General features: G+C 37.2%; 4 protein-coding genes across 10 annotated transcripts in view; 1 reads left to right on the plus strand and 3 right to left on the minus strand.

Moving 5' to 3' along the window:
- Positions 1–13,644, minus strand: part of COQ3 (coenzyme Q3, methyltransferase) — a 23,029-nt gene extending 9,385 nt beyond the window's left edge. The window contains exons 1-5 of one of the 3 annotated variants that reach the window (XM_059401100.1): positions 13,517–13,644; positions 9,012–9,129; positions 6,479–6,631; positions 4,726–4,825; positions 3,415–3,657 (exon numbers count right to left, since the gene is read on the minus strand). In XM_059401100.1, the coding sequence (XP_059257083.1) occupies positions 3,415–3,657; positions 4,726–4,825; positions 6,479–6,631; positions 9,012–9,129; positions 13,517–13,625 (723 nt within the window). In that variant the 5' untranslated portion in view covers positions 13,626–13,644. Of the gene's footprint in view, positions 1–3,414; positions 3,658–4,725; positions 4,826–6,478; positions 6,632–9,011; positions 9,130–13,147; positions 13,454–13,516 lie in introns of those variants that run through there. The other 2 variants (XM_059401102.1, XM_059401101.1) reach the window with 2 other exon arrangements.
- Positions 13,645–17,861: 4,217 nt separating this feature from the next.
- On the minus strand, positions 17,862–41,477 carry PNISR (PNN interacting serine and arginine rich protein). 5 transcript variants are annotated; one of them, XM_059401104.1, is made up of 13 exons: positions 41,383–41,477; positions 32,845–32,924; positions 30,912–31,030; positions 29,289–29,477; positions 27,699–27,922; positions 26,069–26,240; positions 24,768–24,958; positions 23,137–23,274; positions 22,605–22,704; positions 21,825–21,878; positions 20,582–20,752; positions 18,448–19,534; positions 17,862–18,206 (listed from the first exon to the last, which is right to left on the minus strand). In XM_059401104.1, exons 3-13 carry the CDS (start codon positions 30,997–30,999, stop codon positions 18,176–18,178), a joined length of 2,445 nt encoding a protein of 814 aa, XP_059257087.1. In that variant the 5' UTR covers positions 31,000–31,030; positions 32,845–32,924; positions 41,383–41,477; the 3' UTR covers positions 17,862–18,175. The 5 variants fall into 5 exon arrangements, with proteins under 5 accessions (XP_059257087.1, XP_059257088.1, XP_059257086.1 ...); XM_059401105.1 differs by having other exon boundaries at positions 41,379–41,477; XM_059401103.1 differs by having other exon boundaries at positions 41,216–41,477.
- A 3,820-nt stretch (positions 41,478–45,297) lies between these two features.
- Positions 45,298–118,110, minus strand: USP45 (ubiquitin specific peptidase 45). The gene is made up of 17 exons (XM_059401109.1): positions 118,083–118,110; positions 113,144–113,262; positions 108,996–109,168; positions 106,571–106,674; positions 101,017–101,117; positions 86,786–86,928; positions 86,296–86,391; positions 82,789–82,919; positions 77,650–77,737; positions 63,579–63,660; positions 61,519–61,610; positions 60,273–60,329; positions 57,214–57,883; positions 55,272–55,369; positions 53,165–53,251; positions 49,681–49,834; positions 45,298–49,053 (listed from the first exon to the last, which is right to left on the minus strand). Exons 2-17 carry the CDS (start codon positions 113,241–113,243, stop codon positions 48,923–48,925), a joined length of 2,307 nt encoding a protein of 768 aa, XP_059257092.1. The 5' UTR covers positions 113,244–113,262; positions 118,083–118,110; the 3' UTR covers positions 45,298–48,922.
- A 4,757-nt stretch (positions 118,111–122,867) lies between these two features.
- Positions 122,868–136,497, plus strand: TSTD3 (thiosulfate sulfurtransferase like domain containing 3). Its single transcript, XM_059399256.1, has 4 exons — positions 122,868–123,004; positions 135,493–135,666; positions 135,766–135,925; positions 136,212–136,497. The coding sequence occupies exons 1-4, from the start codon at positions 122,932–122,934 to the stop codon at positions 136,282–136,284; spliced, it is 480 nt and encodes a 159-aa protein (XP_059255239.1). The 5' UTR covers positions 122,868–122,931; the 3' UTR covers positions 136,285–136,497.
- Positions 136,498–144,179: the final 7,682 nt, after the last annotated feature.

Consider the following 144,179-nt stretch of genomic DNA (forward strand, 5'->3'; position numbering starts at 1 on the left):
TGGAACCCCAAAAGACCCCAAATCTTGAGAAAGAATTAATTTGGAAGTATCACATCCAAATCCAAGATTTTGTAGTTTGTACTACAAACTACAGTAATTAAAACAGTGTGGTACAGGTATAAAAATAGATCAATAAAACAGAATGGAAAGCCCAAAAATAAACCCACACTTATATGGTCAATTAATCTACAACAAAGGAGGTAAGATATACAATGGAAAATGGTGTAGGGAAAATTAGATGGCTACATGTAAAAGAATGAAACTGGACCACTTTCTTATACTATATATAAAAATAAACTCAGAATGGATTAAAGACCTAAATCTCAGACCTGAAACCATAAGCATCCTAAAAGAAAACATAGGCAGCTATCCCTTGGGCAATATTTCTCTGGATCTGTTTCCTCAGACAAGAGAAATGAAAGCAACAATAAACAACTATGACTACATCAAACCAAAAACCTTTTGCACAGCGAGGGAAACCATCAACAAAACAAAAAGGCCAACATACTAAATGGAAAACAATACTTGCAAATGATATAATTGATAAGAAGTTAATCTGTAAAATATATAAAGAACTACAACAACACACACAAAAAAATCTGATTAAAAAATGGCCAGAGGACCTGAACAGACATTTCCCAAAGAAGACATACAGATGACCACCCGACCTATGAGAAAATGCTTAACATCACTAATCATCAGAGAAATACAAATCAAAACCAAAATGAGATTTCACCTCACACCTGTCAGAATGGCTAGTATCAAAAAGACAAGAGATAACAAGTGAGGATGCGGAGGAAAAGGAATCCGTGTGCACTCTCGGCGAGAATGTTAATTGGTACAGCCACTATGAAAAACAATATGGAGGTTCCTCAAAAAAATTAAAGTAGAAATACCACAGAATCCAACAATTCCACTTTTGGGTATTTACCTGAAGAAAATAAACATTAATCTGAAAAGATATGTACCTCATGGGGGGCTGTAATATATATATACACACATACATATCTCTATGTTTACTGCAGCATTATGTACAATAGCCAAGACATGGAAGCAACCTAGGTGTCCATCAGTACATGAATAAAGATATGGTATATACAGACAATGGAATATTAGCTATAAAGAAAGAATGAGATCTTAACATTTGCAACAAGGATGAACATAGAGGGTATTATGCTAAATGAAAGAAGTCAGACAGAAAAAGACAAGTATCAAATGACTGTACTTCCATGTAAAATTAAAAAAAAAAATCAACAAACAAAAACTAGAAACACACGGGGCGCCTGGGTGGCTCAGTGGGTTAAAGCCTCTGCCTTCGGCTCAGGTCATGATCCCAGAGTCCTGGGATTGAGCCCCGCATCGGGCTCTCTGCTCAGCGGGAAGCCTGCTTCTCTTCCTCTCTCTCTCTGCCTGCCTCTCTGCCTATTTGTGATCTCTGTCTGTCAAATAAATAAATTTAAAAAAGAAAGAAAGAAAGAAAAAAAAACTAGAAACACTCATAAATACAGAAAACAAACTGGGGTTGCCAGAAGACAGGAGGGTAAGAGATAGGCAAAATAGGTAAAAAGGATTAAAAGGTATAAATTTCCAGTTTTAGAACAAGTCATGAAGATGAAAAATACAGCACAGAGCATGTAGTCAGTAATATTGTAATAACTTTATAGTGACAGATGAGGTAAATAGACTTATTGTGGTGAGCATTTCATAATTCTATAATTGTCAAATCACTGCTGTACGTCTGAAAGTCATACAATAGTGTATGTCAACTATACCTCAATTTAAAAAAAAAAAAAAAAAAACGGGTGCCTGCATGGCGCAGTCAGTTAAGAGTCTGACTCTTGGTTTCAGCTCAGGTCATGATCTCGGTGTTGTGAGATGGAGCCCCATGCGGGGCTCCCCGCTCAGTGAGGAATCTGCTTAAGACTTTCTCTCCCTCTCCCTCCACACCCAACCTCTAAAATAAATGTCTAAGTCTTATTTTTTTTTTTTAAGATTTTGTTTATTTATTTAACAGACAGAGATCACAAGTAGGCAGAGAGAGAGAGGAATGGAAGCAGGCTCCCCATTGAGCAGAGAGCTTGATGCGGGGCTTGATCCCCAGACCCTGGGATCATGACCTGAGCCAAAGGCAGAGGCTTTAACCCACTGAGCCACCCAGACGTCCCTAAATCTTATTTTTTCTTAGAAGATTTTATTTATTTATTTGACAGAGATGATCACACGTAGGCAGAGAGGCAGGGAGAGAGAGAAGGGGAAGCAGGCTCCCTGCTGAGCGGAGCCTGATGCAGGGCTTGATCCTAGGACCCGGAGATTATGACCTGAGCCGAAGGCAGAGGCTTAACCCACTGAGCCACCCAGGCATCCCATAAAATAAATATATAAGTCTTTAAAAAAAAAAAAAAAAAAAGGCCAAGTGACCTTTGACATCTCTCAAATCCTGATCTCCTTTGGGCCAAGTTGGTCACAACACTACCTGCTTACCCTCCTCCTCTGGTTGTAGGGAAAATCAGTAAGATCATATATATGAAATATTCCCCTATGAGCTGAAAACTGTTAAAAATATTATATACAGAGTTATTTAAGAAATGCTACCTAAGTCAATTTATACAAATTAATAAAAATTTTAATTGTTTTTTTAAGTATCAATCCAAATCAATTTCTTTTTTTTTTTTTTTAAGATTTTTTATTTATTTATTTGACAGACAGAGATCACAAGTAGGCAGGCAGAGAGGCAGGCAGAGAGGGAGGAGGAAGCAGGCTTTCAGCAGAGCAGGGAGCCCAATGCAGGGCTCAATCCCAGGACCCTGGGATCATGACCTGAGCCAAAGGCAGAGGTTTTAACCCACTGAGCCACCCAGGTGCCCCCCAAATCAATTTCTTTGTAATTGTCATTTGATATTTATTAGCTATTTAATCCAGAGTTCACCAATGGGAAAAAAAAACCTTTAAATCTATTGTTTATAATTATGCTCAGGACCAACACTTTTCAAACTTCTTGGATATCAAGATACTGTATCAAGAAAACCCCAGGGGGCGCCTAGGTGGCTCAGTGGGTTAAAGCCTCTGCCTTCAGCTCAGGTCATGATCTCAGGGTCCTGGGATCGAGCCCCGCATCGGGCTCTCTGCTCAGCAGGGAGCCTGCTTCCTCCTCTCTCTCTCTCTCTCTCTGCCTGCCTCTCCACCTACTTGTGATCTCTGTCTGTCAAATAAATAAATAAAATATTTTAAAAAAAAAAAGAAAAGAAAAGAAAACCCCAGGACTGAGTGCAATCTGAGAAGCAGAAATAATCCCTAGCAGAGATGTTATCCCCTAATCCTAGTTTACTGATTGCAAGTATTATGAAATACTTATTGCTGTGGATACATACACACACTCAGAAGAAAAAATCAAACAAGTAAACCAGTAAGTCTTACTTTTAACACTTGATAGCAGCATTGTATAAATGTTTCTAGATCAATCACATGTTCTATAACTTCAGAAGCTACAACAGCATCAAATGTTTCAGCAGTCTCTTCCACAATCTCTTCCAGGGAACACGCTCTGTACTCTATCCTCTTTTCTAGGACTGGATCAAATGATTTATGGTGCTGTGCTGTTTTAATGTTCTCATCCACAGGATCGATTCCAATAACTGAAGCTCCAAGCCGCCCTAGAGGCTAATAGGATAAAAAAATTGTTATCCTCGGGGCACTTGGGTGGCTCAGTGGGTTAAGCAGCTGCCTTCGGCTCAGGTCATGATCTCAGGGTCCTGGGATCGAGTCCCACGTCGGACTCTCTGCTCAGCGGGGAGCCTGCTGCCTCCTCTCTCTCTCTCTGCCTGCCTCTCTGCCTACTTGTGATCTCTCTGTCAAATAAATAAATTTAAAAAAAAAATTGTTATCCTCAAGAAGAAAACAGAATACATGTTAGCAATAAAGAGCTTATTAAAAAGGAAACAAGATTAATAATGAGAGGATAATTATTGAATACTTATTGGGTACACTGAAGTTCATTATATCATTTCCTCTAGTTTGTACACATTTTACAATTACCATAATAAAAACTTAAGAGTGAACAATAATCACAACAAAAAATTTATGAAGAACTATTTGAAAGAGTTCTATATTTTATAGGTACACTTACACACACACAATAGAGTATTAACATCTCTGAAGTACACGAAAGTTACCATGCATTTATTGAAAGAAGACTATAAAACAGAGCTGCAGGGCATAAATATACTACAAGTGGAGGCAAATATTTTTTGCGTAAGATGAATGAGTATTTTTCTAAGTACTCTAAAGTACCTATGCCAGGGAGAACACCACAAGCAGACAGTACTCGGTTAGGTTTTCGTACTGAAGCAAGTGCAAAAGAATGGCTTATCAGTGCATTTAAACCAGTGAAAACTGCCCAATCTCTTAGAAGAGACAACAAAATTTTCAGAGATATTTCAAAGACCAGGGCCCAATTTTGTGTAAAAACAAACAAAAAACAAACAAACAAAAAAAAACACCAAAAAAAATCCTCTATAATTTTCTAAAATATTTATATATTTTCTTAAGAAAGTAAAAGGCATTTATTAGTTTTATGCTGGTAAAAATATTAAGAAGAACATTAGGCATTTCTTTTTTTTTTTTTTTAAATAAACACTACTACTTGTTAAAAGGATAAATGAGTCATAGGCCTACTTTTTCAAAATTTTTTTCATGGTTAAAAATGGAGGAAAGTTGTAAACCACTTACTTCAGTTAACAATCCACCACCACAGCCAACATCAAGAATCTTCATCCCAGACAAAGGTTTTCCGGGCTGGTGATGAGCAACTGTTTTTAAAAGATTGTCTCTTTTTTAAAAATCCAAAACATACAAAAACAAATTATTAATTTTGTCAATAAAATCTTAAACGTGTATAATTTTTGAGGATATATTAAACTCTCATTTTAAAATGGATTATTGCTATTATTGATATTTGGGGGTAAACAGCTCTTTTCTTTTCAGCATTAAAGACTTTTTTAACAATCAAAAGCAGGAAGGAGGTTTTAAGTAAAGCTTCTAAAATAAACTAGTAATAATTATATGTTAACTATTACTTCAGTAATAATCTAAAGAAAAACTTTAAAAACAATCTAGTTTAGATTCATCTAATTTTATTTGCTTAAGATATCATGTTAGCTGGGCGCCTGGGTGGCTCAGTGGGTTAAGCTGCTGCCTTCAGCTCAGGTCATGATCTCAGGGTCCTGGGATCGAGTCCCATATCGGGCTCTCTGCTCAGCACGGAGCCTGCTTCCTCCTCTCTCTCTCTGCCTGCCTCTCTGCCTACTTGTGATCTCTCTCTCTGTCAAATAAATAAATAAAATCTTTAAAAAAAAAAAAAAGATATCATGTTAGCTAAGGAATCTCTTAGCTACATTGTCAGTACTTGATAGACACATTTCATGTCAGCAACAAATAAGTTATTTTACATGGCTTAGAAGAAGCATACTGGAGATCTATATTTTCAGATTTTGCCTAGATTCCCTTCTAAATTGATTCTCTTTTGATCTTCTAAGTTAGTGGTGTTTTCATGATCATGTAAATAGGCATCCAAATCAAGTTAACTTAATTCTAAGATAATCATAGTAACACTCTACCACATATACAAAGATAAGCACACACATATACACCCAGACATACATACCTAACAGCACTGTATACTACACTTTTAAGTTGAACTGTATATGAATTTTAATTATATTTATATTAAAATAAACGTTATATGGGGGCACCTGGGTGGCTCAGTCAGGTAAGCATCTGCTTCAGCTCAGGTCATGATCCCAGGGTCCGAGAATTGAGCCCCATGTTGGGGAGCCTGCTTCTTCCCCTCACACCCATGCTCGCTCTCTCTCTCAAATAAACAAAATCTTTAAAAAGCAACAAAAATAAAATAAACGTTATATATAATAAGGATACTTAAGGATATATTTTGTTTGTTTCTGTAGGCTCCATACCCAACACGGGGCTTGAATTTATGACCCTGAGATTAAGACCTGCATGCTCTAGTGACTGAACCAGCAGGTCCCTCTTTATCAAGACTGCCTAAAGGTCAAAGTGGGTAAATGAAATGACCTCGATGCCATAGGATCCTAGGTCCTTTTCATAAGAATTTAGTTCTAAGTAACCTGAAATTGTCCAAAAATGCTTCAAATCAGTTAATAAAAGCAGCCTAGATTTTGAATAACGTTATTTAAAAATTAATGGCTCAAACAATGGACACTGAAAATTTTCTAATTTTTTTTTTAAATTTTTATTTTAAGGAGGCTTCACATTCAATGTGAAGTAGAGTCCCATACTCTACTGACTGAGCCAGCCAGCTGCCCCAGAATCTCTCTAATTTCTAAAGCAAACTTAAAATGCAGCATTTTGAACTGAGGTATAAATCTAGAGAAAAATAAACTCAAAAGAAGATAAATTATTGAAGAGTTACATTTAAAAATATCTAGAGTTTCTGGAATGTTACCTAATGAATGGCACCCTCAGGTCATTCATAGAATGAAGAGGTGCGTACACTCCTTGTTCATCCCACCACCTATGAGCCAGGGCCACGAATGTTTTTATCTCACTGCTGTCTACAGTGGTTTGAGAAGTACCGTACAGTCTCGTCCAAGGGTACCTAAGGGATCAAAAGGAAGAGCCAGGCAAGAAGAGACATTTTAAAAAATGTAACATAGAATCTATTTATGTAGAAAGATATTCTAATTTATAATTTATTAGATTCTAAATGAGTGGCTCATTTTTGATCCTTTAAAACCAGGTTTTCATAATCACACTGCAAATATATATATTCACAGAGGGAACAGAGTTCCATTAACAAAGTTAATTTGCTTTCAAAGTAAATTGCAACAGAAATGGGATGTTACAAGACTTGGCCTTCTGGGTCACATCTAATAGGAATGAAGATAATAACATAATAATAGGAACAGTAGTAGTAGAAGTAGAAATAGTAATAGTAACCACTTATTGTGCACTTACTAAATGTGGTACTATTTAAGAACTCCGTATATGTCATGTGTCATCTTATTTAATTGTTATGGCAACTCTGTGAAGAAGGTTATATCACAATCCCTATTACACAAGTAAAAAAAGTGAGACTTAGATTAAGTAAATGGTAGAACCAGGATTTGAACCCAAGTGCTCCCATCTTCTCTTCATTTCTACTACTATCATGCTAGTCTAAGCTACCATCATCTTTTGGTTAAACTATTTATTGCACTAGCCTTCTAATTAGTCTGCATGCTTCCTACCTCATCTCCCTTCAATCTCTTCCCTACAATGCATCCACAGTGTCCCAAAATATAAATATGATCATGCTATTTTCCCACTTGAAATACTTCCATGGTTTCTCAGTGATATTGGGGAAAAAACTCAAAATCCTTAGCATGGCCTACAATGCTCTGAATTACTTGGTCCCCAATTTCTTCCCTCCTCAAATGTACTTTTTAACTACTCTCCTCATCCTCCCCATTCCAGCCCCACAGGCCTTCTCTCGGTTCTTTGCACTGACCCCATGCCCTTTTCTCAGGAACTTTGTACAGGTTGTTTCTTCTACCTGGACCATTCTTCTCACATTCCCTTCCCTCCTCTGCACACATAATTCAGTGCCATCAAAGAAGTCTTCCCTGACTCTCAAAACTGGGTTATAGTCCCTTATTTTAATTCCCATATAACCTTGCATTTCTTCATGGAACAATGTGACAATTTGATCATGTCTCCCCACTAAACACTATGAGGGCAGGGTATGGACTGTGTTATTTACCATTTTATTCCTAGTGACTAGCACAGTTCCTAGAACACAGTTGGTACTCGGGAAACATGTCAAATGAATCATCTAATAAAGAAGGCCCTGGGTGCCTGGGTGGCTCAGTGGGTTAAGCCTCTGCCTTCAGCTCAGGTCATGATCTCAGGGTCCTGGGATCGAGGCCCATGTCGGGCTCTCTGCTCAGTAGGGAGCCTGCTTCCCCCTCTCTCTCTGTCTGCCTCTCTGCCTACTTGTGACCTCTCTCTGTGTCAAATAAATAAATAAATAAATAAATCTTAAAAAAAAAAAACCGCACAGAAAAGTATATAATTCACCTAATTTAAAAAAAAAATCAAATGGGATCAAACAAGAACCAAACAGATCAGACATTATACCAAATTCCATGTCAAAGTATACCACAGGAAAACCCTCCAGAAGTTCTTAGGTAAAAAAAGAATAAGGTCGTTACATTAGGATAGGTAACACCATTCAAATTTTTAGTGTGTTTTTCTTAGCTACATAGAGTACATTCTACATTGATGACTTATGATCCTTTTAAGAGTTAAATATCATACTTCTTTAATATTATCTTATGAATATTACCATCTTTTTCTGTGCTTCATGCAAAGCCTCAATAATCAATGACTAATATACAATAGGTAACAATAGGTGGGTGCTCAGCTGACTACCAGTGATTTCACATACACTCAATTTTACAGGAGCTAGCTTATTTATAAGAAGTAGAGCAAGCACTTAGAAGACAAAGTTCATACATTAACTCTATGCAATATTTTTCACAAGTTAGAAATTAGTTTATAAACTACAACTACAGGAAGATATTACTTTGATTCAATCTTACCACCTAGAATTGTATAGTTAATTACCTTATCACATTTATGCTGTACCCAAATCAGTTATGATTTTAAGCACTGCATTATTTGTGTCTTGTCACAAGTGTGGAAGCAAAAAGGATTTCTCCAGGTAATACAGTCTTACATTAAAAATAAAAGCTACCTTTGAATATAGATAAAGGGTATGCAAGAGATGTATATTGTATTATAACTTTTCTGTAGGTTTGAAACTTTCCAGATATAAAAGTTGTTGGAAGAGTAAGAATATTTAGATAAATAAAAAGATACCTTAATCAAAGCACATAAGCTATTTCATACTAGCAGTGTTTATTAAACATAATGAATACTAGATTATGATTATAAATAATTATGTAAATACTTGCCACAGTAATGAATAAACTTACCTGTAAATTTTCATTCTACTCAAGCAGGCAAAAGTTATTCTATAGGATTTGAACCACATCATGCTGTATTCACTGAAAACCCACGGGTTAGTTTGTGGAGTCCAACTGAACTGATTCTCTGAATAAATTGAAAACGACATTATTAAGTAATCTCCGTGCCCAACGTGGGGTTCAAACTCACAACCCCAAGATCAAAAGTCACATGTTCTAACCAACTGAGTCAGTCAGGTTCCTCTGGAAATAAAAATTAAATGTCTAGAGAAAACTGCACAGTATAAATCCTTCATACGTATATACTTGAAGAAACTATTTTACATGGCAATCTCATATTACAATTGATAAACAAAAGGGTTTTCCCCTTACTTTTGGATTTATACTAAAATATAAAATAAATATCCTCCGTTCTGCCAATTAACTCTAATCAAATATCTGAAATTTTAATTGGCAAAAATAAGTAATGTATATGTAAAAGTTTTTCATACCATTAGTTTCTGTACCAATATTATTCTGCATAATTATAAGAAATGAGATTTAAAATAAAACTATGTGAACTTTTAACCTAGGATGATATTAATTCTGAGATTATTTGTCAAAACAAGTTCAAATTCTGTCACATAAGCTACTTGAAATGGATTTATACATAGACTTAAAACCCTTTCCAAAAGAAAAACCTGCATGTACACGTGTGTGTGTGTGTGTGTATACATAGTATCCTAAAATAATCACTCATCCAGTCTACATGTTCAAACTTACATAGAGACCTGTTTTGTGAACTAGTTACTCTGCAGCAGAACATTCAATTGTTCAATAAATACTTAGACAAAGTAGACCTTAAAGCAAAGAAAATACTACGGACATTATAAAGGTCACCCAACGGATTTTTTGACTCTGGTTGAAAAGCAGTCCAATGAAGGAAAAGTAGTCTTTTCAATAATGGTGCTGAAATAATTGGATACCAATAGACCAGAAAATAAAACTTAAACCTAAATCTCACATCTTATACAAAAATGAACTTAAAATAGATCATTGATCTAAATGCAAAACCATAATACTTTTAGAAGAAATTATCACAGATCTTCATGACTTAGGGTTTGGCACAGAGTTCTTCTTACATCTGACACCAAAAGCACAATCCAAAATAGAAGATATTGATTAATTTGGACTTAGACTTGAAACCTTTCATCCTGCAAAAGACTCTGTTAAGAAGAAGACAAGACAAATCATAGATGGGGAAGAAATATTTGCAAAACACATAACCCACAAAGGACTTCTATATCTGGATTAAATGAGGATATTCTTTAAACTCAACAGTAAAACCCAACTCCCAGAAAACAACAAACCAAACAACCCAATTATACGATGGGTCTGGTTCTTATAAAACGGGTATAGAAAGACATGAACAGACAATTCATCAAAGAGGGTATACAGATGCAAATAAGCACATGAAGAGATATAAAATATCAATAACCATTAGGAGAATACAAATGAAAGCCACTACATACCTATCAAGTTGGCAAAATGAATTTAGTATAATGAATTCCATAGGTGATTTCATATATTTCAGAGAGTACTTTTAGGTGAAATCCCAAGAACGACTGTGTTAAATGGCAGGTGAATTTATAAATTTGTAATTGCCACTCACAGATGTTGAACCAGTTCCCAACCCCATGGGTAAAACCAGTTTCTAGTGCAGGCTTCCCCACACCAATAATACACTGACAGTCACTCATGCAGTGTATTATCAATTTTTTTTTGTTTTTGATAATCCAATAGGTGAACATGGGATCTCAGTGTTGTCTGAGTTTATCGTAAGTGTGGTTAAGTGTCCTTTCTTAACTTAATGGTGATATGGTCTGAATGTCTGTGTCCTCCCCAAATTTATTCTTTGAAGTCCTAACCCCTAAAGGGATGATATTAGAAGGTGGGGCCTTTGGGAGGTGATGAGATCATGAGAGTAGAGCCCTCGTGACTGGTGTAGCGACTTTATAAAAGACCCCAAAGAGCAAGTTTGCCTCTTCTACCATGAGAGGACAAAGCAAGAAGGCTCCATCCATGGACCAGAAATGGGCTTTTACCAGCACTGAATCTTGGATTTCCCAGTCTCCAGAACTGTAAGAAATAGACTTGTTTATAAACCACCCAGTCTGTGGTATGTTGCTACAGTAGTCAAATGGACTAAGACAAATGGTCATTTATATTTCAAGGCTTGTCTTTTCATAGTCTCTGAATATTTTTCTCTTGAGCTTTTTATGTTTTTTAAATTTTGTTTTGTTTTTCAGTAGGATCTTCACAGTCTGGCCCAAGGCCATTTCAAAATTCACACACACACACACACACGTTTGTGTTCCTAGGCCTTTGCTCATGTTACTCTCTCTTCCACCATTTCCACCTATACTACATTTAAGACCTAGTTCAAATACCACCTTCCTTATGACTTCAGGTAGATAAAGGAAGTGTTATTGGAGAATTATGTAAACTGTGATATGTAGATAAAAAATCTAAGTTATTATTATGAAACTGCACATGAGATTTTAAAAGTCTCTGCTCTGTACTCAGTAATGACCCTTATCATCCCTACTCCTCCTCTACTTCTGTAAAATTAGCCCCCAGTTACCACTATTAACAGAATTCCCAAGAGCTTTAAAACCACCACACGACAAATGAGAGAAACTAATTGAGTTTGTATTATTAAATAGAATCCTACCGACTCCTTCTCTACTTTGAAGTGTGATCATTTTGGTATATGAGATTTTAAAGACATAGAGGAAAACTTCATTTAATGCATTCAAAACCTCATTTATCCAGAGCCTATAATGTACCATGCCAACAGTGAACAAAACCTCTACTCTACCAATACCTTGGTTCCAGCAATCATCATTTACTGTCGAGATGACTCTTAAGGCCTCCCTGAGCCTAGTCTTTCCTGCCACCATTCCACTTTCCACACAGCTGCCAAGTGTTCTTTCTTAAATACAGGTCGGATTATATTGTTCCTTCAGTAATTTCCCTCTGTCCTCAAGGTAAAGTCACTCTCAGGAGTATAGGTAGCCTTTCACAGACTTGTCATGGCCTAAAAAGTCTGTCTCATCCCTTGCCAGTCTCTGTCCTCACTTCCAGCCTTCCTTTTCAAGGAACACTTTGCACTTTCCCAGAAATCTCACAGATATTCAAGTTAGTCCTTTGGCCATTCCAATGACTTCCAAAACTGCCCAACTCCCTCAAGACAGCTTCCTAAATACTTTGTTCAAAAACTTTCCCTGATCTTAAATATGTATTAGACACTCCTTCTATACTCAGTCCCAAAATCTGAAAATATTTGTATTTTTCTAAATTTCTGATTATAAGACATGTTTGCTAAAAAAATAAATTCCAAAAATATATAATGATAAAGCGATGGATAACCACCTCCACCACATATCATCACTGCTAAAATTTCTATGTCTTTCTTTTCTCTCATATAGCTCCATATATAGATCTAAAATCATAATACATACTGATTTGTAACTTACTTTTTTAATGCAGTACCTGAATCATTTTTCCAAGGAGGCACACACTGATTTAAATCATTTTTATTGGCTGCACTATTCTTCATTGCATTAGAGCACCAACTTATCAACTCTATGGTGGACCTCCAAGTTTCCTGTTTCACCTATTATATCCTAATTTCAGTTTGAACATTTTTTAAAGAGACCTCTGAGGTGTCCTTCATTAGAAAATTCCCAGTGCCTAGGTGGCTCGGTTGGGTGTCCGACTCTTGGTTTAGACTCAGGTCGTGATCTCCAGGTCTCCGGATCAACAACGGGCTCAGAGGGGGGTCGGCCTGAATTCTCTCTCCCTACGCACCCCCGCCCTTATAGGCTGGCTCTCCTTCTCTAAAAATAAATAAATCTTAAAAACAAACAAACTCCCAGGGCCTGGCACACAGCATTTGTTAAGTGAGTTTCATATAAAGGGTAAACTTAACTTTCTGGTTAATCAAACTGTCTTCTGCAAGTCTCAGGTTCAGTGAGTTATTTCCTTGATCTTATTTGCAAGAGTTTGCTGAATTAAACCAAAACAAGTAGAATGGTTGCCTTAAATTCTTTCTGAAAAAAAGAAGATACGTGCAAACCAAACAAATGCAACGCTATCAAGACCTCGGGGACCGCAGCCGAGTCCTCCGCGGCGGCTGGGGAAGAAAGCACACGACCTTCCGACTCCGGCAGGCACAGAGTGGTCGCCGGCGGCAAGGACTCAACCCAGACGGTCTCTGGATACACGGCGACGGGCGGCCGGGAGACTGCGCGCTCCGCGGCCGGGGCCACTCGTCCCCAGTCCCAGTCTCCGGGAACGCGGGGCGAGACTCGACAGCGAGGGACCGGACCGAAAGCGGACTTGCGCGGACCCCGCGCGCAGCTCAGGACAGCCCGCCGCCCTCTGCCGCGCCTGCGCAAAACGGCGCCCCCCCCCACCGGTGGGTTGCGTGAGGGACCTTCACAGTGCCAACGTGGTTAGGCGACACTCACCTGCCGAACTGCTTAAGCGAGCACCCTCAGCCCGTGTACCCCAACACCTAGATCTAAGCCCTCCTACAAACCGATTCCCGCAGGAGCTCAGCTTGCGGCCTCCCCACATCGTGAAAGGATCCACCTCCTTTCCGGTCCCTCCAGCAAAAGATCCCCAACAGAAAGGTTCCGAGATCCACTCTCACACTGTCGGGAACCAGTCTACTCACGGCTGCATTAATGGGGGTTACTAGCGTGGGACTAGACTCTTCACGCTCAACACCCGTCAAACTACGCATGCAACTATGTTTGCTAAAAGAGAACTTCAAGTCTCTATTATAGCCTATTTCTGTATGACCACCTCAAACCTCACGGCCAACATAGTCATGGATCCTCTCACTTCATTCAATGTAAACGAGCTTTTATTCTCATGTAACTATTTCGTATTTAACAGAAATCTCCCACATTTATACTCCTGTATGCCACTGACCCTTAGAATCACAAATGCATGGAAGCACTTCTTTCCTAAAGGTAGAATTTTTTCCCCTTTCAAGGAACTCAAATGTCAGGGGGCTAGAAGTCTAAACTGAAAATTCAGTTTCTCCAAGTGACCTCATACTTTATGTAGTTAGACTCTAGCCAGACAAACTTCACTGAAAACTAAAGCGGTATTAACACTTTACTTCTAAATGTATAGAAGCCTTTCCTTGAATAAGAGCAATGATACATTTTGAAGATTAAAGGCAAAAAAATCGTACATTTTCAACAGGCACGGTCATATTGGTAAAGGGTTCTTTGAATTAGTGAAATTTAATGCTCAGTAATAGTCTTTCACTTAGGGCCTCTTTGTAAAATACTGACCTCCTCCTAACAGTGGCTGCAGACTTTTTTTTTTTTTTAAGATTTTATTTATTTATTTGACAGAGAGAAATCACAAGTAGATGGAGAGGCAGGCAGAGAGAGAGGGAAGCAGGCTCCCCGCCGAGCAGAGAGCCCGATATGGGACTCGATCCCAGGACCCTGAGATCATAACCCGAGCCAAAGGCAGAGGCTTAACCCACTGAGCCACCCAGGCACCCCGGCTGCAGACTTTTTTAATGTCCTTTCAGAGTTCCTCTCTCAGGACACACAGCATCTCTCCAAACAAAGGCACAAAGCTCTGAGACAGAAGGACATTTAGCATGTGTTGTACTTATTAGAATGACAAATCCAAGGAAAAAGCAGAGTGCAAGTATGATTAAATAAAGTTTTAAAAGCTTTATTTAAATGTACTTTCTTTGAATGTACCCCTTCACGGGGCTTCAGGGCCTTCCCATTACCTTTTCAATTCAACAAAGGTAATCAGTGATTTGCCTTAATACTGACACAAAAGCCTCTTTAATAGCCACTAGTTTTGCCCAGATAAGCAAAACTAGCTCATTATACTCTACAAATATCAACAAAGGCTTTCCCAATGATGCTTAAACTCCAAGTTGTGTTGGTATGACTGGCAGTTGTAATGCGGTATATAGCCATTGTTGGGAGTATTTCCTAGACCACTGGCATGGTCTCACCCATGTGTGGTAAATCTGTGTCTACAACTTATTCTACTGTAAAACTAAAAATCTATTTAGTATTGTGTAATTCAAGTATAAAAACTTTTCTCAAATTAAGGGCAAAGTGCTCCCTTGTAGCTAACAGTTTTATCACTTTGAAATGATATACACGCACTCAGAGTTTAACTGGTAAATTTTCATACTTACAGAATTCCACATAAATGGGTAATTTAGGACAATTTCATCTTAATCTATACTCACATAATCAGCTTGTGGCAGGTTTAATCTTTTGTGTACTTAGAGGAAAACTCTACGATACATGATAAACCTTTACGGAATATAATGTAATTCATCACACGAGTTATTTTAAGGGCCAATAAAAAAACCTATTTTCTTTAGTGTTAGGTATTACAGCCAAATTCTATTTAAAACTGAGAAACTTAAGGGCTAGAAATATTAAAGACCTTAGAATCGAATTCCACCCTTCCACAGTTGAAGAAATTGAGACTCATAGTGTTTATGTGATTTGCCCAAAATATATTAAGCAGCAGAATCAGGACCATCCAGTGGATCTAGTATTTCCATTAAACCATGATTAGTACATTTTAGAAACTCCGATAAATGAAAATAGACTTTAATGTATATAAGAAAAACCCCACTTAAATGTAAAGGTTTCCATAAGACAGTATTACAGGAACTTGAACCTTATACAATTCCTCTGTAAAAATTCTCACATAAAATAAAGAACCTCACCCTACTAATTAATTATACTTCATGTGTTTCCTTAAAGAAATAATAACTTAGACACTAAAAAAAATAGACGTTTGGGAAGCTCACCTATTGTGTATTATACCATTCAAAACAGATGCTAAAAAAAGGCATTTTACAATGGCAGAAAACATATACACTGAGATTCCACACCAGTCTTTATTTATATTTTGGGGCCTTCATTAAACAAATCTTATAATTACCTCTTCCAAATTACATTTTATTCTCTTAATGGTGTGGTTTACCCCCACTGCACAAAAACAAGTATGATTAATACACTAGAAATATTTTAAAAGAGAACCCAAAGACAGTTTTATTAACCAATTCAGACCAATGATTGTCTCAAAAATTGAATCTACTGATTTTCTGGTGGTGTCATTTTAGAAGATTTCATAATCAAATTATGTATCTAGTTAACTTATGTATGTTAGCATTCACATCCCAAATCATGGAAGCCCTATTTTATAAAATCTTACCACTAAGGTAAACATACTTAATTACATGTCAGTGAAATGATGAATTCTCTAAATTATCCATAAAACCTAAAAAACCCAAATATCTAATTATAACACTGATGTATCTACTAATAATCACATATATCATGACTGTGTTTTAAAAAATATCTACAGATTTAAATGATAAGAAGCTTGCATATTATGCAAGAGTAAATAAAACTGTCAAATATTATGTTTGGCTCTTGTCATTTGTCTTGCCCAAAAATGTGCATATCATAGCCAACAGAACTTTTCTGTAGAATTTTATTTTGAAAATATTATTTTAACCTGAAGATTGATCTAAAAAACATTTTAAGATATGAAAATGTTATACAACTTATCTATTACAAATTAATCTGATAATTCTGCAATTAGGTACACTGTGTTAGCTCACCTACATAAAAAATATTGCACATTTTCATTTTGTCTCCACGTGACTGATGTCTAAACTATATAGAATTCCAAACTATTTAAAAGTTACTCTGTGAATATCAACTTTATAAATATCAGAACTAAATGCACTGTAAAACAACCATTTTGGTAAACATGCATTTATTCACAGTTGATTTATTTCCTCTAGATAAATGCATAACTGTTCAAAATTATTTAGGAACCTATGTAGAGGTACAAGAGCACACTTACAAATCTATTTCTACCTTCATTTTGAAGAAACACTGATCTTGGCAAAAATCTGGCTTATTTTAAAATGAACTATTGCTGGTAAGAAGGCATACTTTAAAACTTTTCCGTGACCTGCACCTGCTTTTTTCCTTTTTAAATTAAAATTTAAAAGCATTTGTTTTCAGAGATGTATCTGATTGTGGCATAAGACAATAATCACACAAAAACAGACCCTGAAAGCAGCTGAGCTTAATTTAAATGCCTGCAGAGCCTCATTTTACTTATAAGTTATGACTGCCTTAAATAGCTAGACCACTCACTGATCATAATTGTTAAGAAAGTGACAAAACCAGACCATTTTAATGTCATGAAATTGACACAAACCTGCATAATATAGCATTCCTCCACTGAGTTGAGGTCATATTATACTTTAAAAATATAAATAAATACACTGAATTGTGAGTCTTATTTCTGTAATATCCCCAGTGTTTGAAATATGCTTCTAAAACAGAAGTGGATAACTGCAGAATAGAATTCCAGACTTGACTATTAGTGTCAAACACAACTGTTCCTTATAAATGACTCTAATGGTGCACTGGCTTGATTGATTCCAGCAATTTCACTGTACAGAAGTAAACCATACTTTATACACAGAGAATATATTACTTGAAAATCCTCAAAATAGGAAAAAAAAGTTTAGAAAGCTGTCAAATGTTTCCAAATGAAAAGTAAAGGTCTATTTTTGGCCCTCTTCCACACCCTTAAAGTTGGAATTTGACAAAAATCCATGGGTACAATTTACAAACTTTGACAAACTATTAAGTTAAAACCATTTTCTTTGGGGAAGATGAGAGGAAGTACCTTTAAAACCTGTTATACAAAATTCCAGCTGCCTTTTTATAAAAGTACGTTCCTTAGATTAAAATCATAAAATTAAGGTGCAAGAGGTTAACAAAAATGAACTGAAGAGCTTTATTGACATCACAGTACATTCAAGAATAATTTTAAGAACATTACAGCTGAAAGAGAATGGCATGTTTATAGTCTTATTAAGCACTATTTTTTGAAAAAAATGTAATACAAAGAAATCCTATTAAGTAACTTGGAGCAGCATTTGGAAAAAGTACACCTATTTACAGATTAAAAAAAAAAAAAAAGACTCTGGTTTCACCTACACAGCCACAATGTGCCTCTATAATGAGACAAGCCCTTAAAACTCATGGAATTTTTTAAACATCATGGCATTCTTGCCACATCATTCCTCAGCGTTTACGACGGGGAGGGGTTGTTGATCTGAAAAAAAAGGGAAAAGACAAATTTAAAAATAAAAATGTATTTTAAACTAAAGAATCTGCAATTTTTAAATAAATATTATTATATAGGATTTCTAAAATTACTTAAGACTATGTTCATTTATCAAGTACCAAACTGAGTTGTTATTAAAGAGAGAGAGAGAAAGGACACTTTCAACTTTGAATAAATTCAGTCAAATTTTTTTTTAAAATCAGACAAAATACTTTAAAAAGTATACTACCTTGATCGGGACTTAGACTTGTGTTTGCGGCTTGCCTTCTTACCAGACCTTTGAGATTTCTCCATGGATCGCGATCGACTATGTTTAGGCTTCTTAGCCTTCTTTTCTTTGCTACTTCCTGGAGATTCAGAACTGCTCCTTCCACTAGAATCAGAGCCTGAATGTTTTTTGCTATCTTTGGTAGTACTTTTCTTACTATCCTGTCTAGAATCATGTCTGATAATTTTAACAGATATAGAACCACTCCTAGAGAATGTTCTTTCACTTTCTCGTTTCCTTTTTAACCTATCATCCTGACTACTGAACTTAAAATCTTTTTCTTCTCTTTTTTGTTTCTCTTTTCTTTTATCCTGTTCACGTTCCCTTTCTTTGTCTTTCTTTTTCCTATCTTTATCTATACTTCGGCTCCTCTCCTTTTTTCTCTCTTGTTCTTTAGCCTCACCTTTATGCTTATGACTGCTCCCACTAAGACTTCCACGTTGATCATCAATTTTACGCCTATCTCGACTCCTACTGCGACTGGACCGATTGGTTCGCCTATCCCTTGAGCGACTTCTACTTCTACGTCTCTCTCGAGAAGGACTCCGATTTCTTCGTCTTTCTCTTTCAATGCTATTCCTATTAGACCTCCTCCTATCTCTAATCTTTACTCTAGCCCTATTGCTCTCTATTTTAATTCTGCGAGAGTAACTTCTACTTCTACTCCGTCTAGCTTTAATTGTTGGAGATCTACTCCTACTATGTCTTTTTTTCCTTTTAGGAGAAGAAGATCGGGAAGAAGTACGACTACTACCTGAGCTAGAACTGTATGAAGAGCTAGAGACAGTACTACTAGTACTACTCGTTCTGCTATTGCTACTGGAACTACCACTACTAGAACTTCCTGATCTACTTCTTCCTTGTTTCTCTTTTTCTTTATGCTCTTTTTTTGGTTCTAAAACTGACGTAGTTTCATTTGGAGTTCTTTTCTTTTCATTAACCACATCACCATCTGCTTCTCTTGCTTCTAGTAGTGATAAACTATTTTGCTCTTTATGGATAAATTCATTCATCTCTTTTGTAACCCTTTCTGTTTGCTGCTTTTCTTCTGAAAGAGAAAAAGACAAAAATACTATGAAATGTCAATGTATAATGAAAAAAACTCCTAAACTACCAAATTTCAAGCTATTAGATCGTAACAGTGAAACAGCATTCTTCAACAGAAATAGGATACAAGTCACATAAGCAATTAAAAATTGTCGAGTTACATTAAAAAAATTTAAAAAAGATAAACTTAATTTCAATAGTTTGTTAACCCAATATACCAAAAACATTATCATTTCAATATGTAATAAATTCAAAAGAGTACTAAGATATTCTGCTTTTTTGGGGCACATAAAATCTCTCAAATCTATTATGTATTACACCTACTTACAGCATTATTTCAATTTAGGGTTAGGTACATTTCTTATGTTCAATAGCTACAAGTAGTTAGGCACGCTCCTGGACAATACAGCAACAGGGTACTGAAGTATAAAGGTACATTTCAAGCAATCTAAAACGATTTCCCTTTTGTCCAATAAGGCAACTTAAAGGTAAGTAAGTAATTTTATAGGGAATTTTCAACTGCTAACTCTTAATAATTACCTTCCCAACCGTCCAAGTATGATTTTTCCAAAAACTTCAAAATACTTTCAGTATTCCTAATATCATTATATAAACTATAAAGAACATATACAGTATTTTGCATAAAAAAGCTTCTAAAAGCCTTCTATTTCCTTAAATATACTAGCTACACACTAAATATTCTAGCTACAAATTACTTTACATTAGTTTTACAAATATATTTCTATTTCAAAAGCTTTCTTCTTCATTATAACTTTAGAAATGAAAATATACTGACTTACAGCTACTGAAATTAATGTCTTACAAAACAAGACCAAATTTACCTTTTATAAACTACATACTTTGAATACCACAAGCTTTTGTAGTTTTCAAAAAAAATACAAGTAAGCCAAAACCCTTAGTTTCAGTTACGTCCCATATTATCTATACTCTAACCTTAATTCTGTCCCTGGTATTTTCTGGTTATTTAAAACACACACACACACACAAACAGAACTAGACAAAAAATTAAGGGAGTCTAAAGATGTACCTTCCATCTGTTTATCATGTAATAGCTGCTGTTCCTTTTCTTTTCTCCAAAAAGCTTCCTGTTTTTGCCGGATTCGGTGCCGTAATTCCTCATCATCAGTGTCAGATGACTCAGAGCCTCTGTCACTCCTCTCATCTTCACTGTCTCCTGATCCATAACCACCCAGTCCACCTGTGTGCATAAAGCCCAGTCTATCATATGGAAAAATTATTCTATATACTAAAAAATTTTTAAGGTCCGAGAAGAAAGCTAATTTCTTTTTTCATTGCCTTTTCTTGGAAGATTATGCTTATTCGGGGTGGGGAGAAGTATAAATTCCAATTCTTAAGGAGTTTATAGATCCCTCCTGAAAATTAACAGAATTTCATTCTTCCTGGAATAGTTCATGTATTTCTCACCACAAAGGAATCGTGATAATGGTTTGTTTTACTGTCCACGCAAACCAACGAAACCATTTAACAGGGCAATAACAAAGGCTCACTAAAGCATAGTCAATTCAACTACTGATATTCCTGAAAATATTTGTAAAATTAATTCTTTCATTGTTCAAAGCTCAGAAATCCCAGGTAGTATGAAAAGTATTTTTTCCCTAAAAAAAATTAGAATATTGTAATTCTCACTGGTCAGAAATGGTATGGTGCTAAACTACTCCCCACCCTGAAGTGACCTACATAGTAATCATCACAAAATCACATGGGCATTTGCTTCTAACCATTTCTGTTGGTCCCCACAAAGATTAATTTGATATGATGCGGAAAAGGCACGTTTAAGCTTTCATATATTTGAGAATATATCATGCAAAGAGCAAATTATGAACACATCACTACTATGATACTATGGTAAGATAAACTCTTTTCCTCTATGTTAAAACTCGACTTACTACAACACAATCTACATAAAGGTGCTTAAAAGCATTAGAGGATGGGTTCTTCCCTAAAGCACGTATGCAAATAATTCAGAAAGTGAGCTTAAATATTATCACAGCTAAATAATGAACTGTTACAACTTGCCCCAATAAACTATGAATTAGTCACATTTATAATGATTTATAATAATCCCTTTGTGAATGCTTTAGGCAAAAAAAAAAAAAAATTGGCAAACCTTTTAGAAACTGATATAACCCTAAAACCTAGGTTTTATAAACTGAGTAGGAATAGTACAGTTTCAAAACAGAACACGTAGAGAGACAAGGTAAGTGTGATTTTCTCTTTAAGGCCCTCTCACAAATAAGGAAAACACTTACCGAGTCCAGTGAGGGAAGCCAGTGCACTGGACTGTGCCAGCTGTTTTGCAGGAGCTTTGTATCACATCAACAACAGGAACAACATGTTAACACAAATAGCCACGATTTCATAGTCATGAGAGTCTATGGTATTGTTAAATCTACTACTATTGCTGCTTTTTGGGGAGAGAAGAAACATTAAAAACATAACATTCACTTTAAACCAGTAGCATGTCTGGCCTTGAAATTATAATTCTGAAGTGAGCTGAAATTGGTTTATAATGATGAAAAATGTGACTACTACATCAGTTATTTTATTTTTGAGGTATGGTCCATAATTTTTTTTTTCAATATATTTTGTGTTACTAAAAATAGAGGGGGTGGGGATGGGTGAATTTCTTGCTTTTGTAAGTACTCTAAGTGGTAAACTGTGAAAACTGACTCAATTCACTAGTGAAACTAAACTGTATTAGAAGTTATACACCAATACCATGGTATCTATAAAAAAACAAAATCAGGTGAAATAAATCAAATATCAAGAATTTTTCCACTATATGTTTTATAGAAAAACAACCTAATCGCTAATTTGCACACAGGCAAGTTGGGTAATAAAAGAAAAATATTCATATAGTTTTAATATGGTGTCTACAAACCTAAACTTTCCTGGAGAGTTAAAACATGCAAGAAGAAAATATTCAAATATCTGCTAGAATTCAGCAAGGACAACCAAAAAGAGTCCAAAATAGCCACCAAAACCAAAATACTCCCAGAAAAACAAAACCAAAAACACCCACAATATACCTTTCGTTGCTTTCCTGTGTGCATCTTTGGCTACATAATAAATTTCTTCATCCGTGACATCCAGTAGAATTTCGGTTAGAAGCATTTTTGTCAGCAACATCTATGGAAGGATATTTTACATGTTTACATACATTTATGCATATTATTTTTAACTTAATTATTACAGTTACTAATACAGTTTGACTTTTTAAAAAAAATTAATGTGCAAAGCCACTTTATAAAACATATTTAAAGAGATCATATCAACCATTCCAAGCAACTGCATATTTGAAAATTATTCTAAAACACATAAGCTGAAGTGCCTGGGTAGCTCAGTTGGTTAAGTATCCGAGTCTTCATTTCAGGGTCATGATCTCAGGATCGTGAGATCAAGCCCCATGCCGGGCTTCGTGCTGGGCATGGACCCTGCTTGAGATTCTCTCTCTCTCCCTCTTGTCCCCATTTCCCTCTCCAAAAAATAAATAAATAAATAAATAATAAAAATAACAAATTTTTTAAAATTCAGTGCATGGTAAGAAATTTAACATTCTACCATTTGATACTCTTTCTCTTCTTCAGTCATCTCTGGTTCACTGTGCTCGTCCTGAGGAACTGGAGATGGACTTCTGGTGACTTTTCCACTACTAGCAGCCTCAACATTTTCAGTGTCTTCATCTTCCTCATCACTATCCTAAAAACAAGTAATAGTATGTGTAACCCAAATTCAGGCTTATAATGTAAAATCATTATCTTACACACTACTTTAAAACCCCAAATTAAAAAGTCTACAAACAGATAAATAAAAATGACAGCCTTCACTTAGTAATATAAAGTGTTACCTGAAAAGAAATCTAAAATTATAAGACAGTTATGAGAATCAAGTATTTTAATTATTTTTCAATTTTTCCTTGGTTAATTTTGACTTTATTTTATAAATAACCAGGAATATAACATGCCAAAACTGACTGAATTAATATCCACTATATATGATGGTCCTGAAATGAGTGGCTTATAGCACTTTGGATAAGTAGACCACATTTATATTATTCAATGTAACTTTAAAAACTACAAATTTAAGGTATTATACCTAAAACCATGTGACTTAAAAATTTAAAAAGTCTAAAGTAAGTTTGCAGATCTTAACTGGCCTTGAAATTCAGTGAAACTTGCTTCTTTTTCGCTATGAAATGGGCAGGTAAGAAATGAGATGTACTTCAGATGGAGGAAATGCCAGCAGTCTGTCTGTTCCTGGCTGTAGGTTTTCAGTATCTAGATAGCACACCTTAAAAGGGGGGACTCTTCTTAGGCAAAGAAGTGTCCCGCAGTTACCCTTAAAAATCCTACCAAGCAGGGGCACCTGAGTGGTTCAGTGGTTTAAACCTCTGCCTTTGGCTTGGGTCATGATCTCAAGGTCCTAGGATCGAGCCCCGCAAGGGGCTCTCTGCTCAGCAGGGAACCTGCTTCTCCCTTCTCTCTCTGCCTACTTGTGATCTCTCTCTCTCTCTCTCTCTGTCAAATAAATAAATAAATAAAATCTTAAGAAAAAAAAATCCTACTAAGTAAAAGACAAGGTGATCACTGAAACACTAATTTCAGACTAGTTCAAAAGACTATTTGAACCAGGGGAAGACTACATGTAACACAAGCCCAGAGGCATGTGGGAGAAGAGGGAAGATAATCTTCAAACAATTTTTTGACACTTAAACCTATTAAATCTGGAAATCCATTATTTCATCTAAAGAGTTAAAAATTACCCCCCAAAAAGGTAAACTTTAATACTGGCAGTTTTTTGGTTCTTATCTTCATAATACCCACCAAAAAACCACATCTTTGGCATCGTTCTTTTGTCAAAAGATAAAAGTAACTTATGGCATTTGTGACATTTAAGCTAAACCAATGTCTGCTTAAATCTAGTAACCTTGCTATCTCAAGATTTATTTCTGAAGCCCAAAATGGCCTTGGAAGGCCTACCTATTTCCAGAGTTGCATACTGGCCAGTGCTGTGGCTATCATGTCATCTGAGAGCACATTATTGCTAAATAAAAAAATTCTTAAGCCACTCACGCCATCTAAATGATAAAGACTGAACTTTGTTACTTTCGGTGCTCATTACTAGTTATTTATTTCAGTAATTTTCACATATAAATCACATGGACTTTCATGTTAAGTAATTCTAACACTTACAAATTTACTTCTCTGAGGTAAGCGAGGGCCATCCCCTCCTTCAGCATCTTCTGTGGCCTTCTTTTCTTTTTTGGACAATTGTGAACGTTGTTGCTCCATTCTTTCTTTCTCCAATTTCTTCTGCTTTTCACGTTCCATTTTTTCAAGGCCTTCTCGTATCCAAGCTGGAAGAGTCCTGCGTTTTACTGCATCTGTTTCATGTGAAAAGAAACCTTTCTAAGTTAAGTAAAAATCACAAATGCATGAGTTCCTTATTCTTGGATTTCTACAAACTGGTGCCACTTGAGAGCTTATAACTATCCTTCTCCAGTAAGACCATAGGAAAGCAACCCACTAACCATTATGCTTCTTTTTTAAAATCATTTTTAATGACAGCAGTGAATATTGTGTTAATGCTTCTAATAAGCCAGGCACTATGAAAGCACATTAAAACCACCATCTCGCTTAATTCTTAAAAAAAAAAAAAAAAATCACTATTACTCAATCTCTTTTACAAATAAGAACACAGAGGCTTATAAAATTAAGTGCACAGAGGCTTATAAAATTAAGTGATGTGCTCAAAATTAAAGAAACAGTAGTAGTGATGGGCACTAATTCCAAGCCAAACTCTTAGACTACACTGCTTCCTAAAATATGGAAACAGAACAAACAAAAGCACATGTCTACTTTCACACTGAGAATTCATCTGAACAAGTATGATTTCCGCAAGTTAAAAAAAAAGTTAGAATCTTCTTAAAATGTCTATTTCGTAACAGAAAGTGAACACTTGAACATTCTGGTATAATATATGTTCAATTTGGATTTCTAAATATAAAATAGTTTAAGTCTGTAACTTATGGTTAGACTTAAGTTAGTTATGTTAAAAATCTAAATCTTCTGCCAAAATATTTCTGGAAAGTGAAATAATAAAAGGAAAATTAATCTGACATTAGCGTATCAGATGAATGGAGAGTGGAAAGAGACAACAGAGAGAGAACAACTGTTCATAAATTGGCATAATGTATCAAACTATCAACACTGAAAAAATATCAAGATGCTATGGCCATGATAAATTTACAATTCATCACAAAATCTGGAGTTTAAGGTAACAATTTCTTTTAAAGAAAATTACTGAGAACTTTTTATATTTTATACCAGTACCCTTTTTGTAATTTTAAGGGTTATGACTATAAAATGATATGGTTTTTAACTATCAATTCCTAACATATCAGAAGTGTCAAAACAATTTGAGAAAATAAGATAGTTTTTTCACATGATCAAGAAATCATGCCAATTGCGGTTCACTAAACTTAAATAGCTACCAATTTGTGGAGGCTCCTGCTTCACAGGAAGTGCAATAGGTGATCGCTGCCGATCCCTGAATGATGATGGCCTTTCTCTTCGATTCTGGGGAGGTGCTGGAGGTCCTGGAGGTCCTGGTTGCCAATAAGGAGGATGAAATCCACCTTGCGGTGGACCAAAAGCAGCCCCATGCTGAAAGAGTATTGCAGTTTATTTTTCTTCACATTAATACAATATACTCTCTGGGACACACGTGTGTTATGAACTGGGACAGTAGAAATCCATGTGTGCAGCAAATCCAAGAATTCCATGGTTCTAACATCCACCGATATTTCTGTAACCCCAAGAACCTAAGCTTACTATTCTTAAGAAAGATAAAGATTTTCTCCCTATGTAAATGTGAAGAGCCATCTAAAATTCAGCTAATACACTATTTTCAAGAAGTAGAGAAAAGGATATTTTATATATATATGTGTGTGTATATATATATATATATATATATACTGAATCCATTTATAAACTAGTCCTTCCACTACCAAGGTATCAAATGTCAATTTTTCTGTAACTAGAAAATACAAGAAAAAAACTTTTAAATCAATTCCAAGTTATTTCTTAGTGGAACTTGTTTCTGTAATCTTGCAAGAAGTTATCTATTTTAAACAAAATAAAAGTTATTGAATCATTAAATTTTTTTTGTAGTTTTGCTATTCAGAGGCTTTTCTTAAGCCCATCACCAAGAGAGCTCTCTGGCTTGTCAGCATAGGGATCTATCAAGATATTAGGGTGTGAGTAGAAGCTCCCTGCCTCTACATTTCTTCAAAACCAAACCAAACAAAAAACGGTCGTATTTGTATACCAAGCATGAGTATACCACAAATATCTGAGTATGTTTAGATTACTCTCAAAGTGAATACTGGTTATATTTATGTCCATAATGTGAATTTTTTCAAGAATTTAAATTATGATAGTTCAGTTTATAAGGTTAACAACTGCAATCAGTTATTTCAAAATGACGCCTAGCACTATAGTTTAAGGGTGGACCCTTGGCAGAGTAGTTAGAGAAAATAAAGCCCCACATAATGATACTATCCCCATAGAGTTCTATGTCCCTAGGAATGAATAAGATGCTACAAAGGAAATTATGTACAACTCCATTAACATGTCATGTCAGAATGGAAAAAAAATGACCTCACTAGAAAGAGTCATAATTCTACATAGCAGAAGGAACTGCATTTAGGAAGATGATCTGTTCTTCATGTATTTTATTCATGTCTTATCCATAATCTATTATTGACAAATAATGTATTCAACTACTGTGAATTTTCTAAACTTTATTCAACATTTAAATATACCACTTTAAAATTATTAGAAAACATCATATAGCTATTGCACTTACATATTTCTCATTTTATCCAAACATTTCCCTAACGATCCTTTATATCATTCTCCTAAGCAAACCAAAAACCACAAAATAAGAATCTAATGATTTTAATACCCAAAAATCGATAACTTTTCTGAGACATAATATGCCCTTATCTGTACAAGACTGAAAAGTGAAACACAGATCTTAGGTACTCTTGATGAGACACTTCCAAAGAATGGTAGATTACGTGCACATCTACAATATTAAAGCAACAAAATATCTTTCACCTGATAGTCAAACTGGTTCACTGGCCCCACTGCAAAATTATCGGGTGGTCCACCAAAGTTGTGATTGTTCTGGTTAAATATATGCCTGTTGTCAGGGGCAAATTCCCCACTGTCCTGACTGTTGCTGTCTTCGGAAGGAGGAACAATGTCCATTGGGCCTGGTGTTGGTGGCATCCATGGCTGATCTGGAGGGGGGTGTGGGGGCTGCTGATGCATTCCCCATTCTATTTAGGATTCAGGCATAAAAACATTCAACAGGGGGTTATAACAAAATCAACACAAATTTTTAAGATCTCAAGAAAGATTTTTCAGCAAAGAAATAGATTTAAAAATTTATGACTTCTTGGTCAAATTCCTCTTGTATATCTTAAAAATAAGCAATTAATTAAACTAATAAATAATTCAAATGAGCTAACTCCACTCTAATTCATATCCTAAACATATAAAAATCAAATGCCCAAAATTTTAATAAATGTAACAAAATCCAAAGCAATTTTTTGTTGAAATTTTCTATTTCTGTTCAATAACAATACCATAGAAAATAACACCTTGAGATTTTATATATAATTTCTTTCTTCCATGAACACATTTATCCTCACAACATCCCTGTGAGGTAGGGAGAAAGCAGGTATTATTTTTGCCAATTTAAGGAGGGGAAACTAAGGCACACAGAGGTAAATCACTTGCCCAGGTCACAAAGAGAGCCAGTAAAATAAAGTTGGGGAGTAGGAATGCCAGGGTAAGTTATTTAAGAACTTGAACTTGGGAACCAGAACATTTTCAAATTCGGGGAAATTTGGTGTAACTTCAAGAAAACTAGAAATAAACTACCTCAGAGTATCAAAGATTAGAATATTCATTATTCTTTAAAAAGTGATGTTAGAGGTTTACCTCCTGAATTTTCCACTCTTACATTGAGAAATAATAAGTATCAATAGGGAAAGGGAGATTAAAACTTCACCATTAGCATACTTAAAGATTCCTCTATAAATATTTTGAAGTGACTACTAAAAATAATAACACAAGACATGGAAAACTGAACTAGCATCAAGAAATCTAAATCATAGTGTGAAGTAAAAAAAAGCAAACAAACAAAAAATAAAACATTAAAAACTTATGGAAGATCTTTACTATCTGAAAAAAAAGGGAAGAAAAAGATGGGTGGACAATAGGGGCAGCGTATATTTGACAGACTAATTTGTCACATAGTGACACAGTATTTCTTTAATTAGAGGCTAGACATGTTTTGCTCTGCCAGTGCTGCTTCTGAAAAGGCCAGAGGTTGCAACAGAGAGACATAGAATGCTCTCTTCCCTAGATGCCAAGTGAGGTTTCCAGTGTTCCCAGCCCCTGTCAGCCTAGGAATGAAGAACCAAGAAAAGAATCAAACTGAGTGCCACAATGCTAGCAGACTGAGTACAGAACAACTTTAACCACAAAATTTCAAATTCAAATCTAAATGAAACTGCCTATTCTTTAAGGACCATTAATTTCAAGAAGTCATAAAACTAAGCAAATTAAACAGTTTAATTTAACCCACATTTTATTTTAAAAATAGTCCTAAAATCTGGATAACTTGAAACAACAAACCTGGTTGCCACATTCTGTTAAAGTTTGAATCCCCTTGAAAATTCCCATGATTGTTTGGACCAGATTCCATTGTAGACATATCTTGTCCATTTGGCATCATTCCTGGTGGTTGTTCTACCATACTTTGCTGCCCTGAAGCTTCTCTTTGGGCAATCCAAGCTTGAGCCAATGCAGCCCAGTCAATCTGGCCTAACATAATTTAATATAGCAGAATTTAACATTCAGAATTTAAAAGCTAAAAGAATAGTGCCTCTATGTAAAACAAACATCTCAGTTATTCCTTACTAGAGATTTTAAATATTACAGTATGTTATGGCTGAAAGGATGCTTAGAAAATAACCCATATCCAGGCTACAAAATGATTTAACTATAAGACTTGCAGAAACCTCCAGTAAAACACTCTTAACTGTTATTTCTAATATTAACTCCCAAGAAATTTATCCCCTGTACTTTAGTTTAGTTAGACTTTTAAGTCTTCTTTTTTTTAACTAATTATAACACAAATGATCAAACTCACACACCACTTCTTCAAACAGGACCTACCCAGGCCTACAGAGAATTCTAAGGCTTCAGAGAAATAGAGTTATTTATCCATGTGCCTCTGCACCATCACCCTCTTTTCCTTCTCTAGTTAAAATACACTGCTTAACAACTTCTTAGTCATTCTTTATTCAAAATGTATTGCCTTGCTATCTTAAAGGTCCTCTTCCTTCTCCAATATCTATACATAACATTTTAAGATGATCTAATATTATTAATAAAGGATACAAAGAAGCGTAAGAGGTTTTTTTCAAATCTCAGCGAAGATTAAAGAGAACTCATCCGGCACAACCCAGATGGAGCTGAATTTAGGTAATATGTATCTAAAACTTTTCAAATGTGCAACAGCAATGTAACAAACCTAGTTCTTGGATTTTTTTTCCTCACCAAATTACTGGACAAGTAACAACGCAATGACATGTACACAAAATTATGGTAATTATTTCAAAAAGTAAAAAGCTACACCCAATCGTCCAAAAGTGATTTATTAAATCACAGTATTATCCTGTAATACAAAGCTATGTAGGTATTAAAAAAAGGAACAGAAACAGATTAACCCAATAAAAGCAGTGCCGTGGAAAGGGTCACATCAATGAAACAAAACTGGCCATCTATTAAAGCTAAGTAATAAATAGGGGTCCCCTATATTCTTTTCTACATCCATATATGTTTGATAAATTCCATAATACAAAGAAACTTTTAAATGAGATATAAAGCATAACATCAGTTGACTATGAGCTACATAGAATTTTAAGATTTGGAATTAAAAAACAAAAGTGTGCTTTACTTAAGCAACACATTTAAGGAAGATTTTTTTCTTTCTTTAGAAAAGCAAGAACTAAATCAGTTTTGAAAACGTAAAATACTCATAAAGCTTTCTACTCTTTGGGGAAGTCCCCCAAAGAGAAATCCATTCCCTAATATGTATGGTATAGCCATATTATTTATGAGAAAAGATTAAATTTTGTTCATAAAATGCTCCAATAAATCAATCCCAATTCCATTTCCCTTAATCCCATCGCCCATCTCCCACTCATCTCTATCTCCCCTTCCCCAACTTCCAAATTCAATTTGTTTCCTTACTTGGATCCTGCTGGTGCTGGAAGGACTGCATCCACTGTTGCTGGTTCAAGGGCCATTGCTGCCAAGGCTGTCCTCCTTGATCCCACATCCTGACTTTTAAAATATATTTGATTTTCTACCTTTAATAAAATAACAGTTTAAAAATGAGAATGAGAGTTCTTTAATTTTAAAAGCTCACACATCAAAAACTATACGATGATACAGTTATGTGATCAGAGCTCTAAAATTCTGGTCAACAGGTTGCCAGAGGCAACTGGAATTTTTAGGTTGGCAAGCAAAAGCACAAAATTTCATGTTAATGATGGTGTCAGAGCTTGATGGCAAGCATAGCTCTAATCAATTTAGCTAAAAAGATGGGGTGAATCTACTTTTTTTCAATACAGATCTCTGGAAATGTAGTTATTTTCAAGATTATAAGAAAGGGGGTGCCTGGGTGGCTCACTGGGTTAAACCACTGCCTTCGGCTCGGGTCGTGATCCCAGGGTCCTGGGATGGAGCCCCACGTCGGGCTCTCTACTCTGCGGGGAGCCTGCTTCCTCCTCTCTCTCTGCCTGCCTCTCTGCCTACTTGTGAGCTCTGTCAGATAAATAAGTAAAATCTTAAAAAAAAAAAAAAAGATTATAAGAAAAAAAGTGATTTAATCTCTCCCCAACCAAGACTCCTTAAAAAGGGCAACCAAACAACAGCTCTGGCTGAGGAAGGAAAACTCTTCTAATTACAGCTAATGAATGCAAAAGTAAAATAGAATTAGAAAATCACATATTACCAAACCTAATGAAACAACTGACTCAGGAAATCTTAAAAGTTGATAGGAAATCAAATACAAAGGTTGTTGAAATATCACCCCTACAAGACGAATCTCCTCCTGAGATATATTGTGTCCCCAGAATCACTATGAATATGTTCACCAAAAATGTTTAACTGAATCCATTTGAGCTTTTGGATCTTACTTCCAGAATAAAGAAATTATAAGGAACAAAAGAATGACGTAGGCAGTACCAAAAGAAACAATCGGACAAATCCAGAAAGTGAGAGAGTCTACCAAGACCCAAGTTTCTTGAACACGTAAATAGCATGGGAAACAAAAGGAGAGAGAACCTAGGTGATGGGTGTGGGGGAGGGGTTTCACCACACTGGTCTACTTTTCTCTAAACTACTTTAAAAAACTTTAAAACTACTTAAAAGCTTTCATAATAAGAAGTTTAAAATTCCTACAAGTCCAGTATATTTGTACTTCATCCAACAATGATATACAACCCTATTCAAGAACCAATGACACACATAGGGTATGTTTCTTCATTTTTGAGACTTAGCATAGAGCAGGCATTAAATAAATTTTTACTAAATGAATCTTTTTAGACTGACCTTTTCCTCGACTCTAAAAACAAGACAAAAGCAAGCAGGATCACAAAAAATAAAAAAGTCGTATTAACAAGTAAGAAACACCCACTCAAATAGGATAACTGGCTGCTACGATTCAGTCTCTTAAAGGGGTTTACAGCTCTGGTCTTTGCAGCATTCACAGAATGTTATAAAGTTCTATCAATGGCAGATCCTAACCTTTCAACTGAAGAGCACTGTAAATTATGAAATATGCAGCAGCCCTTTTGTTACCTTGACTTTGACTTCTAGTTACACTAATACAGTTTATTATAATAGCATCACTGGAATATGGCAAAATAGAAATTAAATAGCACCACACCTAAAACCAACCACTAGACTGTATTTCAGTTCCAAGCTACATATGCTTCTTTTTCTAATCTTTCTTCAGATTTTCTTTCTTCTCTCCTGTTTCCCTCTCCTCTTTTTCAATTATACCTTTAAACACTTTAAAAGCTAAATGACTTACTAGAACCCTTTACAACTTTAATTAAAAGGTAACAAATAAAAGAGGGGACACCCAGAAGAAATACCAACTGCTATTTTGACTGACCTCAGAGGTTCACCTTCCGTTTAAAATTTAGGTTGATTCAGACTACAGCTTGGAAGCATAGCAGCAAGATTACTTATGCCCTGGGGGGGGGGGGGGGGGAGAAAAAGAGCATATGTTTACTCTTAAATTATGAAGAATTACTAGAATAAAAACAAATTCCAGAGATACAACATAAAAGTGTAATCTTCTTCAAATTAATCCGGAGATTTTTCTTTCACTAACTGTATAATGAGATACTACTTACCATTTATAAAGTTAAGGGAAATAGGTACATCACAAATATGAAAGCAACACTTTTTAAAAAATTTTTCCTCTCAAAATACCTTTTTACTTACTGGAACAATTTATTAATACAAAATAATGTCCAACAATTTAGGTACTGTTATATATACTGAGAAAAAAGGAACAACAAACATTTGAAAAGAAGTTTCATCCACCTGGTATTAACTTAAATGGCATAAAGAAGTAATAAATGCTTTAATTTAGGTTTTTCGATAAAACTCTAAGTTTAAAAATTAACACCAGCAAGGTGAAAACAATTTGTCCTTCAAACGTTTGCATTTTATTCCCATTAGATGAACAGCTTTTAAAAAGTTGGTAAACAGACAAATCCATTCATCTTTTTATCTTATGGCTTCTGGCACACAGCAGTCACTGAATACAAACTGAAAAAATGAACTGTCTCTGGCTCCTTCCATTTACTTTTAAAAGGTTAATGATAAGGAAATTGTTGTATTTATGAGAACCAAAAAGCTGGTGTAAGCATGGTGTAAGCATGCGTTTTCCAAAGCTCTAATGGTATATCAGAACACAACGCATGGATTTTTCTGTCCTAGGTTATAAACTCATACAATGTAGGCATTATAACTAGCTCTATTCAGTGCCTCCTAGAGTTGCAAACAGATATGCGTTTAGTAACACCACTTTAATGATGAAAAAACTGTACTGACTCCCTATCATCATTTTCAATACATATTTACTTCCCAAAAAATCACTATGAAGTTACATTCACTTACTTAGATTTTCTGGTTGTCGTGTATAACTTTTTCAGTTCTCCTTTTTAGTTTCTAACCATCACCTGTAACCTGCACTTCAGAGCACAAGCTCTGGTTCATGATGCCTACCTAAACCATTCCCCAGCTGCATGAACATGGGCAAATTAACCAATCTCTAATTTTCAGTTTTCTCATCTGTAAAACGGAGGACATATAAGTGTCTACTTCATACAGTTCTTGTGAGGATTAAATGAGAAACACATGAAAACTCAGCAAAAGAGCCTTCAAAAATTAATGCTTAATGCTGCCATAAAGACTCTCTCAGCTATCATTTTTGCTAGCACTCAAGTTTACAACTGGTCTTGGCGGGGGGGGGGGGGGGGGGGCAGTGGCATCGGCATCGGTAATCAAGCCAAGCCATTCTACTCAACTCTTTTTTCTTCTTTAAAAGCAATCTGACACTTAACCAGATTTCATTTTATCTTTGGAAAAATATCTTCCTGTCCCTACCTCTCAGTGTATCATAAATTGAAGCTTTAACTATTAAAAGAAAAAAAAACCCTTAAAAGTTTTCTTCCACACAAAATGTTTTTACTTGCATATTTTCAAGAGTTTGATTTGTTTTACTTGTAGTCAGTTTTGTTTGTTGAAACCAGTCACTTCTACTTTTACTATGTTTCCAAAGGCCTCTTACTCCCCCAAGTTTTTACGTAAACTATTCACACACAGTGTTTAATACACCTAGGCTGAGAAAAATACTAAAAAAGAAATGTGAAATTTTGAGAGGCAAAACAGAATAAAAATACAGCAAAGAAGGTGACAGTAAAAGTCAAAGAAGTAGTTAGGAGGTATTTAATAAAATGCTTCAATTAAGTCTGCAATTGAGAAACTTGACTTGGCTACAGAGGATAACTGCTTAATGAGAAAGAAGGTAAAAATACCCAATAGTCTTTTGGGAGAGACAATTTAGCATTACAGTATTTTATCAAAATTATAAATTTGATTTATTGCTAGGTCCCTCTGACCTAGCAATTCCACTTTAAGAACTTAAACCACAGGAGTATACTCACCATACTACCCAAAAACCTGCAACATGTTTGTAACAGGGAACACCTGTTTTTAGGGTCACTCAAAGTCAGAGATAAAAGTGAACCATACAGTCGATTGTTATTCAGCCATTACAATGAAAACGATGGACTTTTATATGCTGACATATACTGATAAATAAACTGCCTTACGAAATGAAAGAAACTATGATCCCACTTGAGGTTTTTCCATTAAGAATGCAATTTAGGGGCACCTGGGTGGCTCAGCTGGCTGAGCATCTGCCTTTGGCTCAGGTTATGGTCCCAGGACCCTGGGATGAAGCCCTGTATTGGGCTCCCTGCTTCTCCCTCTCTCTTTGCCCCTCTCCCTTGCTCTCTCTGTCAAATAAATAAATAAAATCTTATTAAAAAATGCAATTTAGGGGTGCCTGGGTGGCTCAGTCCATTAAGCATCTGCCTTCAGCTCAGTTATGATCTCAGAGTCCAGAGATGGAGCCCTGCATCAGGCTCCCTGCTTACTGGGGAGCCTCCTTCTCCCTCTCTCTCCTGCTCCCCTGCTTGTTCTCTTTCTCTCTCAAATAAATAAACAGAATCTTAAAAAAAAAAAAAAAAAGGTAATTTAGGGGCACCTGGGTGGCAGTTAGTTAGATGTCTGACTCTTGGTTTCCCTCAGGTCGTGATCTCAAGAGTCCTGGGATCAAGCCCCATGTGAGGCTCCACACTCAGTGCAGAGTCTGCTTAAGATCTCTCTCCATCTGCCCCCTCCCCACCAGACACACACATACTCTATCTCTCTCAAATAAATAACTCTTAAAAAAAAATGCAATTTAGTATAGAAAATTCCTAAATTACAAAAAACTCTTAAACTGGTAAGCTCTAGGAAGTGAAAACAGAGATCAGAAAATGATTATTTAAATCCTTGTGTTCTTTGAATGATTTTACCTCAAGTGTATATTTTTACTTATTTTAAAGATTTATTTGAGAGCGAGAGCTCGAAAAGCGAGCGCGGGAGGAGCAGAGGGAGCAGGATAAGCAGACTCTGCATTGAGGGCAGAGCCCGATGTAGGGCTCAATCCCACACCCAAGAAAGACCATGGCCTGAGCCAAAACCAAGAGCTGGATGCTTAAAGGACTGAAACACCCAGATGCCCCATGAGCGTGTTTTTATTTTTTAAATATATATTTTTTTCAAAGATTTTTATTTGTCAGAGAGAGCGAGCAAGGCGAGAGACAGAGAACACAGGTGGAGGGGGGCAGCAGACAAAGGGAAAAGCAGGATCCCCACTGAGCAAGGAACCTAATGTAGGACTTGATCCGAGAACCGTGGGATCATAATCTGAGCCAAAAGCAGGTGCTTAACTGACTGAGCCTCGCAGGTGTCCTAAGTGCATATTTTTAAAAATAAATCTATAGATTTTTAAAAAGAGACAAAGAATCAAAGGAAGCTGACCAGCACAGTCCTGAGTGACTCTGGCAATAAACATCACACAAGTAATATAATGATGAGACTATGGACAAATAACCTGACTTCTGTCTCATTTTCCTATGAAGGATTTGGAGTAAATTTCTATAGTCCAAAAAGGGTATCTCTGGTCATGAGAATAAAATGTAGAGTTCTGCTGAATTTTGTAAAGGGACAGATTTTAAAAAAAATACTTAGTATATTCAAATAATTTAATATAAAGTTTTATGTATGTTTAAGCATTTAGCACAATACTTGATAAAGATTTCATTAATTATTTCTTGATTAAAGAACATGATTGGTAAGTGATTTGATGGCAAGGATTTAGAAAACCCACACTTTCTTCATCTTCAACATATAAAACCTTCTTTATTCACTAATAAACATAACTGGAAAACAGAAATATGAGGCACATATAGCAATAATAAAAAATTTTATCTTGTAACTTCAGTATTTTTTTTTTAAAGATTTTATTTATTTACTTGACAGATAGAGATCACAAGTAGGCAGAGAGGCAGGGAGAGAGAGAGGGGGAAGCAGGCTCCCTGCTGAGCAGAGAGCCCAATGATGCAGGGCTCCATCCCAGGACCCTGGGATCATGACCTGAGCCGAAGATAGCGGCTTTAACCCACTGAGCCACCCAGAAGCCCCGTAACTTCAGTATTTTTCAATGAAGTAACACAACCCTCTATCTTAACAGCCTCATTGCCTTAAAAATGGCATTTACACATTTGGTTTAATAATGATTTGGAAGGGTAACTGTTAAAGATGAGTGATAAGTACATTAGGGTTCACTATACTCTACTTTTGTACTGTTTGAAAATTTCCATGATGATAAGTTAAACATGATACAGTATACAGTTACAGAGATTTACAATGAATTTCCATTCTTTTTTCTTTCCTCAAAACAAGATCTTCTTGAGGGCAGAGTCTTACAAATATTTGAATTCTCCATGCTTCTTTGCCCATATTAAGTGATGAAATACTTTACTCTTCGCTAAAATTTATTTATAAGTACACTAATATTCAATGAAGAAAATAATATTGTTACTACTACTCTGATTTTATAACATCAAAACTCAACTCCAATATATCTGTCCTTCCTTTATCCTTAATTTTAACGATCCTTAGGCTCAACTTCTCAAATTTGGAAAATCTGATTACAGATCAGGCAGGCTGCAGGCCTTTCCCTTTATGGGGTTAAATTAATCCCATTTATTATGCTATTTCCTTGGAAACAACTGGGATTTGGATCAGATCATCTAAGTTATCACATACAGCTGGAAAAATCTAACTCATGACTATGACAAGTGTTATATAATAAACTGTGACCCCTTAAAAAGAGAGGTATAAGTCCTATCCACACTCCCACCAATTATGAGTGTGACCCTTTCTGGAAACAGGGTCTCTGCAGATGTATTCGAGATGTGAGGTTATACCGGATTAACATAGGTCCTAATCCAATGATGTTTTTTATTAGAAACACAGACACACACACAGGGAACAGCATTATGACCAAAGAAGCAGGGACTGGAGTGATGTGCCTACAGCCATGAAAAACCAAGGATGGCTGAGAACAGCCAGAAGCTAGGAGGAGACAAAGAGGCAAGGAAGGATCTTCCCCTACAACAGGGGTGAGGAGCTGGGAGTAGAGTAAGCAAGCATGGACCTGCAGAAACCTTTATTTCAGACTTCTAGCCCAGAGAACTGTAAAAGAATAAATTTCTGCTGTTTTAGGCCACTGTTTCTGGAAATTTGTTACAGTAACTCTAAGAAATGAATATAACCAGAAATGATCATTTATCTTATCCATTTCTTAGATGATTCTACATTAGAATATTCACTGCTCTAAGGTTCTTAAAATTACTTGTGTAAAGGACATCATTAATATTTGCAGAAGTCCTCTCACAGACTGACAAAGATGAATGAGGATAAAAATGTAGTGTTTGTTTTAAAGCACTTAACGCATCAAATAAATAAATAAGGGGCACCTGGATGGCTCAGTCGGTCAAGCATCAACTCTTGATCTCAGCTCAGGTCATGATCTCAGGATTATGAGATGGAACTCCACATCAGGGTCCACACTGGGCATGGAGCCTACTTAAGATTCTTCCCCTTTCCCTCTGCCCCTCCTTTCTGTGTGTATGTATGTGTGTGGGGGAGTGCACTTAAGCATCAACTGCAAAATCAGAGATACAGAAACACATCCATGTTTTTGATGCATATGGTGAAATGTTTCTCACATCACATACACAGTGTAAAAAACCATAAAATGCAACAAACCTCTTCTCCCCTGCCATTTCAGCCCTACATATCAGGTGACTGGACCTCAAAGTAAAAAAAAAAAATTCATTTTTCAATTCAGGTTAGGTGGAAATGGCCCCAGTAAAGGCTAACCTTATAATTATTTGAAATAAAGTAAAAAACAAACTTTTGCTACTTGCTGGGACATACATTTTACTATATATTGAAATACTTTGCAGCTTACAGATCAAAAGAGGCACTCAAAACTTTGGAGAATTGGATAGTTTGATTACAGATATGGAAAAAAAAAAGTGATAATTAAAAAAATAAACGTACGGAGAGCAAGCAATCCTAAAGGAAACAACACCCCAGTAACAGAGAGCAGACATATCTTGGTTCTAATACACGTCTCCAATAAAAGGAATTCAAATCCTTAAGAGAAATAAGTGATTCTTCAGACTGAGATTTAAAAAATATATATACAAAATGAGCCTGGAATACCTTACAGTGCCAAGAAGAAAGTGCTAAAAAAAATTTTTTTTAAATGAAAATATTAAAAGGATGGGGGCAGGTCACAGTAGACAACTGAAAGAGCTCCCAATATCCAAAGCTGGAACAATTTGAGCAACAAAATAAAGTAACATTGTATTATAACCAATTATGACATAAATATCTCATGTGTCCATACTAATATAAATAAATGATCTAGTAAACTGGCAGGGACAGACAAATCTCCCATGCAGAAGAATTCCAAGTAAATTACACAGATACTCCACCCTAAAGGACGGGGAACGTAACTCTTTAATCCTCAAATGTATACTGTGCAAAAAGACTTCCTTCTCATGAGTACAGTGTGGAAAGGAGGAGATGGATAGGGAAGAGTAATTTTACAGTGGAGAAACTTGTCATAAACTAAGCAGATGATCAACGTCAATATCAACGTGATAAATCACATTCATATTACATACCCTTAATAGGATGTGCTGAAAAAGGCACTGCTCTTCTGTGATCTTCCTCTCCAGAACCCCTACCGCCAGTCTTACCATGAGAAAAACATCAGACAAATTCCTGTAGGAGGGCACCCTATAATATACCTGACCAGTAATCCTCAAAACTGTCACGGTCACTAAATTAGTTTGCTAGGGCTGCCATAACAAAGTACTACACACTAGGTAGCTTAAAGAACACACATTTATTTCCTCATAGTTCTGGAGGCTAGACGTCCAAGATAGAAACGTCCACAGGTTTCGTTTGAAGGCCTCTCTCTGGCTTATTATGGCTGTCTTCTATGCTTTTATATGTACGGTAGTCCCTCTGTATCCTAATCTCTTCTTATAAGGGACACCAGTCATTAGGGATCAGGGCCTACCCTAACGACTTCATTTACTTCTTTAAAGACGGTATCTGCACATAGAGTTACTTCTGAGGTACTGACATCAACATATGAATTTTGAAGGGACAAAATTCAGCCTGTAACAGTCATCAAAAACTAAGAAAGCCTGAAAACTGTCACAACCAAAGGAAAGCTAAGGACACAGGACAACTAAACATCACATGGTATCCTAAACGGAATCCTGGGACAGAAAAAAATATTAGGATATATCAATAAACTAGAGACTTTTTCTAATAATAATGTGTCAATATTAGTCCACTAATTGTAACAAACATATCATACTGATTTATAATAAAGAAACTGTGTGTAAGGCGGGGTGTTTATATGGGAACTCTGTGCCATCTGCTCACTTTTTCTGTAACTGAAAAAAGGTTTTGGGACGCCTGGGTGGCTCAGTTGGTTAATCAGCTGCCTTCGGCTCAGGTCATGATCCCAGCGTCTTGGGATCGAGTCCCACATCGGGCTCCTTGCTCAGCAGGGAGCCTGCTTCTCCCTCTGCCTCTGCCTGCCATTCTGTCTGCCTGTGCTCGCTCTCTCCCCCTCTCTCTCTGATAAATAAGTAAAATCTTAAAAAAAAAAAAAGGTTTTAAAAAAATAAACTATTAATAAGTATGTTTAAAATACAGTCTCATGAACATCTTCAAAGAACCTGTTTACTGTTACTACCCCTAGAGCCCCACGAGATAGTCCTACAGGTGAATCTTTTGTGTCCAAGTTTTGTTTTTTTGCTTTGCTGCACTCGTCACAAATTTCAAGTTTATTTTGCTCTTCTATGAATTAGCCATCATCAATCAAAATCCGTCGAGTGCCCGTGATGTTCAGATAATGATATTCACCACAAGATAATAAAATTGAAATGCTGGATACTACTCTTTCCCTCGTGGACCTTAAGACATAATGTCCATCACCGAATAAAAACACAACAAAAATACAAACTAGGGAATGAAATTGTAGTTAACTGGACGCATTTGCCCTTGGCTGCGCCTGCGTACTCGGAACTGCACAGCGCAGAAGGTCCAGGACCGGGCCCCCGCCTCCTCCGCCCCCTTGCACCCCCTCCCCATAAGGGGGTTCCCACTGCGCACGCGCAGTGCTTAACGGCCGGTCAGGAGCCCAACAATTAGTCCCTTCTCATCCAAGAGAAAACTCTCAAATAGTTAGAGCAAGGGGTCGTAAGCATTCTCTTTAGTAACAACATTTCCTTTTCCCTGAGAGCATAGCTCTGACTCACCAAGTCGGGCGGACACCGCCGCTTTAAGGAGATGAGGTTCCAGCGGTCGCGCCAAGCAGCGTACGCAGCCTACGTGTTTAAGTTATGCTAGCTTCGCCAGAGAAGCCAAGAAGGCTGTAATGGCCTGCCAAGTCCCCACGCGTAATTGTTCTCCACCACTTACTCACTCTGATTCCGGAACACCGTTGTCGCCACCGTTCCTGTAATACCTCTCCAAACCTTTCGATGCTTCTACTTCTTCACGAACAAGACAAGATGGCGCCCGATTGGTTGCACCAGGAAGTGAATAATAATAACATCCGCTTGTCATCTGAAGCCATATTGTCCAGCATCCTGGTCTTTGAGCACGTGACTATAGCCAGTTAACTTGCATCGACGCCATTTTTGTTTTGGGCAAAGCTCCTGGGACTTCGTAGTCGGCACCGTGCAAGTGTCTTAGCATTCCTGTAGGATACCTTTTAATTGAGTCATGCCGAGCCCATTTTCATCTTTACAATGGCCAGAAAGCCAGGAGCCTAAGTATTCGGTAGAGAACGCCCTCGATTTTTTTTTTTTTAACTTTAGCAACGTGATCTCCTTCAAGGGGGAAGTACGTTCCCCGCCAGGAACGTTTTCGCTTCGGAAAAGGGGGGAGGGGCTGAGTTCGCGGCGCTACTTTCAGACTACGGAGAGGCCTCAGGGTCAAACTGAACCAACTCCGGCGGGTTACTCAGGACGCCCACAGCGGCATTTTTCAGTTGGAACATCTGGAGTACTCCAGGCTTGGGCCTTACAGAGCGTCGCTGACGGCTCAACTTCAGGAAGACCCGACGTTAGTGAAATGGCCAGTCTAGATGGTAGCGACTGCAGAGACCTTAACTAAACCCGCGGCGATTGCTCTTTGTTAACCTCAAAACGTCGCGCCCCCTTCCGGCAGCATTTGCTCAACTCTACGTCACCCAGTTGGTCCCGGTATTTCGTTCTTTACCCGTGACCCTTCGGGAGAAGTGGGGAAATCAGTTTCTGTCCTGTGGCTCCCGTTCTCGCGACTACAAGATGGCCTCCCGAAAGGGCTTACGCGATGCAGTTCAGTTCCTCGAGTGGAATTCTTCGATTGCACGGCGTGTTCATGCGAACCTTAAAGTATCAAAAGTATCTATCTCCGGGCTAGCACTACAAGTTACAAGGAACACAAAATTATCCCGAAGATGCGGTATTTATTTTCAACGGAATCTTGGAAAGTATAGGAAACTTCTGCGTGACTGAAGGGTGAACCAAGTTACTGAATTGTGCAAAAAAGGTGGGGGGCATATTACAATAGAAATAAAATTAAGTGCATCTAGTTGGATAAAGAAGATAAATATAGATGTGAGAATATAGATGTCAGTTGCATGAAATTCAGTCTTCCTTAATAAAACACTTGAAACCCTGATACTCCTGGATGAGCATCAGAAGAAAGTCCTCAGTAGCTAAAGATGTGCTGATTCTCAAATCCAAGTGGCCTTCGAAATTAAAATTTTATCTTGGGAGAAACCCTTACAAATTACACCTGGCAATACCATAATGTGAGTGGAGAAAAGTTCCATTCGTTTAGCGTTTTTCCCTAATTTCCACTTAGCACAAAGAAGACTACACAACAATCTAATAGATTCTTTAAATCGCTCTTGGGGGAAAACATAGGACATATACCACATTTTACCAGTGGTTCTCTCTGATTTTGATCTGTGATTTTATTTTCCAGTTTTTTTTTTTTTTTTGTAGTTTCTGATTTTCCAATTTGTTTTTTAGGTTTTTTTTTTTCCTTCAGATTGAGAGCGAGAGCGCGGGCTCAGTCACGTGTGTGCATGCATGAGTGAGGGGAGGGGCCGAGGTGAGAGACAGTCTCAAGAAACTGAGCACAGAGCAGGACTAGTGGCTGATTTCTTGACCCCAAGATCATGACATGAGCCAAAGTCAGACATTTCACTTACTGAGCTACCCAAGCACACCTCTGAGAAACATTGGGATTAGAGAAAGTGGTATGAAACCTGATCCCCCTACTGAAACTTTCCACATGTTCCTACTGCCCTCCTATAATCCTATTGTAATTCTTTGTTGATTTCCCTAGTAGAGTTGAAGCAATTTTCTGGTAGTTATCCCGGCCCCATCTCTATTCTCCAACCAGTCAGCATACTGTGTATCATATAAGAGTTTTTCCATTTGTCAGATGAGTGAAGATTTTGAACCCAATATAAGCCAATAATTTTAGAAACCCCTTGCCAAATGGAGATAATTATTAAATAACTCGTGTTTTGTTCCTTGTGCCAACTTAAGACACTCTCAGCAATCACTGATTGCCAAATCAAGAACTGTATTTTTTAAAAGATTTTATTTTTTTGACAGAGCGTAAGCAGAGAGAACAGCAGAGAAAGAGGAAGAAATAGGCTCTCTGCATGTGGGATTTGATCCCAGGACTCTGAGATCATGACCTGAGCTGAAGGCAGTCGCTTAACCAACTGGGCCACCCAGGCACCCCAGGAAATGAATTTTATAGACCCATTTCCCTTCCCCTGACTTATCAGCTAGGATTTCCCTGTAATGTTAGGTAGGATCTGAAGGAAACGTCACACACACACATATATGTATTTCATCCCCAAACTTTCTCAGAATGTTTTCGTATTAAAGTGTCTAAAGAGTGATCATGTACATTATCTGCTACAGTCTGGTCATTCTGCATTTTGATCAGAAAGTACTGAAGCAGCCACCATCTTGGCAGTATTGGTAATCTGCTATTTATGACTAACAGATTAGCAGACTGTCAATTAAATTTTTATTAACTTTCCCTGTTTGCAGTGCTTGAAGTAGAAAATTCAAAGGGAGGGTATGTTCAAGTTAGTATTTTGCATTACTGTGGAATCAAGTTAGCCTCAAGGTTAAATGGGGAAAAAAATGAGATGTGGTAAAGATACAGAATTTGGAAGTATTCCTACCATTCAAGATAGGAATCTTTATAGTGTTAAGTTCCATATATCGTCCATCTTAACATTGAAAAATAAAATTCTTTAAAGCTGTGGTATATATATAATTTAGCCTTAAAAAGGAATGAAATTCTGATACATGCTGCCACATGGATGAACGCTGGAAAGATTTTGCTAAGGAAACAAGACAGCCCATGGGAGACTTACCCTTTCTTACCCATCCTATCTATCCCTCTTTGCCGTTAGGCAGGGCCATGTGACTACTTCTGGCCGGTGGGTTGTGAGCGACACATTCAAGATGAATTAAATTGCTGGTGCAAGACTGTTTAGTGCTCTCTTCCCCTGCTAGAGTGGGGAGACCTGGTGTTAAAATGATAGAAGCACAACATAAAAGACTGGATTACAAAGTCATCAATTGGAAAATAGTTGGCTACGAAGATTGCCTAGATTCACAGGGGGGCATTGGGTGAGGAAGAAATAAACTTTTGTTGTATTAAACCACTGGGCTATGGAGTTATTTGTTACTGCAGCAAAAATGAGGCTGTCCTAATGCATATTGGAATGCAAACGTTTTGGATTTCTGCTTGAGAGCAACTTTTAAAAATGTATGAAAATGGCTTCGGTTGAGGGGGGTCCATGAACCTCTGAACTTACATACAAAAATTTGGGTTGTATATTTTTCTGAGACTACATAACTGTCAAGATATCCCTTCCCAACTTCTACATTGTCATTAGCAAGAGTGAAGAGGGGTCCAGAATTAAAACCCTCCTCTTCCCCCAACTCACAGCTTCAATAAATACTTTTTAAATTAGTGAACAAATGAAAGATGGTCTATAACTTTCATCATAATCTCAAAGAGCTTCATGACCCAAAAGAGCTTAAATCCAAACAGGGAGACAAAATATTTCCTAAGGAATAATCCTGTCTAAATAATCCAAATATTTTGAGAAACATCTGAAAAGAGGAAGATTCGCCCTTGGTAGATAACTGAAATTTGAGTGAAAGTGACCTGTAATATCTTTTGTTCTGAAATAATGAATTTCTGAAATGCAAAGGATATTTTGAATATAGCTAGGTAAGCAAATACAGTGTTGATAAATAAATATTATCAATAATGTGCATTGCAAAAACTCCAGGACCAACTGTGAAACAAAAAATTTAATATTTATTATGCATTTTTATACAGTAACATCAAAATAGTGCTCAATAAGTTACATAGCTATTTTCTAAAAACACTGCAAAAAAGATAAAACAGTAGGAATGGTATATAACCAGCATTACTCAAAATTAAAAATACAGTCCTCTATCTTTTAAACAGATTTGAATTGGCGATTTCTACATGAACCAAAATATTTTAAATATCTAAAAATCATCTTTCTTAATTCACTAGTTAATATATAAAGGCTCAATTTTATTGCACATATTTGGTTTAGGCTTATTTGATCAGATAACATGCAAATTATGAATATGAATTTAGAAGTGGGCAGAATGGTATTTTGTACTATAAAAATTGGGTGAAAGTGATACAGTTCACAGCTTAATCTTTAGGAAATTTTATTCAGCTGTTGTATAAAATCACTAAAATCATCGCGCATGCGAGCTAAGAGCTATTATATATAGTAAAATAGCTCTGTTGGAGCATTTAAAATAAGAAAACAGGAATCAACTCCTCTTAGAACTGACACCACTACCACTGTTCTTGCCACCCAAAAAGGTGGTTTTCACATCTGGTTTAAAAACATTAAATAACAAAGTCTTAAATACAGAAACATATTTGGTTATGCCAAAAGTATTCCCATAATTGACACATAATCAAAATTTTATCATTTTAAATAGGAAAAAACAGAGGAAACAGGTTAGACATACCCTGTAAACCAGTTTCTAAATACAGCTAGTGAAACTTCTGTTTTACTTCTTAAACTCACTTGGCCAAGCACAACGGTAGTTGTTTCAAGAATCTGTAAACATTTCTCACTTATTTGTATGGTTTCCTGAGGTCATCTAAAAACTATTGTTATTCTAGCAGCTTCACAATTTAGTACCCCTGCAAATGTGCTTTCAAAATGTTCAGAATAAACAAATTAAATGTAGGCCCATGAGTACCTTAACATACTTTCCCTATTACAAATCTATCTTTAGGAAATTCTTAGGTATCAAAATCAAATTTGTTCCATTTACCAGCAGACCCTGAAAAATATTCAGAAACTCTAGGCCATAAAAAAAGTAGATTTCAGACTTTGCTCTTTTACCATGAGATGAAAATAAAGTTTCTCTTTTCATGTTACTTCTGGAATAATGTCTAAAACATATATAGGCTTCTCCATTTTAAAACATGTTAAAATGGTGTCAGCACAGTGTCTGACCCATCTCAGGTATTCAAAAAATACATACTTACTGAACAAGTGTTAAGTTAAACATAAGAACTACTGCAGTACTTGAGTACCGAGGTAATATTCTAAAGCTACAATGTATCACTCAATGAAAAATTGTCTTAACTGGTACGCAGAATAAAGCTCATACGGTCTCCTCTTTGGTAACTACAGCACTGGTGCATTTCCTGGGCATCCTATTAATGAAAAGAGGACTAGGCACTTTCCCTGATTCCTGCCCTTACCTGTCTCACCATCTCTGACTTGAGCTATGTAAGGGATAAAGCCAAGAGGCAAGAGAAAAGGATGCTCTTGTTTCTTTCCTATCCTTTTTCCTTCCTTTCCCTTTCTTTCCTTCTTTCTCTCACCTTTTCTCTTGTGTCTATCCATCTACCAATGAAACAGGAAGCAAGTGACCATCCAGTGAAAAATATGTGCCTCCTAATGGTATCTTTTCTTAGGAGAAAAATGAGGTGACTTGGTATTTACATTTGGGGGAAAAGATGGTAATTGTCATTACCAATATGGCTAACTTGAATAATGAGGTTTAGCTAATATTTTCCAAAAAAACTCACTGCTCTGGTACTGAAAACGTCAATGTTCATGGATTACAAATAAACATAAAACATTGTTTAATTTAAACAGTTCAAACTGCTTTTTATAGGACCCAATCTGAGTTTGCAGATTAATTTATAAAGATATATTTCTCCATCACATTAAAAAAATCAAGAAAACACTATTATTTCAAATTTGAATACCTTAAAGATAGAATTTGTGCAATGACATTTTTAAGCTCTGATTTTTATATATTATTACCATCTTTAACACTAATCACAATTCCTCTTAACCACATATCAAAAGGCAGCACCAGTAAACTTGACAATATTATACAACCTTAAATGTTAAGAAGGGTCAAAGGCTTGGTTAAATATTTCCACACATTATCTACAGCCTCTACTCCTATCCTTCCTTCCCAAGAGGAAAATGAACTGGAACTAGGCACTTAGCCAGTAGCTGCCTGTAGTATGAGGTGTTGGCACTAATGATTAGAATGCTTGAACCATGCAGGTATGGGTTTTGATTCAGTAATACAAGACCCAAGTAGCCGTTATTTTTTAGAATTTTATGCCTAAGTAATAATAGAAGCATGTTCATGCCAAGTATTAAGCCAAGACAGCTCAATAATTTGTATTCTGCAGGGAGGGTTTAAGTACCAAATTCTTACTGTATTTATTTAAAAACTGAAATGCCAACTTTACACTTCATTAAAATACAAGCTAAGCCCACATGAACTTATTAATGATGCTTGTTGGTGACAAAAGTGATCACAAATTCCAAAACCATGATTAATATTTACTGACCTACAGAACTAGAAAATTATATTTCCCTGTCAAGTATAATAATATAATTTGGTAATTTATATTTCAAAGTATCCAATGATCCCATGTGGATTAACAACTTCTTTTTACCAATTCTGCTTGTTATAATTATCAATAGTTATATTTTGACGTTGGCTAATTACATGCAGATTATCTTCAATTCCATCATGAACAGGCTGCAAATAATATGCTGATGATATATTTCAACATTTGTCTAGTTGTCAAAACCTCAAAGCAACAAGCTAATCAATAAATTATGTGTAGGATCCTATTACTGAAGCTACAGTGGTATCTTTTTATAAGGTGGAATCACACAAAATATCATGAGGTCACTGTACCTACTGTGTAAGTATATGTTATAACAATGTTTCCCACACAGCGGTATATGTACACCACTGGACAGCCCTGAGACATGAAGCGGAGTGCTACGTGGATGAAAAATTTTTCTCTAATCGCTATGTATTTTTAATGTTTATTAGGAATAATATAACTAGCACATAAAATGTGAAATATGCTCAAAACAAGGCTACGTTTAAAAATGTAAGCCAAAAAATTCAGGTTAAAAATAACTAAACAATGGCACACTAGATAAATACATACACATACACACACACACACATGAAATCAGAAAGGTGGTATGCAACTCACATTTGGTAAACACTGTTTTAAGGAACAATGTGATTAGCCAGCATCATTTCTGAATGCTGGTAGTAATAAGCCACATTATAAGGGGGGGCGGGGGGTTTCCTCTACTGCTGCAAACTCTTTTTTTTCCTAGGATAAATATTCCTTAAAAACATTTATTTACATGTATTTTAAGAATATAAGTTTGGAAGCGTTGAGTAAATTTAATTAACATTAAAAGGATTCACCAAAGTGGTAAAAATCTTCAGAGGCATTTGAGGGACATGCTATTCCTACAGAAAAGACTACAAAGGCACATTACTATATTATGGTTTTGGTTGCAGCATTGAAACAAAAGTGATCTAAAATCATCATCATCACCAAGTATTACCAGATAATTATAATATTCTTTCATAAAAAAGAAGATACGCTTGGGCACTCAGCGCTCTTGATTCTGGAACCACCTGCACGTAAGTGTCACTAACGTGGACCCACTGGCCTGTCGATTCACTATCAGGCTCCTTCAAATCTAACAAGACAAAAAGAAGTATAATTTTACAAAAATATGCTCTTATTCTACATTATAAATAACAACGCATTCATCACCAACTCTATCTATCTAATGCTAGATCTTACTGGTGTGTTTCTTCTTGTGTTACACATCTTCCAAAATCAACCAACTCTTTCAAAGCAGTATTGGCACCACTTCACTCTAAATACCTACTGAAATATTAGATAGACCCATGAATATTTATTTGCTCAAGGAAAAGAATCATTCTCACTGAAATAGAAAGAACAAAAGCAAAGCTTGCTCATTCATAAGGCAGAGTATGCACATTTTCAACCCCCACTCTATTCTGAGGACCTGGTAGGTCTTCAAAATCTTTTGGTGTTGTTAAGTAAAATGCCACTCCACTGAAATATACGATGACTCAACACCCTGAAAAACAGTGTGTCACTTCACACCATCTAGAAGGGGACAGCCTTATGATATTTAAGGTTCTTTACAATGATCGAAGTACTCTTCAAGGTATTTCTCACTTAACTTTAACAAAGTGAATCCACTGGAGGTATCCATGAAACAGAAGACCCCTTCCAGAATAGGAAGAACACATTCATTTGTTTTTAGGAATAACATGAACTTGGGATGCCATACCAGGTACGTATGTCTTTCCAGTAATATGCTGCAATAATTTCCTGGAGGGTGTTCTCACTTTCACATAAGCTGTGTAGTGACCTCCTCTCATGGAGCCACTGTGTTCCACCACGCCATAGAGACCATAGAGAACTTTATCTCCCACACTTACATTCTTTTGGACAAAGGAAAAACTGAAATTAGTAATTTTTTTCGTGAAATATTATAAAAAGGAAAATTAAGTCAAATGTATGTCCTGCTTAAACCAAGAGAAACGCATTGTTAAAACAACGAGTTGTGTTTCCACATGTATTAGACTGGCAAAATGCAAAAGCCTGACAACATTCTCTGTTGGCTAGGCTGTGGGGAAAAGAGTACTCACACACACTGCCTGCAGGAACACAAAGGGATACAACCCCTTTGCAGAGGTATTTCATGTTATCTAAATTACACAGGTATTACTCTTGGATTTATCAATCCTATTTGTAGGAGTCTATCTTACAGGTACATGAGCAAAATGTAAAAAAAAAAATGCTATTAGTTATTATTTTGACAATTAGCTGCAGAAATATTTGTAATATCAAAAAACTGGAGACATGGGGATATAATGTACAATACATGGAATATAGGTAATAATATAACAATTTTGTGTGGTGACAGATGATAGCTAGACTTATCAAGATCACTTTGTAAGGTATATAAAGGGTGAATCACTGTATTATATACCTGAAAATGACATAATACTGTATGTCAACTACACTTCAATTAAAAAGAAATTGGAATAAACCCAAATAAATCAGTCCCCATTAAACTGGGGACTGGTTGAATAAATTATGATGCATTGAGTATTACGTTGCTTGAAAAACAGAGTGCAGACTATCTCAAAATACTGCTGTGAAATAATCTCCAGGATATAATGTTAAGAGTAAGGTTAAAAAAAAAAAAAAGGATACGTATTGTAAGCTGTCATTATTTAAGAGTAAAGACACATATACACATATCTGTTTATATTTTTAAAAATTACAGAGGAATAAACAAATTTTAAATGGTTCATATATAAAGGGAGGGAAGAAACAGGTGGAATGAACATGGAGTAGGAAAGTTACACTTATTTGAATTCACCTTGTTTCATTCATTTAATACATTTGTTTTTGGGACTATATAAATATTTTATGTATTTAGCAAAATTTTAAACATTTAAGTTTGAATTTAAAAAGAAATCCCTAAAATGAAAATTTAAAAATTAAACAGGTGAATAATATATTCTGGTTGGCAGCATAAATCGTTCAGAGAGAAACCACTAAGGTTATATCAAGAGAACCCAGATGCCAGCTTGAGAGCCTTTCAGTAGCCAACTATGGACCCATTTATATTCTACTAAATATATTAGAACACAAAAAGAAAAGTGTAGTAAGCTGAAATATACTTAATGTGTTTCAATTCATAAATTAAAAATCAGAAATTAGGGGTGCCTGAGTGGCTCAGTGGGTTAAGCCTCTGCCTTTGGCTCAGCTCATGATCCCAGGGTCCTGGGATCAAGCCCTGCATCAGGCTCTCTGCTCAGCAGGGAGCCTGCTTCTCCCTCTCTCTCTGTCTGCCTCTCTGCCTACTTGAGATCTCTCTCTCTGTCAAATAAATAAAGAAAATCTTTTTAAAAAATCAAAAATTAACTGATCATAGTTTTCAAGGATGCCACTGAATGAATTCATTATTCTGAAAACTGGTTTAGAACGGGAGAGGTTAAGAATCAAAACATTTATCCAGCCTTTTCTATAAAAACTCTTTTATAACTAAATAGATTAAAGGAATTTCTCTCTGTATAGATGTGTTCAGCTAATAAATGAAGAAGGAATGACAGATTTAAAATACCACCATCCTGTAATTCTTAATGAACTCGTGGATCTAGCACTCGGGCATCAGTGCTTGCTAATACTACAGAAAGAAAGGTAAATGGCATTATGTGCCACCTGAGTAAAACAAAACAGAACAAAACAAAACAAAAAGCCCTATAAAATAGTCTTAGCAGGGGGAACAAAAAACATCAAACCTGTATCTGTTCAAGGCACTTAAGAGCCAACTATCTATTTGTAGGAAATAAGAGGACAGGGGAAGAATCATTAAAATCTAAACTATGGAAACTGCCAGAGAGATGACTCAATTTCTTAAAAACATAAATTACAAGGGAGAAAAGGGGAGAGAGGTGGGAGAGGGGAACTAGACATAAGAAGAGACCAGAAGACATCCAGTCATTAAATGTATAGACCTTACTTGATACTAATTCATTTTTAAAATTTCACTTGTGAGACAACTGGAAATAAATACATTAGATGATATGAAGAAGTGTTGCTGTTTTTGTTTTGTTTTGTTTTTTAGTGTGAAAATGGTATTGTGGTTATGTTCTTTAAAAAGGGGAGGGAGTGATTCTTCTTTTATAGACACACAAAATAATACTTATGAATGAAATAATGCCTGATATTTGCTTCAAAATAACATGGGAAGTAGTAGGTTAGCATGTGGATATGGCAAGACTGGCCACGTACCTAAGGTTTTAGAGCTACGTGATGGGTGCTATATAGGTTCTTTGTACTGTTCTGTCTACTTTTGTGTATGTTGAAAATTCTCTGTAAAAAGTACCTTTTAAAAATATGTTTTTATAAATTTAATACAAACCCTGTTGCCACATTATCAAATTCTATGAATATGGAGTGTTACTAGTTGATAGATAGTGCTGGTATTCTGCAGCAGATAAACTGAATCTGCCAAATAGTTGCTTTTAAGATATTTTTGTTTTGATTAATCAGTGTAGTAAAACTATTAAGTACAAGAGGCATTCCACTCCATACCACAAAATCTAGACTGCTAACCAGGAATCATGAACAGAACATGTTACCCTATAACATGTGGTTCCCTCAATGGAGACAAAGCCATTGATTTCACCTACATAGTTCTTACATACATACAAATACAAGCAATTATAAACCAGTCTGATTTCTGTACCTAATTACTAACATATTATCGATTTTAAAGTATCATACTCAGCTGACAAGTATACTATTTTCAGTAGTGTAGATGAAATGGCATGAAAAACAATGCGCTAGAATATTGACTCACAAAAGAGAATGAACTCCACAACCGCTAAAACTGTTGTCAATCAAGCACATCATTCACAAGGAACAGAAGAGGTCACAAAATCTGCTTACTTCTCTCTGCAACTATCTGATTCCAGCAGCACTGACGAGCAGCACTGATCTTCCTGACCACCATGCCTCGTGGTTTACACAACTTTCCAACTGTCCCTTACTCTGTCTCCCAAAGGACAGAAGTCATTCAGTGTGTTAAGTGTCCCACGTTATGGATTTAACTTCACTAATGATAAAATTCTCTTTCAGAGAAACTGAATGAATGAATGAATGAATGAATGAATGAAGGTATGAAAGAAACAAAGGCCTAATACATCTAAGCATGTTATTTACATGTCAATTAAACATCTTAATATATACAATACCTTACAAGTAGCAGAACAGAATGGTGCTAAATCAAGCACAAGTGGAAAATCTACATGTCTGTTTACTTTTCGAAGACTCAAGCCAGCCTTAAAAAGAACAAAAAGCTATTTTTAATGCAAGATCCATCTAAATCACTGTTACTAAGTAAAACCAAAAGAAAAATCCTAGAAGTTAGCTTTCTTAATAGCTATAAAAACATGACTAACGAATAGTCCAAAACCGACATATAACTTTGACACCATTGATTAGTCTGTAAATATTTCCTTTCTAAGGGTATGAATTATTTCTGTAAGTTTCTAACTTGAGATGCAGTAACAAATATAAAATAACTGTGGTACATCATGAAATTGGCTTCTCAGATGTCACATGACCCTATCTTGTTCAGAGTAACTGTGCATATACACCCTTCACTAGTCATTCTCATGTAATGAGACACAAGACATCCATTCCTGCTCTCCTCGGCCACTTCACTTTCACTGAGTTTCTAATTCTTGGCCATCAAAAATCAAGAATTTAGGGGGCACCTGGGTGGCTCAATTGTTAAACATCTGCCTTTGGCTAAGGTCATGATCCCAGGGTCCTAGAATCAAGCCCCAAGTCAGGCTCCCTGCTCAGCAGAAAGCCTATTCTCCCTCTCCCACACCCCCTGCTTGTGTTCCCTCTCTAACTGTCTTTCTTCTCCGTCATATAAATAAAATCTTAAAAAAAAAAAACTCAACAATTTAGTCTAATTTTTCTGTGGATATGGATGGGGGTGTATAGAGAAAAACCTCTTCCTGCCTACCTATGGCCTGCCTGAAACGTTGCAGATATATTATCAAAACTCCTAATCTTTTCCTTGAGATTTCTTCCATGGGTTTTATGCTTAGAAAATCTTCCTCCCAGGCATCTCCCACGAGTTCCCTCCCTCCTTGGGAGCTTCGTACTATCACCTTGCTATTTTGCTATCACTCAATAAACTCTGCTTTGCTGCCCACCAAAAAAAAAAAAAAAAAAGAAGAAGAAGAAAAATCTTCTTCCCAGAGGTCAGGTTAACATTCATTTAAGTTTTCTTTTAGTCTTTTGAAGATTCGTTTCACACAGTTAAAATATTAATCTAAAACTAGTATTGATACATGATATAGAGGGAAGCTTTACATTTTTTAATTTCAGCTCTTTTTCCTAAATCCTTTATCAAATAATGTACCCTGTGGGGTACTGGCTGGCTCAGGTGAAGGAGCAAGCAACTCCTAATCTTGGGGTCGATCTTGGAGCCCTGAGTTTGAGCCCAAACTGGGTGTGGTGATTACTTAAAAATAAATAAACTTAGAAACAAAAGAATGCACCTCCTTCCCAAGTGATTTGAGATTCTTCCTTTATCATAACAAGAGTTTTAAATAATATTCATGTTTTATTTATTGACAATCTCAACCATACTGTTCTAATGATATAGTTTTATTTTTAAACTGGTGTCAAAAAAAAAAATCACCCATTCTAACTTTTTCCAAAAAGTTTTAGAATGTCACTTATTTAGTCTTTCAGAGAAATTTTTAAATCATTATATCAAATGCAAAAAAAAAATGAAAAAAACAAAAACAAAAAATAAGACAAGGCACTGGATTAAAACTAAGCATAGAGAAAAATCTGACCCACTAAAAACACTTAGGTTACCTCTCACTGTAAAGTCCCTACATTTGCATTTTGTGGCTCTTTTGCAGGTAGTCCAAGTCAACCATGCTCAGCCCACCTATCCCTATCACTGGGCTCATGAGAACTCAGAAAGCTATGTGCACTTTGCTATTTCCCTGTTTCTAAGGATTCTTAATAAACTTTATTTTTCATTCTCTCTCTCTTCCATACACGTGTGCACACATGCGCACACGCACACACACACACACACACAACTTAGGTTCCTACCACCCAAATCATCAAATACAGTATTATGAATTAAACAATTTTAATTAGAAAATTCTTGTAAACTATTGTAGCTGAAAAAGCAATAAATCCCTTACGACAGATTTTTATATTAAACAAGTTACTGTCTAATCCTTGACAGCACTTTACAAGGCATAGGGCTCTGTGAAACATATGACAAAATTACTACAGTGCCACTAAAAGGGCTTTTACCTGATGGAATCTTTTGAGATGGAGAATTAGGATGACTGGAACAGCAGAAATGAGCAATTGTTTCCTGGCGTTAGTATAAACTCCTTCTGCTTTCTTTTCTATAAAAAATATAATTTATTTGTAAAATTCCATTTTATACATTATATACCAGACAACAGAGTTAACATTCATGAAGAAGCATCGTATCATATTTTTAAACATGTTAAAGAGATTAGACTCTGGTGACAAGGGTGCCTCATATACTCCTTTCCAAAACTCCACTGAAATGAAAGCGATTTTTTTCAAAAAGCACGTGCTTATGAGGACAAAGAATAGGAAAAGTTAGAATAGAAAATAGAAAAGTTAGAATGGGTGATTTTTTTTTTTGACACCAGTTTAAAAATAAAACTATATCATTAGAACAGTATGGTTGAGATTGTCAATAAATAAAATTTCACTTGCAATGAAATTTTGGGAGCTAGGAAGCAGATGGACTAAAGCAATTATGTCAATGCCCTCCAGCCAAAGACCACCAGAAACACACCTGTAGTTGAAAAAATAGGTCATTACTCGTTGTAGTGAAAGGAGATCACGAGTCATGGGAACCACGAGGCATTTCAGTAAGAGGTTGTTAGAAAATGGGCGCCTGGGTGGCTCAGTGGGTTAAGCAGCTGCCTTCAGCTCAGGTCATGATCTCGGGGTCCTGGGATTGAGTCCTGCATCGGGCTCTCTGCTCAGCAGGGGGTCTGCTTCCCTTCCTTTCTCTCTGCCTGCCTCTCTGCCTACTTGTAATCTCTGTCAAATAAATAAAATCTTTAAAAAAAAAGTACCTGGGGTGGGATTTGAATATGGCCAACAGCATATTTAACTTAGATTAATAGAAACTGGTATTTCTTACTTCTCCCATCTAGACATTTCTTTAATTACTAGTGTATTAAGCATGTCTTTATTCTGATACTTTGACACCTAGGGCCTTGCTGACATTTTTTTTTTTTAAGATTTTATTTATTTATTTGACAGAGAGAGATCACAAGTAAGCAGAGAGGCAGGCAGAGAGAGAGGAGGAAGCAGGCTCCCTGCTGAGCAGACAGCCCGATGTGGGACTCGATCCCAGGACCCTGAGATAATGACCTGAGCCGAAGGCAGCGGCTTAACCCACTGAGCCACCCAGGCACCCCCTTGCTGACATTATAAGGAAGGCTTCAGCCAGAACTAGGAAATTCCTAGATATAGTAAATAAAAGTGTGCCTCTCCTATGCAAACCAATCAAAGTGTGCCCTTATCACACTAGTGTCACATACTATCCAACTAGAGACAGCTCCATTGTCCTAGAGCCCACTGGAATTATTCAAAACTAATCAATCAGTCCCAAATTCATTGATTCCAATTCCTTCCCTGGAAACTACAAAAAGGCTTGGCCATGTCTTTTCCTCACTCCTTCTGCCTCCTGCCCAACCCTGGTGCTTCCCCATGTGGCCCTGCATGGCATGGCTTAGTGTCCTCCCTCCTCTTCAGAACTGTACATAACACACTATCTTTTCAGCAGCGGCTTCTCCTGATCTATGCACCTCACCACAACTGGTTACAAAGCCTGCATTTTGAAACAACTAGTCATTAAGAAGCGGAGTATTCTCTCCATATCAAGGCTAGAGATGCACTAGGGAAATTTTTTCTTGAAAGATTTCAGAGAGCTAGTCCACCAAAATAAGATTCTGTGGATTTGCACTTTTCGAGGCAGAGATGGGTATTTCCTGTTCAATCGACTTCATCAAAAATCTATTTAGAAGTGCAGTCCCTATCTTCAGGGCTGAGATACAACAATGAAAAGGATCATTCATGCTTCCAAGCAGCTTCAGTGTAGGGACAAGGTTCTCAGGTTCCTCTATTTCGGATCTATACCCAGTGGTCACTGACTATCAAATACCCCGTGAATACCAAGAAAAACAAAAACCTAAATATTCACCTGCAGAACCGGTTTCCTTTTGGTGCCTCCGTTTCTTCTCAGTACAGTTCTCACACAGAAGCTTGTTATTCCCCATTAGTAACTCCATCGATGTAAACTGGTAGAAACAGGACTGAAGCGAGCATTCTTTGGAGGCGGTCACATAGCTCCGAGAAAAGGTCTGAAAGGCATTTGGGGGGCGAGGAGACAGCACGCGCTTCTCCTCCGAAGAGCATGCACTGCTTGGAACCCTTTGGGGCCTATCTTCTCTATCAAAGTCTCTCTCTCCGGGTACAGGGCTGCTCAGACGAAGTTCCGAAAGAGCCTCGGCCACTCGCTCCTCCCCGCGGCCAGGCTCGCGGGTGGGGGGTCCACCGGCCGGCGGCTGCGGAGAGGGGGCGCGCGGCTGCACGCGGCAGCCCCGGGGGGACGGGGACAGCACAGGCTGCTCAGAAGCACTTTCGGACTCTGAGGCCTCGCTGTCCGCATCAGCGCTGCTCTCAGAAGGGCCGGCGTCCCTCTCGCTGCCCTCCGTGGCGCTCTCGGTCAGAGACTCGGTGTTCGCGGTGCTCGCCGCGGCCGGGGACGCCCCGTTCAGCTCAGGGGGCCCACGTTTCCGGGGCACGACGACCGCCCGATCTTCTCCAGATGACCATTTTCTCACACATTTTCTGCCATGAACTAGTTGATTCTGTAAGTTGACAGTATTTTCAGAGAAAAGAATCTTTTGACCTTACTGAAAATAAACGCAAGGCTTATTTACACGTTCCGCAACTCTTGAATAAATGCTTTTTCTAGACCCTCTGACATCCATTTCCTAAATCTACCTAATCTACAATCAATAGAAGATATAACAACAAACAGCGCCAATGTAAAATTAATCTTGATACAAGAAACCCACAAGAGCAGTTACTAATCTGTGGAGAAAGAAGCAGGTCTTTGTAGAACAGAGCTGTGAGGCAGGCTTTTAAGTTACAATCCTTTTTCTGGAGTCCGGCCACTTCAAGAGCAGTCTAACAGAAAAAGCTAAACCTGATAATATATCAACTTGCCAAGTTATACAAATCATATCACATAAAAAAAAAAGTTTTTTTTTTAATAATTTTTCTTTTTTAAAGATTTTATTTATTTGTCAGAGACAGAGGGAGAGAGAGCGAGCGAGCACAGGCAGACAGAGAGGCAGGCAGAGGCAGAGGGAGAAGCAGGCTCTCTGCCGAGCAAGGAGCCTGATGTGGGACTCAATCCCAGGACCCTGAGATCATGACCTGAGCCAAAGGCAGCTGCTTAACCAACTGAGCCACCCAGGCGTCCCAAGTTTTTTTTTTTTTTAAAAAGGTGCAAATTTAGATTGATTTCTTTAAGTTGTTATGGGATAATTCAACAACCAGCTATGTCCCTAGTGACATAATGGGTCTAGACAATAGTCATGAATGACTGGTGACATCAAAGATTACATATTAAACATTATGTGTATCTCCTTGGTGAAGCATACACCACCGGTTAGAAGTTTTCTTGCTAAGGGGTGCCTGGGTGTCTCAGCCAGTTGAGCATCCGACTTGATTTCAGCTCAGGTCATGATGTCAGGGTTCAGAGGCTGACCCCCATATGGGGCTCCACGCTGGGCACGGAGTCTCTTTCTCTCCCTCAAAATAAATGAAATTTTAAACAAATGTTTTCTTGCCAAAAATAAATAAATAACAAAACTTGAGCCTAATTAGGTTTTCAGATTGAACTGCCTTAGAGAGGAAATAAAGGGACTAAAGAAACCTATTAACACCATGGAAATGCAATAGCAAAATAAATTACTACTGAATGTGGGAATGTGAGAAATTATAGGAGGGAAAAAATGACCTGATTTCTTCAACAAATGCCCTCTGCTGGGAGCCTGCTTCTCCCTCTCCCTCTCTCTGTCTCTCATGAATAAATAAATAAAATCTTTAAAAAATAAAAGAGATATAAGAGACATGTGATTAAGAGATGGCAATCAACTGCAGTCGATAGATTTTTTTTGTTGTTTACTTTTTAAAGATTTTATTTATTTGACTGAGAGAGACACAGTGAGAGAGGGAACATAAGCAGGAGGAGTGGGACAGGGAGAAGCAGACTTCCCGCCAAGCAGGGAGCCTGATGCAGGGCTTGATCCCAGGAGCCTGGGATCATGACCTGAGCTGAAGACAGATGCCTAATGACTGAGCCACGCAGGTGCCCCTATAAATCTTTTTTAGATCCTAAATTCAAGCACACATTAAAAAGCAAAAACAAAAAAGGTATTTATGAGACAACTACAAAAATTTAAATAATGACTGGATATTGGCAGTATTAAAAGTTGTTAATATTTTTAGTTAGGATAATGTGCTGTGCTTATGTCTTCAAAAAAGTATCTTTTATATCAGAATTATTTCAAAATAATCTGAAATGGGGAAGGGGAGAATGTGGGATAGCTATAGATAAAATATGATTAGCCATGATCTGATAACTGTGAATCTGAGAAATGGGTACATGGGAATTTATTATACTACCTTCTCTACTTTTGTGTATTTTTAAAATTTTCTTATTAAAAAGTTTTTTTAAAAAACTTGTCTCACAAATGCATATAATCTTACCTTATCTTTAGATGAAGACTGGTTCTTGGTGGCTCTGGGTTGAGGAGTATTTTCTATAGTAACAGTGTCACTGTACTGACCATTATCTGTCACCTGCAAACTTCTACATTTACTCATTCTTCCCAAAAGTACAGGTTTTGAAACTTATATAGATGTCATGTACATAACACAAAACTTCTTTAGGAAATAAATTCTGGATATCATCTACTTTTTAAAATTTCTAGCTCATTTGAAATTAGGTAACTTCCTTAACATTAATTCTCAAACTATAATACATAATGGTTTGAAGTCCCTGAGAGTAAGAACTATATCATAATTTATGCATATATACATAAATCCCAGTATCAAATACAGTATATGAACTCCATTATCGTATTAAAAAAGACTCGCAGATAATGTGATCATATGCTCAACAAATATCTAAGTATATGAACGAATAAATGCTCTTCACAGAAGACTCATTAAGTTTCTCCTTACCCGTTCTTCTATTATAGGAAGTGAAATATCAATAAAAGGATCGTTCACTGAGGAGATCTTAAAAAGAAAACATATTGAGAAATTCAGTTAGAGTTCTAATATAGACAATGTAGAGTTTTATAAATTCTTAAAGAAATCAAACTTCCCAGGTAACTTAGAATTTCAAGTTAAAAAACATCCCTGGAATAAACCATGATTTTAATTGGGTAGAGCAGCACATATTGTTAATCAAAACAAGATATCCCAAAACCTAATAAATGCAACCCAGCTGAAATTTATAATATTGCCAATACGACTAACTTAGAATATTCAAAGTAACTTCAAAATAAACTGTGTTTAATAAAACTGATTAACTAAATTACATGCCACAACATAAATCAAATAGAAACATTAAAAAAAAAAAAAAAAGCCAGAGTGCTTGACTGTGTTTTGCATATTCTTTAGGTGAACTCTGTTTAAAAGGATTCTCTCTAGCTTGTGAGCGAGAAATCAAGTTCTGTGTTGAAAATACTAGAAATTTAAGTAATGTCACGTTGACAAATGCTGTGCTTCAACATGACAGGCTAGAAGGAGATATAACATATAATCCTGATTTTATAAGATTACAGAGGAAAAGAAAGGTACGCCATAATCTGGGACAGGAAAATATAACAAAAGTTTACCCCTATCATACTCCAAGCCATATGCTTTCAGAAATACTTTTACCAAGTAACTGAAAACCTATAAAAAATCTTTATGTGTTTTAAGTTGTTAAAAGTACAGACAGCATTCAAAATAAAAATTATCATTACATTCAAAGGTGAGTCTACTTTAAACAAAACTTAAACAAGTTACATAAATGTAAACTTTAAATAAAATATGGTAGATTACCCTAAGTTATGTTACTACCTTAAGTTATTTCTATTAGAATCATATTTTAGGGCAATGCATAGTTATAGAACCTAGTTACTCCCTTCCCATAAGTTTCTCTTTCATTTCAATCCAAACAAGTAGCTAACACATTCCAGCACATTAAAATAGGCTAAAAGAACTTCACAGGCTCGCCAAGAGGAAAAATAACACCTAAAAAAATTATAAATTATGTTTCTCCTCTGGGAGTGAAGGAGATATTCTAATGACTTTTGAAAACTATTAGGTAGTCATCTGTCACAAACAAAAATAAATGCTGATGATTATATGTGGAAGAAAACAAAAAATGGTATCACTGTAATCTATTCCATGTTGAAGTGAATTCCAAAGCACCTACATTTGCACATTCTTCACACATGACTGTGCTAGTTAATTCACCAATAAAGATCCGATCTATGAAGTTCATTTTCACACCTTCTCTTCCATATGCTGTAAAAATAATACTTTTTAATGCAAAAAAAGTCAGCCATCAACCTAACAATGTAACATGCTTTTTCTCTGTTGACTTAAAAGATGTCCAGTACTACATTAATAATATACTTCTTTGTACGATGTACATATCTCATACTATATAATGTCTTTCTTCTTTATAATTCTGTAGAGAAAATTGGATTACCAGCTACAGTAGATTCCAAGAAATGATGAACTGTTCTTAAACTTGAGGGAAGAAAAGTAGACCAATAACCATTGTTTATACCATAGCTCAACTGCTCCCATTAAACCCTTTAAAGCCTCTGTGCCTAACGTAGAGGTAGACAGAGGGAATGAAAAAGAAGATTATGCTTTTAGGGCTATATCGATGCCTAGGCGATAACTATGGAAACAACAGAGCAGTAAAAGACAAGTAAACATAGCATAGTGTAAAGAATTAATGTGGGCAATTAGTCACTCATTTATATATATAATACATACATATATATAACATTTATATATGTATGTGTGTTTGTGTGTATTCAGTTTAAAATGGTAAAATCATTCTGTTTGGGAAATATTTATAAATCAAAGAAAATTATGCCTGTGATCTGCTTTAAAATAATCATGGGTTAGGAGAACATAGGTAAAACATAACACACCATGACTTCAATGTAGTTTAAGAGGGGTGAGGAGTACATGAGGCTCCGTCATACTATTCTCCCTACTTTAATAGAAGTTTAAAACTTTCCACAGTAAATTAGGACAAAAAATATATATTAACAAACTTCACTCCTCTTTCAAACTTCAATTCTTTTTGGATTTCTAATTTCAAATTTAATACAAACAACATTTAAAATCATTTTAAAACATTATCTGAAGCACTGAATGTCACAGCCAACTCATAGCTAGATATATCATTAAACATCTTTAATATAACAATTACTATAAGTTATGGTAAACTAAGATGTTTCATTAAGAAAACTGTACAAGGGATTAAAAATAGAAAAGATCACACAAAACTGAAGGAAAAGCAAAACTGGGCAGTTATTCTAAACATACAGTAGATGGCACTATCTCAAAACAAACAAAAAAACCAAAGCATACATGAGAATCCACATTTTTAAAAATCTTGAATCCTTCACATGAAACTAATGTAACATTGTGTGTCAACTATACTTTAATTTAAAAATATCTTGAACCCTTAACTGTATATAGTTTGGGCATGTACAATCATTTTGTGAATTACAGACCTGCAGTATATATATAATGACAAAAAAATAGATAAGAAAATAAATAAAATATAAATAATATTTTGAACACCTTCTAAAAATGATGATTTCATATAACCACGAGTTAATATCTGAAGACAGAACATACAGTTAGGACAAAGCAAATCACTCATATCATTAGATATAAGCCCACACTTAAATATTGATAATTATAAATAATCAGCTTTGATTAGATAATCACTGGTTTTGCCTCATACTTTGGCTAAGGAAGAGTCAGACACTAAAAAACAGGTATGCTTGGTTTAGTACTCTCTCCAATAACTGGTTTCCATGCAGCAATCTCTGGAACGCTTAGGCACTTGACTAGATGAAACTGTATAATATCCATAAGTCAACTTATCCAAGCACAGGTCAAATGCAAAATGATACAGTATGATGAAACGGAACTTCCAAGTGAGGCTACTGCTTTCAACAACCTTTCACGTCTCCCTTAGGAAACCTCACATTAGGGTATCAGTGTCAGTCTGTATATTTGATACTAATTTTAGTTTTTAAAGTTCACATGGACACATCCTAAAATTTTCTTTCTATGACTAACTAGACTATCTTGGTAGCCACAGGAGTAAGCACACTCTCCCTTTAAGGCCACTACTTTATAGAATTAGTTCACATAAATGCTCAGTTCTTTTTCCCCTGAAAAGAAACTTACAATTTTCTACAGCAGAAAGTTTTAATAGTGAGAGAATCAACATACCTTTGACTTTTTTTCTAGTATCCTCATCAGCAGTTTTAGTAGTTGGGTTGTTAAATGCTTTTAGAATGCTAGCTTGTATTCGCTATAAAACAAACAAGAATTTAGTAAGAGTCCATACTTGAGTGTATTCTTACAGGTTTAGAGTAAGTTCTCCCTCTTTTCCCTCTCTCCCCCACTCCACCACTCTGTCCCTAAAATGATGTATCATTTTAATCAGGACAAAAGGTAACCCAGAGACCATGTGGAATTTATCTATTGAAGAAAATCTTTCTATATAAGAAGCTTTTAAACTAGTCACGATGATCTTCATCTAGATTATTTATATACATACATGAGTAAGTCCAGAACATCAAATAATTTCTATAGCAAGAATACCCCAAATCTTGACTAGTTATCATTTTATTTGAATTCAGTTATCAATAATGAGTATTAGTATTAAAGTCTTTAGCAGCTCTCAGGAAATGACGAGATTTATATGTTTCCATAGCTTTTGCCTATGTTTCAGGAGAGATCCAATATCACAGAAAACTTTTTCAGAATGAAAACTGGATTCCAAGAATAAAGACATTTGAACTAATAAATTATCATCTTTTATACTAATTATGTCTCTACTTAGTGGATGAATTTAATCTTCTCTAATTAACGTTTTTAACAGTGCAGAGAGAGGAAAGCTTGTTAATTATCCTCCAGAAGTTTTTGGTTTTGTTTTTTTTAAGAAAAGTCTTAATCACAGGTTTTCATATGTGAGACCACTGTTTGAACTCTACTTCCTGAAAATGGTACCTAATTCTGTTATTAAAAAAATATTATATCAAAGAAAAATGAACCTCAAACTGCAGACTTGCCAGAGAATAATAAAATTACCACATATCAGAAGCCAGATACATTCTACTGTTCAGAAGAAAACTCACAGCCTTAAATATTTAAAACAATTAAAAAGAATAAAAACAGGGCGCCTGGGTGGCTCAGTGGATTAAGCCACTGCCTTTGGCTCAGGTCATGATCTCAGGGTCCTGGGATCGAGTCCCGCATCGGGCTCTCTGCTCAGCAGGGAGCCTGCTTCCCTCTCTCTCTGTGGCTGCCTCTCTGTCTACTTGTGATTTCTCTCTGTCAAATAAATAAATCTTTAAAAAAAAAAAAATAAAAAAAAATAAAAAGAATAAAAACAAATAAACAGCCGAGTCATAAATTTAGGAAAAGGATATCAAAGCTGAATGAAAGTAAATAACCAAACAAAAGAGTTAATGAAAATAAAAGTATGTAAACTGAAGCGATTAATAAATGAATCAAAAGCTGATTCTTTGGGTGAGGGATAAATAAACCTACTAGCCAATCTTTTTCTTTTTTTTTAAGACTTTATTTATTTACTTGACAGAGAGAGAGAGATCACAAGTAGGCAGAAAGGCAGGGGGAAACATGCTCTCCACTTAGCAGAGATCCCAGGATGCGGGGCTCAATCCGAGGAGGGAGGGGCTCAATCCCAGGACACAGGGGCTCGATCCCAGGACCCTGAGATCATGACCTGAGCTGAAGGCAGAGGCTTAACCCACTGAGCCATCCAGGCACCCCACCTGCTAGCCAATCTTTTTTTTTTTTTTTTTTTTTAGATTTTATTTATTTATTTGACAGAGAACACAAGTAGGCAGAGAGGCAGTCGGGGGGGGGGGGGAGCAGGCACCCTGCTGAACAGAGAGCCCGATGTGGGGCTCAATCCTAGGACCCTGAGATCATGACCTGAGCCGAAGGCAGAGGCTAAACCCACTGAGCCACCCAGGCACCCCCTACTAGCCAATCTTAATCAAAGTAAGAATGAAAAGCGTTAACATCAACCTAAGAAAAAGGAAACCGCTAACAAGACTAAAGATATTTCAAGTAATCATGAGAGACAACTTTGCTCCACTCTCATGTAATTACATTTGAAAATTCAGAAAAAAATTAGATAATTCTCTAGGAAATGAGTCCCAGAAGAGACAGAGTACCTTCCAGCTTTCATGGGGTAGGTGAATGAGCAGAGAGAGAAGAATGGTATTACACAGTACTCCTTACAAAAGGCTCCAAGCCCTAATAATTTCACAGAGGAATGCCACTAAACATATTTTTCAAAGCATAAAAAAGAGAAACCTCCAAATTATTTCATGAAGCATAATATTGCTACTAAAGCTGACTAAGAATATATACAACACACGCCAACATCACATATGAAAAAAGCTCTAAGTAAAATACAGAAGCACATTAAAAGAATAATATAGTATCATTAAGACTTTTGTTCTAGTAATGCAGGGATATTAGGAAATCTATTCATACAAGCCATCATATTAACAGATATAAGAAGAAAAACATTATAAGATTAAATCCCTTGATTTATTACTATTATTTAGCACTGTATTGACGTTCTAGTCAATGCATTTGATAGAAAAATAAATCTCAGAGGTATAAAAATTTTAAGGGAGATAAAATTATTTGCAGATGATATAATTTTTTATTTGGAAAAGCCAAAAGAATAAACTGAAATGAAAAACTACTATAAATAATAAAAGAATTTAATATGGGGTATGTAAATATAATGACATCAATAGCCTTCACACACACAAACAAAAACCAGTTAGAAGCAATGGAAGAAAATGCCCCATTTATAATAACTAAAAAGATAAAATAAGGAATAAACTTAAGGAATGTGTAAGACCTAAAGGAAGAAAACTTACAAACACTACTGAAAGACACAAAAGAAAACCTGATCAAATGGAAAAACACACCATGTTTTTTGACAGATCCTAAATAAACCTTTCATTTTTGCCCCCTAAATGTGTTCATTTAACATAATAGCAATAGTTTTTTTTTAATGTGAGAGATTGAAGGGAGAGATTAGTTCCAAATGAGCAATGAAAAAAATCAGTGTGGGGGGAGGAAATATACTGACAGACGTTGGTCCCACTAGATTTGATTTTTAATGCATTCAAATGCATTAAAAAAATGGGCAGAGGTGGGGACCTGGGTGGCTCAGTGGGTTAAGCCTCTGCCTTCAGCTCAGGTCATGATCCCAGGGTGCTGGGGTCGAGCCCCACATCGGGCTCTCTGCTCAGCGGGGAGCCTGCTTCCTCCTCTCTCTCTGCCTGCCTCTCTGCCTACTTGTGATCTCTCTCTCTGTCCAATAACTAAATAAAATCCTTAAAAAAAAAAATGGGCAGAGGACCTGAACAGACATTTTTCCAATGAAGACATACAGATGGTAGACAGCATAAAAAGATGTTCAGCATCACTAGTCATCAGGGAAATACAAATCAAACCTGCCATGAGATCTCACCTCACACCCATCAGAATGGCTAGTATCAAAAAGACAAGAAATCACAAGTGTTGGTGAGGATGTGGAGAAAAAGGAACCCTTGCGCACTGTTGGTGGGAATGTAAGTTTGGTGCAGCTACTGTAGAAAACTGTAAGGAGATACCTCAAAAAATTAAAAATAGAATTACCATATGATCCAGTGGTTCCACTAGTGGGTTTTTTTTTTTAAGATTTATTTATTTACTTACTTGAGAGAGAGAGAAAGAGAGCACCAGCAGGGAGGAGAGAGAGAAGTAGGCTCCCCGTGAGCAGGAAGCCCAATGTAGGACTTGATCCCAGGGCCCTGGGATCATGACCTGAGCCAAAGGTAGATGTTCAATTGACTGAGCCACCCAAGTGCCCCTCACTAGTCGGTATTTACCCAAAGAAAACAAAAACACTAATTTGAAAAGATATAGGTACCCCTATGTTTACTGTAGTGTTACTTATAATAGACAAGATATGGAAGAAACCATGTGTCCATCAATAGATGAATGAATAAAGAAAATGTTCTAATGGAATACACACACAATGCAATAATTACCTGGACATAAAAAAGAATGAGACCTTGCTGTTTGGAAAAACATGAAGGGACCTGAAGGATATTATGCTAAGTGAAATAAGTCAGAGAAAGACAAACACCATAAGAGTTCACTTATATGTGTAATCTGATACAGCCACTCTGGAAAAAAGTATGGAGGTTCCTCAAGAAGTTAAAAATATAGCTATCCTACAACCCAGTAATTGCACTACTGGGTATTTACCCCAAAGATACAGAAGTAATGAAAAGAAGAGACACATGCATCCCAATATTCATAGCAGCAATGTCCACAACAGCCAAACTGTGGAAGGAGCCAAGCTGTCCTTTGACAGATGAATGGGTAAAGAAGATGTGGTTCATATATACAATGAATATTACTCAGCCATCAGAAAGGATGAATACCTACCATTTACATCGACATGGATGGAACTGGAGGGTACTGTGCTAAGTGAAATAAGTCAGAGAAAGACAATTAAATGATTTCACTCATATATGGAATATAAGAAACAGCGCAGAGGCAAGGGAAGCAAGGGCAAAAATGAACTATTGGGATTTCATCAAGATCAAAAGCTTCTGCACAGCAAAGGAAACAGTCAACAAGATCAAAAGACAACTGACAGAATGGGAGAAGATATTTGCAAACAACATATCTGATAAAGGACTAGTATCCAAAATCTATAAAGAACTTATCAAACTCAACACCCAAAGAATATATAATCCAATCAAGAAATGTGCAGAGGTCATGAACAGACATTACTGCAAAGAAGACAACCAGATGTCTTCCACACACATGAAAAAGTGCTCCACATCACTTGGCATCAAGGAAATACAAATCAAAACCACAATAAGATACCACCTCACACCAGTCAGAATGGCTAAAATTAACAAGTCAGGGAATGACAGAGGCTGGCGAGGTTGCAGAAACACTGTGGGTGGGAATGCAAGCTGGTGCAAGCACTCTGGAAAACAGCATGGAGGTTCCTCAAATAATTAAAAATAGAGCTACCCTATGACCTGGCAATTGCACTACTGGGTGTTTACCCCAAAGATGTAGTGAAAAGAAGGGCCATATGCACCCCAATGTTCAAAGCAGCAGTGTCCACAATAGCCAAACTGTGGGAAGAGCCAAGATGCCATTCAACAAACGAATGGATAAAGAAGATGTGGTCCATATACACGATGGAATATTACTCAGTCATCAGAAATAATGAATACCCAACTTTTGCATCAACATGGATAGGACTGGAGGAGATCATACTGAGTGAAATAAGTCAAACAGAAAGAGTCAATTATCACATAGTTTCACTTAATTGTGGAGCATAAGGAATAACAAGGAGAACACTGAGGGAAGGAGAGGAGAAGTGAGTTGGGGGAAATCAGAGGGGACATGAACCATGAGAAACTGTGGACTCCAAGAAACAAACTGAGGGTTTTAGAGAGAAGGGGAGTGTGGGGATGGGTCAGCCTGGTGATGGGTGTTAAGGAGGGCACACATTGCATGGAGCACTGGGTGTTATACATAAACAATGAATCTTGGACTACATCAAAAACTAATGAGGTACTGTATGGTGACTAACGTAATAAAAAATAGAAAAAATAATTTAAAAAAAAAGAGGCAAGAGAATTCCCAGGAGCATAATTAGAGGGAATTCCAGAACAATGCCTCTACATCAAATGTAGGAGGCAACCAACCCAAACTGAAGCAGTGAGAGCAGGAGACAGACAGTCACCACCAAGATCCCCCTGCTCCTGTACCATGTTTTAAATCTGAGAACAGAATATATGGGGAATGAGCTGCTAATGTCCTTATTCTCCTCCCCCAGCTCTGCTGTGGATCAGCAGAGGATACACATTACCTAACCCAAAGTTGTTCTGCTCTGACCTGTTCCTGAGAGCAAGGAGGTGGGTCATGATGAACTCTGAAGCAGAAGACGCAGAGCAGCCTTTAACCTTTTTGGACCGGAGAGCTAGTAACTCTGTCTGTGGCTTGGACTTTGACAAGCGTGGCTCAGGACACATTCATGATCTTGCCCACTGACTTCCGCAGCAAGAACGTTTAGAAATTCTGGGACACCAAAGCCAGACAATGTTCTAGAGATTCTCTCAGTCCCTCTTTTTTGGGGATCCTTCATCTCGATAATGGGAATAGGTTTGCACTTAGTAACCAGTTACGTAAAACTAAACAATCTACAGCTTAAGCATACACAGGTCGCTCTCAAAACTATAAGGCAATAAAACGATTACTGTAAAAGTAAAAAAAAAAAAAAAAAAATCAAGGCACGTGGGTGGCTCAGTGGATTAAGTCTCTGCCTTCGGCTCGGGTTATGATCCCAGGGTCCTGGGATCAAGCCCCATGTCCGGCTCTCTGCTCACAGGGAGCCTGCTTCCTCCTTTCTCTCTGCCTGCCTCTCTGCCTACTTGTGAGCTCTGTCAAATAAATAAATAAAATCTTAAAAAAAAAAAAATCGTCTCCTCTGATGAAGAAGATATGCTTGAAAAGAAATAACAGGTGGCTTCTATGGCACTAAAAACATCCTATTTTTTTAAACTTTGGGTGTGATGGTGAGGAGGGTTTCTAGTGGAAAATGGCTTTTCCTTATATTATGCTTAAACTATATGTGTGTGTATATATAGATCTATATGCATATAGATCTATATATACACACACATTCTTCTGTATGTAGGATAGATTTCATGATAAGTTTTTAATACCTTCCCCCAATAATTGTGAAACTGAGTTTCATTTATTAACTGGCCTACAATCAGCGCATTATATTTCCTAGAACTGCTGACTACTTTCTTCAAGTATATTTTGAAAGTTGATTCAAGATTCAAAAACGTAAATACATACAAAGTAGGGTACAAAAGTAAATATACAGTGATCTGTGCCATGTCATACTATCTTGAAATATATGTGAAGAAAATAAAAATTATAAAATATGTCCCCAAAGCAATTAAATATTGAAATAATCTCCAATTCAGATGCAATAAATTTGAAAATTGATGTAACTCAGATACTGAGCTGAAGCTGACTTTTACACCTTCAAAACAGAATTTATTGCATCAAAATAAACAAATTAGAATGAATTCCATGCAGGAAAATGGACTTACAGATTCCAATAAATGCCGTATTCACCTGTAAATACTTAGTATCACTGTAAAAAGCCTCTCCAGCTAGCAAAGATAAAGAACTCTAAACCAAGTTATAAGTCTATAAATATATTTTATAATTTGAATATTTTACCAATTCAAAAGTGACTTTCAATATGATTTAATGAGTCTTTGACATTTGCTGAAATGTAAGCTATAATATATGTCAAACTCTTAAAAATAAAAACAATGGAGCTGTTTAAATTATTAACTTCTAAACTATTAGACATTTGCTTTTTTTATTGTATCTTAGCCACAGATTTATATTCTCTAAACTGTTAAAGGAGTTAATTAATAGGTAATTCATCAAGTTGAATAGAATAAATGAGTTTAGGTTCAGCTATAGCCTCTCATTGTTGAGAGTCATGCTTTGAACCGTTTAAGTTAAAAAAAAAAAAAAAAAAAAAAAAAAGGAGGGAGAGAGAGAGAGCACCAGCGAGAGACAGACTTTGGCCAGGGAGCTGCTAACAACTGCAGCACATTAATCAATTAGCAGGGTCAAGGTTCAACTATTTTAAATCTCCACCATAAACTTCTTTCAGTAAGAATGCGTAACACCCATGGCTTAAAAGTTAACTGAAACAGTCTGCCTTTACAATAATCCTAACCAATAATGTATCAGTGATAGATCTTTGGAAATAAAAATGTAGCGTCACCAATTTGGTGATAGCTCAAATTAAAAGCAAGACAGTGAAGAAGCACATACCTTATAAGTTGAAAGGCTGCCTATAAAAGAATTTCTTACAGTAAATTTGATTTTACTTTGTCCACGAGAAATTTACAATTTTTGCACAAATGCTTCCTTTAGCACTCTACCTGGCCAAAGTGTGGCATTGCTCACAACTTTACAGCCATAAGGAAAAAACTTTAATGAAACATTACGAAAGGAGGTCAGTAGTTGTTCATCATTACTACAAGATTCTGGTGGCAGACATCACGCTGGAGCCTTTCTTCAATCAAAACACACACAGCAGTGACAAACTACAACAACGGCACGATCGCCAGCTGTGGCGTTCCCAGGCCAGACAATGCAGCTCTTGCTTGGGGACTCACTGTAACTGACCGCATGCCTGTCCTTGCTTACAAGAGTGAATAAACCCACAGATCTGACATGTTAATTTTGCTACACCATCTAAACCCTCAAACAGAGGAATGAGAGCTTCCAAAAAGCCAGGTTTCCCACTGTACTGCCTGAGTTTTTAAGATATTGTGAATCCTAATGCACAAAACAAATAATTTAATTCAATTTAATTGTGACAAAGTATGCCATCAAGTAACAGAAGTAAGATAGGGGAAGATGATAGGGATAGATTTTACAGTTTTATTTGAATAATGACAAAAACAATGTAGAGGTAATTTTTAATTCCATTTACAATGATACAGGACCATATAGTAAACATATTCTTACAAATCATACCAGAAGAACAATCATCTAGAAATTGATAGTCTGAATTAATCTTAACTCCTATATTGTCTGTAGGCTTAGAAGCATCAATATGCATTTATCATTTAAGATACAAGTCTCTGTCTGTATTTCTCCCCCACCTTGTTGCACTGTATCAGCTCCCTCAACAAGAATATCAATATGCCAAAGTTACTGAATCAGATTTAATATTATATCAAATAGTGAAATAATTATGGTTAATTTTTTTAAATTTAATTTTATTTTTTCCATGTTCCAAGATTTCACTGTTTATGCACCACATGGTTAAATGGTTAACTTTTAAATAGCAAGCTTAAAAATTTTTTATATTGGTCATTGATGATCAAGCATTAAAACTAAACTTTAATAAGCAGTACTGTATAGAATTAAAAAGCACCATTCATCTAGTAGTCAGAAAGACCTAAGTTTGGGGGCACCTGCGTGGCTCAGTGGGTTAAGCCTCTGCCTTCAGCTCAGGTCATGGTCTCAGGGTCCTAGGATCAAGCCCAGCATTGGGCTCTCTGCTCGGCAGGGAGCCTGCTTCCCTCTCTCTCCTCTGCCTGCCTCTCTGCCTACTTGTGATCCCTCTCTGTCAAATAAATGAATAAAATCTTAAAAAAAAAAAGAAAGAAAGACTTAAGTTTGAATCTCCCATCCTAAATTTCTAAATCAATTTCTAAATCAAAGAAAATATGATCGAATATTTGCTCAGGAGGATTGTGCTAATGTCCTCAAAACTTACCTATAAATCCCTTAATTGATTTTTTAAAAATAAATTATAGGTAAAACATGATGTAGTATTATCTTATCAATTTATCAGTTCTTTCAAATTATGACATATTCAAAATAACTGAAAATCCCCAAGAAACTAGGTAGTATAACTTATTTAAGAAACTGTTTTTTTGGGGCACCTAGGTGGCTCAGTGTGTTAAACCCTCTGCGGCTTGGGTCATGGTCCTGGGATCAAGCCCCACGTTGGGCTCTCTTGCCCAGAAGAGAGCCTGCTTCCCTTCCTTTCTCTCTGCCCACCTCTCTGCCTACTTATGATCTCTGTCTGTCAAATAAATAAATAAAATCTTTAAAAGAAAAAAACTGGTTTTTTCCCATTCAAATTCTCCACAGAAATTGTCCATTTAAAGTTGAGCACAGAAAACTTATTCAACAAAGGAGAGACCAAAAGTGACAATATGAAGGTAAGAAACACAAAAGCAGTAAAAATGAGTACTTCTGTAAAAAAAAAAAAATCAGTCAAGGAGCTCACAAAATAAAAGGATATAAAGTATGTTATCATATACCTAAAATGTAGGAAGGAGAGGAATAATGAATGGGCTCAACTTAAATGACCACCAACTTCACATAAGCTGTTACATGTAGAAGATGTTATATACAAACCTAATGGTAACCACAAATCAAGAACCACTAAAAACATGCCAAGAATAAGAAGAAAAAAATTATATCACTAAATATATCCCTAGAGAAACAGATCACTAAAAAACCCCAGCAAACCATGAAAAAAGAGAAAGACAAGAAAGGATCACGGAAAATCTTCAGAAACAACTATAGAAGAAGTAATATAATGGCAATATCAATAATTATTTTGAATGTAAATAGACTAATTACTTCAATCAAAAGATACAGTGTGATAGAATGGGAAAAAAAAAAAGACCCATCCATATGCTATCTATGAGAGGCTCACTTCAGATCTAAAGTCAGCTGCAGACTGAAGGTGAGGAATAGAGAAACACTTATCACAAAAATGGATGTCAAAAGAAAACCAGGGCAGCAATATTTATATTGGACAAAACAGACTTTAAAACAGAGTCTACAGGTGCCTGGGTGGCTCAGTGGGTTAAGCCTCTGCCTTTGACTCAGGTCATGATCTCAGGGTCCTGAGATCAAGCCCAGCATTGGGCTCTCTGCTCAGCAGGGAGCCTGCTTCTCAAATAAACAACTTAACCTTACAAATAAAGGAGCTAGAAAAAAGAACAATAAATAAAACCTAAAACCAGCAGAAGGGAAGAATTAATAAAGATCAGAGCAGATATAAATGATACAAAAACTAAAAAACAAAAACAAAATCCAGCTCAGTGAAACGAGAAGCAGGTTCTCTGAAAAAATAAAACATATATCAATAAAACTGATAAACCCCTAGCCAGACTTCACAAGAAAAAAAGAGAAGGGACTCAGACAAAATTACAAATGAGAGAGAAGAAATAACCAACACCACAAAAATACAAACAATTATAAAAGGGTAGTATGTAAAACCATACGTCAACAAATTGGGCAACCTAGAAAAATGGATAAATTCTAGAAACATATAAACTACCAAAAGTGAAATAAGAAGAAATAGAAAATTTGAACAGATAACCAGCAAAGAAATTGAATCAGTAATCAAACTCCCAACGAACAAAAGTCCAGGACCAGATGGCTTCACATGTTAAATTATACCGTACAACAAAAAATCCTAAAATCTGTATGGAATCACAAAAGACCCCAAATTGTCAAAGCAATCTTAAGAAAGAAAAGCAAAGCTGGAGGCATCGCAATTCCAGACTTCAAGTTATATTACAAAGCTGTAGGAGTCAAAACAGTATGGTACTGACACAAAACAGACATATGAATCAGTGGAACAGATTAGAAAACCCAGAAATAAACCCACAATTATATGGTCAATTAAACTTTGACAAAACAGGAAAGAATATCCAATAGGAAAAAGACTCTCTTCCACAAATGATGGTGAAAAAACTGGACAGCTACCTGCAAAAGAATGAAACTGGACCAGACACAAAAATAAACTCAAAATGGATTAAAGACCTATATAAAACCTGAAACCATAAAAATCCTAGAAGAAAAAACAGATGGTAACAACTTCGACACCGGCAGTAACAACTTCGACACCGGCTGTAGCAACTTCTTTCTAAGTATGTCTCCTGAGGCAGGAGAAACAAAAGCAAAAATAAACTTTTGGGGGACTACACCAAAATAAAAAACCTCTTTCACAGCAAAGGAAACAATCCATAAAAATAAAGGCAAGAAACAGAAGATATTTGCAAATGACAAATCCAATAAAGGGGTAGTATCCAAAATACATAAAAGAACTGATACAACTCAACACCTAAAAAACAAGTAATCCAATTACCAAATGGGCAGGAGAGATGAAGAGACCCTTCTCCAAAGAAGACATACACATCGCCAATAGACACATGAAAAGATGTTCATGATCATTCATCACCAGAAAAATGCAAATCAAAACTACAAGGAGATCACCTCACACCTCTCAGAATGACTAAAATAAAAAACATAAGAAATATCAGCTGTTGGTGAGGATGTAGAAGAAAAGGAACCATGTCCCCTCCCCGCCCCCTGCACTGTTGGAAATGCACACTGGTGCGGCCATTGTGGAAAATAGTTGAAGTTTCTTCAGAAAGTTAAAAATAGAACTACCCTGTGATAAAGCAATGGCACTAATGGGTATTTACCCAAAGAATATAAAAACACTAATTCAAAGCGATGCATGCACCCCAATGTTTACTATAGCATCATTTGCAATAGCCCAATTATAGAAGCAGCCCGAGTCCACTGATTGATGAATAGATAAAGAAGATGTAATATATATGTATCTATGTCTGAACATGCAGTAGAATATTATTCATCCATAAAAAAGAATGAAATCTTGCCATTTTCAATAACACAGATGGAACTAGAGAGTATAATGCCAAGAGAAATAAGAGTCCGAGAAAGACATATACCATATGATTTCACTTATATGTGAATTTAAGAAACAAAACAAATGAGTACAGGGCCAGGGAGAGGGGGAGGGAAGAGAGAGAGAGAGACAAACCAGGAAGCAGACTCTTAACTCTAGAGAACAAACTGATGGTTACCAGAGGGGAGGTGGCAGGGGGATGGGTGAAATAGGTGATGGGGATAAAGGACTGCACCTGTGATGAGCACCAGGTGATGTATGGAAGTGCTGACTCACGATATTGTATACTTGAAACTAATATAACACTGTATGTTCACTAACTGCAATTAATATAAAAACTTAATATATATATATATAATGTATATGTAAAACTTAAAAAGAAACTTTAAAAACGTAAAAAAACTTAAAAAGTGACACCTTCAAAAGTGGAATTCAACTAATTTAATATGAAAGTCAATAAACAGACAAGAACAGGATTGTAATAAACACTGTTTGGTAGCAGGAGGGAATGATTAACTCATTCTTTGAGATAACTTATAAGAAAATATCAGAACCCTAACTCTCTCTCTTCACTGGAAGCTAGAATACTGCAGGATTACAATTGAAGGTGGGATTTAAAAAAAAGAGAGAGAGAGAAAGGTCCCCCTTACCTAGTAACATGGTAACGGCTACCACAAGCTTATGAGTACTTCATTTTCAGATGGTTGCTTAACCACATGTTAATATAGATTAAGAAGTATATTTATCTTGAATGGAAAACGGGATTTGACCTATTAAGACAATTACGATTGACAGAGCCTGTCTGCAGTGCTCGGCTGAAAATGGTTCTGAGGTTAAATCCAGACTCAGCACAACTGTTATGAAGGATTATTATTATTATTATTAATATTATTATTATTTGGCTCTGAGTGAAAAGGGGGAAATAGGAGGATATGTACTATGTACTTGACATCTTTGGTATCTTGCATTTTCTCTGAAAAATTGTATGCCATTTGCAGGACTCTACCAAAAAATGATGAATTTCACTCATTTAATATTAAAGTCAACTATGACCCAATTGATTAAGGGACAGGATTACAAGGAACACTTGGGAAATCTATCCAGGCCATGAGCCATTCCTTCTTTTCTCAGAAACATTCCCTGATCCAGGAGGCTGGGATCCTCCTTCCCTTCTTGTAAGTGACTGATCCCTGAGTAGACCCTAATCCAACGTGGGGTAACAAAGTTTCTCACTTGGGAATTCAGAATTGGGGCTTCATAAGCAGCCAGTTTTGTTTTAATACATGTGGAACCGCAACATCTGCACAATATGCAGATTTAGCGTTCAGAGAGAGCAGCACAGCGACAGCTCCGTCTGCGGGGAGAGGAACAAAGAGAATCAACAGGTCAGAGAACCCAGGGAAGTTAGGAGAATGTTCTCTGGACTCTAAGACTCTTCCTGTCCCTAGAGTCTCAGATTCTCTTTTCTTTAAGCCAGCTTGGATTGATATTTTTATTTATAGTTAAATGGTATTAACTAATGAAGGATAATAGGGTTGCAAAAGGTTGAGAGAAAACATTCTCTTAGAAGAGGCAAAAAAAAAGGGGTGCCTGGATGGCTCAGTTGGTTAAGCAACCGCCTCCGGCTCAGGTCACGGTCCCGGAGTCCTAGGATCGAGTCCCGTATCAGGCTCCCAGCTCCATGGGGAGTCTGCTTCTCCCTCTGACCTTCCCGCCTCTCATGCTCTCTCTCACTGTCTCTCTTTCAAATAAATAAATAAAAATCTTTAAAAAAAAAAAAAAAGAAGAGGCAAAAAATATATATAAAGGAATAAATAGAAAGAAAGATCAAATTACTTCTTAACCTACATTAAAATGATGGTAAAAATTAATTCCTTCAGTTTTGTACCCTCTTCTTAAAGAGTATATGCAATAAACTTAACAAAACCTGACCTTTGTTTCTTCTGTCCTCACTGCATCCAGCAGATAATGCAGAAGCTCCTGACTGTCCTGTTGCTGGAAACTTTTAAACCGAGGGGCCCTATGATTTAAAAACAAAACAGGAAAGAAAAAAGATCATTTCATCAACAATATATTACTATCATCTAAAATTATTTTTAAATAGCATCTAGTCAAAGATTCAATGTAAGTCCTTTTTCTACTAAGTAAAAAGACCAGATGTGATCACTGTTCCAATTAGGATGAGATCTTAAGTACACAGAGAATAATATGGCTACCATTTATCAAGCAACTACTACATGCATGCACAGTACCTATGTGAAGCTTTATATATGACAAGACATCAAATCCTCAAACAAGTTCGGAATGCACTATTTTCTCTGGCTTATATAAGAGGTTTAGAGGGATTATTTACAGAATTTGCAAGGTCACACAGCAAACAAGCAAACAAAAAGTATTCAAACCCAAGCCACTGTGGTCTATTTTCTTCCCACCCTGAATAACCAAAAGAAAAACAAGAGGTTAATTATATTAAAATAAGGAACTACAATCTGGTATCTCTGTGAATGTATTTATTTTAAGGATTTGACCAATTATATTTCCTTCTATTAATCAAAGGATCAGGTGCTGTTCATGGAGACTTCAACAGAGCAAATATTTAGGTGATTTCAGTAACCTTAAAAAGTAGTATTTTCTGCAACAAACTCCAATACTAAAATGAGCATTTTGCCTTAAATAAAAATAAGTACTAAATTTAGATAGTGCTTGAAGACAAAGAAAGAATTCTGTCTAAATAATATAAAAGAGTAAGAATATGTTGTGGTAGTATGAGTTTACAATGGTCTCATTAGGGTATGTGTAACATATCTCCTTTGACATGCACAGCAGTGCTGTTAAGAAATTCATAATTAATGTGAATTCTGTTTTACACTTGAGAAAACTGAAGAACAAGCTAAGTGCCACTGACCTAAATCCAGATCTTTTGATTCTTAAGTTCCATACTTTAAGCATTATTCCTCATCTCATAATAAACATTCACACCAGTAATGCACTACTGTGAGTCCCTGGTACTAAAAAGCTATCTGAAATAGTAGTGAATCTAGCCTATAACAGGAGCCATAATTTCAGTTACTCACTCTTGTTAAGAAGTAACAAAAGCAGCAAGATGTTGAGACTTTGATTTACTCCCCTTGTAGGCTTCCCTTTCTGCATGTGGTAGATATTGTTCACCTTCTAGACAAGAGTTGAGGACAGAAAACAAGTGGGACACAAATCCTAACCCCATTTGGGCTTTCATGGCTGGAATCCATATAAGGCTGAAATTGCATAACACGACATTTGTGCCGGAGGGATTAAGAAAGGTCTGTGGAATGGAAGAAGGCTGCAAGGGGAAACCAGGGAATCCTTCAGAGATCCTCATCTGCCAGGTGGCAGGTAGGACGACCAGTCTCCGGCTTTGGAAGCAGATGCACAGGATGGAAATTGCTCGTGAACAGAGGAGGAACATTCTCTACCACATCTCTGCCTATAGCTCCATCTCAACTGTGCACAAAGCAGTACCGCTTTCTAAACCACTCAAGAAAATTTGCTAAACTTAGATTTTTTTCTTTCTTCTTCTACCTAGGACTGGAGTAAAATATTCGTGATGACATACAGAATCTTTAATGGAGCCTATCTGAGTTACCAATACCAAATTAAAAGAGAAAAATCAACAAACATGTGAAGAGAGTCACCTATTCAAAATGAGAAATCCTGAAGATCTTCTACATTAAACTACCACAACCAGTAAATAAACTGAGTAAGGGAACAAAAACGAGATCAATATGCAAAACAAGATCAATATACAGAACTCAAGTATATTTCTGTATATTAGGAATGTACAAATGGGGATGCCTGGGTGGCTCAGTTGGTTAAGCAGCTGCCTTCGGCTCAGGTCATGATCCCAGCATCCTGGGATCGAGTCCCACATCGGGCTCCTTGCTCAGCAGGGAGCCTGCTTCTCCCTCTGCCTCTACCTGCCATTCTGTCTGCCTGTGCTCGCTCTCTCCCCCCACCTCTGATAAATAAATAAAATCTTTAAAAAAAAAAAAAAGGAATGTACAAATGGATGTTGAAGTTTTTCTAACATACCAATTTATAATAAATAGTATTTAAAAATATTACATACTTAAGGTAAATGTAACAAGATAGTGCAGGGTTTGTAAGCTGAAAAACCACAAAGTTGATGAGGAAAATCAAATACCTAAATAACTGAAAAGATATTTCATAATCATCATTGGAAGACTCAACATTGTTAAGATGTCCTCTCCAAACTGATCTCCAAATGCAATCCCAATGAACAAACTGATTCTAAAATTCACATAAAAAAGCAAAGGACCTGGAGTAGTTAAAAAAAAAAAAAGGGGAAGGAAAGGAAAGTTTGAGCACTCACACTACCCAATTCTAAGACTTACTATGAGGCTACAGTAACGAGAGTGCAGAACTGGGGTAAGGGTGGACATTTAGATCAGTGGAACAGAGTCCAAAAACAGACACAATGTATATGGCTTAAATCTTCACGAGATTTTTTTTTTAAATTACTTTTCTTATAAATTTCTTTTTAACATAAACATAGCAAAGCAAATACAATTTGCTTTGATCCAATAATTCTATTGGTCCTACAGATGTATTTTCACAAGAGCAATACACACACACATTAAATCAAACATGTCATTTCCACATGTAATATGGAAAAATGTAGAAAAGATATTAAGCAGAGGCGCCTGGGTGGCTCAGTGAGTTAAGCCTCCCAGGGTCCTGGGATTGAGCCCTGCATGGAGCTCTCTGCTCAGGAGGGAGCCTGCTCCCCACCCCCACGCCTTGCCTGTCTCTCTGCATACTTGTGATCTCTGTCAGATAAATAAATAAAATCTTTTTTAAAAAAAAGATATTAAGCAAAACAAGCAAGTTGCAAACAATTTCTATATATGTCTGTGTCTGCACATATCGCTTTTGATTTTTGATCAGAGTACAAATAGTACTCTAAATTTTTATCATGAGCACCTATTATTTTATTTTTAAAAATTTGTCAATCTTTACAAAACTAACAAAAAAAGGGGGCACCTGGGTGGCTCAGTGGGTTAAAGCCTCTGCCTTCGGCTCAAGTCATGATCTCAGGGTCCTGGGATCGGGCCCCACATCGGACTCCTGGCTCAGCAGGGAGTCTGCTTCCCCCTCTCTCTCTCTCTGCCTGCCTCTCTGTCTGCCAAATAAATAAATTAAATCTTAACAACAACAACAAAAAGATATAAAACAGTTATTTTTGGCAGAGCCAAAAACAAATTTTGAAAACACAAAGAGTCCTAAAAACTTTAACTCTGTGAGGCACCAACGTCTCTGAGACTTTTCCAGGATTTTGTTGTTGTTGTTCTTTGGGCTTTGAAAAAAATAGCATTTGCCAACCAAATGAAACACGTAATATCCCTCTATATTTTGTACTATATTCAAAATACCATGGCACATTTTGCTACGTGAAATAAGCCAGTCACAGAAAGACAAATAGCGTGATTCCATTTACATAAGCAATCTAAAATAGGCAAAGTCACTGAATCAAAGAGAGGGCAATGGTGTCCACCAGGGGCTGGAGTGAAGAGGAAATGAATATATAGACATAATCAATGGACATAAAGTTTCACTCAGGCAAGACCGACAAGCTAGAGATCTGCTGTTTAGCATTGTACCTATATCAACAATGTACACTTAAACATTTTTAAGAAGGCAGAGCTCATGCTAAGTGTCCTTTCAACAATTAGAATTTTTTAAAAATAATTAACATTGGTACAGTTCTAGGAGATGAAATACAATATAATACTATGCACAAATAACTAGCTTAAATTAAAATGCAATTTTAAAGCCTGGAGATAAGACTAGCTCATGAGCTCCATGACAGAATCTATTTTTAATATATTACACATTGTACCCTTAGATTCTAGTAAACACCTGACACAAATAAGCTCTCATATTCTTTAGATGAAAGAATATATGAAAGAACTAAAGTTAAGTCAGGTCCTTTACGGTATGTATTTATTTCTGGCACACAAGAATTTCGGTTTTCAACATACAGTGCTATCTTGAGAAATTCACTTAAATTCTATTTACCTCAAAGCTTGTCTTTAAAACTAAAGAAGGGGGTGCCTGGGTGGCTCAGTGGGTTAAGCCTCTGCCTTCAGCTCAGGTCTTGATCCCAGAGTCCTGGGATCGAGTCCCGCATCGGGCTCTTTGCTCAGCAGGGAGCCTGCTTCTTCCTCTTTCTCTCTCTCTCTCTCTCTCTCTCTGCCTACTTGTGATCTCTGTCAAATAAATAAATAAAATCTTTTTAAAAATAAATAAATAAAAATAAAGAAGGCACCTGGCTGGCTCAGTTGGCAGAGCATATGACTCTTGATCTTGGGGTCATGAGTTTGAGCCCCACATCAGGGGGTACAGTGTGTGTAAAAAAATAATAATAAAATAAAAGTAAATATAAGAAAACTAGATTGAGATGTCCTATTACAGCACCTTTCAGGTTTTATAATTCTGTAATTTTCTTATTTTTTGTTATTACATCATGGGCTTCTGAATCAGGACAGACATCTATTTGAATCGTGGCTTTGCCACTGTAAAACTAGGTAAGCTGGGGCGCCTGGGTGGCTCAGTGGGTTAAAGCCTCTGCCTTCAGCTCAGGTCATTATCTCTGGGTCCTGGGATTAAGCCCTGCCATCGGGCTCTCTGCTCAGCAGGGAGCCTGCTTCCTCCTCTCTCTCTCTGCCTGCCTCTCTGCCTACTTGTGATCTCTGTCGGTCAAATAAATAAATAAAATCTTATACAAATAAAAAATACTAGGTAATCTGCTCAACTTCTGTGAGTCTAAGTTTATTTATAAAATGGGGATAAACAAGCACTAATTCAGAGTGCTATGAGATATCATTTACATAAAGCACAGAGCTGCAAGTAAATAAATATTAGTCCTTTCTCTTGAGAATCTAGACAATAATAGCGATGTTAGAATAAGAGTGAAAACTACTCATACTAAGTGATATTAGAATTTCACAAGCACTGATACGTTAGAATTTTATAACTCATTATTATTTATATCAAGAACTTAGATGCACCCACTTCTGACAAAGCTGATTAAAAAGAACTTTAGGAGAAAGTGGTCCTTTTTCAGTCTCCTTCATGCTGTGAAGAAACACCAACAAGGCTGAGGTCAATGGTCCAGGGCTTGAAAGTTCCACTATTAATGGGTCCTTTAAAAACATGATCAACTCTATGTCAGAAATATGCAATTTTAAAATTAAATATTATTAAAAATCTAGGAGTTACATTTTGCTTAAATGAACTAAGTTGCCTTAAGTGTATCAAGAAACTTCATTCCTACATATATAAAATGAATATTAAAAATGGAAATTGGAATTAAAAGCCTTACCTTCAAAAACACAGGTATTCTCATATCCTCTGCCCCTTATTTAATAAAACTATTAGCTTAAAAGTAAAATCACCAATCTTTAGTTGCTCATTACTGTCCCTTATGTGCTCTCTCCTAGATGCGCCTGGTTGGCTCAGTCAGGAGAGCACGCAATTCCATCTCAGGGTTGTGAGTTTGAAGCCCACATTGGGTGTAGAGATTACTTAAAAAAATAGTCTTAAAAAAAAGTGTTCTCCTAAAAGCAAAATTACTGATCTACCTGATTCATGTACTTTACATATGATCACAAATTACATTTGTTAGCAAAACTCCATACCCTTCTTTGCCCCAAATAGTTTACTAATAAAATAAGGAATGGGAAATTATGTCACAAAATTGGCACACCACTCTCCCTCTTTACCAGGGAGAGTCATAAAGCTTAACAAAAGCAGCTAGACTTGTGTGAAGAAGAAACCCACTTTATTCTAGAATTTTTAGTAACCCCCTTTCCTTATAATAAAAAACAGATCCCAAGTATAATCTTAGGACATTACAGAACATTATTTTTTAAGACAATATCAAATACGTTATCTCATTCATGTATTCATAAAATACATGTATATTTCATATATACATATATATTAATACATACATATATATATTTCATACCCACTATCCTTAAAAATCTATCATCTGACTAAAACCACAGAAAGGACAGGCTATAATTCTTCATAGCTTCTGAATATCAAAAGTGCTCTCTGCCATGTTGAAGACATGAACAGACATTTCTCCAAAGAAGACATCCGGATGGCCAACAGACACATGAAAAGATACTCAACATCACTCATTATCAGGGAAATGCAAATGAAAACTACAATGAGATATTACTTCATGTCTGTCAGAATAGCTAAAATCAAAAACGTAAGAAACAACAAGTGTTGGTGAGGATGTGGAATAAAAGGAAACCTTGTGCACTGTTAGTGGAAATGCAAACTGGTGCAGCCATTGTGGGAGACAGTATGGAGGTTCCAAAAATTAAAAATAGAACTACAATATGATCCAGTAATCACTCTACTGGGTATTTAGCCAATGAATACAAAAACACTATTTCAAAGGGATACATGCACCCCTATGTTTAGTGCCGCATTATTTACAATAGCCAAATTACAGAATCAGCCCAAGGGCCCATCAGTTGATGAACAGATAAAGAAGATGTGGCGGTATACACATATAATGGAATATTATTCTGCCATAAAAAAAGAATGAAATCTCAGCATCTGCAACAACATGGATGGACCCTGTGGGTATTATTATAAGGGAAATAAATCAGACAGAGAAAGACAAATACCACATGATTTCACACATTTCCATGTGTGAAAAACAAAACAAAACCCCCAAAACCAGCTCATAGAGAATAGGGGATGGGTAAATGGGTAAATGAAATGAAATGAAATGAAAATGAAAGGAAAGAAAAAAAACCTATGAAAAATCCTACAGTTAACTTCATTCCTGATGTTAATGAAAGGGACTGAATACTTTTGCCCTACTCTGGGGATTTGAGGCAAGGATGTCTGCTCTCATCATTTCTATTCAATATGTTACTAGAGGTTAGAGCCAGTACAATAAGGTAAGGAAAACAAAAGGCATATAGATTGCCAAGGACAAAGTAAAACTGGTGATTGAAAGAGCAGTGATCTACACTGATAGTTCAACAGCTCAGGTCAACTCTATGTCCCAAAGACCGAAGACCTAAGCTTGAAACTCTCCTCTTAGAAGAACACAATCGAAAGTGATCAGCTATAATATCTAATTGCCACAGTCATCTCAAGACACAGTTCCACATGTAAAGTACCTAACATTTAATCACATTTAATAGGAAATATTTTCAAATGACGAAGCACTAACTCCCAGTGAGTAGTTTTCACTACCTCACTACATTTTAGCAGAGGGCACTGGGATCTGCCATAAAAATTTTAAGGGGCTGAACAGGCAGTAAGTTTACAGGCTGCCTTTTCAACAAAGAAATACAACAATACTGTCTTTCAAAACTTCCTCCTTGGAAGAAAAATCTAAGATTACTACATTGGGCTAAGAATTTTTAGAACTCCCCTTTCTGAAGTGTTTTCAAAAGGCATGAGCTATACATACATTCTCTTCCTCCAAAACACACACACACACACACACACACACACCAATTTCTAACAAAAAAGTTATTACTGGTCTCAGGGCCCTCTAGGCAAAGACTACCAGGAACACACTAGTAATTGAACAAGAGGGGTTTATTACTTGTTGCATTTAGGAAGAAAACACACCATGGGAAACCACACGGTGTCTTAAAAAGACGGTGTTGGAAAGAACTGATACAGGATATGGTCCTTGGTTGAATAATCCGGGGATGAGTCTAAGGAAACAAAAGTTTGCTCTCAATGGACTGCTGTCAGAAAGTGGAGACAATTCTTAGACTGGGTATCTCAATAAATCTTATCTTTGAGTTAGGGTAACCAAAATTCTAGTCTCTTTGGGAGACAAGAATGAGGCTAAATCTGTAATTAGCAAAGAAGTCACAGTCTCTCACTTTGGTCATGAGAGGGTGCTTGGGATTTTTCTAAGCGGTAGACTAACCTTGCTTTTGTCTGAGTTTAGAAAAAATTATCAAGTGGCTTTACTTTGTCTTATTTTATCAGTCTCTGAGTAACCTGGCCTGAGGTTGGTATTTTGAGTGAGACTGAAAAATATGGCCTAATTGTGGTGCCAGGCCAGCTTCTGAATATTAAGGGCTGCTTTTTTTTCTTTCTTTTTTTTTCTTTTCTCATTAGCTTAAACCTATTTTCAAACTAGGCTCCAAAAAACCTTTAGATGCTCACTATTAAAATAAAATCTAGTTTTAAAGAACTAAAATGTCATATTTAAGCAAATGCTCCAAAATAGGAGTCCTAGACATTTTGCTCAATAAAGTCCAAACCCTTTTGTTTGAAAGTTGCCGTAATATTTTTGTATCGTTTGGCCCATGATATGTTTGAACCACATATGTTTGGAGGTCTTACTTTAGAATTTAAAAATCAGATTATTTTCACAAAATGCTTTTGAATTATTTTTTTCAAAATACTTTTTCAAAACACCATCTCAGTTAACAGTGCTGAGAAATACAAAAGATCAATTTTGGCACCATCAGTGGCTCATCTAAAAAGAGCAATTATCCCAGTAGTCATTCTTCTTACCAGCTGAGAGTCTGGAGAAGGAAAAATCTTGAGTTTTGTCCCATTTTCTTTGTTCTCATTCATCAGTTCCATAAGAATGTAAGATTGTGCCAAGTTCTAAAAGAAAGCAAAAGTAAAAAGTCTTCTGATTCGGCTGTCATATGCCTCTGATTCTATGGAATAAATGGTCTCTTCAACTCTCAATGTCATCTAGCAGAGCAAAAAATAATTTTAAGTTTTAAAAAACCTGACTGTGCACATTTCACATTTAATAGATGTCCGTATTATGGACAGAACCACAGTAAAACAGAGAAGGACTTCCAGAAGCACTGTGCAAAAATGAGGCATATATATGTAAGCAGCAATGGCTACAGACAGCCTAAAACAAAAAGAAAATGGAAATTTCTAGGCGAACCTTCAGCAGTCAATTGCTAGTTTACAGGTGTGTGGGTAAATATAAATTAATTAAAGTTATCTTTTACATTTTACAAAGATTCCTGATGGCTCTTACCTGCATGACTGCATTAAAAAAGCAAGTATTTCCTAAATTTGAAATTCCTTTCACAGACGGTACACTGCTGCCTTTTCGTCCCTTCTTTTTTTCACCTGTTTCACATTTTTCCTCACAAAGTTTTAGGATTCTAGAAAATGCACCTAAGTTAGAGAAAACACAACTGTCATAAGACATAAAATCAAATATATACATAATAATAATATTATATGTAATAATATATAATATACATAATTTGAAATAATTTGAATACATTAATTAAGATTTTCCCCTGAATTGGTGTCCCTGAAGGGCAAGAATACAAACACAAATAAATATCTCCAGTTTGTATCTTACTGCTATATATTTATACTCCATACAACATTGAGGGATATATTCCAGATGAATTACATAGTTAGGTATAAAAGAATAAAGTAAAAAAAACACGAAGAAAACATCCAGATTTCTGTTCCTAAATACCATTCCTAACTAAAAGAAATGAAGACTCCTTGAGGAAAAGGCTGATTCTACACCTTGGACAGCAAAGAAACAAAGTAAGCCTATAACATTTTTATTGTGCCAGAAAATAAGGAAGTGCTCAAAAAAAGTGATGAGTAGGTCAAAAATACACATGCACCATTCTGAACACATTTCCACTGGTCCACTCTGGGACAACCTGAATATGAAAATAAAGAAGGGTTGTAGTAGTTTACTATTCACTGAACATAATGAGAATGGCTCAGAATCAATAACAGGTTTTTTTTTTTTAATTGGAGGAAAAGGGAAAACTCTTCCATACAAGAAAATGCCAACTAATATACAGAAGAAATACTGGAATTGTAAAATCACCATATAATAGCAATTTTTTGTATTTTTCTTGCAACTTTTTTATAAGTTTGAAACAACAAAATAAAAAGCTTAACAAATTAGAACTATATTATAATATAAAAAGTAAAATGCCTATATGTATGGTATATAAGTACATGTTTGGGGTTCACTGGTTTATATAGTTAATGAAGATATGAAAATTATATCAATTCATCATGTTTCAAAACAATTTGAAAAAGAACAATTTCTAACTTTTACAAACTGACATGATCACATCTATTGAACAGCAAATTACTTTCTGAATCAAAATATAATTTGAGGGGCACCTGGGTGGCTCAGGTCAGTTAAGCAGCCAACTCCTGATTTCAGCTCAGGTCTTGATCTCAGGATCATGAGATGGAGCCCCATGATGGGGTCCATGCTCAGCGTGAGTCGGCTGGAGATTCTCTGCCTCTCCCTCTGCCCTCCCCCCACTTCTGTTTTCTCCCTCTCTCAAATAAAATCTATTATATATATACAATTTGGAACAGGAAATTTCCAAGTTCTCAAATCTTTTGGTTTTAACCTAAGTATTCTTTTTCTTTTTTTAAAAGATTTTATTTATTAGAGAGAGAGAGAGAGAAATCACAAATAGGCAGAGGGGCAGGCAGAGAGAGAGAGAGAAGCAGGCTCCCAGGACCCTGGGATCATGACCCGAGCCAAAGGCAGACGCTTAACCAACTGACCACCGAGGGGCCCCTAACCAAAATATCATTTTTAAATTCCTTTCATCCTTCAGATTTTGTAGTTCTTTGCAACTATGTGTTTTATTCATCTAATGTGACATACTGCCTTGCACTGCTAATTAATTTTTAAATATTTGACTGTCTCCCCAGTCAGACTGAGGGAGATCAGAAAATGTCTCACTACTGCTCTTTCTGCCATAAGGGTGTAATGTTGGAGAGATCATATATAAGAAAAATTCAATATAAATGAAAACATACCAGATTAAACAGGTTCAGTAGCACCTCAGCCCTCCGTGTTTCTGATGTGTTCTTAAGAGTAAATAAGTTAAGACACCCCTCCCATCCTGCCCTTCGACATAACAGCACTGAGGGAGAGGAACGGGGCTGGAAGTCACCCTCTTTTCAGGAACAGAAGCAGAAAGCAAACACCATAAAAAGAAAGTGTAATCTAAGGTAGGACAGACTGATGTTATACGCATCCTGTTGGTTCAAATAAAGCTTGACTCAGCACTTGTGAATTTTGCCAAAAAAAAAGGCATCCATTAAGGGGGGTTAATAAACTTTCTAATAAGCTTTTCATAAGGATTAAATGCAGAACGACTATCTGCAAAGCACCTGACAAGGTAAGCACTATGTAAGTAGGTGAAAACAGCCTAGAGAGTCTACCCAAAATTGTTACTTGTGCCAAAACCCATACCTTCATAAGCGATACTTCACATCCATTGTTTATCTGCCCTCACTTTTTTCTTCTCTTTAATCATTTCCTGTAACTTCCTGGGTTTTTGCCCTCAAGCTTAGCTTTTATTTCTAATCGATTTTCAGAACTGCTAATATGAGTCTTGCCTTTTATATTGACTGTGTGGTTTTCATACCTCATTGAGAAAAATGAACGGTGGTTTCTAAGGGTTTTTTTCATTAAGTAAATCTACTGCATGGAAAAGATTTTTCTTTTTTCTTTTTTTAAAGATTTTATTTATTTATTTGACAGACAGAGATGACAAGTAGGAAGAGAGAGAGAGGAGGAAGCAGGCTTCCTGCTGAGCAAAGAGCCGGAGGTGGGGCTCGATCCCAGGAGCCTGGGATCATGACCTGAGCCGAAGGCAGAGGCTTTAACCCACAGAGCCATCCAGGAACCCCGGAAAATATTTTTCTTTCATGTCTTAGCAACTTTTATCCATGATGTAATATTTTCCCATAAACCCTATTACCCATTTTTTCCCTTTGTATCTGTTGGTTTATTCTTTTTTTCTTTTTTTAAGATTTGAGAGAGTGCGCACACACACAAGCAGGCAATAGGGGCAGATAAAGAGAGAATCTTAAGCAAACTCCCTGCTGAGCACAGAGCCTACACGGGGCTCGATCCCAAGACCCTGAGATCATGACCTAAGCTGAAATCAAGAGTCAGACTGCTTAACTGACTGAGCCAACAAGTTCTCCTGTTGGCTTATTCTTTAAACATGACTGGTTGTTACAGGATGTCTGTGTCCAGATACTGAAGAGTTGTTTTGGACTCTGAACCCTGGAGTTCTGAATTAACACAGAAAAGAACTAGCAAGATAGATCTCTTCTCCTGTCTTTCATATATTAAAACAAGTAATAATTAAACTCCATACTAGAACTTGGGGGACAAAGGCTGGTAAAATCAATAGAAAGGTTACTCAAGGGCATAAACCATGCACACAGAGAAGGAAAAGCAGGAAAAAGCAAGACAGTATTCAAGCCTGTAACTGGATGTAAAATGAAAAATGAAAAAAGCCAGTCAGTGGTTAAGAAGCACTGCACAAACAAGAGGAGGCCCCATATGGCCCCTGGCTGGCTGTGCACATGGGAGCCATCCACCTCGTCATTACATCTGAGATTCCAAGTCGAGCCTAGAATCAGCTGGTCTCAGCTCTCGTTCTTGCTGCTGCCACTAGATGGCTTCATAGTGACTTTGAAGAGATTTCAGATGCTAGAGTAATTAACAAATCTTTTTAGGCAAGGTTGTTACTCTGATTTTACATTTAAAAAACACAGTCTCCAACAGGTTAACTGATTTGCCCAAAGTCATATGATAATCTTTTGATTATAAATCTATCGCCATTTTACCACCTAATTTCTTCTCCTGATTTATGTACAATGAGAAGAATTATAAAAGATAGGAAGGCAAGCGTCTTACATACCAAGGTATATACAACCCTGAACAAAACACTCCTCAAAAGTACTTCCTTCAGTTAAAGCTGCCAGAATTTTTTTTTTTTTTTTTTTTGCTTATTAACATGAAAAAAATGTTGGGGAAAATAAACTGCAGATGATACTAATGTATATATGTAGTATATATGTCTATATGTGTATCATATATACTATATATGCTAATCATATATATGTAATATTTTTCATATTTTTGTATTTTAATACATTAATCGTTCACTTGAAAAATACTTCCAGAAATAAATTATACTTTATTCTTACAAGAACAAATAGCATTTTTAAAAACTGTAACATGCAAATGATTATGTATCTGTGTACCACATTACCCATCAGTTTTCAAAACATCTGGGATAGCATCCTAAAGTAAACAATGTTCATAAGACCATCTGGACAAAACTGCGGGCAAAAAAAAAAAGCATAAACATATGGAAAAACAGATTTTACCCTTCCCTTCAGCAGTAAGGGATGACAAATGTCGAACCTAGATATATCCACGCTTCACTGTGCGATGCTTTTCAGCACCACCTGGCTCTCCATGCAGAGCCACCAAATATGGACAGCGCTGCCAGAAAGAACATAGCCACAGGGCAATCGCAATAAAAATAGTTTATTTCATGGTTAAATAGCTACTTCACACAAGTGGCAAGGGTCTGTTTATTGACTTCTACATGTAAGTCTGTGAGAACATATTCACAATTGTGCTGTTAGACTTAAATATTACATAGATCAGATAATTTAACTAGAAAATAAAATGACATTTTCTAAGAACTATTTAAATGTGCTTAATTTTTTTTAAGATTTACTTATTTATTTGAGAGAAAGAGAGTGTGTGTGAGTGCTGAGGTGAGTGGGTGTAGAGAGAGGGAGGGAGAGAATCTCAATCAGATTCCCTGCTGAGAGCACAGCATGACACGGGGCTTGGGGCTCCATCCCTGGACCCTGAGATGATGACCTGAGCTGAAATCAAGAGTCAGACACTTAAATGACTGAGCCACCCAGGCACCCCTAAATGTGTTTTAAAGTGCAAGTTTTTTGTTTTACTAAACAGCGCATTTATAAAATGTAACAATTCAAATACAACTGATTTATTAAATTTCTGTTGTCTCAGGTACTATATGAGCCACTATGTGCAAGTGTTTATATTTGATTGCTTATGACTGATGAGTGTAAAGACTGATATACAGCCAACATAGAGATACTGAACCTCAGATTCATAACATCTTAGCAAAACTTTTAGCAGTTAAGTATATATGCTCACATTTGCTCACTAAGAAAGTATCAGCTGAGAATTTAAGATTCTAGTTTAAGAGTATCTGACCCGCCTGGATGGCTCTGTCATTAAGCATCTGACTCTGCCCCTGACCCCTCAAATAAATCTTAAATAAAACAAGGGCATCTGAATCAGTCTCTCAAAAATTTGACATACTGACATGTGTGTGTGTTTTAATAAAGAGTAATGCATTATTAATGAGGAATGATTACCGATCATTTTGTTTATAGAGACAACAATGCTTTCTCAATCTGGCAGGGATTTCAGGTCATTCTCACTTTACGAACTCTTCCTTTATAAACGCAGAACTAAATGCATTAAGGACTGAACTTCAAGGTGTTCTGAAGTACAGTATAATTAAAAGGATAAGGCTGGGGTTGCCTAGGTGGCTCAGTGGGTTAAAGCCTCTGCTTTCAGCTCAGGTCATGGTCTCAGGGTCCTGGGAATCTCTGCTCAGCAGGGAGCCTGTCCCCCCACCCCCCCGGCCCCGCCTGCCTCTCTGCCTACTTGTGATCTCTGCCAAATAAATAAATAAAATCCTTAAAAAAAAAAAAAAGAAAGGATTAGGCTGTTACAGCAATAACAAAAAAGACAAACTATACAAAATTTGATTACCAATGATTTATTTTGTTCTCAACTTTTACCTGAACCCATGAAATGCCCATAATTAGAAAGATTCATCAAAGATTTTCAGGGTTATAAGGTTATTACATCAAAAGGGATTTACTCTAGCTTACCCTCCTTATCTTTTTATATTACAACACTGTCATCAGATACTGTACTTTCGTAATAAGATAAACATAGACCCAGAAGACAGAGAACATCAAGAGAAAGCTTCAGGCATTCCAGATATAATTATTAAAGCTCTTTTAGATCTCTGTCGTTTCCCTTTAAGCCTTGAATCTGAGTACTCAAAGAGTTTCTGGTTAACTGAATAGACCTGATAGGTTCTATAGATACCTCAGGTCTTGTAAGATAGAAAACTGGGTGATCACAGAACCAGAAAAGAAAAAAATTTTTTTTTCTTCAACAACTTGGCTAAGACTATCTAAAAAGTAATCTTATGTAGCTCAAATTTTCCTATCACAAATATGACCCCAATACAAAGTTCCTATGATTTTTTAAAAATCAAATTTAAAAATATCAAACCAAAAAAAAATTAAAATTAAAATTAAAAAAAAATAATTAAAAAAATATCAAACCAGACATATATTAAAATGTAATGTGCAAGAAATTGTAGGTGAATATCTTTATAATCGCAGAGTATAAAAGCCTTTCAAAGCATGGCCCAAGAGACTAAAAAATCTTTACAGGAAAGATTGATGGATCTGGTAATGATGACATTTAAAACTTCAAACTTCATTATTGCCAAAGAATAAAACCCCTAAAAACTGTAAATAAAGCTAAATACAGGAAAATAGGGATTCTTGTCAACTATACCCTCTGTATAATCTTTCTGGAAGGCAGCATTACAACAGTCATCAAAATTTAAGGTGTGTTTCTCAACTGTCCAAAATTCAAAAAAAAAAACTACCTACAGAAATAAAGAGCAAGTACAAAGAGATGCAGCTTTCATGGGAGAAAAATGAAAACAGTGACTAGTAAATTTGTTGCCAAGCAATATTTTTTTTCTGTTATTACCATTTTATTGTAATTTAACACATTTCTCTGGTATTTAAATCAAATGGAATTTGAAAATATAATGTATTATTTGCCTCAGGAGTACAGGTCTGTGAATCAACAGTCTTACACATTTCACAGCACTCACCAAAGCACATACCCTCCCCAATGCCCATCACGCAGCCACCCCATCCCTCCTACTCCCCTCTACTCCAGCAACCCTCAGTTTGTTTCCTGAGATTAAGAGTCTCTTATGGTTTGTCTCCCTCTCTGGTTTTCATCTTGTTTCATTTTTCCCTCCCTTCCCCTATGATCCTCTGTCTTGTTTCTCAAATTCCTCATATCAGTGAGATCATATAATAACTGTCTTTCTCTGACTATTTCACTTAGCATAATACCCCCTAGGTTCCATCCACAGCGTTGCAAACTGTTGCCAAACAATATTAAATGTCTACCTTTTCTTAAAGTTATAAATATTTTTAAATTACCTTGGTGATTTGTAAATTACTTTGGTTAAACCAAAAAGGGAACCCTGGTGATTCCTGAATTTCCCACGAGCACAAGGAAAGTAAACTTATTTTGTAAATTGCTTCTTTAAAGGAAGAGTTTGAGAGCATTATTATATCTGATAATTGCCCCCACTGTAGAGATGATGATGAAATTAAGGCACACAGTTTTTAGTGACAGGAGATTCAAACCCAGGCAATGTGGCTTCAGAATCCACAAATTTAACCACTATTATCTACTATTTGTCTGGGTAACAATGGTTTATAAGGTTAATAAGTTGATAACTTAAGACACGAAATGCTAGTGGTGATATGAAAGAAAAGGCCACTACTCTTTAGCAAAGGCTGGATGTAATCAATTGCCAGATGTCTTTGGTGTGAATTTATACCTTATTAAAGTTTATAGCAGCCTTCTCAAAGGGTTCCTAAAAAGAATTAAGCCCTAATGCCCGAGGCACTCACTGTATACAATTAACTTCTCTCTGTGTATTCACAAAGGAACTAGTTAGTACTATCTTTGAGAGAACTGAGAAAATAGTCACTCAGATAATTTTGTGTTCTGTAGTTTGGATGGAGAGCTGTGGATTTTTATCCCTAGGGGTAATAAGTTATTTTTAAATGCCCAACATCTTTTTGTCCCTAACCTCTTTTACACAGGAAAGTTAACTATTTTTAGTACTTATTTTTGAAAATTCAAATAAATTTATGAGATGTTTGATGGTCACTTTATAGCAAAACAAAATGTATTCCTTTTTTACAAAAAGCTATAAAGTACCACATTATATTCAAATTGTTACTATAAAAGGGCACAATATTATTTATCCTCAGACACATTATTTCAGATCTCAAACATGCCAAAAAAAAAAAAAAAAAGATACAGCAAACTTATTCCTAATAAAACTGAAAGAACCAACATAACTTGTATCTTTTTATACCAAAAGCATAAGCTTAATGAATTTAACAGAATATATTTCAGGCCCTCTTTAAGCTCTTTGAAAGTGGCATCCCCCCGTATTAAAAATTATGGGCCAATATTACTCAGAAAACAATATGGGATTGTCAATCATCCATCTAGTTCATAAAAAGCAAATCAATATTCAATGCTATTAGTTTTTCAGGAATACCTATCTATATTCATTAAGTAATTGTAGAATATTTACAAGATATTTACAAGACTATCAAAGTGACATATCTCATGAACCTGAAGAGAACAGTGACCCACTTTTTAATAATACATATTTCTTGGTTTTCACAGTAAAGTTTTCTTGCTTTTTTAAAAATCTTATATGTGACCTTATTATATGGGGATTTTACTTGTTTTCAATTTTCTGGTATGTGTTTGAGGGGGAGATGTAGACAGATTTTTTTTTTTTTTTTTTTAAAGCAAATCCTAGCATCAGATGTGAAATCTACACAGCTGTAAGCATTCTTCTGGGAACCTGCACTGGGGTTTCCTCAACTGCCTAATGCAATTACCTAAACCAGTCATGTAGTATTAATGTAATTTGCCCATTTCTACAGCTGAAAAGTTTAATCTTTGAAGAGTAAAAAGAAAAAACTTGTCTGCCCTGCTACTCCTGTACCTTGGAAGCAAATAATAATTACTTCACCTGTCTATTTTCAAAATTCCACAAACTCTTAGTGAACCATTAGCCTCAGAAAATCTTCAGTCATATTAAATTGATACTGCCACATGACTCAGTAGGCATATATATATATATATATATATATGCATTTCTGTCTATCTCCATGTTACTGTTAGTGATTTTTCTAAAATACAAAACTAATTATTCAATTCTCCACTTAAAATCCTTTAGTGGTTCCTAACTGCCTACAGGATATACTCTAAACTTACAAGGCCCTTCAAGATCTGTTTCTACCTACATCTAGTCTAACCCCCTCACCACCCCCAGCTGAAAAAACTCAACCTACAGCTCTATAGAATTCCCTGAACAAATCAAGCTCCCTTATCAATGAGCTATTTCCTCCACCTGAACATACACCCCTTTCCTCTTTGTCTACCTAATTTCTACATATCCTTCAGCTCCTCGCTCTGAAGGCTCTTGCTCTAGGGGCACCTGGGTGGCTCAGCCAGTTAAGCATCGGACTTTGGCTCAGGTCATGATTTCAGGATCCTGAGCCCTCACTCAGTGGGGAGTTTGCTTCTCCCTCTCTTTCTCCCCGCCCCCCAACCCTGCTCATGCACCCACCCCTCTCTTGAAAAAAAAAAAACTAAAAAAAAAAAAAAAAAAAGCTCTGGCTCGAAATAAAAATAGCCAGCCTACATTCACTACTACTCAGAAGTATCCTCATAGTCCCCTGCACTTGTACCATCACAGCAGTACGTAAGCAATCATTAACCAATTAAGTGTGATTTGGCAATATCCCTCACTTGACCAGAAGATCGATAATAGCAGAAACAGAAATAGATCTGTTTCATTCACTATTGTATCTTCGATATCTAGCACAGCATCTGGCACAAGGTAGAAGCTCAAGTATAATAAAAGCTGAATGAATAAATAAGATAATTTTGAGATTAATAGGGCTTTTTTGGTGAAAATGCAAAGCTTTTCCTACTTCTTCAGTAAAAACTCATCACATGCTAGCTCAGTTCAATTCAGCAAGTATTTACTGCTTAGCCACACTGAGAGTCAAAGAGAATATAAGCCAGGGTACAATCCTCAAGGAACGTGCAGTTTCATAGAAAGACACATAAAGTGGGTAATGAACATTAAGGAGAGCACGGGATGTAAGGAGCAGAGGGTATTATATAAGACTGAGGAATCACTGAACTCTACCTCTGAAACCAATATTACATGTTAATTAACTGAATTTAAATTTAAAAAAAAATTTTTAAAAAGACACACATACAGGAAAACTAAACACCACAAAACCTTGTGTTATTAGATTCTGAAGTATGCTGCACAGAAGTAGGAAAGATAAGGTAAAAGACTGGGACAGTGTCCTTGAAGTAGGGTGTGAGCTGAAACTCAGGGCAAAGAAGGTTGAAGACAGAAAATGCAGACAGAAATATGCTAGTTCAGCAGTTCTAAAAGTGGATCTGAAGACACTCTCTTCCTTTCCCTGGTCCATAAGGTCAAAAGTATTTTCATAATAAGTCTAGGACATTATTTGGGGTTTTTTTTCCTCCTTCCATTCATTCTCAGTTATATAATGCAGTTTTCTAGAGAGTAGACACCATGGTATCATTGACTGAATACAGAAGTAGTTAGGAGAATGCAACTATTTTTATTAAGCTAGACACTAAGGAGCTTTACAAAAATGTAAAACAATGCCTTTTATTAAGTTTGTGTTGCTTTACAAAAAAGTTATCTTTCCTTAAAACATTATTTGTGTTAACATGTCATGGAAATTATTGCTATTTTTAAGTGATTTAATAAATACTGTAATTTTTTACTTTAATTTCTAATGTGATCAATATTGATAGCTATAACCTACCCAAGCAAAACGCTTTAAGTCCTCGCTTATTTTTTCAGAATCTAAAGGGCTACTGAGACCAAAAGCTGAGATTCACTGAGCTGGTGGTATTTACAAATGGTTGGGGCATTGGCTGAGATTCTCTGCACAGAGTAGCTAAATTAGATGTATTAGAAACAAAACTGTTCAGACTGTAAAGTACAGGTACAGGCTTTGCTCAGCAGTTATTTTTCTTAGAGCAAAATATAAACAGAATCCTTTAAAAACATTCTTATCTTCCCTCCTAAAACACAATTTAGTTTCATATTTTTGTTAAATTACCATATACATTTTTATATTTCTACAGTCTTCACAATTATCATTTAAAATAGTTGCATAATCATAATCGGCATTCCTACAAACCTCAACAGAACTTTCAGATCTGGTTTTTAATGTATTTTATAAAAATAAAGCCTCACACAAGGAAGAATATTGCAGATTACTATCCCAAAAAACTTATTTCTAGAATGTCAATGCATCTTATTTTAAAATCAAACTTGCCTGAGAGATATTGTAGCTTGGAACAGAAAGATAATGACATTTTGACCTGGAACCTCAGGAAACCTTGAATTGAGAACTATGTCTTTCCCTAACTTTGAAGGCTTGACACACTCTCTAACTCCCTCAAGAACCTGTTCCCATTGTCCCAGGTGCTACCCATGGTTCCACAAACACAATTAAGGGTTACACTGGTGCTTCCCACTACCTGAAATGATTGCTTTTCTCGTCTCTGCCTACCCCAAATTCTTCCTTTAAGGGTCAGCTTGAAAGCCAACTCATTCGCAATTCTTTCTCTGTTCTTTTCGATTGAACATTTCAACCCTTTTTGAATTTCTGAAGGACTCTGTTTGAACATCACTCAAAATACAACTCTATTCTACTTATTATTGTTCTTGAGGATAAAAACTCATCAATCTCTATTCCCTAAAACACCATGGGAAAGAGGGAGGAACTGCTGAGGAAAATGAGGCTCAGATGAACTGTAACCCGCCCCAGGTCAAAGAGCCAGTGACTGAGAGAGTCAAATTTGAATGCCAGAACCCACACCCCGACAAAGCCCATGTTCTTTCTACTGACCATATCTTTCCATGCTCCCTACCTTATATCCTTTATGATAATAAATACTCAAGAAATAGAAATGGAATAGATTTCTATTCATTCTATTCCAATAGAAATGGAATGAAATCAGACTGGCTTTATTTTTAATCTCAAAGAACCTCTAAGATGGAAAAAAAATCCAGATAAAATATTTTCTGTAATTGTACTTTTGCCACCCCCAGATAGCCCCACATACCTTCTCATGGCCAAAACACATTAAATGTGCAGTCTTCAGGAGGCAGCATTAAGACCCTAAGCCATTCCTTAAGTGTTAAATGTCTAGCATCATCATATTTTCCTGGTTCTTTATTTGAGCAGAATTGGAGCTATGACTAGTATGCCTGGGACAGAGTAATGTTTCAATACATGTTTGCTGAATAAATAAATGAGTGAAAAAAAATTAATCATTTCTACTGCTGTCCGGAACCCATGTTTACCTCCTCCAGTTCCTTTGCCAATTTGTTTGCCATTTTTGTCTTGAGCAATAGCTAACAAAAATGCTTGTATGTTGGGTTATAGAAAATATAGCTAACGACTGTATATTTTAATTTTATTTTTCAGTTTCTGAATGCCACCTACTAAGCAGTTCAATTCTGCACCAAAGGTGTTTCAAAATGATCATGTCCATTCACCCATTCACCTATACCAAAACCCTGAGGTGAGTTTGGATTCTCCCCACTCTCCCACACCCTCTATATCTACTCCACCCACCTTCCACCAGTGCCCCTCCTGGGTTCTCATTTGCCCTACCACAACAACCTCCTCTGACCTTCTTAATGATCTCCTCACCTTTGCTCTCAACTCCAACAGTCCATACAGAAATCGGAGTAATGCTATTTTAAAAAGATGAAATGACATTACTCCCCCGCTCGAAACACTTTAAGAGCTTCCATTACACTTCCGATGAAATAAAAATTCTTTACCAAGGAATTCCTTACAGTATCCTTCACGAACTCACACTTATTTTCTTTCCCCACTCACTTCTTCATTTCGTTCTACTCTCTCCCAGCAAACCACACTCCAGCTCTACTGGCCTTTTTTGATCACTGTGACCACTAGATTATTACCTATCCCTGCAATCTCTTCTTTCCTTTGTGCTCATCAGAAATACATACACATATTTTTGGTCTGTCTGTCCCACTATACTGTACACTCCAAAAGGGCAATATAAAACTGTTTTTTGTTTTATCATTAATATTGAATAAAGTATAAAACCCAGTATGTGGTAGGCACTTAATATTTCTGAATGAAGAAACTGCTTCCCTACACACTCTTCATTTAGATTAACATGTGTTATACATAGTTTATATGTTAGACAACAACACACATAACTAACGAAGTTTATAATATATAATACATTACTATTGAATGAGAAAGGATTTGGCCTCTCAGTAACCAGGTACCTGAGAAGTAACCCCTCTATCCTGGGATTTCCAGAGGGACAGGAGTGTCTTTCTTATTCTTGGTGGGCCCCTAGACAATTTATGCTGATAAGAGTACTCAAGATGGCAGCTAGCCATGCCAGAAAGACCAACATGTGATTAGAGGGCTGAGGTACCAGAGACTGAGTTCAACCATGTGGCCAATGATTCCAGCAGTGGTACCTATCCAATGAAACACCAACTAAAAACTGTGGACACCACAGCTCTAGATACCTTTCCTGGTTAACAATACTTTGTGTGTCTGATAAACATCAGTGTGCCAGGAGGCAGTGTCAGGCAGTGTCCTGACTCCACAAGAAGATACAGGAGATTCATGCTTGGGACTTTTCTAGTTCTTGCCCTATGTGTCTATTCTTTTAGCTGGTCCTAATTTGTATCTTTTTCCTGTTATAATAAAACTATAATTTTAACTATAGGACTTTCCTGAGTTCTCTGAGTCATTCTAGCAAATTATACAATCTAAGAAGGATAGTGGGAACCCCTAAATTTAGAGCCAGTTTGTCAGAAATGTGGACAGCCTGAAAGCACGGGAGCTTGAGGATGGTGTCCAAAGTGAGTTTAATCTTGAGTTGGACTAAGCAAGCCCTTAACCTGCAAGGTTAGCCTAACTCCTGGTGGTTAGTGTCAGAACCACACTATGATTACATAACGAAGAGCAGATAACACTCCATAAACAGGTGTTGGGCACCATGCAAGCATTTTTACATTCACCATTTCTAAATTTTCAGAAAACATTATTTCTAAGGCTCACAGTAACCGCACACATTGGAATTATCATCCTAATTTTTAAAGTAAGCAAACTAAGAAGTAAAGGACACACAGATAGTAAGAAATTTAAGTGGAGTCTGAATTCAAACTCAGCACTGGTCTGACTCAGAAGCCCACGATCCAGTCACTACCCTGTCTAGCTTCTCATATTAGCTACGTAAATACAACACAACATCACATCAAAAGATTACCACCTAAGGATGCATGGCACTTGTGTGGAGAGCTCTCAGTAAAATCTAAGGTACTACTTATGAACTTATAAACTCTCTGTATTAAATATAAACTATTATACATTAATACAAATTTCTTTAGCAACTGCTTAACTTACCTGTTTGTGTTTTAGAAACATGCTTCTGGAGAAAATCAACTGTTTGAGCCAAAACCTTCTTATTACACTGTGTTGATAATTTTTCATCACATTCATAACACCTGAAAAAAATATAAATATGTAAGTAAATATGAAATCATCTTCAATAATTTTGCACACCAGGTAATAAAGTAGTAAAGTTGATATTTACCCAGTCTTGTCTTTAAAATGGGGGGGGGGGTGTAGGGGTGCCTGGGTGGCTCAGTGGGTTAAAGCCTCTGCCTTTAGCTCAGGTCATGATCCCAGGGTCCTGGGATCGAGCCCCACATCAGGCTTTCTGCTCAGTGGGGAACCTGCTTCCTCATCTCTCTCTCTCTGCCTACTTGTGATCTCTATCTGTCCAATAAATAAATAATTTTTTTTTAAATAAGTAAATAAATAAAATGGGGGGGTAATATACGTAGAGTGGGGCATTAGGTAAGTCTAGAGAAATGAGCAGGAGAGAGTTCATACGGAGCCTTATTCAAATTAAAGTTCTAGTACTTTATACTAAGTGTAAGGGAAAGCCATGAGGAGTTTTTTAAGCAGGGAAGTGATGTGATCCAATCTGTATTTTTTTTTTTTTTAAGATTTCGTCCATTTATCTGACAGACAGAGATCATAAGTAGGCAGAGAGGCAGACAGAGAGAGAAAAAGAGAAGCAGGCTCCCTGGCGAGCAGAGAACCCGATTTGGGGCTCAATCCCAGGACCCTGAGATCATGACCTGAGCCAAAGGCAGAGGCTTAACCCACTAAGCCACCCAGATGCCCCAAGAGTGATGTTTTTAAAATACAGATTGGAGGGGCACTTGGGTGGCTCTCTCTGTCAAATAAATTAAAAAACAAACAAACAACAACAACAAAAAAACATCATTCTGGCAAATGTCAGATGGAAAAAATCAGGAATAGAAGGTCAGGGTAGAAGCAAGAGAGAAATGAACAGATTTATTTTATGGAAATTACAGGTAGAGACAGAGAGGTATAAAAATAACTGCCATGCCAGGGCGCCTGGGTGGCTCAGTTGTTAAATGCCTGCTTTTGGCTCATGTCATCTCAGGGTCCTGGGATGGAGCCCCACATCAGGCTCCCTGCTTGGCGGGAGGACTGCTTCTCCCTCTCCCACTCCTGCGTTCCCTTTCTCACTGTGTCTCTCTGTCAAATAAATAAATAAAATATTTTAAAAAATAATAATAACTGCCATGGAAAGGGGGAAGTGGATGAGGATAAGTTGGAGAATCTCAAAGAGGAGCAATTTTGCCCCTCAGGAGACATTTGGTAATGTTTTGAGACACGTCTCATTGTCACAACGGGGGAAGCTGCTGGGTAGACAGCTAGACCTCCGGTGACATACAGGGCAGTCCTCTCACAGCAAAGAACTGTCAGCTCAAATGACGACAGTCCTGAGATCCAGAAATTCTGGTCTAGAGGAAAGACCTGCTGAGAGTTGGGAATGTTTAAAGTTGGTTGACAGGTATGGAGGATATCATTATACCATTTTGTCTACATTTGTTAAAGGATTTAAAAATAGAAAGGGAAAGAAAGTAAGTACTAGGCTTCTGACCTGAATACTTAAGTGATGGAGATGCCACTTATAGAGAGGAGAAGACTGGCTAACTGTTATTTGGGGCTTAGTTGGGAAGAGAGTTCCCAAAGATTTTCAAAAGCACATTTCTTTCTAGAAAGCTGCCCTCTACTACGTTTACTCATTAGTGCATATAGTATTAATAAAATTTTTTTCTATGTATTATCATTACTTGCTTCATAATATCTTACATATCTTCATAAGATCCAATGGTTAAATAAGAACATATATTTGAATATATTGAAAGTGTTTTATAAATATTAAGTGGGTTTTTTTTTTTTTAAAGATTTTATTTATTTGACAGAGAGAGATCACAAGTAGGCAAAGAGGCAGGCAGAGAGAGAGGGGGAAGCAGGCTCCCTGAGCAGGGAACCTGATGCGGGGCTCCATCCCAGGACCCTGAGATCGTGACCTGAGCTGAAGGCAAAGGCTTTAACCCACTGAGCCTCCCAGGCACCCCTAAATATTAAGTGTTATGCCAACACACTACATATTCACAATCTTCTTGTAATTACTAGTGGTCCTGAGATTAATGGCTACAAACTAGGTCTGGGTTCCTATTTTAAACAGCACTCAAAATTCAGTCAAATATTTACTCATACAAAAATACAAATATTACTTTATTGCTTGCATACAGAAATACACATGTATGGGGCAGCTGGGTGGCCGAGTTGGTTAAGTGGCTGCCTTCAGCTCATGTCATGATTCCAGGGTCCTGGGAGCAAGCCCCCAATCGAGGTCCCTGCTCAGCAGAGAGCCTACTTCTCTCTCTCACTCTGCCTGCCGCTCTGCTTACTTGCGCTATCTGTCAAATAAATAAATGAAATCTTAAAAAGAAAAAAAAAGAAAAGAAAAAAGGAAATACATAGGTACACAGATAAACCTGTGAAGGAAACAAACCACAGAAAACATTCCCATGATGTTTTCTAATAGACCATGATGGAATTCAAACAATGTTGTTACCAGATTCACACTATTATAAACCCTCAAAATTTACTGATGTAACTATTGCCAAAAATAATAAAAATTGCTCATTTGCAAAATATTGAAATGTCAAGAAATTTTTACTGATGCTATAATTTAATTCTTACTTGCTATAAAATATATTGTCACTTTAAGAATACAAAAAGAAAATGTAAATAAAAACTACACAATGGCAGTGGATTTGGAGAAAAGAGGACAGCTCAACATGAATTAATTCTACTTGTTCCCATTAGAAATAACCAAAAAAAATTTTAATTGAGCTTCTACTTGTGTCAGGAACTACTGTAAATGCTTTACATGCATTTTGTGATTTAATTCCTCACAACAGCCAAAAGAGTATTATCATTTTTAAAATAATTGGCTCTCCAGAAGTATAATACTTCCTTTTTACAGATGAGAAACTAGAACACAGGAGGGCTCACAAATCAACAAGGTAATAAAAGTATAGGGGAAATGCTATACCTTTCAACCAAGATTTAAGTACTTTAATAAAAGCACTCACCTGAAAAAGTAAAAAGATAAATAAAAGCAGTCATCTTCTATGTTAACTTTAAGTGCTAAACCAGTGCCTTTTAACACTGGTCAGGCGTAAGAATCACGTATGGAATTTAACAATATAAAAGCCCTGATTTAACAGAGGACCAATGAATGGTACCAATGGATTTTTCATTCCACCTCTGTGATTCTGAAGAAAGTCAGAGGTAAGAAGCCACTGCGCTAATAATTACTACCTGTTAAAGCAGCATTAAATCCACTACTGAGCAACACTTTATTAGCCATAATTAAATCAAATCTACCACATTCCTTTCTTTTTTAGGGTTTCCAAGTTTTTTTTCTAGTTCAAGTTGGCCTATAACCGAAATTAGTAAAGTTTTCTACTGAAATTGTTATAATTTTTTTTTAAGATTTTATTTATTTATTTGAGAGAGAGAATATGAGCACGCACGTGAGAAGGGGGAAGGGACAGAAGGAGAAGCAGACTCCTTGAGGAGCAGGGAGCCTGATGTGGGGCTCGATCCCAGGACCCAGGAACCAGGACCCTGAGATCATGACCTGAGACGAGGGCAGACGTTTAAGTGACTGAGCCATGCAGGCACCCCAAAAATTGTTAAACTTTTTAAGGTTTAAGAATTAGATGCAGGGGGGGTGCACCTGGGTGGCTCAGAGGGTTAAAGCCTCTGCCTACGGCTCGAGTCATGATCCCAGGGTCCTGGGATCGAGCCCTGAGTCACAGGGAGCCTGCTTCCCCCACCTCTCTTTCTGCCTGCCTCTCTGCCTACTTGTGATCTCTGTCTGTCACATAAAAAACAAAAAATCTTAAAAAAAAAAAAAAAGAATTAAATAAGAAAAAGAAAATAGTCCCAACCTCTAAGTTTCTGTAAATGCATATGACCAGCTTGAATTTCTTCCTTTAAAATTTTTCCTCAAATATGACTTAAATTATTTTCATTATAATACATATCTAACTGTCTACTCACAAAATGATCAATAATTGATTGTCCTTATAGGTCTATATATCTATGAAAGCAAAATTAAATAATTAAGCATAAAAATAAAATTACAAAATCAATAAAGTTAAATCTAACAACACGATTATGCTAGGTAACTTGTTTTGGTTTTTGTGGGCTTTGTTTTTTTGTTTTTTTGAGGGTTTTTTTTTTTCTGAAATGACATCATGATTCACACCATAATTCTGGTCCTCAGAGCTACAACAGAAGTTCTGACACAGACTCAGTTGAAATAAGCCTATTGTACCAGGTGCCACTCAACTCTCCCTCCACCTTCCTCTGTTTCTGTAGTCCTCAAACTGTGGTCCCCAGGCCAGCAGCATCAGCAATCCTAGGAACTTGTTAGAAATGCAATTCTTAGGTCCCACCCAAGAACTACGAAATCAGAATCTCTAGTCCGAGGCCCAGTAGTCTATTTTAACAAGACTTCCTGGAGACTGTGATGGGCCCCATTGTCGGAGACCACTGCTCCACTCAGGCTGCAGAGAAGTAGTTCTTCAGCTGCCACACCAGGCATCATCCTCCTCCTCTCCCCTACTCCAATGTATCATTTACATAGTAATCTGTCTCTATGCTTTCCTCATTCCCCCCAATATTATTACTTGGGAACAACAAAAACACAACTGCAGCAACACCTGACCCATGTCATGAATTTATATTATAAGATGATGATTTCTTCTATAAGCCAAAATATTGCTACATTAATTTTAGATCTGAGAAGTGAAAACACAAAGTTAAAGTATTTCTGTGAAAACCTCTGAAAATTCATTCAAGGAAAACTTGAAAGCTTTTGAAATTTTTAGAAAATTTCTGTTGAAAAAGATGCATATATACATTTAAAAAAGAAAATTGTAAAACAAAAAAAAATTTTTTTTTGTAAAAAAAAAAAAGCTGGGAAGCTTTTTGATACAGTATCCATTTACGCCATTGAAGCAGGTATGCCATGCTAGTAAGAAACTAGGGAATCAAAGACTTGTTTTAGTGCCTGGACGTTTACTTTGTAACTATAAAAAAGTAAATGATACTCAGTGTCCTTATATGTAAAAGGAGGGAACTGAACTTTGTTCCCAGCCAGGATTAAGCAGTAGAATCACCCAGGCTTACCCTTTCCCCTCCAGGGAATCACCAAACCACTTGACTGCTTTTGAAGCACTTTCCTTTCCTAGTACTCTGGAATTCCTGTCTTAGCAAGTTGATTATGAGAAATCAACTAGGAAGAACGTTTCTTTATCCTATGAAAAAAATGTTAAAAAAAAAAAAAAAAGTAGAGGGATGACTAAATTATTCCTTATTTAAATTTTATATTCACAGGTAATATGAATTTTCTTAAAGTATTCCACAGGTTGTGTTCAGGATAAAAAGCACAAGAGGGTATAATATCTTTAAATAGTTTACCTTGTAAAGCTCAAAGAAAATGATATTTTTTTGTAGTGGACACAAGCGGCAAGAAAATCCAACTTACCATATAATCCATGTGCTCAGACTAACTGTAATACAATGAGATTCTGTTCTCCAACTCTTGTAGTGCTTCAGTGAATGATGGCCTTCTGAGTTTCTACCACATCCCTAAAGATGAACAGAATGCTATTTGTACCATTTACATATTGGTTTGTTTCAAGTTAATCAAAACTTAAATCAGGGGCGCCTGGGTGGCTCAGTGGGTTAAGCCGCTGCCTTCAGCTCAGGTCATGATCTCAGGGTCCTGGGATCGAGTCCCATATCGGACTCTCTGCTCAGCAGGGAGCCTGCTTCCCTCTCTCTCTCTCTCTGTCTGCCTCTCTACCTACTTGTGATCTCTCTCTGTCAAATAAATAAATAAAATCTTTAAAAAAAATTAAAAAAAAAACTTAAATCATTCTCATGATTAGAAAAGTTTTGGTTTTTAATTTCAAGCAGGAGAGAAAAGTTTCAGAAAATAATACAGATTCTCATTAAGTTTAATTTCTTGCAAAGAGGCTAACTTGCTTTTTGTAACATAGTATTTGCCTAGAACAATCATGGGCTGAGTTCATTTCCCTATTATTTAAAAATGAACTGGGGCGCCTGGGTGGCTCAGTGGGTTAAGCCTCTACCTTCAGCTCAGGTCATGAGCCCAGGGTCCTGGGATCAAGCCCCACATCGAGCCCCACATCGGGCTCTCTGCTCAGCGGGGAGCCTGCTTCCCCCTCTCTCTCTGCCTGCCTCTCTGCCTACTTGTGATCTCTGTCTGTTAAATAAATAAATAAAATCTTTAAAAAAAAAAATGAACATACTCTCTGCCTTACACACTGTGGGGCACCAAGCATCCTTGCAGATCAGTGCCCCCCCCATAAACATATTTTCTAATACTGTCCACACCTCCACCCAAACCCACTGGCAACTAATGAGACTCAGACCAATCACAGTAATTTCCCTGACCAGCTAAGTAAAGAAATGAGATCCAGTTCTGGTCAATGCGACATGAGGGGCAGTCTGCTAGATGTTTCTGGGAAAAGTTTTTTAATCTCACAAAACAGAGGGCTGCTGGGGTGTGGGGGCATAGGGATAGGGTGGCGGGGTTATGGACATTGTGGTGGGTATGTGCTATGTGAGTGCTGTGAGATGTGTAAGCCACCTGTACCCCTGGGGCAAATAATACATTATATGTTAACAAAAATAATTAAAAAAAAAAACAAAACAGGAAAGGGATGTCCTTTTTGCCCTCTTTCTGGCCTTTGAGGTTTGCTGTATGACATATAACACATGAACCATATTTGGCGATAAAAAGCAGCTATGAAATTGAGGGTGGACAAAAGAAAAATGGAAGAAATTTCAGTTTTCAGTGCTCTTTTCATTGAATTAACTAATCCTAAAGGGTTCTTACTTACGAACTATGTAAGGTAATAAGCATTCCTCTCATTTTAAAAAAATTATAGACATCTTAAATGTTATTAAAAAATATTACATGCTCCATATCACTCGGCATCAGGGAAATACAAATCAAAACCACAAAGAGATATCACCTCACACCAGTCAGAATGGCTAAAATCAACAAGTCAGGAAATGACAGATGCTGGCGAGGATGCGGAGAAAGGGGAACCCTCCTACACTGTTGGTGGGAATGCAAGCTGGTGCAACCTCTCTGGAAAACAGCATGGAGATTCCTCAAAATGTTGAAAATAGAACTGCCCTATGACCCCTGGGGAGGGTATGTGCTTTGGTGAGTGCTGTGAAGTGTGTAAACCTGGCGATTCACAGACCTGTACCCCTGGGGATAAAAATATATTATATGTTTATAAAAAAAAATTAAAAAATTAAAAAAATATATTACAGATATTAATAGCTTCTAAGATGTTAAAAAATTGTTTTTTTTTTAAGAATCCTTTTGTAGAGAGAAAAAAAATTAATCTAGTAAGATGTACAAAAAATCTTGGATCTATTTCTTAAGTAAATACAAATAGGTAAAGGCAGGTCCAGAGATGAGAACTACTGCAAGTAGGTTGGATTCTCTATCAAAGTATTTCTAAACCACACGTGATTGCTTTCTGAAGATAACCTTAACAAATGTTACCTTAACAAATGTTTCTTAGTTCAACCTTGGAGAAGTCTATCTGAACATGAATAAATTTATTTTAAGTTCTAAACATTACCAATAGTCCAACTTACAATAAGCATTTAAGAAAAATATTTAAGGGGCGCCTGGGTGGCTCAGTGGGTTAAAGCCTCTGCCTTCGGCTCAGGTCATGATCTCAGGGTCCTGGGATCGAGCCCCGCATCGGGCTCTCTGCTCAGCGGGGAGCCTGCTTCCCTTCCTCTCTCTCTGCCTGCCTCTCTGCCTACTTGTGATCTCTGTCAAATAAATAAATAAAAAATCTTAAAAAAAAAAAAATATTTAAGACAAACTCACAGATAAAAATCAATTTTCTCACCTGAAAACCACACTTGAGGCACAACCAAATGTCAGAGGGAAGTACTGGCCGCCCCTCACAGCATCTTCTTTCTTTTAAACATTCTGAGCAAACTGACAACACATTCTCAGCTATTGCTTTCTTCACATGATTCACACTGATAGCATGACTTACATGCTGGCAAGTGAAACCTGCTGAATGAGACAAAATGAAATGGGAACATTTTCTTTGCTAAACCGAAGAGCTAGCATCAGTAAGCAAAAGTCAGTAGCATTAAAATGCTGTAACTAAAAAGAAGAGAGATCCGAAAAACAAAATAACTCAAAAGGATACATACTGTATGGTTTCATTTATAAAGCATTTGTGAATTAACATGATTGGTGATTTGGAGAACAGATTTGTGGCTGCCAGGGACCATGGATGGATAACAGGGAGTGTGGCTATAAACAGGTAAATCTTGGGGGTGGTGATGGGGCAGTCGAGTCTCTCAATTGTGTTGGTTATACAGAACTACACATGTAATAAAAGTGTGCAGAGTTATACCCACTCACATAGACACAGATACACACACACACGAGGTCTTGCATATCTTGATGAAATCAGAATAAGTTCTAAGGATTGTACGGATGCCATTTTCCTGGTGTTAACGTTGTACTATAGAAATACCAGATATTGGGGCGCCCGGGTGGCTCAGTGGGTTAAAGCCTCTGTCTGTCAAATAAATAAATAAAATCTTAAAAAAAAAAAAAAAAAGGAGATACCAGATGTTAAATCAGATGTTAATCACCCAACCAGATGTTGGGTCTTCGTGAAGGGTGAATGGGACCCCCTTGTATATCTCTTTGAACCTTCCTATTAATACAAAAATTAGTTTAAAAATAAAGAGTCTAATAAATAAATAAATAAATAAATAGATAGATAGATAGATAGATTATTAGTGAGCAGGTCAAGCAGTTTGAATATTTTCCTCCTCATTAAAATATACACACAAAGGGGTACCTGGGTGGCTCAGTGGGTTTAGCCTCTGCCTTCAGCTCAGGTCATGATCTCAGGGTTCTGGGATCAAGTCCCACATCGGGCTCTCTGCTCAGCAGGGAGCCTGCTTCTCCCTCTCTCTCTGCCTGCCTCTCTGCCTACTAATCTCTCTCTCTGTCAAATAAAATCTTTGAATAAATAAATAAATAAAATATACACACAAAATCTTTTCACAGAGCCTACCTCTGCTCAGATGCTATTTTCATCACTATTGAGAGAAAGGAGAAAGAGAAACAAACAATGGCATAATTTACAGGAACAAGAATTCTCCTTAACGAATATTTCCAAATAACAAGTGACTCTGCATGGTCCTTAATTATCCTTTATAACAGAGTCGAACCGGGTGCACTGTGTGGAGACAACTGAACTAAATCAACTAATATGTTTTTATTTCTTCAGATAATCGTGTTCTTCTCCCAAGGGCACAATGACATTTCCACGTCTCCCAAATACCTGAACACTTCTATTTTTCCACCTCAACTATTTCAAACACCAGAACTACAACTATCCACCAAAAGTAAACAACGAAGGAAAGACTGAGTAACTTGAAGAGGGAGGCAGGAGTATGTACATTTCAACTTTTTCCATTTCCTTCCCAAGTGCAGAGCACTCCTTTTCACCTATTAGTTAACTAGTGAGAGATGAAGCATTAGTTCTCTTCATCCTCAAGCCTAAGTATGTGACTCCTGACAAGTGACTTATTATAAAATATAATTTCAACAAAAATAATGTGTAAATCTGGTGAAAGATTAGGACTTCTAATTTTACACCAAAATCAAGTTATAAGAATAGACACAAAAGGAGGAATTCCAGAGTCCTATATTTGAAAAGCAAGGACACCTGCCATTAAAGAAAGGGGTGTTCTGAGGAAGACTGATAGATGACCACACAAATACAGGACCTAGAAGTGGGTTACTAGATATCAATGCTTTGAGTTTTTTATCGTTTAAATTTCTAAGGCTAAAAATCATTCCATACACTTTCTATATCATCTCTGAGGTGGGATCTGGCCAGGACACAACTTAACTATTCTCTGAGTCTACAATTCAGACTTACAAAACTGAAATAGTTAATGAATCCAGAGACAAGTGAATTCATGATAAAAAGGTTCTAGGAGTCCAAATTAACTCTATGAGCTTTTAAATGTCTCAACCATACATACTTTTTATAAGTAAATTTCAAAATTTTATGTTTTCTTACAAGAGTTAACCAGTGTTTAAATAATATTCACAATCTTTGCGGGGGGGATGTAAAAAAAATTTCTGTGCTAATAAAATTTCCTCAGTCTTCTGTAATTTCTTTAATCATACAACTGTGTAAATTTCATCTGCCAAATAAGTCTTCTTGAGATTCCTGAATAAAATATATAAATATATTAAAGTCTAGAGTTGTTGCACATAAACAAATAAAAAACAACAAATTAAAATCCATGTTTTTCACTTTAAATATTAAAAAACTTTACAGGAAAGTCCTCTAGTTTACAAATGATAGTCTAAAGTCAACAGCTGGGTGGCTCAGTTGGTTAAGCGACCACCTTTGGCTCAGGTCATGATCCTGGAGTCCTAGGATTGAGCCCCAGATCAGGATCTCTGCTCAGCAGGGAGTCTGCTTCTCCCTCTGACCCTCGTCTTCTCGTGCTTGCTCTCTCTCATTCTCTCTCAAATAAATAAGTAAAATCTTTAAATTAAATAAAATAAAAAATAAAATCAACACTTCCCTATTTTCCTCCCAGAAATTGTCCAAGGTCAACAAGAGTAGAAAACAAAAACGCCCAGTTCATTTTCTGAAGCCCCATGTCATAAATCCAGTGGCAGGGCCCTCCCCGCACAACACAGCAGAGCTCAAACAGGAGTGCATAGAGAAGGAAGCAGAGAGCACACTGCAGCGGTAGGTCTCACAGAGAACCCCGCATGCTTCACAGATGCAGAATGAAACCTAAATCTCCGGGCTGCAACAACCCTGGCAGCAGAGCCCCTAGAGCCAGTTTTGTTTTAAGAAGCAAAAGAAGGCAATTTCTAATTCACTAAGTGAGAAACAAAGAAGTCAAATTTGCCAGAAACAGTCTTGTCTCTATGACAGGAGGGGAGAAGAGATCTTGAGATTCTGGAAAAAACCTCAGGGCTGTATCATCCTGTTGGGTGGAAAGAAATACAAGCTAACTGAGCTCACACTCAAAACTCCAGTTGGTCTCGACAGTGCTATGGCCCTCCTCCTTACACAAATATTCTAAAACTACCTGGTCCAAGAAAGGCAACCCTACATCAAAGAATGAGAAATCAAGGAAAAATTAAAGCCACAATTTCTATCCAATATTAAAAAAAAAAAAAAAGGAAAAACAAATGGCACAGAAATCACCGCCATGAAACAAAAATACAAAACAGAAGAAGCAAATGTTCCCACATGAGGTGGCAAAACAGTAGGAAGTGACTGGCAGAGCTCAGGATAGAAATGGAAGAACAAATAAATAAAACCACAAAAAGGATGATAAAACTAAAAAGGATGCACTACAGAAAACACTGTAAAAGATAAAAAGGAAAAGAGCAAGCAGAATGAAAAGGAAGTAGGAGTTTCAGAGGATTTGAGAAAAAATAACTAGAAGACAGGCAGGGAAGAGCTAACATAAGAATCATCAGAATCCCTGAGAAAAAAATCATATTCACAGAATGAAACAAATGCTTAAAGATAGAATTCAGACTTCCCTCAATACAACAATCTATCCTGAAACATTATCCAAGTTAAAAATATTTAAAAGTGGAAATAAAAATTAAAAACGTCTTTTTAAATGGAGAAAGTAGGGAAAATTCTCAGAAAAGCTGAAACAGAAGGCATGAAGCTCAAAAGAAAAGTGAGCCTGAGGCCAGCAACTCCCCAGTTACCCCCCCTCCCCCAAGGCTTGAAGGCCTGGCTTTAACAGGTCATGAGAAACAGAAAACAACAAAAAGATGCCAATTCTAAGTTACTTATAAACGAAACGAAATCTCAATAAAAATATCACCCAGATGTTTTGGAACTAGACAAGCTGATTTTACAGTTCATGCAGAAAATAGTGGAAATAAAGAGCAAAAGACTTATTGATTAAAAACATATGGTTATTTTCCACAACACTATTCAGGATGCCAGAGGTCACAATTTACCAGCAATGTCGTCTGAAGAGTCTTCATCATGAGGTAGAGCAGGCCTTTTAGTTCTTTTGGCTTTCTCAGGCAAAGCTCTGGAAGGCTCTTTCACCCGCATCTGTTACTTACTGAAAAGGCTGGGGGTAGGGGGAAATGAATACACTTTAATCCTCAAAATTAAAATTTTAGGTATATTACTTAATGTATATTAAAATAGAAATGACTTCAGTTTTAGTTGGGCCCTAGTACATCAAAATAAGAAGAGAACATCAGGTGAAACCAAAGACATCTTTATAAACCAATATACAGACGCACACTACATTTGACTTTTGCCAATTACCCTCCAAATACATGATGTCCAGGTGGATGAAAAACAAACAAACAAACAAACAAACAAAAAAACCCAAAAGGTTTGATCAAGGGAATCAGTGCTCCTTCTGGGTCATGTGGTCTCCTTGCCTCTACTCCTGTCCCACCAGCTAGGAAACAGAAGTTGGAAAAGCCATAATGGACCAGGGACGGAAGCCATGTGCCCAACACAACATGAGCCCTTCTACCTGCACCGTATGACCTAGCAATGACTGACAGAAATTGTTTTAAGCTATACTGTATTTTTTGTGGGGTTTTCCCCCACGTTTTTATTATGAAAAAATTTAAACTTCCAGAAAAGGTAAAAGACCAATATAATAAACACCCATATACTTACTACCTACATTCCACATCTAGAACATCTGCCCCATTTGTTTTACCTAAGTATCAGTGTGTACAGAGAGAGACAGAGAGAGAAATACACACATGTGAGTATATTTGTTTCTGCTGAACTATTTCAAAGTTGCAAAGAGTTTGTATCTTTTTTAAGAATAACAGCATTTTCCTATATATAGCCACATCATTATGACATCTAAGAAAATTAACAGTAATTCCCCATTCTGAGGTTCCATCGTATTCTAACCTCTTCAGCTGACTCATAATTATCTTCCATACTTGTTTTCTAAAAATCAAGATTCAGTCAAGGTGTGCACTTTGTATTGGTTATGTCATGCTAACTGTTCGCATCTTTTAATCCACAGCTATTCTTCCCATCTTACACTTTCCTAAGACACTGGCTTTTTTAAGAATCAGGCCAGAACATATGAGTTGCCTTAAAGATCTTGTTAAAATGTGGATTTTCATTCAATAAGTCTTGCATAGGCCCTGAGGTTCTGCCTGTCTAACAAGCTCCCAATGGTAAGCCATTGCTGTGGGTCCAAAAACCAGGTGTGTTTATTTTGTTTTGTTTTCTTAAGATTTATTTTAGAGAGAGAGCATGCACACGACCATTGGGAGAAGCAGAGGGAGAGGTAGAGGGAAAGAATCTCAAGCAAAATCCCCACAGAGTGAGGAACCCAACAGGGGGTTTGATCTCAGGATCCTGAGATTATGACCCAAGCTGAAACCAAGAGTCAGACGCTCAACCAACTCAGCCACTCAGGTGCCCCCACAGACCACACTTTCTTTTTTTTCACAGACCACACTTTCAATAGCAACATTGTATAATGTCCCACACTTGTCTCTTCAAGCTGTTACTTACCTCTGTTCTTTATATTTTTAAAAAATCCAAAATTAATTGTTAAGATTTTAGATTAAAAATTAAGCATTTAAAAAGAAATTAAGCATTTTTTAAAAATCACTGTATTTGGTGTCTCTGTTAAAGCTTAGCCTAAATCCTACCTAATATCATCTGTTCTACGGTTAAGCTACACTGTAATTTTCGTGGCTATTTGTTTATTTGCTTTTGTTGATTAAGATGGAAGAATCTTTCAGCTCAATAATAAATTCTGAATCTTGGGGTGCCTGGGTGGCTCATTTGGTTGAGTGGCCAATTCTTGATTTTGGCTGAGGTCACGATCTCAAGGTCATGGGATGGAGCCCCCTGCTGGGCTCCTCAATCAGTGGAAAGTCTGAGGTTTTCTCCCTCTTTCTCAGCCCCTCCCTGTGCTCATGCGCACACACATTCTCTAAAATAAATAAATCTTCAAAAATGAATAAAAAAATAACTCTGAGTCTTGATTCAGTTATACCACATTCCGCATAAGGGAGCTTTTTAGTTTACCATTTTAAGAGCCATTTCTTTAACTCCAGAGGTCATCACTCTTGAACGAAACTGCAACAAATTATGGCCTTCAGGGTGAGAGACGAACGAGGGCTCTGAGTTCCTTGAGCACTTCGTTTCTTTTTTTTTAAGATTTTATTTATTTACTTGACAGACAGAGATTACGCGTAGGCAGAGAGGCAGGCAGAGAGGAGGAAGCAGGCTCCCCGCTGAGCACAGAGCCTGATGTGGGGCTCCATCCCAGGATTCTGGGATCATGACCTTAGCTGAAGGCAGAGGCTTTAACCCACTGAGCCACCCAGGCGCCCCGAGCACTTCATTTCTGATTGCCTTCTCCCTCCAAACTTCCACTATATAACTATATATACATAGTTATATTTATTAGCTATAAACCCCTATAGCTCTACCTTGCAAAATCATTAATTCAAGTTCTAATCACACATTCAAGTTCTTCCAGCTTTGCCTCTTCAGCCACTCCTATTCACCTTTTAGTGCCCAGGCTGGCGAGAGGTTGCATCTCACCAAGTGAGATGATCACTATAGCAAGGCACAGATGGGGAAGTAGCAAATGGAGTGCTGGTGCTTAAAGCTTCACTTGGAAATGATGTATGTCACGTCTGCTTGTATTTTACCAGCCCAAGCAACTCATTCGACACATTCAACTTCGAGTAGACATGCGGGTAAGGGAGTGGGATGTGGGATGTGTACAAAGAGTGTAACCTTACCATGTATACAGAAAGAACAAAATATGTGTGCCCAGCCTTAAGGACTACCACAAAACCCCCCTAACAGAACCCCAAACCTAAATGAATCCAATTAACCACTTTCTCTACGTCTGCATCCAAACAAGCTGGAGAAAATTTTGTAAGAAAGGTGACTGGGTCCGCTAAATTCATAATCAAAATCTCAATCTCAAATGGATCGAGACATGACATTATCTACTACACTTTCTGGAAAACCTATTTACCTATTCCTCACATAGCCATTTGAAACCTTCCTCACTCTTCTAAATGTCTAACTCCTCCATCTCCCTTCTTCTCAAAATAGTATCTAGTCTTCTACTTTATCAAGGGAAAAAAGATATAATCAGAAGGCAATCTGCTCTTTCCAACCCCAAATTTACAGACTTACCTCCAACTATTTCAACTTGATGTCCTGAAAATGCAGGCATAACTTAAAAAAAAAAAAATCCAGGAAAAATGGGCCATGAGAAACCAGCCATACCTTTCCCCAGCTTCCCAGACATCTTTATCTTGATAAAGACAGACATCAACCCATAGATACTGCTTGCAGAATAACAAAAAGAAAAGGTATTTGACCACAATCTATGAAAGGTCTGTAAAAGACAGTGACTCAAACTTCACTTGCCAACGCAGTGAATTTCCAGTGATTTTTCTAAGACCTGCAATATGTCTAAACAGAGAAATAATTTTGGATAGTAACCCACTATTTAGCAATCACTTATCTGTATAGCTTTTTCTTTCCTTTTTTTAGGCAAAAAGAGACAAAATTAAAATCTAATTACTCAAGCTTTAAGTACTTTCTATCACCAATATTGTGTGTGGGAAGTTTCAAGACCACCGTCATATTTGGAGATTTACTGGAAGGACTTACAGGACTCAGCACGTAGTTGTACTCAAGGCTAACTTTTATTAGGGCAATGGAGTATGGACATACAACCTGAGCATAATGAAAAGACACAAATGAAGTTTGCAGGAATCTACGTGCAGGCTTCCTTGTGTTCTCTTCCTCCCAGAAAGGGTCAAACAGAGCACACTCTTCCTCCCAATAAGGAAAGTCCAGCAACGTCTGTGCAATGTTTCTGCCCAGGGAAGCCCATCACAGACTCACAGGGCTGGGGTTTTCCTGGAGGCTGCTAACTTCGGCATAAACCACAGGGTACTGCATGAACTATTTTGTTTCCAGACGCCAAACAAGCAAGCAGGCCTTTCTAAGGAGAGCAGTCTCAGGCCTGATATGTTAACTCTTTTCAGGAGATGTAAGTTCTGGCCCTTTTTTTTCACGCGGTTTCCCAAACAAAACTGTTCAGTTTTCAATTTCAGTATTACTCTAACATCTGTCTTTTCTCTGCTGTAGGATGCGCAACTAAGTTGTTTAGAAATGTTTGATTTTTTTTTTTTTTAACATCCTGTACAAACAAAAGCCCATAGTCTCAAGGAAAAAAAAAAAAATCTTTTTTCCCTACCCTTGAACTCTTGGGCAATTATTTTCGCCGTGGGGAGGAGGAGGACACACTCTCCGTTTAGTACCAGGCTCAAGAAGATGAACAGCACTTGTACACGTTGGGCGTGCATCACGCTCGGCTCTCAGCACTCCAGGATACTTCCTCACGTAGTGCTACAACCACCTTAGGAGACGGGCTCCTAGAACTGCCCCCAGTTCACACTTGAATCTGAGAGCCGCAGAGGTTAAGTGACTTCAGAGGTCCCGGAGCCAGGAAGAGGTGGATGGAGACCTGGACCCCAGCAGCCCTTCTCCGGGGCTCCTAACACTACCCTCCCGTCACTAACAACAGCACCCCAAGTTTCTCAAGAGCAAATGGGTAGTGAGCAGAGCGCGCGGGAGGAAGGCGGGAAGGGCGTCGGGGAGCGCCTGCTTCCCGATACAGCGGAGACTCGGGCCCCTCCCTGCGAACCCCTCCCGCCCAAACCACCCGGCGCCGCCGCTGGCGCCCAGCCGGGCCGCACTCACGCGGCCCTCGGTGACCGCCGGGAACCCCCGGATCGGCAACACCGGGGCGCGTAGGAGGCCTCTCTCCCAGGCCTGTCCTGCCACAAGGGGCTGGGGTAAAGGAAGCGATGACCGAGACACTACGACGACCCCAGCCCCTCAGCCCGGACTCACCACGCCGGGCCGAGCCGCCGGGTCTATAACCAGAAGAGACTGCGCATGCGCGGCTGACCTCCCGGTCGGCCGGGGCGGGGCCTCGTGTGCCTGCCCCGCCTCCGGGGCGGGGTTTGACGCCTTCCCCGCCGCGGCGCACGGGAGTGGGGCGTGGACCGCCCCCCACCCCCACCCCGGGGCCGGTGGCGCCGCGCCTGCGTTCTGTGGATCTGCAGAGCCCCGTAGGCCGGCTAATCGGAGGATAACCGCTAGGAACTCCCGGCTGCGTCCGGACGGTGTTCGGGTGTGAGCAGTTCAAGGGCTTCCCGGAGTCGGGCTTAAATCCCACTTGTTGCTGAAGGCCTGAAGGGATAGCTTCTGACTTCTCTCCGTCACACCGCAATAAAATCACATCTGACATTTGTCATATGTTGTCTCGCATTTTTTTTCATTATTATCGGCTTACCTGTCCTAGCTTACTTACGGAGACAAGAAATTTCTTGACCTTCACCTATAGCTCTTCGAAGCTCGATTATCTGTTAAATTGGTTTGCACACTGCATTTGTTTAGTAAAAATAATCGTTTTGAAAATATTTTAATGATGTTGCAAACATCCACTCTAGTTATGCGTGAGTCCTAAGAGTTTTGTAATCCTTCACAACTCTTCAACCAGGAGAGAGGTGGCCTAATGATAGAACCTTGGGTTAAGAGTCCAAGATACCAAAGGTTAAATTTAAAAAACTCTGGTTTTCCCCGTAAAATCTCTAATTAATTTCTTACGAAATAGTTAGCATTACTTCTATGTACAGAACTTAGCAAAGGAGGTCACTAGGTGTTCACATTGTATTTATGGAAACCACCCATTCGACAAATGTAACTAAGTACAAATTTGCCAGTTACGGTGCTGGGGATAGGGATCACTACTCAAGTTTTGGAGTAGGGGAATTTTTTTTCTTTAGGGAAAAAAAAATATTCCCCAAATAAGAACATGTCGTACTGTGGTGTAATTGTTAAGTCAAAACTGTTTACATCACAAATCGAAGTTTTTATTTATTTTAACATCAGATTTGAAACAGAACATGGAGGAAAAGAAGATATGCAAACCTGCAAAAATCTAAATTTCCATACTAAACTGCATTGGTGTAAATGAACTTTTAAAAAATGTATCATAGGGGCACCTGGGTGGCTCAGTGGGTTAAAGCTTCTGCCTTCCGCTCAGGTCATGATCCCAAGGTCCTGGGATAGAGCCCTGCATCGGGCTCTCTGCTCAGCTGGGAGCTTGCTTCCCTTCCTCTCTCTGCCTACTTGTGATCTATCAAATAAATAAATAAAATCTTTAAAAAAAAAAAAAAGAAAAAATGTATCATATATTGGACTCCCAATTTAAAAAGGGAGGGGACTGAATTAGAACAAAGAAATTTAAGATTTAGGTGTGCCTGGTGGCTCCTGGGTGGCTCAGGCTCCCAGCTCAGTCGGGAGTCTGCTTCTCCCTCTCTGTCTGCCCCTCTCCCTTTCACCCTCTCCTGTTCCTGCTCGCTCTCTCTCAAAAGGAAAGATGGGGTGCCTGGGTGGCTCAGTGGGTTGACCCTCTGTCTTAGGCTCAGTTCATGATCTCAGGGTTCTGGGAGAGAGCCCTGCATCTGGCTCTCTGCTAAGCAGGGAGTCTGCTTCCTCCTCTGTCTGCCTGCCTGTCTGCCTACTTGTGATCTCTCTCTCTCTGTCAAATAAATAAATAAAATCTTTTTTTTTTAAAAGGGGACAAGAAACAGCAATTATGCAAATACCATACAATTTTTTTTTGAAATGATAAAATTCCAAAACTATCTTGATTTCTAGCTGTCTACATTCTATTTTACAACTTGATTTTTTTTTCATTTGAAGTATATCTTGGACATAAACCTACATTAACCTCATTCTTTTGTCTAGTTGCTTAAACTTAAAATGGATGTATCATTTTTTCCCCAGTTTTCTGTTGATGTACTTTTATCTTTATCTTTGCCTACTTGTGCAAATAATCATTAGTAGACAGCAATGGAAATGATGAGTCAACAGATAGTTATTTTAAGTTTTGATAGAAACACATTAAAAAAAAAAGCTGCAGGAAAAATATTTCCTAATCTTCATTTGATTTGTCAAATATCTGGAGGCTTGATGTGACTTAGAAAGAAATGGGGAAAATCTCCTCCTTTCAAGTTGCCTTTCACTTTCATTATGCCAAGAAATAAAAGGAGTTGTTGGAGAATTAATGGTGCATATTAACTCAACACTGGTAGACCTTTCCCAGAAAAGTTAAACTATTTTTTCTCCCTTCATCTCACTTTAAGCCTTCCTGACTCTTCTCTGAAAGAAGAACTTGGACACCTGTCCAAAGAACAATAATCAAGGCTCTTTCTTGACAAGAATTTTTGTTATGAGAACTCTTAAATAAACCAAGTCTGGCACTGTGCTAGGTAAGGGAGGAGCTATTCACCTTTTGAGAGAAAAAATCCTGCAGAAAAATATATCTCAAATACTTAGTCATGAACATTGGAAAAAAAATTGTTTCATGATATGTGCTGTTGCAAAAGTATAAATCAAATTGAATGTGAGTTATTGAGGTCAAGCACTTTGTTTCATTGTTTCCATATCTGTGTTCAGACTATCTGTTGTTTTGATGTATTCAAGACAGCTTTGGGATGCCATGGGAAGTCCATGAATTTGATGACATTTTAATTCAAAGTTAATCCACAACATAGATCATATAGAAACTATAGCAAAACTCCAAATAATTTGGAGAGACATAATGGTAAGTGATGGCACTGGCATAGAAATCTGAAGTGGTGCTATTAATTATTTAATTATTGAAAACAGAATAATTTTAGACTGCTTAATGAAATTATTCCTTGGACACATACTTTAATAATATCATTTAGGGGGTGCCTGGGTGGCTCAGTGGGTTAAGCCTCTGCCTTCGGCTCGGGTCATGGTCACAGGGTCCTGGGATCGAGCCCGGCATTGGGCTCTCTGCTCGGCGGTGAGCCGGCTTCCCCCTCTCTCTGCCTGCCTCTCTGCCTACTTGTGATCTCTCTCTCTCTGTGTGTCAAATAAATAAATAAAATCTTAAAAAATAATAATATCATTTAGAAGTTAATTTTTTAAAATTTCCATTGTAAATTAATTTGCAGTTAAATACAGCTTTCAATTTTTAAATTTATTCTCAATTTGGGGGACCAAATTGAGAATAAATTTAAAATAAGGAAATGAACCACAGTAATAATAAACGTTTTTTAAAAAGATTTTATTTATTCATTTGACAGAGATCACAAGTAGGCAGAGAGGCAGGCAGAGAGAGAGGAGGAAGCAGGCTCTCTGTTGAGCAGAGATCCCTATGTGATGCTGGGCTGGATCCCAGGACTCCAAGACCACGACGGGAGACGAAGGCAGAGCCTCAACCCACTGAGCCACCCAGGCGTCCCAATAATAAACTTTATGTGGTAAGCTGAACAACACTCCCCACCCCCAAGGTATTCTAATTCCTGGAACGTGTGATCATGTTACATTACATGGCAAAAGGACATTGCGGATATGATTAAATTAAGGATCTTGAGATAGGGAAATTATCCTAGATCACCCAAGTAGCCCAAGATATTATTACAAAGGTCTTTAAAAAAGGGAGGCAGGAGGGTCAGACGAAGAGTAAGGGATGCAACAACAGAAGCAGAGGTCAGAGTTAGAGATTTGAAGATGCTAGTTGCTGGCTTTGAAAATGGGGAAGGGGACCACTGGCCAAGGAATGCCAGCAGCCTCTAGCAGATGAAAAAGGCAATAAAAGACATTCTGCCTAGAGCCTTCAGAAGGAACACAGGCTTGCTGACACCTACAGAACTGTACATAATACATTTATATTGTTTGAAGCCAGTAAATTTGTGGTAATTTGTTACGGTAGCAATTGCAAACTAAGGCATTTTATAAAATAGTTGGATCTAACTCCGGCAAGCTGTGGTCAATTGTAGTCAAGTATCAGAGTTGTGGGGGAAAGATGATCGCATGAGATTATCTTAATACTGACATTAGTTGAACCAGCTATTGGAGTTAAGAGCAGTTCTTGGAAAAGCGTCCATGTAATTCCCTTTAAATTAATCTATAAGAATCCTATTATAAAGTAAGTTGGAAAAATTTGTTTACTTTAAATATTTAAATTTCGACGCCTGGATGGCTCAGTCGGTTAAGCATCTGCCTTCCCCTCAGGGTCCCAAAATGAGCAGGGCTAGGGCCTCTCAGCTCCATGGGGAGCACGCTTCTCCCTCTACCCCTAGCCTGCCCCCCCTCCCCCGGCTCATTTTCTCTCTCTCAAAAATAAATAAATAACATCTTTTTAAAAAAATCTTTTAGTTTCATCTTTGGTATATTTTCTAATTTCCACTTTTAAGCTTCGTCTCTCCTTAAAAAATAATAATCCAAAACAAAAAAAGCAAGCTCAACTCTGCTTCTTTTTTAAAGATTTGATTTATTTCCTTGACAGGGGGAGGGCTCACAAGCAGAGAGAGAGGCAGAAGTAGGCTCCCCGCGGAGCCCGGAGCCCCAGTGAGGGCTCCATCCCAGGACGCTGGGATCATGACCATGACCGGAGCCAAAAGCAGACACCGAACCCACTGAGCCACCCAGGCGCGCCCCAACTCCCGAGTTACTTTCCAATTTAAAGTTCCAGAGTAGGGAACGGTTCCCTCGGCGATAACTCCCCGCTTCGGCCAGCACTCGTCCCGGGGGCGCTCAAGAGCTCGGCGCGGGGCGGGGGGCGGGGGCGGGGGCGGGGGGAGGGCGGTGCCGCGGAGAAGAAGAAGGAGGAGGAGCCAGAGGAGGAAGTCTGGGGCCCGGTGGGCGCTAGCGGGCCATGGTGCTGCCGCTGCCGCTGTTCCGGAGCGCGCGCCGGCCGATCCTGGCGTCCGCGGAGGCTGCTCTCTGGGGTGAGCTCGGTGGTCCCTGGGTAAAGAGAGAGCGTCTAACCTCGGGCTCGGGGAAGGAATGGCATTGGTGGGGGTGCTCGCTGCTTGCGGCTTCCAGTTAAAAATCAGTCCAATTACTCTTGGCTCCTGGGAAGATATAGCACCTACATTCCGTTCTCGTTCTTTCCGATTCCGGGCTACTTGGGTCTGGGGGTGCTCGGGGGACGCAGGGAGAGAGGTCAGCGTTGCTCCAGGGAGCTCGCGTAGGAGAGGCTTTTAGGAAGATACTGGTGCGGGACTGGGCAGTGAAGGTCAGTTGGCGACTAGACGAGCGAGCAACAGGGCCAGTTTCTGCTGGAGACTGAGGATGAGCCCAGCTTTGCGAGTTACACCTGTGACCCACTGGGGAGCCGCGCTCAGAGCTCCGTGGCAAGTCACCTAGAACTGTAACACTTAGAGCTATTAAAGTACCACTGCTAATTTTACGGACGGCAAAACCGGCCGGAGAAACGAAGGTTGTTCGTGGAGGCGTTGCGTGCATGACTCAGAGCATGCTTCCAGTCCCTTCGTTCTGCTTTACCTGGTCTCTCCGTTACCACAATTTTTATTTGTGGATGCAGTTGCAGAGACCGTGGAATGACACTGTGTCCCCAACTCTCCCAACCACTTACTCCACTTGCACTCTTGGTGCATCCTCTGTAGTTTAAAATGTGCTTTTTCGATGCAAATATGTTGTTTATTGAGCGCCTAGAAATGCAGACCTCCTGCTGGGGATACAGCCTCTGCAGTTCACGTCACCATTTTAGGGAGAGACAGACACAGGTAAACAATGACCACACACAGAGCCCCAGGAGACTGCAATGGAAAAAGCAAGTATTCTATCTGAGTTGGAGAAAGTGTTAGAGAAAAGGTGCCTTTTCATTAAAAAAATTTTACTAGTGGGGTGCCTGGCTGGCTCATTGGTGGAGCATGCAACCCTTGATCTCAGAGCTGTTATGCTGGAGCCCCAGGTGGGGCGTAGAGATGACTTAAAATCTTTAAAGAAAAAATTCTGCTAGTGATACATTATTATATTCCCATTATATTCCAACAGACAATAAAGAACAGCTGACAGTTCCCTCTATACACGCTCCCATATTCCACCCTCCTCGCCAAATGTGGTTGAGTATACATCCTTCTGAACACTTTTCTATGAGTCTAGATAAATGTACACTTAAAAATACTACATATATAATATGTAGGTGTTGGTGTTTTTTAATTTATGCCTCAGAATTCCTGTCCCTGCAATCCCACTCCCCAGAAATAGTTTCTTGTTTACTTCCAGGTGTTCTTCTGGACATTTATAAAACATAAGTATTGTATCTTATGTGTGTATCGATCTTAAAGGGAGAGCTTTTTCATTTAGCAATATGGACATCTCTCCAAGTCAATAAATGTAGGTAAATGCTTGTAAATGCTGCATGCTATGCTTCATAATTAATTTAACTATTCCCTGTATGAATATTTACATTGCTTCCAATCGCCAGGGTGGGTTTCTAATCTTTCAGCCTAGACTTTCCAAAGAGAATACTGTCAAGTCTTGTCTTCTTAATGACTTGAGGCTGCTAACATGAGTGCTTGTTACTGAAACAGTGGCCCCTCCCCATAACACTGAAAATGTCCTTTGTCTCCTACATTTCCACGAGGACAAAAACTTGCCGTATACCTTTATTCTCTGAAAGTATCCCCTCAGGTTTTATTCTACTAGTTTTATTCTCACCTTCCTCTTTGCTTCTGTTTAGACTTATGCAGGGCTGAAGCAGGATCCCAAACCTGACCTACTAAGTCATGTACACTGAGCTGTACTCACACACCTTTGTGGTGACCTGAAGTGAGTCAACTTTCATCTACCACATCCTGTCCTGTCTCTCCCCTGAGTTCTGACCTCTCTAAGGTTCTAAGTAGATTTTGGGGTAATAGTCAGGTTGTGTAAAGGCCTTTACTTAATCCTAGTCCTACAAAGAACAACAGAAAACACGGAAGTGCTTTGTCAATATGAATCAGTTGGCAGCAGTAGAAGATGCTTTAAAAAAGGAGGGAGGTTGGGGAAGGTGACAGTCAGAGGACGTGGCGACTCGAGCGGCTGGCTATTTAAGGGAAAATACTGTGAGTGAGTAGTAATGGAGGTTGAGAAGACAAGTAACTTTGAGAAGCTCAAAGATAGTATATGGATTCCCCTTTCATATTAAATTCACCGCTTCATCTGATAAATGCATTGCCGTATCTAAAATTTCCATTTTTAATCTTTTATTCCCTAGAATCTTTAGATTCCCTTTAATCTTTTACTCCCTAGAGTCCCTAAAATAATCTTTATATCCCATAGGATGGTTGTTCACTTGCTTTTCAAATTTTGCTGCAAGTGGTTCTCAAAAAGTCAAAATATTTATTGAAGTGATTACATTGGAAGTCATAAAATGTTCACACCAAACTCAAATACACGTTCGATAAGGAAGCACACCAAATGTTCTTACTAATATTTTCTCTCTGGAGTAACAATCATTATTTCTAATGTATTCTTTCTTGGTTGTGGGTTGTTTATATTCACTGTTATATGGTCTCTAGAAATAATTTTCTTTTTTTTAAGATTATATTTATTTATTTGTGAGAAAGAGCACAAGTGGGGAGAATAGGGTAAAGCAGGCTCCCCACTGAGCAAGGAGCATGATGCAGGGCTTGATCCCAGGATCCTGAGATCATGACCTGGGCCGAAGGCAGCAGCTTAACCGACTGAGCCACCCAGGTATCCCTAGAAATAATTTTTGGTATTCAACAGATACTAATGTGGGATTTCTAAGGTGTCAGCATCCAAAAGAGGATTACAGATGAACCAGAGAATTTATTTTATAGTTGTGGCAAGAGTGAGTTGCTATCATTATGGTTGTTATCATTAAGCAAAAACTTTTATGTTTCAAATAGTTACATTTTTCCCATCAAAATTTTGTTTGAAATTATAAAAAGAATACCAAACTGAATTGGTAGGAAGTGATGGTACGCTATTTCTAAGTGGAAAATTTTTTTTTAAGATTTGTATTTATTTGAGAGAGAGAGCAAGCACACAAACAGGGAGTAGGACAGAGGGAGAGGGAGAAGCAGGCTCCCCACTGAGCAGGGAGCCCAGTGTGGGGCTCGATCTCAGGACCCTAGTATCATGACTTGAGCTGAAGGCAGACGCTTAACAGACTGAGCCACCAAGGTGCCCCTCTAAGTGAAATTTAGCTCAGTATTTTATTTTTTATTTTTTTTAATATTTTTATTTATTTTATTTGATAGAGAGAGATCACAAGTAGGCAGAGAGGCAGGCAGAGAGAGAGAGGGAAGCAGGCTCCCCGCTGAGCAGAGAGCCTGATGTGGGGCTCGATCCCAGGACCCTGAGATCATGACCTGAGCTGAAGGCAGAGGCTTAAACCACTGAGCCACCCAGGCACCCCTAGCTCAGTATTTTAAATCAGAACATATAATACAAAACTATACTATATTATAATATAGAAAAGAAGCTAAATTTATGAAAAAATACATTCAGAACCCAAATCATGTGTATGACTTCTATATATAGTTTCTTTAAACATATAATAATTAAATTGCATTAGGCTAATTGAAATTAAATAATTCAAAAAATAGGGGTGCCAGCTGGCTCACTTGGAAGAACTTGCATGCAACTCTTTATCTTGGGGCCATGGGTTTAAGCCCCACACTGGGTGTAGATATTACATCAATAAATAAAATTTTAAAAAATTTTTTCAAAGAATAATTGAATCTAGAACTTAGAGATATATCATGATAATGCTAAATTTCTTTAAAAAAAAAACAACATTTTATTTATTTCACAGAGAAAGAGGGAATACAAGCAGGGGGTTGTGGGAGAAGGAGAACAGGCTTCCCACAGAGCGGAGGACTCCATGAGGGTCTCCATGAGCAGCTCCATGCCAGGACTCTGGGACATTGACCTGAGCTGAAGGCAGATGCTTAATGACTGAGTGACCCAGGCGCCTCTAGAAGTAATCCTAAATTCCTTAAGTTTTCTGTTTGAAAAAAAAAAAAAAAAAAAAAAAAAGCTTCTTCCTACAAGTTTCTTCTTACTAAACAGACCTGACAATTTTAGAAAAGCAAGCTTCTAAACATGTATATGCAGTATGTATCAGACCATTCTGAATTATACTGGATCTTCAATTTGCATAGTCTAATTTGATGCGATTTTAAATATTTTTAGGTCAGGGGCACCTGAGTGGCTCAGTGGGTTAAGCCTCTGCCTTCAGCTCAGGTCATGATCTCAGGGTCCTGATTGGAGTCCTGCATCGGGCTCTCTGCTCAGCAGGGAGCCTGCTTTCCCCTCTCTCTGCCTGCCTCTCTGCTTACTTGTGATCTCTGTCAAATAAATAAATAAATAAATAAATAAATAAAGGTCATCATTTTATCTCACACTGAAATTTGGGTTGGTAGGCTGATTTTTTTTTTTTTAAGCTATAGGCATTTGAAAAACAGCAAATATGGAGAGAGGATTTCTCTGAACTCCTCTTACCTGCCTTAAGACAGTCCTCCAAAAGGAACTCAATTTCATAAATCCCCTCCCCAAGAGTTTCACCAACCAAGGATGATTGACTCATCACAGGAAAGAAGACTAGAACTCAACACCACACCCAATCTTTGTCACAAACTGGCATACCTCCCATTTATTCTTCTAAGAGCCCGTTCATCTTTCCTAAAAATCATTTACTCTCCCCCAAGAGGCCTACATTCTGTCTCCCTATGAAGATGAGAATTCTTATTTTTTTAATTTAAAAAAGTACATATTTTATTTTTTTATTTTTTTAAACTTTTTTTTTAAGATTTTATTTATTTATTTGACAGAGATCACAAGTAGATGGAGAGGCAGGCAGAGAGAGAGAGAGGGAAGCAGGCTCCCTGCTGAGCAGAGAGCCCGATGCAGGACTTGATCCCAGGACCCTGAGATCATGACCTGAGCCGAAGGCAGCAGCTTAACCCACTGAGCCACCCAGGCGCCCCCAAAAAGTACATATTTTAAATTTTTTATCTTTTTTGCTTTCACCCATTTCTCCTGCCCCACCCCTCCCTGCCTCTGGCAACCACCAGTCTGTTCTCTGTATCTGTGAACTTGGATTTGGAGGGTTTGTTTATTTTTTTGCTTGTTTGCTTTTGGTTCCACATATGAGATCACACGGTATTTATCTTTCTTGATCTGACTTAGGGTAATGCCCTCAAGGTGCATGTCTCAAATGCCAAGAGTTCATTCTTTTTTATGGCTGAATATTTGTGTGTGTGTGTGTGTGTGTGTGTGTGTGTGTGTGTGTGTACCACAATTTCTTTATTTTTTTTTAAGATTTTATTTATTTATTTGACAGACAGAGATCACAAGTAGGCAGAGATGCAAGCAGAGAGAGAGAAAGAAGCAGGCTCCCTACCGAGCAGAGAGCCCGATATGGGGCTCGATCCCAGGACCCCAGGGTCATGTCCTGAGCCGAAAGCAGAGGCTTTAACCCACTGAGCCACCTAGGCGCTCCATGTACCACAATTTCTTTATCCATTTATCCATCAATGGACACTTAGGCTGTTTCTATATCTTGGCTGTTACACATAATGCTGCAGGAAACACAGTGGTGCATATATCTTTTGAAGGTAGCATCTTCATTTTGCTCAGATAAATACCAGGAATGGAATTGCTGGATCATATGGTAGTTCTATTCTTAATTTTTTGAGGAACTTCCATATGTTTTCCACAGTGGCTGCACCAATTCACATTCCCAGTAGTGCATGAGGGTTCCCTTTTCTCCACATTCTCATTGACATTAGTTACTTCTTGTCATACAATGTGATCTATCGTGCATACTTTTCTGAATTCTTTTCTCACTTAGGTATTCAGAAACTTTCCATGGCAGTACATATAACTCTTTTAACTACTGCATATAGTCCATAGTATGGATTACCACAGTTTATTTAACCAGTCCCCTCTTTTTTTTTTTTTTTAAAGATTTTATTTATTTATTTGACAGACAAAGATCACAAGTAGGCAGAGAGGCAGGCAGAGAGAGGGGAGGAAGCAGGCTCCCTGCTGAGCAGAGAGCCCGATGCGGGGCTCGATCCTAGGACCCCGAGATCATGACCTGAGCCGAAGGCAGTGGCTTAACCACTGAGCCACCCAGGCGCCCCTAACCAGTCCCCTCTTGATGGACATTTTGGTTTCCATTTTTTTGCCGTTCTGAAAACTTCTTCAATAGTTACTGTACACAGCTCTTTGTGTATCTCTACAAGTAACTTACTAGAATAGATACTTAGAAGTGGAACTTTTGGGTTGGTGACAAGTGGTATTCAACAGAGTCTTCAAGGAGAGTAAAAGTGTGCCAGGTAGAGATGAGGAAGGAAGAAAAGAACCCTTCAGAAAGAACCGTGTGCATATATCATGAAGGAAGGTGAAAACATGTATTTGAAGATTGCACCATAGAGATTGCTTAAACCTCACAATAACTCAGAAAGGTTAAGTAATATTATTACTGTTTTAAAAATAAGAAACAAAGTCCTGGAGAATTTAAGTAATCTTCCCAGGACTACAGAGCTAAGTGGACAAGGGAGGATTTGAACTGGTTTATCAGTCTCTAAAATCCCTGCTCTTTCCATTATAAAAAGGTAGTTGGGGCACATGTCTACTTTTGATGTAGCTGGAGGGTAGGGTTCTTGATGCAGAGGAGGAATGGGGAGGAGGAGAAGGTCTGGTAAATTATGCTGGTAAAGTAGATTGAAGGACATGAAAGAACATGCTAAGGAGTTCAGACTGTGTCTTATAGCGTAGGCTGTAGGGAACATCCAGGCAAGGCTAGATTGACCAGTGTGGAAAAGCCAAACTGGAGTTTATTCAAAAACGAGCCTCAAAAATGTGAAAATCACATATAGCCTGTGTTACTCTTGAGAATCCCTCAAGAGAATCACACATCATCGCAATAAATCCCAAAGAGCCAGTTTTCCTTCAGTGTAGGAACTGATCGCTGTTTCTTTGATCACGCAATAGATGAAGTGGTTGATTTACAAGTAGAGGCCTTGTACAAAAAATACACTATAGCTTTTTTTTTTTTAATTTTTAATTTTTTAACAGACAGAGGGCCCGACGTGGGGCTCGATCCCCGGACCCTGAGATCATGACCTGAGCCAAAGGCAGAGGCTTAACCTACTGAGCCACCCAGGTGCCCCAAAAATACACTATAGCTTTCACTCAAGAGTTAGTATGGACTTGAGGCTCACACCATGAGAGGCTTGGGGGGGCAGAGACTCGTTAAGAGAATATTTGTGCCATAGAAAGCTAGGAAATCTAGTCCTCATTGACTGTACACGTGCTCTCCATTGCCCCCACACACACACACCCCAACAGGAAGCATAGAGAAAACTGAATGTCAGTTTGGCTCTAATATCTAAGAAAAACATAACTATCTTTGATTCGGTTACACAAGTTACATACCGAGATGATTTTTGTTTCCCTGTGGTGAAGTACCACAGACTTGAGTTTAACCATTTTTTAAATTACCGTAGTTTTCCAATTCCTAACAACGAGGAACTGTATCAAGTCAGCTGGCTGACTTGTTGCATTCCGGGAATTCACAAAAAAGTTGAGTGAGAAAGTTTTATCCCAGGCATTTTAAGATAGAATCTTATAGATTACATGAGCCAACTATTCAAAATCTGAAGAGGATGGGGAAATCTGTATTTTTATTTTTTTACTGTATTTGCTTTGATAAAATATATGTAAATATATTTTAAATATATATTTATATTATATATTATATATATTCTATATAATATTAAATATTAAATAAATATAAAGTTTGCCATTTTAGCCATTTTTTATAAAATTTTTAAATTTTATTTTATTTTTTTCATTGATCCAAGATTCATTGTTTAGGCACCACACCCAGTGCTCCATGCAATAAGTGCCCTCCTTAATACCCACCACCAGACTCACCTCTCCTCCTACTCCTCCTCCCCTCCAAAACCCTGTTTGTTTCTCAGAGTCCACAGTCTCTCATGGTTCATCTCCCCCTCCGATTTCCCTCAACTCACTTCTCTCCTTCTCCCAGTGTCCTCCATGTTATTCCTTATGCGCCACAAGTAAGTGAAACCGTATGATACTTGACTTTCTCTGCTTGACTTATTTCACTCAGCATAATCTCTTCCAGTCCCATCCATGTTGATACAAAAGTTGGGTATTCATCCTTTCTGATGGAGGCATAATATTCCACTGTATATATGGACCATATCTTCTTTATCTGTTCGTCTGTTGAAGGGCATCTTGGCTCTTTCCACAGTTTGGCAACTGTGGCCATTGCTGCTATGAACATTGGGGCACACAGATGGCCCTTCTTTTCACTACATCTGTATCTTTGGGATAAATACCCAGTAGTGTAATTGCAGGGTCATTGGGTAGCTCTATTTTTAATTTCTTTTTTTTTAAAGACTTTTTATTTATTTATTGCAGAGAGAGAGAGACAGCGAGAGAGGGAAGACAAGCAGGGGGATTGGAAGAGGGAGAAGCAGGCCTCCGGCCAAGCAGAGAGCCTGATGCAGGGCTCATACCCAGGACCCTGGGATCATGACTAGCCGAAGGCAGATGCTTAACAGCTGAGTCATCCAGGCACCTCTCTATTTTTAATTTCTTAAGGAATCTCCACACTGTTTTCCAAAGTGGCTGCACCAACTTGCTTCCCACCAACAGTGTAAGAGGGTCCCCTTTCTCCACATCCTCTCCAACACATATTGTTTACTGTCTTGTTAAATTTGGCCATTCTAATTGTGTGAGGTGGTATCTCAATGTGGTTTTGATTTGAATCTCTCTGATGGCTAATGATGAACATATTTTCATGTGTCTGTTAGCCATTTCTGAGTGTACAATTCAGTGGCATTAATTGTATTCACAACATTGTGGGGATCGTTACCACTGTATTTCCAAAAATTTTCATCACCCCCAACAGAAACTCAAACCCATTGAGCAATAACACCCCTCCCTCCAACTTCTGGTAATCTCTAACCTACTTTCTATGAATTTACCTGTTCTAGATATTTCATGAGTGGAATCATTAAATCATTGTGTCTGGATTACTTCACTTAGCGTGTTCTCCATGTCTTAGTTTCAAGCTGCAGTATGTGTTAGAGCTTCATTCCTTTTTATGACGGAATAATATTTCATTGTATGTATAAGCCACATTTTGTTAATCCATTCATCTGTTGAATGAACACTTGAGCTGCTTCCATCTTTTAGCTATTGCGAATAATTGTGAATAATGCTGCTATGAGCATTGGTGTCTGAGTTTGAGTCCCTGTTTTCAAATCTTTTGGGTACATACCTTGGAGTGGAATTGCTAGGAAACCTGAATTTCTTAACTACTATATTTGTCCATTTTTCCATCTTTTGCTGTCAGTGAGAAAGACAAATGAAAATAGCGCAGTGTTTGGTTTTACAAAGGAAATGCGGTTTTTTCAAAACTCACTTTTGGATTTTCTTAACTATTTAATAAATAGAACCATGAAGTGTTTTTCTGTGTGTGTTTTTTGTTTTGTTTTGGTTTTTTTGGCCTATGCACACTGCAGAAAATTTACTAAGACATTAAAGGATGAACCAAGAAAGTCTGGGAATCCCTGGTTTATACCTAGTGCTAACTAGTTTTATAAATTTAATACTATATTTTGGATAACTTACATTAAATAATATGCCATTACAACTATTTCCTTATGGATAGACTTCCAGCTTCTTACCATTTTTCAGTACTACAAAGAATGCTGCCCATGAATATATTTATACAAATATACATTTGTATGCATTCATGTTAATACTCCTGTAGGAAGATAGATTCCTAAAAGTGAAATTGTGAAGTAAAAAATATACACAGAGTGTTATTCCTGCTAAATTTTCCTTTCAAAAGGTTATGACATTACACACTCCCAACATTGTAAAAGAGTACCCATTTCTTCATACCTTTACCAATATTTGATGTAATCAATCCCTTTTAATTTTTACAAATCTGGCAAAATTTGAAAAATTTTGTTTGTATCTTGCATTTCCTTAATAAGTAGTGAGATAAGGCATCTTTTTACATTTTATTGATCATTGGTATTATTCGGGCCAATTCCCTGTTCCTGTTTTGGCCATTTTTCTATTGGGAATTTTGTCCTTTTCCTATTTATATAAGCTCTATTAATACTAATGTTTTGTCTTTTTTGTGTTATGAATATTTTGTTCCTGCCTGCCACGTGTCTTCTAGTTATTCATTGTTCTTTTCCCATATATAAATTTAGCATATTTATGAGGTCAAATCTTTATGGCTTCTGATTTTGCCGTGTTTAGAATGGTCTTCTTATCCCAAGGTTTAAATTATCTGCTCATGTTTTCTATTGGTACTTCTAAGATACTAGTTTTTAGATTGAAATTTATATTTATTTACATGTAAGGAATGAGGCAATAGCCTGCTTATACTTTCTTCCTATTGGCTGGCTATTTGCCCTGCATATTTGTTGAACAAAATATCCCCATTATTTTGAAATATAATTGTTACCAAATACTGAATTCTCATAGATTACGGTATGTTGTGTGTCTGCTTCTCAAACTGAGGGTTGCTGGGGGGAGGGGGGTTGGGAGAAGGGGGTGGGATTATGGACATTGGGGAGGGTATGTGCTATAGTGAGTGCTGTGAAGTGTGGAAACCTGGTGATTCATAGACCTGTACCCCTGGGGATAAAAATATGTTTATAAAAAAATAAAAAATTAAATTAAAAATTAAGAAAAAAAACTTTCTATGCCAGCTTATACTGTTTATACCAATTCACTTTATAAGATACTTCATTTTTTTAAAAGATTTTTTTATTATTTATTTATTTGATAGACAGAGATCACAAGTAGGCAGAGAGGCAGGCAGAGAGAGAGGAGGAAGCAGGGTCCCAGCTGAGCAGAGAGCACGATGCGGGGCTTGATCCCAGAACCCTGGGATCATGACCTGAGCCAAAGGCAGAGACTTTAACCCACTGAGCCACCCAGGCGCCCCAGATATTTCATATTTTAAACAACCTTTGAGCATTATTATTTACTTTATAGCAGTCATTTTGTTGTGAAATATGATTATTAAATTTTTTTAAATTTTATTTTATTTTAAAAATCTTCGGGGTTTTCTTTCATGCTTAAAAAATCAATTTGGACCTTTAGAAAAGTTGGAAAAATAAAATGGAGTTCCCTTTATTCTTACCCGACTTCCCTTAACGTAAGCATCTTAGATGGTACAGTTACTGAAATCAGGAAAGTAATACTAACATAATATTATTAACTAATCCATAGGCCTTATTTGAATTGCACCAGTTTTCCCACTGAGGTCTTTTATAGTCCCAGATTCAATCCAGGATTCTATGTTATTACATCGTCATGGCTCCTTAGTCTGCTTCAATCTGTGACAGTTCCACAGCTTTTGTCTTTCATAACTTTGACACTTTTTTAAGAGTATTGGTTATTTTGTAGGTTGAGTTTGAGATTTTCTTCTGACTTGATTCAGGGTATGTATTTTGGCAAAAATACTAAGGAAGTGATGTGCTCTTCTTTGAGCATCCTATCAAAGTATACATGTTGACATTTCTTATTACTAGTGAAGTGATCTTTGAATAATTGGTTAAAGTAGTATCTTTCAGGTGTTTCCTTTTGTTATTAGTACGTATTTCCTGGGGGAGATACTATCCTATTTCTAATCAAAATTTCACCTACTAACTCTAGCTTCTGTCAATGGCTCTCGCTGAAATAATTATTACTTGTTAACCTAATGGTGATTTTCTCTTTTCATCATTCATTCTACATTTATCAATTGAAATAATCCCTCCTCCCCATTTATTCAATTATATCCTTATATCAGTGTGGACCCATGGATTTATTTTATAGGTTATGACCCAGTACCATATTATGTTACCAGTTATTTAAGTTTTTATTTAAGTAATCCCTACACCCAGCATAGGGCTTGAACTCACAGCCCTGAGATCAAGAGTCACAGGCTCTTCTGACAGAGCCAGCCAAGGTGCCCCACCAATTATTTAACAGATAGAAACAACCTTTAAGTACTTACAAGTGTAGTTTCAAATGTAAGGTTCCCACATCTTCACTTGCAAGGGGAAATTGAAATTTTCTTAACATTGTAATTTGGATTATGATTAAATTCACAAGTTATTTGCAGGATTCAGGTACCAAATGCTGAATGTGTATTTATAAGTTCCACCTAATTAAGGGCTTGGAGAGAGTAGAATATGGAGCTGGCACAAGGCCAGCCATTCAGCATGGAGGGCAAGAGGGTAACCTTCCTGTGGCTCTGTCAGGCTGTGTACAAAATACATATACAGGTCAGTGAAGTAAAAGAACTGACTGGAATCAGGGGGGAAATTCTTTGACCTGCCTTCCAGATATTAATAGCAATGTTACTTTGAAGGTACCGAAATTATTTTATTCTTTCCAGGTTTGAAGTCAATAAAGGGAAGCTGCTATAACTTTTGTACAGCTATTTTTAAAGATGTCACTTATAAGGAACTTAAAAACCTCTTGAATTCCAAAAAAATTATGTTAATTGATGTTAGAGAGCCATGGGAAATTGTCGAGTACGGGAAAATTCCCGGGTCCGTCAACATTCCACGTAAGTGATGTGTGACTTGAATTAATTCCTCACAAAAGTATATATTCAGTAATATACTGTACCTAAGATTTAATTGAAATTCTTAACATTTTCTTTCAGTGGGTGAGGTAGGTAAAGCTCTACAGATGAACCCGAAAGACTTCAAAGAGAAGTACAACGAAGTAAAACCATCCAAATCAGACAGTCTGGTGTTTTCTTGTTTAGCTGGAGTGAGAAGCAAGAAGGCTTTGGACACAGCAGTATCTCTGGGCTTTAACAGGTGCATAAATGAAGTATAAAATTGTATTCAAGAGTGTGTATAATAGCAATGTTTCATATGTATTATATTTTTACTGGTCGACTGAAAAATGTCTTCTAATACTGTGTTAGTAATAGGATAGAGACTAAGCCTCTATATTTTCATCCTACTCAAAGGTAACAGTCTTTCACGTAGGTTTAAAGGCTAGAGTAGTCATGGCATCTCTACATCTCTAAAGTTCCTATCAACTTTGTGTTATAAAGCAGAAGGGAATTTTTACAGCACTAACCTTGATATATGTTTTCAGTGCTCAACACTATGCTGGAGGATGGAAGGAATGGGCAACCTATGAATTTTCAGAGAAGAAACACGGAAATTGATTTTTGGAATACAAGTTGGCACTTTTTGGGCACCTGGGTGGCTCAATGGGTTAAGCCTTTGCCTTCGGCTCAGGTCCCCACATCAGGCTCTCTACTCAGCAGGGAGCCTGCTTTCTCCTCTCTCTCTCTCTCTCTGACTGCCTGTCTGCCTACTTGTGATCTCTCTCTGTCAAATAAATAAATAAATTCTTAAAAACAAACAAAAAAAGAAAACCAAGTTGGCTCTTTCCTTCTGTATATGCAGCTTATGATATTGAAATGTACAAAGGTTTACACAAAACCCTGGCATCACTGGAAAGGGTTTTGTGTAACTCAGTTATTTGTTGTATCTTTTCTTTAACTGTTTAAGTTGAGAATACTACTTGCCCTTGCCTATTTTCAAAGGCTATTGAGGATTGAAATAATGTATGTGACTTGCCATGGGAGTATTAAGGGTTAGGATTCTAGGGGCACCTGGGTGGCTCAGTGGGTTAAGCCTCTGCCTTCGGCTCAGGTCATGATCCCAGGGTCCTGGGATCGAGACCCACATCAGGCTCTCTGCTCTGCAGGGAGCCTGTTTCCTCCTCTCTCTCTGCTTGCCTCTCTGCCTACTTGTGATCTCTGTCAGATAAATAAAAAAAAATCTTTAAAAAAAAAAAAAGGGTTAGGATTCTAGAAATGAATTTTTAAAATAGTTTAGTATAGTACAATAGTATTCCCAAGCCCAGGATACTTACAGTACCTAATCATAATGTATGGCCATTGTGTTAGCATAGCTTCTGTTCAGTAAAGAGGCTATGAACTAAACAAGTTATTTTTTAATAATAATATATTTATAAATTTTCCCATTTTAGAAAATTCATAAAATTTCTTTTCTTATAATGATATATAGTACAGATATTTCTGATGGATATATCTTTCACCCATAATGTATTAAATAAAATAAAAACAGCTAGTAATCATTTCTTGAACACATTTCCTTGGCTTAGATCCGATGCTAAATATTACAAATGCTAAAAAGATAATAAAAAAGATGTGATTCTTCTCTGAAGAGGTCTGATGTCTAGCAGAGGTATATAGAAGTTAGATTTTTAAAAGCAGACTTTGTCTTAAAACACCAAGAATCTGAGATCCAGAAAAATAGGTGAAATACCCAACAATGAAAATACATTAACACCATCTAAAAGGCTTACGGTAGTGTTGTAACCATGGTAGTGATATGATTTATAACAAAAAATTAATATGATCTATAAAGATAGAAATAACAGGGATGCCTGGGTGGCTCAGTCAGTTGAACATCTGCCTTCAGCTCAGGTTGTGATCCCAGGGTCCTGGGATCAAGCCCCAAGTTTGGGCTCGTTGCTCAGCAGGGAGACTGCTTCTCCCTCTGCCTCTGCCTCTTCCCCTGCTTGTGCGCTCTGATAAATAAAATCTTTTTTAAAAACTATGAAGAAAAAAGATAGAAATAGCAAAATGATTGCTTCTGTAGAGTCAAGATTAACTGGAAAGAGCAGCAAGGAGGGAAATTTCTAGGGTGATGGAAATGCTTTAGATCTCGAGTGAGGTGTTGGTACATACATGTATCAAAACTCATTTTAAAAGGCGAAAGATTTATGTGATCTGAAGAGAAACCAGAGTATAAACTCATTGAACACTTGAAAACATATCTTCTAGGGGAACCTGGGTGGCTCAGTGGTCTGAGCCTCTGCCTTCAGCTCAGGTCATGGTCTCAGGGTCCTGGGATCAAGCCCCACATCTGGCTCTCTGCTCAGCAGGAAGTCTGCTTCCCCCCGCCCCCCGCCTGCCTCTCTGCCTACTTGTGATCTCTGTCTTTCAAATAAATAAATAAAATCTTAAAAAAAAAAAAAGAAAACATATCTTCTGTAATTATATCTCAATTACAAATAAGGAAAATGGGGGGGGGGAGTTTAAATGTAAAGGACTCTCACTAGGATGAGTATATGCCTTAGAGCACTGACAGTACAACTCTGTTTCTTTCCTCTGTACCTCTTCACCCCCAAATGTTTTTGTCTCATTTTGGCAGTCATTCAGACCATATAAGGCCTAAGAAGTAATTATTAGGACTTGGTTTGTCCTAAATGGTATTACAAGGGAAATGTGGAGTAGAAAAGTGATGTGACCACCTTGAACTTCTATTTCTGAGAATGTCAGTCTAGTTTCTAGCAAACTCCCTATAAGAACTAGAGAAGCTGGCAAGTAAACACACATGCACTGATGCACGCACACCCCTCCATACTGGGTCATCCTCTACAGCTTTCCTGCTCTCGGGAGCATAGCCCTTCAAACCCTTGCTGCTTTAGTAATTCCTTCATTGATCTTCATTGATAAGATCAATCAAACTGATCTTTTTTTTTTTTTTTTAAGATTTTATTTATTTATTTAAGAGAGAGACAGTGAGAGAGAGCATGAGCGAGGAGAAGGTCAGAGAGCGAAGCAGACTCTCCATGGAGCTGGGAGCCTGATTTGGGACTCGATCCCGGAACTCCAGGATCATGACCTGAGCCGAAGGCAGTCGTCCAACCAACTGAGCCACCCAGGCGTCCCTCAAACTGATCTTATCTATAGAAACAAATGTACTAGAACATATATACTAAGGTGGGATTTGAAGAGCCACGATCTCAGAGAGAAGGGAAGTTGTGGCCCATCGAGGAATGAGAACCTGGGTAGATACACCAGACGTTTAGTTGGAACCCCTGGGAAACGATACCCTCAGAGCAAAGGAGAACCAGAAATTGACCAACCCTCATAAAATTTAAGAATGGCTTTGAATCAACTAAATCCATGACTGAATTAAGGTGATCTTCCTGCTAACCTAAGGGCCTACCAGCAGTAAGTCCTCTCTTAGAGAGAGATGTCATTATCTAGAGCAAGGGGTTGGCAACAATAAATATTTTAGGTTTGTGGGCCATAAGGTCTCTATTGCAGCTGTTCAACTCTGCTACTATAGCACAAAGCAACCACAGACAGTACATACATGAATGTGTGTGGCTGGATATCCACAAAACTATGGCCACTTAGCTTTGAATTTTATATTTCATGTGCTGCCACATATTCTTTTAATTACTTTTCAAACATTTAAAAATATGGCAAACCTTCTTAGCTCAAAGTCCAGGCAAAACTAGATGGCAGGGAAGATTAGGCCCATAGGGCACAGCTTACAGACCCCTGAGCCAAAGCCACAAACATTCCTTACAGTTTGTCATATTCATTGTTCAGAATTCTCTAAAATTTATTAGAAATAGCAGTATGTAAGACCTCATGATTGAAAAAATTTTTTAGAAGATTAAAAAAAAAAGACACAATAGAGAAACCTATCTTAAATGGTATTACAAGGGGAATCTGGAGTAGAAAAGTGATGTGACCACCTTGAAGATGATCCGCATGTTGGAATTTTCATACTTTAAAATAACTGACTTACATATTCAATAACTTAGATGACAAAAATTATTAAAGTAATGAAAACTACAAAAAAGTATCAAATAGAAACTCTAGAATTTAAGAACACAGTAACTGAAATTAAAAAAACCCAGTAGAGGGCGCCTGGGTGGCTCAGTGGGTTAAGCCGCTGCCTTCGGCTCAGGTCATGATCTCAGAGTCCTGGGATCGAGTCCCGCATCGGGCTCTCCAGAGAGCCTGCTTCCCTCTCTCTCTCTCTGGCTGCCTCTCTGTCTACTTGTGATTTCTCTCTGTCAAATTAATAAATAAAATCTTAAAAAAAAAAGAGTTTGACTTTAAAAAAAAAAAAAACCCAGTAGACAATGGGTGGGCTTAACAGACACAGCTGATGAGAATTAATAAAAATGGAAAAACTGAGGTACACATGAACATGACTTGCACAGGGAATGTTGAGAGAAGTATACTACAGAAATGTGAAACCTGCCAAGTACTGCTATCTATACATATATGGATGTACCTATATAGTGTAAGTATAAATTAGGAGATGAATAAATACCAGATTCAGAATAATTTCCTTTGGGGAGAGAGCATAGACTTTTAATTTAGCATGTTTGTTGGTTAAACACTCTATTTTACCTTTGTGAGAATGGGATAGGAACTTAGTATCTCTAACTTGGAGGAAATTAAACCAGATTTTACAATTATAATATCCTGGATTCCTGGTACTTAAAAAAAAACTTATAATAAAGTATCCTATTAACACAAACATAAATGCACTTGTGTATTTGTGAACAAGCAAAGGGTTCATGTTAGAATAATTTATTTTCTATATTCAAATTTATAAAAAGACAAGCTTCATTATTTTGAAATTAAAATTTAACAAATGTATCTGAAGTTGCAGCGACCTTTACACTTAAGTCTTAAGAGTAAAATCATTACTAAATTCTATGGTATTGAATGCCTCAAAATACATATAGCATATGATTTAATACATCATTTAAGAAGTGGCTGTTTTATTTCAGTCATGGGAGAATACCCCTTTTACTCTGCTAATGCAAAGGTAAATCAAAAGTTTTAGAAATGTAGAACAGCCAAATTATGTTTTAAAATACTGTATATACTGTTCTCCTAATGGGATAGAAGGAAGCGGTCCTAGAAAAAGTAGCACGTGGACAAGCTCAGAGTTGAATTAAAGTGTCTCAGGTTTCCTTCATTTATAGTCCCTCTGTGTACACAGTAACAAGTTCTGTAGTGTACTGTGTTATATTTCCTTTGAGAATATTTTTTTTTTTAAAGATTTTATTTATTTATTTGACAGAGAGAGATCACAAGTAGGCAGAGAGGCAGGCAGAGAGAGAGGAGGAAGCAGGCCCCTGCTGAGCAGAGAGCCCGATGTGGGACTCGATCCCAGGACCCTGAGATCATGACCTGAGCCGAAGGCAGCGGCTTAACCCACTGAGCCACCCAGGCACCCCCTTTGAGAATATTTTTAATCTGATTAAATGTGGGGCTCAATCCCAGGACTCTGAGATCATGACTTGAGCTGAAGGCTGACTTCAACCGACTGAGCCACCAGGCGCCCCCCAAAAAGGAGAGAAAATTAATAAAAAGTATTACAATGGTAGGATCTGGTTAAAGTGTATCCATGTTGGGGGGAGCTGGGTGGCTCCTGGTTGGCTCAGTGGGTTAAGCCTCTGCCTTTGGCTCAGGTCATGATCCCAGGGTCCTGCGATCAAGTCCCGCATCTGGTTCTCAGAGAGCCTGCTTTCCCCTCTCTCTCTCTGCCTGCCTCTCTGCCTATTTGTGATCTGTCTGTCAAATAAATTTTTTTAAATCTTTAAAAAAAAAAAAAAGTGTATTCACATGGGATTAAGAGTACTGTTTTGAAGATTGTATCAGATAATTTATGCTAAATATTTAATACTATGCTTTATTGCTGCTTTGTGGATCTGTATGGTATGTTACCTGTTTATAGGCAGCTGGTATTTTAGGTTGCTATTTGCATTCAGTTAACAGATAAAGAAGGGAGGTGAAACTTCCAGTTAAACATCTGGTGGCAAGAATGGCAGTGAGATCCCTTATTGCAGGTGGGAATGTAAAATGAAACTCTGAATACTGAATAATGAAATACCTAGACCCCTGACCTCACTTGCCTCCAAGAACTCTGAACAGTCCGGCTTGTACCACCACAGATAAAGCCAGCTTTCATTCTAGAAAAAGTGACCCACTGGCAAAGAAGAGCTTTAGAATAGGATGTTAGGGGTGGGATAATAATGAAAATGTTTTGTGGTGTAATAAGGCCCACCTCTGTAAAGTCCTACTCATGCACACAGACTTCCCAATTATCTCCCTTGGTCTCTCAAATATGGATCTTGAGACAATTAAAGCAAGATTCTAATTTGAAAAATTATGACCAAACAGAAAAAAGGAACTTCAAGGAAAAAGTGCTAATGCAGGAAGCAAAGAAAATTTTAAAATGACCAGAAAACCTACATGACTATCTGTAGAATGATAACACAGGGCATTCTCAAGCAAGAACAAGGTGCTACTTAAAAAGCACCTTTTCTGAAGCAACTAGAGGATGTATCCCATTAAAACAAAGGCAGGCAAAGAAAAGTAAGTAGATTCCCCATATCTTGGATACCAAAACAAAAAGATGAAGGACTTGGGGGAAGAACGTCTTCTTATGAGTGACTTAGGGAATAAATGAGTAATAAATTATTCCAGTGATAAATTAACAAAAGATGTAAAACAAATTGAGCAAATTACAACCAAGGCAATTACTCCTTTCAGAAAGATTAAAAATATTCTCAAAGGAAATATAACACAGTACACTACAGAACTTGTTACTATGTACACTTTACATGAATTTAACAAAAATTATATAATTAAATTGGGAATGCGATGGAATAGTTTTTTGGTTTTTTGTTTTTTTTTTGTTTTTTTTTTTTGATAGAGACACAGCAAGAGAGGGAACACAAGCAGGGAAAGTGTGAGAACAGGCTTCCCGATGAGCAGGGAGCCTGACAGTGGGGCTTGATCCCGGGACGCTGGGATCATGACCTGAGTCCGAGACAGACACTTAATGACTGAGCCACCCAGGCGCCCTATGGAATAGAAGTCTTAGTATAGAACCTGGCTGGTGGGGAAACAGAATAAAGGGGGGTGTATAAGAAAGTGAAATCTTCATCTACCAGAGTAGGAAGTTACTAGATAATTTTACAATTGAAAAAAGAATTAAAAAACTGGAAGGTAAACAGAGGGGGCAGTAAAGTCATTAATAACATGGGCCCTGGAGCCCAGCTGCCCATGTTTTAAGAATTAGAACCTAAGCCAAGCTCTTGTCACATACTTGACCTGTGATTGGGTAAGTTAACTTTCTGTTCCTGAGTTTCCTTCTCTTGTTCTGAGAATTCAATTTCATAATATAGAAAGCAGAGAAAATTCTTGTCACCGAAGTACTCAATAAATGCTGTAATTAATTATATGCTTATTATTGGGAAGTGTGGAAAGTAACACAACAACAAAGAAATAACTAAAAGTTGCTCTGGGGAGCAGGAATGAGCAGTAGGGAGAATGGGTCAGGGGTCTAACATCTTCCTCGCCTTGCAGCAGCACAGTCCATCAATTATAATGCAAGCCATTTAGGTGATCGTTAATTCTCTTACATTTTTAAGAGGTGAAATTAACTTCAATACTGTTTTGTTTGGTCCCATCATCCTATCATTTATATTAATAGTTAAAAACACTAGATAGTATACATTCTTTTGTTTTGTACTAAGTATTGGAATCTAACACTATTTTTACATTTATAGCACATCTCAGTTCAGACTGGCCCCATTTTCAGTGTTCAACAGCCACATGTAGCTAGTGGCTATGACACTAGACAGTGCAGCCTATAGTAATATTTGATTTTTTTTTTTTTTTTTTTTTACTATTTGATTTTTAAAAACAATTCATGTCATCAATGGCTGATAAGTCACAGAAAGACAACCAGGTATGGTATGCCCTCTGATAAAAGAACCTTACACAATAGTCTACCTGCACCAAAAAAAATATATTTTTTAAAAATCTGAACTTGATCAAGCCTTTAGATTCAATGACTAATTTATAGAAAAAACAGAAAAAGGAGTGTGTTAAATGGTACCTCATTAATACAATTAGCAAGATCCATATGGAGAGATACTCTTAGTAGGTAATCAAGCCAAAAAGGGGAAATTAAAAAATAAGATAGGGTAGGGTGGTGGTAATAGAGTGATTGGTATTGAGGAGTGCTGTGATGAGCACTGGGTGTGATATTTAACTGATGAATCACTGAACATCGCATCAAGAACTAGTTATGTACTAAACAGTGGCTAACTGAATATAAAAAAAAAAAAAAGATGGGAGGAGGAATCCATGGATTTAAAAAGATTTAAAGGATTCATCAATTGCAATAATTTATCCTTATTTAGATCTGACTAGATTTAACATTATTTTGACTAATTTTTTAAAAGATT

Source organism: Mustela nigripes, chromosome 5, assembly GCF_022355385.1.
Source record: "Mustela nigripes isolate SB6536 chromosome 5, MUSNIG.SB6536, whole genome shotgun sequence".
In the NCBI taxonomy this organism is placed as follows: Eukaryota; Metazoa; Chordata; class Mammalia; order Carnivora; family Mustelidae; genus Mustela; species Mustela nigripes.

Coding starts and splice junctions, on each gene's coding strand:
- USP45 (XM_059401109.1), bottom strand. CDS start 113,243: ATGCGGGTGAAAGAGCCTTCCAGAGCTTTGCCTGAGAAAGCCAAAAGA. Junction 63,661..77,649: donor TGAGGACAGAAGAAACAAAG/GTCAGGTTTTGT, acceptor TTTGTTTTATAG/CGAATACAAGCTAGCATTCT. Junction 49,835..53,164: donor TCTGTTCTGCTACTTGTAAG/GTATTGTATATA, acceptor TTTGTCCAAAAG/AATGTAAGTGTGGGAGATAA.
- PNISR (XM_059401104.1), bottom strand. CDS start 30,999: ATGTGGGATCAAGGAGGACAGCCTTGGCAGCAATGGCCCTTGAACCAG. Junction 29,478..30,911: donor CCAGCACCAGCAGGATCCAA/GTAAGGAAACAA, acceptor AAATTATGTTAG/GCCAGATTGACTGGGCTGCA. Junction 22,705..23,136: donor AAGAGAAAGAGTATCAAATG/GTAGAATGTTAA, acceptor ATCCTTCCATAG/ATGTTGCTGACAAAAATGCT.
- TSTD3 (XM_059399256.1), top strand. CDS start 122,932: ATGGTGCTGCCGCTGCCGCTGTTCCGGAGCGCGCGCCGGCCGATCCTG. Junction 135,667..135,765: donor CGGGTCCGTCAACATTCCAC/GTAAGTGATGTG, acceptor ATTTTCTTTCAG/TGGGTGAGGTAGGTAAAGCT. Junction 135,926..136,211: donor GTATCTCTGGGCTTTAACAG/GTGCATAAATGA, acceptor ATATGTTTTCAG/TGCTCAACACTATGCTGGAG.